We start from the raw sequence: 142486 nt of genomic DNA, 5'->3' as shown, positions 1-142486 counted from the left end.
AGAACTTACAGATAGCACCTTTAACAGATTTCCCACAGCTGCCTCTGGAGCCTCTACGGATATGAATGTGTAGGCTATATGATTTCCACATATACGCTGCAGTTCTCTCCACCACTTGTTAACCAAATTAAATGTATAAAATCAGTTTCTCTTTAGTGCAGAAAGCAGTGTGTTGTGTTCTTATATTGACGAGCAGAGCTGCTGGCCTGGATAACTAATCAAACAAATGACGTTACTCAACGTGATCTTCATATGCAGCTCAACATCCCAAGAAAACAAACTATTTTTGAACTTAACATGGCAAATACACCAAACTGGACCATGTGTGAATGACTTTAAATATTATAACTTTATTCTTTTTAAAAATTACATTATACTTTTAAAATTATGACTTTTCTTCTCGTAAAATTACAACTTTATTCTTGTAATATTCATTCATTTTCTACCGCTTATCCTCTAGTAGGGTCGTGGGGGGGCTGGAGCCTATCCCAGCATCTTCTCGGGTGAGAGGCGGGGTGCACCCTGGACAGGTCGCCAGTCCATCGCAGGGCAAACACATAGAGACAGACAACCATTCACACTCACAGCCACACCTATGGTCAATTTAGAGTATCCAATCAGCCTAGTCCCCATTTTGCATGTCTTTGGATTGTGGGAGGAAGCCGGAGAACCCGGAGAGAACCCACACTGGCACGGGGAGAACATGCAAACTCCACACAGAAAGATCCCACGGCCGAGCCGGGACTCAAACCTGGAACCTTCTTGCTGTGAGGCGACAGCGCTAACCACTGCACTACCGCGCCGCCTTCTTGTAATATTTATTTTATTAATTAATCAATTGATTTTTACTTCTTTTATAGTCATATGTGTGGACATTATCCCTTTAAGCTATTTTGTGAGACTTGTGATGTACTATATTTCCTGACTCTCTTCACTGTGAGGAAAAAATACCCCAAAAGTAATTTTTGAAAAATGAAGGATGGCAGACGTGAGGAAGAGGGTGAGGAGATGGAGAGAGGGAGAGACGCCGAGGGTGAGGAGACAGAGAGAGCGAGAGAAAACTCAGCTGGGCTTGTTAAGAAAGTAATCTGAATTCAGGCCTCATTCCCTCCATTGATCTGAACGTTGAGAGGGAAACCAAAATGTTTGGCTTATTTTAGCCAATTAAGCTGTGAGAGAGCCAATTGTGCATGTGCTATTGAGCGTCTCTTTGCTCAAAGTGCTTATTGTCAGGCTGCTTGCAGAAGGATCAATTGCAGGCTCTGTGATTGGATTAGCCACGTAATCAATGCTGGTCACTAATATATTAACAAGGTAATTATAGCGCTGTAGAGGAGGCAGCCGCGCCGCAACAAATGCAACACACCCTCATTCTGAATTATTACAGGCTCGAGTGAGAACAACAAAAGATTCACCCCCCCCCCCCACCCCCCCCCCCCCCAGAGAGTCCACCACATCATTGTCTCTTTTCTGTCTTACACACAAAACACACACACTCACCCACAAAGCACTGCCCCCTGCTGCTCCAGAGGAGAAGGTGTTAATCACATTACTAATGATGACACTTCACACTCCCGCCATAAAGACGTGCAGCAGCAGGGCCCGGACTCTAAATGTGCCCACAGCTCACAGCCATTATTCTTACACATGAACAGTGAAGTCTGACGGCGGGCTGAGCCGGTGTGTGTGTCTCTCACATGTCGTCTGACCCGTCCACATTCCAGCAGAATCAAATCCATCTATTGTTGTGATGTAAAAAGCTACAGATGGTGATCGGCACTGATTTTCTGGATGATTTTATAATCATATGGAAACTCATTGAAGTAAATGTCAGAGATGAAGATGTGAATGGAGGCGTTAAAACACTTGTGCATTAGGATGGTATATCTCTCATAATCTGCTTTAACACAGTGGGAGTGGATGGGCCTCCTTCACTTTAACATTTAAGCAATATCCCACTCGAGGTTGTATTGAATATCAGCTGTGATTCGGTCATAGGTATGAGGCCACCATATTAGTTAACAGTAATAATAAACAACAATTTAGGATTGGTTTATTTATTTTATCATTTATTTGGCAACGACAACACAAATAGTTCCACAACTTCACTGGTACTGGACTGTTGCTAAGCAACACATAAACATTTTCCTAACCTGACGATGTCATATGAGCACACCTTCCCTTCCCTTCATCCTCTTCTGATGACCATACATCATTTCATTCAAATGTTATTTCTGGAAATATTTATACATAATAACATAATATATAATATTCATAAATATTTAGAATATCATCTTTGCAAAGTTTGTTACAATCTAAGATAGAAAACAACCATTAATGTAAAGCAGAGTGATACATGTAGTTAAAAGTCCCAGTGCTGTTGTACTCTGTATCAGCACTCATGGAATGACTCTGTCCAATCAAATGACTTGGTCAGGACTAACTTATATTATAACTATAAACAACTATAATAAGTAATGAGCTAGGTCACAATTGATCAGTCTGTTATCCTGAGCATTTTAAATTTGAAGCTTGCACTTTTGCACTGTATTCAGGTGTTTGATATTAAATACAGTGGAAAGTAATTGGCCATCATGGACTTGGAATGCAAAATATAACTAACAATAAAATATAATATCATTAAAAAAGCTCATCATGTAATCATAATGAGTTTATTTAAAGTTGGTCAGTGTGTGACAGTGAGTATTTTAAATTTTGAAGTTGGAGTCTGTACTGTTTACAGATGTTTTTGTGTTTATTACATAAAATGCAGGATATTAAGGATATTAAGGATATGATTATACACATATTGGTAAACAGTATAAATAGCATATGTAGCATAAATGGTTTTTGAGTTATAGGTAGGCAAAGAAAAAGTCTGGGAGGAAAAGAATAGAACAAATCAGAGACAAACAAAAAGACACAGTCTGCATAAAGAGAGGAAAATGAAACTGGGCTGAGGATACAGCCATGAGCTCATCCTGTTAGTTTTCTCTCTCTGTGAGCAGGAGTGTGGGAGATCTTCAAGTGGTCCGTGGTTAAAGTATTCTCAAACACTGTCACGTTTTAAACGCGCTCGGCGCTGTTAACTGTTTAAAGGCCCGGCGCTGCTTTGAAGAGCTGTCTCTTTGTCTGCTGGATGGGGATGGGAGGCTTAGCCAACCTGCTTGGTATTCCCCCCGAGGCTTTGTGCCTTTGGCTACCATATGGGAGAGAGAGAACAGTCACATAAGTACTTAAGCAAAGTTTATATTTACCCAGGACTTTTCTCAGCTTTGCTTTACTTTAGTGGAAAAACAATAACCAGGCTGAATTGACGCTACCATTATAAGCACTTATGCAAAGTTCATATTAGCAATGGAAATTTCAACCTTGGCAGGAATGTCCATGAGGCAGGACATAATGATTCTACTGCTGCACAAATCTGCCTGTTTCTCAACTCTAAGGAAGCAGCGCTGTGAAAATGTTTTACTTCATCCAGAATGTTATTTCCTTTTTACTCACTCAGTAAACATCTCTTTTCTTAAAGGGACACTTCAAATTACAAACCTAATGGTTTTCCCAGTGACGACTTTTGTAAAAACTAAAGATAGTAGTAATAGTAGTAATAGTTTTGTAAAATATTTGTATGACCAAAAGTGGTTGCACAGATATAATTTAAGCACAATAACACATATTTAAGTTTCTTTTATTGTAGACTAGGAGTTTGAGAATGAACAAGACGCTTCCTTAAATTTACAAGAACATAAATTACAGAGAGAAGTTGTATTACAAATGTTTGTTGATATTTGTAATATACTTTTCCAGGTGACAATGTCGCAACAATGATTTGTAAGTTCTGGTTCCCAAAGGCTTTGGGTTCAAATGAAAACTGTAAAAACACATGTGTCTGTGCATTATTCAGTAGTAACAGGACATTGATCTTGGAAAGACATGCTACAGTTGAGTCCTTTTGTAATGCTGCACATGAGATACCATTCACCTTCACTGCACTGGAGTGGAGGCAGAAAGTTTTTATTTTCTATTTTTTAGTCATTTAAAGACAGATGCAACATGTCTCTAAAAAGAGCACAGGATTCCAACTAAGATAGTTATTTAGATGGTTAAATCATGATGCTACAAACATGTACAGACGCACACAACACACAGCACAACTAAGAAATATAAATGTAATATTACATTTAAACAAGACGTTGAGACAGTTCAGTCCCTCACTGTGTCTCAGCTGCTCTGTCTGCCCCCAGGTGTTCATCCTGTGTGCACTGTGTAGTGTAGTGATACTGAAAGATGACGAGCACCCAGACCGTCGCCATCTTACTCCGCTATCTTCCTATCAAGTATGAAAGACTTATGGCAATAACTGCATCAAGTCCTGGTCCAAATAAACTGGAGATATGTTTCATAGAACTCAAGAAGCAGGAAGTTGTCGGCTCCACTTGTTGACTTGAATTACATGAACAACTTGAGTTACTCATGTGTTTGTCTGTACTGAAACATAGCAGAACATATGACAGCTGTTTACCAAATAACTCCCAACAAAGCTGTCCATCTGGATAACTGAGCGTCAGCCCAGTGCATGCTGGGAGATTAGACTGAGCCTGCTTGGCTAAATTCAATATTTACCGAAGAGGCTGCTGTCAACACTTCTCTGTTACAGTTAGTCTGGATGCGTGTGTGTGTGTGTGTGTGTGTGTGTGTGTGTGTGTGTGTGTGTGTGTGTGTTTGTGCATGTCTTTCTAAGGTTTATGGCTTGAAATTCTGTCTCTGTGGGACACAAACAGTGTGTAAGTACATTATTTGAATGTGGAGGTGTGTGTATTGTGATGGGGGCAGTGAGGTGGTAATTGGAGGTAATGGATTACATATGATAAGCGGTTATACTGGCCTTTAATTCTTGACTGTGAGTAAACGTCATTAGGCTCAGAGTTTTGGAAAAGATCACCCACACATCTGAAAGTCATCTTCTCCATAGATTACACACAGAAGACGGAGGGTTCTTCAAAGGAGCTTTGGTTAGTGTCATGTAAGAGCACAACAACACAACACTGGGAAATCACAATAAAGGAGCCACTGTGTTTTTCTGAATGTTCTGATATTCCTCATTTGAATCAATTACTTGGTTTTAAAAGGATTCCTAACATGACCACATGTCAAACCAGTTGGCTACAGTGCAATAGATGCTTTGTTTAATTTCACTTCCACACACCTTGGGTCTTGTTCTCATAGTTTTAAACATCAGTCCTACCAGTAGCCATTGGAGTTATTTAGGTGTTAAAGGATCTGAAAGTAAGAGTCCTGCTCATTTTCTGTTTAAACAGAGTCTACGGTGGCCCTGAGAGATCAACATACTACAACTTTAGAAAACACACGCAATATTCCATATTCACACAGCGACCCCTTTCCTCTGACGTGACGCTCAGGGTGGGAAGCTCGAATGCTGTTAGCTAAAGGATAATGATGTACTGCTGTGCTCCAGGTTACAAGTCATATTAACACAGAGATTCTGACAAATCGTTTCTATTTGATGCTTCACGATCAATGAGCAACAGAAAAGACAATGGATGATGAAAATTGGAACAGATGTCGACCCGTATTTCAAGGTAAAACAACATATTTGATAAACCATTAGCTACCATTAGACAACAGCTAACGTTAGAATTCAACCACTTTTTAGCTAACATTATCGTTTGATATTGCTAAATGATACAATAGGAAAGAAATAAATAAAACATTTTTTTCTGATTTCTATTGGGTTTTGTTTGTTTGCATGTGTTTTCTTTAGCTGATGTGTGTTGAGCTCTCAGGGCCACCATAACTGACAGTAGCAGCACCTCAAGGCTTGGATGGACAGGAAACTATCCTAGCAACTAGCAGCAGGTCACAATAAGACAATATCTGGTTTGTTTGGTTGTCTGGTTTATTGATGAGACGACAAAAGTACAAGCCTGTAGAAATAAAAACGTAAGGAGAGAAGTTAACTATGATTCCTATGGAGCATTTGGACAGGAAACAATGAGCTTACAATTGTGCTATGTCTGCCGCTAACGCTAAGCTAACAACTGTAAAGCTGACAATGAAACCAGCAGCCTTGCATTTGGATTCTGGGTTTTGGATGAATTCGACACCTATAGTTTCATGTTTTGAACTGCAACAATAAAGTATTTTGATGTCGGCCTCTGACCACCTTCGACACCACCGCAGTGATGACAAAGGCTAAAAGCTATGCTTATACTTACTCAGTGGAAAAACACCATTTCTCAAAAACAAAGATAAAATAGGAAGTTAGGAACAAAGTAGCATTTTCCTCTTCAGCTGCGGAGTCTACCCCAAGTTGTCATTTTTCATATGTAGTGTGAAGGGCCTGATTGTTATATAACTTACTCTGAATACTAAAGGTCTTTATCTCTCAATTTTACAGTTTTATGACCATGATGAACTCTTTGTACAAGTTTAAGTTGAAACACGGTTTTGAACTTTTGTTTTAAATGTCGCTGTAATAGTTCAGTGAAACTTGACTAGACTTAAAATGAAGTAGGACATCTGTAAGTTTTGCCTTTTGGTCCAAACATTGCCACCAAAGATGTAGTGGGCCAATAAATGCAGAACCTATAGAGTAAGATGATAAATCAAATAACTGAATTCTGAAGTTCACCACAGTACTGTATGAATGATTTTCAAATGGTTTTAACTTTTGTCACTTCCACCAGGAAATAGACAACACCACGATTCACTGGTACTGATGGATTTATTCATCATCTGCATTTCTAACGGGACCATCATCACCAATGTCACCACCATCACCACTAATCAACATTGTACAAAATAAACATACATTCATATTACAACAAACTACAGAAACATAAACATAAACATACATGACGACACATAAGCATGTAAATAAACACACCTTGCTGGCTGCACATGACCAAGAGGGAATGAATGGACCAAAAATAAATCTTTAAACAGGCAGTGTGTCAACTTTTGACTTAAACTTTAACAGAGTACAAAACTTAACTTTCTTTCAACTTCATGTGTTTCTCTGAAGCAAACTGTTACAACTTAAAGTATCCCTGTGCAACACAGACGCAGACTTACTTCCTACATCCTCCATAGAGCTAATACAAATAAAAGAAAATATATCAGATAGTCATCTATCATAAAATAAATCAAATCGTCCACGATATGTTTCTGAAGAGCCGTTTTGAAGCTCAGAGTGAGCTGCTCCACTGTCACCATCTTGGCAGTGCCCGACTCTGCCCCTAACTTCCAGGTAATCCAAAATTAGACAAAGAGGAGGGGCATGTGTGGAGCTGAGACTGTGATTGTGGCAAGCAAACACTCACCCACCTGACACTCAAAGAGGCCACGCCCTTTATTTCCATAACTTTAGTCCTTGGTGTAAACAGGTGAGTTACATAAACAGTTGTCATGAAGGAGGAAATTAGCTATAGAGACCAAATCTGTTTTTGTACCAGGCTGTAAACATGTTTATTTCTGCTGTAAAGTTGGACATTTTAACATGGGAGTCTATTGGGATTGACTCACTGTTGGAGCCAGACTCTAGTGGTCATTAGAGGAACTACAGTTTGTAGCGTTTTAGTGTTGGCTTCATGTTTCAGCCTGAGAGGTTGATGGTTGGATGGAACACGTGTCACTAACTGTACAGTATATGTGCTTGGTAATGTCGCGACACATCCAGCTTGTAAAACTGTAAATGCAAGGACTTCATATAATTTCATCAGTGGGTAATAGGCTCAGTGATTGTGTTACCTCATATAAACTGAACAGACATTTATTTGAATAAAAATTTGAGATTGCTACTTTAAATCAAAAATAAGAGACAGGGAAATGGAGGTGTAATAATGTAATGAGATTGTGTGCCATACTTTCAGCTCTCCTTAATAAGGTCTATAAGTGGCAGCCATATTTCATAATGTGGTTCAGTTTGGTCTGTCATTATGGCGGTTTAACAGAGTGATCTGTTAAGACCAGTGAATAGGTGAGACTTTGCTTCTTTCTATCCAGCTGAGTTTGATTACTTTTACTATTGTTACACAGACAAGTATAAGCTTCTTCTAGGATGCTTTAACAAAGATGACTGACAGGAGAGAGTGTCAGTGGAATGCTGAGGTCAAGGTTCAGAGAGAGCCTCCTCCTGCCGAACTGTGAACAAAGCCAGAAGCATGGAAGTAGTTGTCTGCTTGGTTAAACATGGAGCATTGATTTTAGTCACTGAGTCCCATCATGCGTAGTTGATGTTTGGTCAGATGTGCTCTACATAAGATCTTGAACAGCATTGAAATGACATGTTGAATGTGTTTAAACTGAGTTGAGTTTGAGGTTAATCAGTTAATTGCAGTTGAAGGCAGATTGAATTGTTCTTGGAGCTGGTCGACGGTTACAAAGAGACCCTCCCTGAGGAGATATCGTAGATGTGCGATACCATTTTTTAACCCATACTGGACAGAACAGTGGTTTGTTGTTGATGGTGACCACAGGGTTGTGCCAGATGGGTGAAAAAGGTGAGGGAAAGGGTGAGGATCTTATAAGTTTACTGGCCTTCCTCCATGCTAGAGTTCAATGATAAGATCTATCAATGGTTTTCATGATCTTTGAATCTTTGCTCTTATCTGTGACCGAATATTGTCAACAATGTCACTGTGCAGTCTTTGGTAGATGGACTGAATGTCCCAGTGCACCTGGGCCCTCCTGTTTGGTGCAGTCATTTCCCCTCTGTCACATCACGGACGCACTTCTTCTCGGTATTTTCACAGAACTCATCCACTACAGCCAGGAAATGAGCATGTCTAGGGTCTTGTTCTGCTTTCCACTGTGCAAAGCAATGCGGGAGTAAAATTCCATCTTGTTGGGGCTACGCACCGTGGTCACTTCAAACATATTTCATCAGGCAGCTGTGTTTGCTCTGGAGATCTGGAATAGATCGCAGCCAAGCCGGTGAAGTGTGAGAAAAATATTTTACATTCTCTCATCTTTGCTGCTCCGTTGGTAGGCACCAAGTTCAAGGTGTGATCATAGTGATGATTTCAGACCAGGGACCATCACAGCCGCTCCATCAGAACAGTGAGCGACAGCTTCCTCTAGAGACTCATGTTGGACCTCTGTTGGACAGTTGTGCAAAGTGACTGATATCAGTAGATTAATGTAGATTTATCTTTAATTTATTCCACTGGCTGCAGACGTGCCAATGAACACCTTGCTGGTGGACAGGTGGCAATACAAATATTTGTCCTATTCAGACTAAAATGAAAGTAGTTCCAGGTAATTGTATCTATTATTTGACTCCTTTCCCTCATCATGATAATGCAGTTGATCAGCCTCTTGAGTATCTGTTCCTCCTCAACTGTTCTTCTTGCATTTCAGTGTTCCCTTCTCCCACATTCTGCAGTCCACAAACATGATAATGTTATTTTACTGTTGCCCTCTAATGTCCAGTGGTATAAGCTTGTTTTTTTTAGCAGCCTCAGTGAGACAACCTGCAACCTGCAGAACCTGTTGAGCTCCATTTTTCAGTTCTGTGCAGAGAAAAGCAGCATCCTCAGATCCAGAGAGCCTTTGGTGCCACCTGTAGTCCATCATCTGAAATGTCTCATGTACTGCAGCTTCACTTGAGTCAGAGTTGGCCTACCGTACTATAATCCTGAGCATCTCCTCAAATAGTCGGCTGAAAAGCGGCTGAAACATGAAGTCAACACTGAAACGCTACAAACTGTAGTTCCTCAAATGGCCACTAGAGTCTGGCTTTAACAGTGAGTCAATTCCCATAGACTCCAATGTTTAAATGTCTTTAAAGCAGAAGTGACAGGTTTTGAGTGACAGGTGGGTGAGTTTATCCGCTACAAACCAGCATGAACCGAAGTCTCAGCTCCACACACACCCCTCCTCTTTGACCATATTTGGATCAGCTGGGAGTTAGGGGTAGAGTCAGACACTGCCAAGATGGCAAAAGTGAAGCAGCTCACTCTGAGCTACAGGGTGACGTCACAGAGGCGACGTTCATCTTTACTTACAGTCTTTGGGTGTAGCTAATGAATCAGAAACAAAATCCATGGATTGCTCTCCAGCTATATTAGCAAAGAAAACACACACCTCACAAAACAAAGGTTTGTAAGACTGAGAGGGTCGATAAGAAATACAATCATTCACATTTGACAAAAATATTTGAAAAACTATCATACAGATTTTTTTGTGAGAAATTATTGACGTTATTATTAATCATTGACGCCTTCAGACTGCCACTTTGGGCAAAACGATGCAACGTTTGTAAAATGTCCAATGATCATATGTATACTTCATTTGTGTACTTAATTTTCTTAATGCCAGTCTCACAGCTGTATGAGTACTCCCAAAGAACATGTCTTATTTACAGAATCTCCTGCTTCCTCCAGTTTATTTATTAGAGCAGTGAGGAATGCTGGACTTCAGACAAATGTTTGTTGTCTGAACCATCTGTCTGGCACCAGAGCAGAGAAAAGAAGGAGAGAGAAAGGGAGTAAAAGAGGAGTACGAGAGGTGGAGTACCCAAGAAAAGACACAGAGAACAGACAGTGAGGGATGAGAGAAGGGGGGGGGGGGGGGGGGGGGGACGTTCATGGCCAGCTCACTCTCTATTCATGGAGCTTAACCAGCCGTGAGATTAGCCCAGAATACCAAACACAGATACCTCCCCCAACCTCCTCCTGGGTTCTCCCCACCTCTCTATCCCCGCCCTCCTCATCTCCACAGAGCAGGTTTCCAAGGCAACACTACAGGAGGTCAAAGGTGAGGTGTGGTGTAGGGTGGGGCGGGTGGGTGTCTGAACATGGGTCCATCTGGATGAGTGACCCGACATAATCAGATATCAATCCTACACTACAAGTGGGGCGAGAGACAGATTGAGAGAATGCTCAGCTGATTAGTAAAGCATGGCTTTCCTATTTTCCTATTTCCTACACACACACACACACACACACACACACACACAGTGAGAGATGGACAGTGTGTGTATGTGTGTGTGTGTTTGGGGGATGACTGAATCATCTGTCTACCTTTCCTGATATTGACATTTACAACATTGAACATAATGGAGAAAGGAAAGAGGAAGGAAGTGGGATGTCGCATGATGAAGAGGAGCTCTGTTTAGCATGAGGACTCTCTGCCACACCACAGCACTGTTTACAGACCAGCACTGAATACTCACATACAGATGCTCATCACCTAGTGCCAGCACTGATCATTGTGTTTGATTCAGGCGAACAATATTCTACGTCTTCACCATTTTGACTTGACTTGTCCTCAGGACGTACACATCTCTCTACATTCTATACTTATTGAAGCCGTGGGATTAGATGGAGGACACAGTTACTTCTGGGGTTCCTAAAGCTTTAATCTTGTGGTTGACAACATCTGCAATAGATAGTTTTAATAGGCTGGAGGTACTGAACCCTTTTATGAGCTGCACATGTGCTCTTCACACTTAATAATTGTATTATAACATATTTTAAAAGCAAAAACAATCAACACAAAATATGTAAACGTTAAATGCCATGTACACATCACATGATTTCCAACATTGTCCGATCGCTGTACTGTTCACACTGTAATCAACTAGTCTTGCTGTGGTTTGCAGATTTCATGACTGATAAGAAACGGGGCTTCCAACAACGTCTTGTCATGAAAACACAGGTGAAATCCACATGTTTTTTTCTTTCAAAGTGGATCTCCACATGAAACAAGTGATCCAAGAAGGTTTGCAGCGAAAAAAAACAAAGAACAAAAAGAAAACAATAAGAGTGAGAGCAGTAGTGGACAGAGGTTCGTTTTGGCCTGAAATGGTATAACAAGCAGTGAGTTGTCAGACCTCCTACATCACCTCACCTGTGTATGGTGGCTGCTTTGCTGAACTGCTGCAGAGTGTGTCCACACTGCTGCTACTGCCCTGTCTTTCTACATTGAGTTTGCCTTTGATAATGGCCATCAATAATAATTGTTACCCATTGTTGCTGAGTTCAGACAGCAGTCAGGCGATATTTGTTTAGCCTCATTTAGAACGAGCGAGAGACAGAGAGAGAGAGCACTGGAAAACTACTGCCCTTCACCTCATGTTTTATTAACTGCTTTAGAGGGACACATGTTGCCTCCACTGTCTCCTGTTATAACATGCAGCTGCTAAAGTGGTGAAAAATAAATATTTCTTTCTTATTTCTTCAATCACAAATGTTTGTATTCTGTAATCTATTTGTGTGAGGGTGGAGAAACGAAGAAAATGGAAAATAACATGTTGATAAATTCACCACCCAGTTACATTATCATGGTGGAAAATCGTATGAAGCATCAGTTAGATCATAATGGGCCATCCAGTGGAAATCTCAACATAGTGATTGGCATAAAATTTGGTTTATGATCGACCTGAATGACTCGTGCTGAATGACTTGTGATCCCTGTACTTTCCCATTGAAGCTAATTAGCATTAAAGCTAATACCTTCTCCGTGCTCACTCTGGAGCACTGAGGTGATGATGTTTTAATGTTTTGTGTACACACTTTTATCAAGGGAAGATAGTCTCAACTCACCCAGCATATGCACTTCCACAAGGACAGGCTCCTCTCATTTGCTGAGCTCTAAAGAGCTGATTTAAGCCACATCATCCAATTTGCTGACCTCTGAGGCCATGTTTGTGTTGTTAATATGAGAATCCCAGGAGCTGGGTGGAGGGAAACTCACACAGGACAGAGGACTTTCCCCAATGGAAAGCAGTGTGGCAACAGTTTTTTTTTTAAAAACTGTTCCTGCCAGAAAAACAATGTGTTCATGTTTGTTCAACCACCTACATTTACATCCTCCTGACAAGTGCCCCCTTTTAGTTTTAGAAATAATGAGTCTTCTCTTTGTGAAGGTGGATAGTGTGATGTTCTTATACAGTGAGTAACTCAAAAGAAAATTTGTCTCAAATCCTTAAAGCTCCATCCGGTCTAATGGTACATGTCCATGTGTTCTTTGATTATAAGGCAGATCCAGGTTCTATATTAATACTGTGAAAGTATCAAAGCCTCAGTCCACAGAAGAATACACACAGCCTGTATTCAAAAACTGAGCCTTAAAAACAGCCGTCAGGACTTTGTGATGTCACAACAAAGCAGTCACCAAGCTCCGCCCACCTGGACCCACCAGCCAACCGTGCAGGATTTGGTTTCTCTGAGTGTTTACCTGAAATCTGCTTTATTTTTATTGGATCACTCAGAAAACAGTCAGCCAACCGGAAGAGAGGCTTAGAGCCTCCTCTCTTCTGATTGGCTCACTGACCTGTTGTTACTAGAGCTCCAGAGAGAAGCCTGAGAGAGGAGATGGTGTTTGGTTAATAAAACCACAGATATATCTTCTTATGGATCAAAATGTCAATATAAAACAGCTTTAAAACAACATGTTTCCTTGATAAGACCCTTGCCCTGATGAAAGATACCCTCCTGACATTAGGGGCATCAAATCAGAAACACTAAGAAGGCAATAACCACTAAATAATATTGTTCCTTATACTTTATATGTTGCAAGAATTGTAAGGTGCATAGATATGTGAGTTTGATACCTGAGACACATCCTAACAGTCATGAACATGTATTTGTTTTATTGTCACTACATAGATAATGTTTAATGTTCACTACCCAGTTCTATTTGTTCCAGACAAGCCACATATGTATATTGAATGTGTGTATTGGGGCTAAAGGTTAATACTTGTGTCATTAGTAAAATAGAGCATCCCACAAGAATATAAAGATGCAGAACTGCTGATTCATGACATCATAGAAATAAAATCACATGAAAACCAACCACAGCTCCTCCAGTGTCTGGATAAGGCAGAGAGTGGGAGCCATGCAGAGGGGACTGTACAACACATGGGTGTTTAAAGTAAAATAAGCTCTAATTATGTGGTAAAATGTGGCCAGAGGCAACAGAGAACAATCCAGGACCTAGTGAGGGAGATAGGATGATTTAAACACTCTCAGCTGTGCTCACACTGTCAACTTATACACACCCCAGATCTGGCCTCTCTCTTTAAGTAATTGTCAGTCTGTCTTTAGCCCTCTTTATCTCTGCCTGAGATAGTGAAGTGTGGGAGAGTACATATTTACCTTTGAAAGGTGGGAAATTTCACTGTCACGTGTGGGTAAACAAAGACCCTAGTGTTATCAGAGGCAAACAGAATTTATTACCAACAAAAAGTGCAGCATGAGTGTGCTGCATCAACAGAGGGTCAAGGTGAATAACACCACATCCTGCCCCTGACCCTCAGCTCAGGAGCCCCCCAGGGCTGTGTTCTCTCTCCTTGGTTCACAGATGACACAAGGTAGGTCTCATCTTTGACAACAATGAACAGGTTCAGGTACAATATTTCCCTGTAGATAAATGTAGTAGTGGAAGTGTACAGTAGCATACAATGAAAATAATAAAGTACAAGTCGGCTACCTCAAAATTGTACTAAAATACAGTAGAGAGTAGAGTAAATGTACTTTCCACCACAATTACAATTACTGAGCTTCAGCAAACATGGATTTTAATATTGTTCAATGAGCCAACAGGTTAAACTCCTGAGTGAAAACACAGTGTGCCTGTTATAGAATCAAAATATGAAATTAATAATATGAAATAATAAACTCTATATTGACAACTAATCCTCCACTGTCTCACTGCTCATGACTGAGCACCAGTGTTTCTAACAGTAAATCATATTGACATTTTATATTGTTAACGAAATGACAAGCTAACAACGGAAATGAAAGGGCGCTCTACCAGCTAGCTAAGATTACATAGCTAAACTGTAACATAAGGCTAAAGTTGGAAACTAGCTAACATTAGTTAGCTAAACTGTAACATAAGGCTAAAGTTGGAAACTAGCTAACATTAGTTAGCTAAACTGTAACATCAGGCTAAAGTTAGAAACTAGCTAACATTAGTTAGCTAAACTGTAACATAAGGCTAAAGTTAGAAACTAGCTAACATTAGTTAGCTAAACATTAACATCAGGCTAAAGTTAGAAACTAGCTAACATTAGTAAGTAAAACTGTAACATAATTCTAAAGTTAGAAACTAGCTGACATTAGTTAGCTAAACTGTATATTAAGGCATTGAGGCATGCATTCAGCTAAATCAATGTTTTTACCCTCCTGAACTGTTGTTTTTACCTCTTTAAGGGGGGGTCCAAGTCTTAATCAGGGAGGTCAGACTCCATCCAGACACCATAATTTGAACCCCGATCTGCAGTACACTCAAATGGAGCCTCAACACAGACCACATTATCAGAAAAGCCCAAAAAAGACTCTTCTTCTTACAGCAGCTCAAGAAATTCAGATGATGCCACCTGCTTTACCTCTACATATCAACAACACTTAAAAGTGCCCTCACATCGTCCAGAAGAAAAAGATTTCAGGTGCTACCCAACCTGTTCCAGTGGTTATCCTCTGGAGGACACTATCACTACCGTTTGTATGTATATACAATATGTACATACGCATGCAGATACATGTATATGTATTTCTTATAACAAGCTACTTAAGCTAAAATAGGTCCACTGGTCCAGTGACTAGCCTTTTCCAGAGATTTCAACCTCATCTCATGGTCTTCATCGGAGGATGTCTTTCAATTCATCATCAACACACATGAGAAGTCTGGTTCTTACCTGAGGAATGACCTGGTGTTCTGCATTAACTGATCTCTGATCTTCATATAAGTCACAAGTGTATACAAACACAATGTGCTTCAGCTAAAATCACACAAACAGTTAGAATCTTTTGTCTTTATTAAACACACATGAAACATTCATAGGCCACTGCTGGTTGAAAGTGAACATTTGGATTTACTAACTAGTAGAACAGACCTGTTGATCAGACCTGCATAATGTTCACAAGGAAGTTTGAACCATTCGTCTTTGAACTTGATCTACTCAGCCATATTCTCAGCATGTCTAGTGTGAATGACTTTCTGTGACATTTAGTGTCATTTTCCTGCAGCAAAATCAACAAAGCCCCAAATCATGATGCTCCCTCCACCTTACTTCACTTTTGGGATGATGTCTTCATGCAGAGTCTATATTTACACCACACATAGATCTGCATGTTCTTCCCAAACAATTCAACCATAGTCTCATCAGTCCATAAAACATGTTCCCAGTAGTGCTGTAGAGAGTCAAGCTGCTTTGCAGAACTTCACTGATGTTTTATTTGGAGAGCAGCAGCTTCCTGCTATGGACAACAGGCTCCATGGTTTTGTGTGACAAACAAAAGAGATCTTAACCAGCTCTAATGATCCCTTTAAGCCTGTTACTCTTTTACCTCACTGATCATTCTGTGTTGTGTCTTTGGAGTCATCTTAGCTGGACACCCATTTCTAGATAGAGTCGTCACAGAACTAAATCTTCTGTGTGCTGATGAATATTTCTACTCTTTGACTTTAAATCAATCAGTTTTGATCATTAGTTTTGTGAGATCTCTCTTTTCTTGTTTTGAAACTTTGAAACCAAGCAGAGTTGTTCCATGTGAAGGTTGACTCTGCCAAAAGTAGACCTTTACCTGTCCATTGCTGATTAGACGGTCTGACCTGACCTCCCAGGGCTGCATGTGTTATCATTAGGACCCTGTAAGCAGTAATTAATAAACCCTGTTCTACTTTATTAGGACTGTCAGCAACAAGACACGAAGCAATTAGTATGAGCATGACACTTCCATTAATTACCACAAGTGCAAAACATTTAAGAAGACATCAAAGGTCAGACTCATTATGGAGGACAGTATTTAGTGTCAGCTCCATTGTCTCCTGCATATTGTTTGAGCTGAAGATGAATTAACCCTGTGGGGACAAACTGTGACATTGGAGTTTTTTATAAAGAGACAGAACCCAACAGGCAGGAGGAGGGAAACACAGAAAATAAACACCAGTTATTACTTTTAGCAAATCTTCCACCACCTCTCTGCATCTGGATGACAGGTGGGAAATATTAGTCTAGTCTATGTGTGTGTGTGTGTGTGTGTGTGTGTGTGTGTGTGTGTGTGTGTGTGTGTGTGTGTGTGTGTGTGTATGTGTGTACATGTTTTGCACATTTCAATGTATGATCAGTCTGATCTTTCACATCATTACTTCTTGGATCACTTAACTTTACATACACAGTGTGCACATAAACCCTTTGCACATACTGTAACAAAATTTCTAATGCATGAATCTGAATATTCACGCTGCACATTGACTTTGTTTACACATATACTTATTATTGATCTTTAAAGATAAGGCTGGTGTCAACATATTACACAAATAAGTTTGTCTCTTAATCATTTATGACTTCCCTTCCCTGTCTTTGACTCCCAGCTTCACCATTAATGTTTCCTTTCAAAGATATTCATTTTTAAAAACATCTTATTTTCCTTAAAGATCTGGCCACTGTAGGTTTTATTGAAAAAGGAGAAAATAAATACATCTGTTCAACAGTTGATAAAGCCACTGTTGGTGTACTGTTGAGAATGAGTCAATATTAACTACAGTGTGTGTGTCCATTGTAATGAAGAAACACTGAGCTCTCACACACACAATATCACCAGTAGCATCAATTCATTTTTGTGCCGCACACGTGGGTTTTGTTGATTAAAAGAAAATTTGATTTTCTCCAGACTTATTCTTTAAGCATAAAAGTGATTTGAATTTCTTATAAAATGCAAAGCTTTGCTTCATCAAGCATCTGAATCTGCTGATAAACTTCTTCCTATGGTGTCCAAAAATAGGATGTTCAGGCATCAACATTAAAATCATACTCTGCCTAACCCACTAACTGAAACACAGTCAGTGTATTTGTTTATTTATATTAAAATATGACAGTATAAACCATAGCATACAAATTGATAGAGGAGAACTGATTGTGCTGCATGAGTGTTTTGATAAGTTTTGGTGCATTAGCTGACCATTAGCTGACCATTAGCTGACCATTAGCTGACCACAGTGGTTGTTCTCTGTATTTTAGGTGGAGTATCACTTTGAAGTCCAGGCTGAGAGAACCCTGTAAGTTATGGTCCAGAAACTAGATTGGTCTAATTTGTCTTAGTACAGTTTGAGAGCAAAATCGATTTCTTATCATATCCAAAATAAATCTGTTGCATTTTATATGTACAAGTCCATTCCATAAGTCTATTTGTTTCTACATGCTATAGATTACATGTATGGGCTGCATATATTATTCCATTGCTTCATCTTCTGTAGCAGCATGAACTCAACTTTTTGGGAAGTGTTGTCTAAATAAGTTTATTATGATTAAGTTGATCATCCTTTGTTGCCTCTGTGGGAAGTAGATGAGCTACACTTTCACCTCTGGATATTTTACAGTGTCAGCTGCACTAAACTTCTCACCCTGAGGGCATTTCTGAAAGAGAAGTCTGACAGGCTCTGCCCTCCCACAGGTCTAATGGGCTCTCTGTTGGTTTTATCCTGCTGAGAGTTTCTCCACGGAGTCATTCATATAACCCACACACTGACAGCACCATACCAGCTCTTGCTCCCCTTCCTGCTGGACCACCATGGTGGTTATGTTGTACTGACATCTCTGGGTCTGAGGTGACACATGCACAATCATAATTGAATCTTCTTCTGTGTTTTACTTGAAGTGTTGATCCATAAGAAGATATTTGTGGTTAATGTCAGTGTAGTTTTACATCTCCTCTCTCAGGCTTTTCTTCTGGAGCTCTAGTAACAACAGGTCAGTGAGCCAATCAGAAGAGAGGAGGCTCTGAGCCTGGTTGGGTGGGTGCTGGTGGGCAGGACTTGGTGACTGCTTTGTTGTGACATCACAAAGTTCCAGAAGTCCTGACGGCTGGTTTTAAGGCTCAGTTTCTGAATACAGGCTGTGTATTTCTCTGTGGACTGAGGCTTTGATACTTTCACAGTATTAATATAGAACCTAAATCTGCTTTATAATCAAACTACACATGGACATCTACCTTTAGACTGGATGGAGCTTTAATATTTGGGCATTTCAACCCATTACTTACTACAGGTTGTATTTCAATATTATCTTATTTCTTATTATATTATATTATTTCTTGATTTATCCAGAAACTAATTCATAAACCTACCAAGAGTAACTATATTATAGAAAGCAGTATGACATATAGATGAGAAAAAATCTCAGCTTATCCAGTAGTCAGGACTTTGATATGACAGATGAACTTGTGCACACAAACTGTAACAGTCGATGTGTTTGTCAAATATTAACGGTGATGGAGTGACGCGGCGAGAGTGCAGCACATGGAATAAAATGGTTGCCAAATCCATTTGTTGATCCACCTCACCGCCTCAACCTCATGTGTTGCCATGGAAACTCTTTGTGCCGTGGCATCATGAGATGTCTGGTCAACCGACTCACTAAAGGAAACACAGGCCTTTAAGGCACATATACAAACCATATGGTGGTGTGTGTGCATTCACAACCAGTGTGTGCTGCTGAGAAATAACTGTCAACAACAGCAGCAAACAGTCAACTGGGTGTGAATGTTTACAAGAAGACACTGGCAGTGAGACTGGAACACGCAGACAAAGAAACAGATGGACATTAATGTCTAATGGGTTGCTTTTGGTAAGGACCAAGTTTTATTCATGCTGCTTGTCTTCACAGCTACAATGTGGAGCCCTGGCACAGATGGAGAGTCCTGCAGGAAGTCAAAGGAAGACATTGTTAACTTACTAGGATACCACACAAAAAATAACATGTTGAACAAGGTTTTAACTGAGAGGAAGAAGACATGGAGACATGATTGTTTTCATTTCTGAACCAAACCACATGCCTTTGATTCTTATTTATAATTAAAGCTGCAAACAATATTTTTATATGGACGTTGCCATTTTAGTCTCCAAATGGCCTTTGACAAAAATCAAGTGTTTAACCTAATGTCCATATGACATTATATATAATATAAGACATATGATAAGAGCAATAATCAGTCAACACCATGACTGAGTGTTTCTACCTTGAACTGCAGTGAACCAATTTTGAGACATTTTCCATCTCCTCCAGAGGGAACCCAAAGCGTTCCCAGGCCAGGAGGTATATTTAATCCCTTCAACTAGTTCTGGGCTCCTCCCAGTTAGACGGGCTCGGAGAAGCTCAAGATGGCGCCAAGGAGGCATCCTCACCACACGCCTGAAACATCTCAACTGGCTCCATTGGTCACAAAACAGCAGCAACTCTACTCCGAGCTCCTCACCCTGTCTCTAAGGCTGACCCCATGACACCCTGCAGGATGAACAACAAACTACTAAATAATTGATATAAATTTATAATAATTTATGAATAATAAACAATTTATAAATGTTACCGTGTTAAAACTTCCGCATCACCTGAATGTCTTCCATTTACACACTCATGATCTGCTGACCAACTGCAGCCATCCCACTGTGACGTCCATATAACTCAAGGAGAACCGCACTACATCTTCCAAAGCCTTCGATCATCTGTAAGACAGGAAGTTGTTGGCTACAAAATAAAAGCTTAAAAGTATTTGTACTTTGTGTTCAGTTTTTGTTGATGTCAGAGAGGGACTGAATCAATGAAACCACAGTATCGCATTCATAACAACAGCCATATATAAAAAACCCTGTATCATACAGAGGCAGTTTTCATCTTAGGTCTTAGCTGACAACACCAGACATGCTAATCATATAAAGTAACATGAAGTTGCTAGCACAGAGAGAGCTATACTAATATCGTTAAAATTAAAGTAGCTATTTGTACGTTTTTCTATTGCTACATAGCTAACATTAGCCTTCTTACCAGTTTAGAGGAAACAATATCAGTTCAACATCAAACTTCCGTCCTTTATTTGCCAAGAGCTGCCCCCAGCTGTCCCCAGGAGAAACAAGGGCTTCTTGTCACTATCCGATACTGAGTCACTGTAGACCTCCAGTCTGCTCTGAAGAAGTAGCAGCTCAGAAGGCATGTTATAACCTTTTGTATTTTAAATACATTTTTGACAGATTTTCTGGACAAGCCTGATAAGTAAACAGCTTTTAATGCTAACGTTAGCTATGTAGCAATAGCAAAACTTACAAATAGCTCCTTCAATGTGCACATGCTGGGGTGCTAATCACATTTAGCTTTACAAGTTTTACAAGCTGCATCGAATAAGTGGAGTATTAAAAATACACATACATATAGTCTCTAACCAGGTGGTATCACTCTGACCACAGGTAAGGATGTATTGAACTGTACTCTGCCATCATCACCTGTGTTCATGTCTGCTGTATGTTGGACTATCCTGGAGCATCATCCTGCTGTGTTACCTGTACAATTTGGATTAAAAAACTGCAATAGAGTAAACATGAACACGAACAGCTGACCCCCACTGCCATCAAAGCGAGTTTCATGGATTTTTGTGAACTCAACTTATTACAAAGTTTCTAAAACACAGTTTCATTACAGGAAACGATGAGTTATTCTTGATTGTTTTAAATTAGATGCGGCTTAAATAAACACAAATGAAAGGATAATCAATTTATTTGAGCAAATCAACATTTTAAATGTAAGTAGTATGAACTGTAGCAGTGAGGGGCTTCTTATGCTTTAGACAAGATAATGATGACAATTAGTCAGAGTGGATACAGTCTTTTCCAGCAAACACAAGTCTAAATAATAATTAAAAATCTCGTCTAGATTCACACTTAGCACTCTGTCCTCTAATTCCTACTCTACTGGGTCTTGTGATCCCTGCTTATCCCAGAGGAACACCCCCACCACCCACCCTCAACCCCAACCCCAGTGGTGTGGTGGCCCCACAGGGCAGGCTGGTGGTCCTTGGCGAGTGTTTGTGAAAGGGTCCCAAGCTGCCCCACACCGTGGCAAATGAGGCGCGTGACTCATCAGACCAAACATGGGATTAGCTGGTAATGATCTGGCAAATGGTTTTGAAATTGTAATTATCTGCCCCTGTGCTGGATCTACAGGGAAAAGGGAAGAGATGGGAGGAGTGACGTGAGATAGAGAGAGAGAGAGAGAGAGAGAGAGAGAGAGAGAGAGAGGTGGAATACAAAAGAAGGCAAGAGAAGAACAGTGGTAGGATACAGCATAACAAACATCACACTGCTAGATGCACTAGTCACATCGGTGCAGAGCATTTATCTCTATGTGTAAAATTGACTTTAAAAACAGTCCCTCTGAGTGTGAGTGCAATGTCCAACAGAACTGAACTCAGTGTTTGTCTGTGTTCATGTTGCCATGTGATGGAACAAAAAAAAAAGTTGTTGCCGCCATCTGCAGGGAGCTGCATAGAAGAACATGTAGTGCTGCACGCTGTTGTTCAATGTAAACTTTATTGTAAAAAACAGTAGAAATTATTAATAATCAATATAGTATTTTACTTTCATATCTGTAGTTTATTGTGGTTTTATGATAATGAAAACTGATTGTTTTAATTACACTGTACATGTCCAAATAGGGACAAGAGTTAGCAAAAGCTATAAACTCTGTGCAACACATCAGTTTCAGGCTTTTTTATTGGAGCTATGAATTGCATTGAACTCCTCTAAGACTTAGAGGAGTTTTTTAGATACAAAGTTATTAACCTACAGAAATTACTGCTGACAATTTGAATGAGTGAACATAATACAGCCTGTAGAAATGGAAATATGTCAAGTAGCTCTGCTGTCTATAAAAAGTGACTCTGTCAAGGATGAATTAATTAATGAAATAATCAATCAATCAATCATGTGAATCCAGAAACCAGACCCTATTTGCTCTTTGAGTATAGGGTATTATTAGTAACACTATTAGCAAATGTGTGGAGAGTTGTGAAACTCTATCTGCGTGTATGTGTGTGTGTGTGTGTGTGTGCAAAAGAAACTGTAAATGTGTAATAAAGACTAAATAAACTTAATTGTGTACACACATCTTTATAGTTTCAGATTTATGTACACATTCATTTATTTGAGGCCAACTGCAAGTCTAATTTAGGAATTCCCTGCTGGCGTGGACCAGAAGTCCCTCCCTGGGTTTCCTGGTTGCTCCAGTTGCTATGACAGGTGACCTTCTGGTTGTAACTCCAAGCAGCTCAGGAGCAGTGGAGGTTTTGAACAGGGTACAATCAAATTCAACACCTCCAGCCTTCTGAAGGATTCCGGAAAAACTCCTTAGGAGGTAGAAGTTTGAAGACTTTGCAGATGGAGATCTTACATTCCCATGTAATCCCCCACCAGAGCTACATATGGAGCCCCTGGCGGCTCACAGAGACTAGCAGCAAACTATTGAGGCCGCTCACTGACCATCCAATCAGCAACCAACGCTTCTACTTCAGTCTGTGTAATTGTGCATACACCTTTTCATCTCAGGAAGAGCACAGGTGTAGTTGATAACATTAGTAGTGGCTGTGAGCCAGTTCCAGGGCTCTGTATTGCTACATTACAATAATGCGACCCTTATAAAAGATTTATGAATGGTTTATGACTAGTTTATTTATGACCTTGTGAGCACTTCATGAATCATTTATATACTGTTATAACACATTCGATACAAAGGCCATAAGTGACCTGTTACTTGCCAAATAGTGAGCCCACATTTCTCTGTACTGTTCAGCCTCATATCTCATTAGTTACTGAGCTTTCTTTGTTTTTTCCATCATTAGCATTTGTAGCTGCTGCTTCATCACGTTTGTTCAGTTACTAGTAGTTAACCACCATCAGCATCTTAGACAGATGTGCTCTCAGCAGCCGTCCTCATTATAATCACAGGAGATTAACATGGAGATGCTTTTTGCTGCTTGGTCTCTTCTTTACGACGTTAGCATTCCAGCTAGAACACAGGTGGGAACCTTCCTTTACCTGGTGAACTGTTCACCCATTCTTTGTCCCACTGTTCACATCTCTGTGATTCTCCCTCCATCATCTTCATGTTTCATTATCTCATTTTACAAACATTTATAAAAGGAGCCTTATTGTCAAGTGTAAAACACATAATTTACTATTATTTATAACTGGTAAAAGGACCCTAATTGCCAGTAAGATTAATGAGTAGTAAGCATTAACCTGATCTAACCAAATAGTGAGCCTGTATCAATGTATGAAAACTGTGTTATAACTTGTTTATTTATGATTTATAAAGTGCTAACAACCGAATTAATAACCTAATTATACATAATTTATAAATCCCTTATAAGGGTAGTCTTATTGTAAAGTGTTCGTAACCCCTTTCAGTTCATCAGCATTAAACATAAGCTCTGTCAGGTCCTGACTAGGTGCACATGTGCCTTTATTGTGAAGTCAGAGAGCTCTTGTCCTGGAATCCTCTTAGCAGATAAGCCTTTCAAAGGAAACCCTTGGGTTTCCATGATGGGAGTGAGAGGTGTGCTGCACTACACTGCACATGAATACTCCATCAAAGCTGTGTGAGACACCACATCTTCACTATGTCAGATGAAAACCAGAGAGATTCAGAGGAGGATGATGATGCTGACAGTGACTCAAGCGGAGGACGGAATGCTTCATTCTTCACTGTGTCTTTAAACAGGTTCATTTCAGGTGGGTTAGTAATACTTCACGTCAGTTTAAATGTAGCTGAGTGAAATACACTAATGATGCTCTGAACCATGTCTGTGAGCCGGCAGGCACAATACTATAACTATAGGGACTGTCACAACTGAGTGAAATGCAGCCCTTATCACCGTTATTATGTTTCTTGATAAAATATTGATAATGACAAAAACATGTTTTGATGAACACATCCAGAGGTGACGTCACTGTGCTGATGTTTTATAGCTTTTGTAAACACTAGTACCATTTGCTGATACGAACAGAGGAAATGGACAGGCAACGGAGGACGGTCGCAATGTGATGACGTGATTTGTTGACGATGTCGTCAGAATGTGCGACGGTTATTGTAGTCCTTACGGCGACAGGAGCTCAAACGCAGGAGTTAGCTCGCAATATCCACTAGACATCGAGCAACGGTTGAATTTGCTTGTTAATAATTTAATCAACACGGGAAATATTAACTTTTATCGAAATTTAACATGACGACGTATAATTGGCTGTTATAAGTACGGCTGTCAGAACGTTATTCTGGTTAGTCTAGCTAAGATTAGCCCTCTCGCTAAGCAGCATTGGTTAACACAGTTTAGAAAGTTATGTGTTACAACACGGGAGGAACTTGTAGCAATAGCAGCTAGCAGTCAGCGAGGCTACACTGCTGTCGTTCATGTGTTCACTGTGGTGAACTGCCGCTGTTTAAACAGGTTTTCTTCGAAACTGGGGCTGTCTGCGAAGCGTTCACGACATGTTGAACATCCCGACCCAGTCCTTCCCTGCGCCCAGCTCCCAGCAGAGGGTCTCACCGTCCGGCCAGTCCGGGAGGAGTAAGGTAACTGTAACTGTTGTTGTTGTTGTTGTTGTTGTTGTTGTTGTTGTTGTTGTTGTTGTCGTTCTTCTTCTTCTTCTTCTTCTTCTTCTTCTTCTTCTTCTTCTTCTCCTCCTCCTCCTCCTCCCTCTCCTTCTTCTTCTTGTTCTTCTCCTCCTCCTCCTCCTCCCTCTCCTTCTTCTTCTTGTTCTTCTCCTTTTTCTTTTCCTCCTCCTCCTTCTCCTCCTCGTCCTCCCTCTTGTTGTTCTCCTTCTTCTTCTTCTCTCCTCCTCCTCCTCCTCCCTCTCCTTCTTCTTCTTGTTCTTCTCCTCCTCCTCCTCCTCCCTCTCCTTCTTCTTCTTGTTCTTCTCCTTTTTCTTTTCCTCCTCCTCCTTCTCCTCCTCGTCCTCCCTCTTGTTGTTCTCCTTCTTCTTCTTCTCTTCCTCCTCCTCCTTCTTTTCCTCTTCTTATTCCTTGACGTTTAATGGCAGCTGACACCTATGTAGTTGCATTACTGCCTTGACCATGGTATCACTCCACTCACAGCAGCAACAGAACTCGATTTGATAACCTGACAGCACAGAGTTGATTGACATTTACAACCCATAATAATAGTTAAGGTCATCTATACTTCTTTCAGATTTCAGCCATTATTTCTTCAAGACATACTTATAAGCAACATTATAATGGGTATCACTTCAAAGTAAAAGCTACATAAATTACAGCAGTATCCTGCCGCCTGTGCAGACAATGAGTGTGCTGCCTTCACTCATGACCTCTCCAATCATCTGCTGCATGACTCTGCTCGAAACTGTGTAGGTGGCCTTAAAGCCTGGCCACAGTCTGATGGACTGGATCCGGTTTTCCAAGAGTGGCAAAGATCTGACAGGACTCAGAGGGCGCCTGATTGAAGTCACCCAGGAGGAGCTTCAGAAACACAATACCAGAGATGACTGCTGGACCTGCATTCGAGGTGAGTCTGCATGGTTTTACACTTCAAAGAAACAGATAAAGACATTGCGTGGCAGCTGTAGTATTCAGCTGATTTGAAGGATACTTGATGCCAGCTTAATGACACTTGACCCCACTCTCTTGAATAAAGTGGAATTTAGAGAGTTGTTTCCGGGCAGGATGACAACTGAACCCTCACAGACTTAAGTGTGTGCTTAGCAAAAGTGTGCAAGTGCAGGAGGTTATAAGGTACTTTTAAAATCACATTTTACATAAAGGCCAACATCTTTTTGGCCAGTAAAAGCTTAAGACTCATATAAGTACTGGATACATCTGCACTCCATCTCTTTTGATTTAACAGAGCTATTTAATCAAGTCAATTTATTTCATATACAACTAAGCTCAGTGCTTCACATTAAAACATGGAACATAAAACAATCATAAATACAATAATAACCTTTCAGGTGTACAGGTTACCACCATGTTTTTTAAAACTTCACACCTCCAGTTTGTAAAGCAGACTCTCTGTTTGTAAATTTTGATGATGTAATATCTTGTTAGCCTAGCTTAGATTAGCCTTCTTGCTAAAGCAGCATTGCTCAACATGGTTAAGAAAGTTATGTGTTACAACACGGCAAGAATTTGTTGTTGTGTTGTTCATGTGTTAATTGTGTTCATCATCTCTTGATCTCTAAAATGATGACATCATCAGGGTTATTTTCCCACGCTCTAGCACCACAGAACACATCACACAGCTGTTGTTAGTCTGAACTAATCTTTTTTGTTACAGTTTTTGTGCATAGTCTATCAGTTTCAAGGGACAAGAGTAACTGAACAAATGTACAACAACTAACCATAAAGGGTTTAATAATTCTGTTGCATTCATGCCATCATCAGTAAACTCAGGGAGTTGGTTCCACTGGAACTGTAGATGCTCAAGCCACAGCACCACCACCTCCACCCTGTATGACAGATGAGGTAGTGCGGCTCACAAGCTCTTCCTTATTCTCTTCATACTTCCATGGTACAGTTTCACCTGTCCACCACACTTCACTTCTCTGCTCTCGTAGTTTCTCTTTTCTTTCTCTCATAACTTTGATGAAGTGTAAGCCGATGACGTTACGCTAGTGTATTATTCTCTTGAGGAGATATTTTGACACCTGCAAACCCTAACCCTGAAAGGTGTTCCTGAACTGTTCTTCTGTTGTTGTTCTTCATCACCTCCTACACTGGTCTTCTGTGGTCCTCTAGTGAGGTGGAAGCTTCTGAGCTCACCAGTATGAGCACTGAACTGTTGTTTAAGATACATCTACACTCGTGTTCTATTTATTAAGACTCACTGTGTTGTAACAGTGGCTGAAAGTCATAGTGTTCTATATTCTTCCTTGTGTAAACAAATACAGTGCAAACTTAAAAAAAAACAAAACATATTGTACTATTTTCTAATGTTAAGAAATGACAGTGTTCTGTCTACACATTGATAATATGGCTTTATGTAGTGGAAAATAGTCATTTGACTTTACTGAATATTAAATAGGTTTATTTCCATCAGTGTGTATGCTGGAACCAGTTTCTGTCAGCAGAGGGCGCTGGACTGATTAACTGATGAACTGATTAGATTTTGGTGGTTAAAGGTCAAAGGTTAAAGGTCACAGAGACCTCAAAACACACTTTTGGCCATAACTCAAGAATTGATACGCTGATAAAATTTCACACAAATATCTAAGAGAATAAAATATTGAAGTGATGACATTTGATATCCAAAAGGTTAAAGGTCAGAGGTCAACTTCACTGTGACATCATAATGTTCTGGCCATTAATCACCGCTGTAACTCGATACTGACTTGGTGACACTGATCTTTGGAGCCCACCTTCACACTGCGGTGATTATACAGATCTTTTGTGCTGCAGTTTTCACTACATATATTGGGCTGACATGGATGTGAGGCGCTAACTCTGGCCCTCTCTCTGTGCTCAGGTATGGTGTACAACGTGACCCCCTACATGGACTACCACCCTGGTGGAGAGGAGGAGCTGATGAAGGCAGCTGGGATAGATGGCACTGAGCTGTTTGATCAGGTGTGGACAGTGATAAAGGAACCTCCATAGTTAAACTGGTCCAAGGTTAAAAGTCAGTTTAGTATAGTTTTTATAGTTGGTGTGATATTTTATGTTATTTTTTGGAAAGTCATGTTTAAGATCTGTCTTCTTGTAGCTTTTGTCTGTATTTTTTTCAAAATTCAAGTAGATGTTAGTGTCAGATTGGTAAAAGACAAAACTAAAACAAACTAAAGCATTGACTGTAACATGATCCTGAAAAAACTCAGCAGGACTAAAAACAAGCCCCTGGACTTTGGGACGACTGGAACATGTTTTATTTTGGTGGCCTTGAAGCTTGATGTTGTTCTGTGATCTGTTTAATTGTGGGCGGTTTATATATGTGTTGCTATGGTAGATTTTGTGTTTTGTGCACAGGTCCATCGATGGGTGAACTATGAGTCCATGTTGAAGGAGTGTCTGGTGGGCAGGATGGCCACTAAGGCCACCACAGCTATTAAAGGTACACACACACAACCACAGTTCCTCTGCATCAGTGTGCTCACATGCTGTGTGTTGATTCTGCTGCTTCACCTCAGTGTTCACCAGGTTATCATGTAGTTTGTCTTTGATCTGAATAAGCACTGTAGGTTTTAGCGATTTAACGACTCTATTGTTGAGAAGCATCTTCATTAAGCGTATGCTGATATGAAGATTGGAGACAGGACAGGATCCCTGGAGTCTAGACGCTGGTGGTGGTGGAGTAGAGTGAGCAGGTGTTTGATGGGAACCTTTGGACAAGTTTCCCTGGACATCCAGTGACTGATTGGCTCACGAACAAGGGCAGAAAAATCATTGGTCAGATATGGTGATGTTGGGATTGTGAATAGGGATATGACAGTGTGGGAAAGAGAAAGTGACAGAGAGAAATAGATCAGGAGGCAGAAAGGAAAGAGATGTCACTTACTGACCTCTCACCAAAGCTTCATTTAAACCCGTTCTGTTACATCAGAGGACCGAGAGTGTAACATCACTGTTTAATGACACTTTCAGAGTAGAAGTGAAGATGATGCTTTGCTGTTTATTAGTTGAAGCCATGGAAAAGAATTGAAACTATAACATAAGTGTTTAATCTAAATTTGTGTGAGATTGGGACCATTCATGAAAACCATTCAGATAAATTATCCACAGTTTAACCGCTGAGTTCATTTTTCAGTAACTGTGCCCACTAACGTTAAATTCATTCAGATTTACCAGCATCGTAAACCAGCAGCAAGCGAAGCGATGGAGACTCCCTACCTGTCCACCGTCTGTTCCTCCATTATTTATATTTATTTAGTCCGGAAGTGTCCACACATGAAAAATCAAAAGGGTTTCTTATAAAAATATTCCAAGTTATGAATATTCGTCATCCGAAGTTTGTTTACCCAAGATGTGGGGAACGTGTCGTTGCCATGGTAATTGCCAGCAAGCTGACCAATCAGAGCACACTGGGGAGGGAGGGAAGAGGGGGGCCTTAGAGAGCCCTGCACTCTAACAGAGCGTTTCAGACAGAGGGTGAAGAGAGTACAGTATAAAATGTACAGCAGAAGAAAAATAATGTCTTTTCAGAAAATTAGAGCATGTAAATTTAAGTAAGTTAGTTTTTTAGTCCACACCAAGAATGAAATGATGAACTCTAAAAATGGCCATAATAGGTCCTCTTTAAAATAAGTGCACTGCAGACAGAGTGCAGATCTATTTGCAGACAATGCAAACAACAGTGTTCAATAAATTTTCAGCATGTTATGTTGAGCAATTTTGTCTCTCATTGGTTAATCTTATTAAATTTTTGTATTTTAACAGATAAAAAAAAAAAATCGGCATCGGCCATTGAAAAACTCATACCGGTCGATCATTAACAGATATACTCTGATCTGCCACGACATTAAAACCAGTGACCTGTGACTTATGGGAAGCCAAATAATATAAGGAACTGTGTTTGCAAAAATATGACGTAAGAATGTACACTTGAGGCTGAGAGATATATCATGTGCCTTGATCACAGTCATGTATCTCTGTATGTATGAATCTCAGAAATGTTTAAATCATGTGTTCATGTTTGGCTTTAAATTCTCAGATATTCATTTTATCAGTATCAGTCGACCTGTAATTAAAAATACACATCTTCAACCTGTTGATATTTACTATTTGTGTCATAGGTTGCAGGTAAACATTGACAAGCTGTTGTGATGGAACAAAATGATCACTGTGACAAAGAAGCATCTTCCTTGTCAGAAAGTGTGAGGCTGTGAGGAGCTGGTCGATTGGTCCTGAACAAGGTCAAACTGCTCATTGAGTGTTTCTGCCTGAGCACTGACATCTCCTGACAGCTTCAGTGCACCTGAAGATCTCCCGAATGAACAGATATGAGTGATTCCTATGTGTTAATAAGATGCTGTTATTTCCAGTTCTTGATCAAATGTGCGTCACTCGTCACTCATTGATTTACAACTCTTACACGCTTGATAAAAGTTGGCCCTGATGCCGAAAATCTTTTTATGTTGTGTCCTGAACACTCAGACAACAAGGGAGAGATTTAAACAGATAAATGAACACAAGGATTTTTAAGCCCCTGCAGCTTCATTTTCATACAAAATTGAAATGAGTGAAATCAAGAAATCAATCTAAAGAATGATGGTTTACCTCAATACTGGTTGTCATCAAGTTTGTTTGAATGGACTACAACATGCAAAATAGTTGAATCAGTTTTTGTCTCAAGTTGTATAATACATGTCAGTTTTCTGTTTCTCTTCTCAGCCATCCTCCCTCCTCCACCACTGACCGGCCTTGCCCCTCCTACCTCAGCAGCTCCTCCCCGAGACAAAGACTCAACGCCTCGGTATCAAAGAAAACAAATATGATCCACACAAGTCAAAGTTTATCATCATTTATACATGAACAGTCACATGATTATCTGCTGTCTGTTGTTGATGCAGGTACGACTGGTTTCAGACTGATGTGACGGTTAATGTGGTCATTTACGCCAAAAGAAAGGTAACCGCTCGCACACACATCCATGAGGCATCCAGTCAGTGAGACCAAGTACACGAGACGAAGACAGAGATCACTCTTCACATGTTTCTCCCTGCTGCTCATCTGTACACAACCTCACTCAACCTTTCTCCCCACATGTGAAGGTGTGGAGCCTGTTTTCAGGTCTTCAGGTTGTCCCTCCGTCCGTCTCATTCTCGTGGACACAATATCTCAGTAACACTTTGACGGAACTTCTTCAAATTCGGCACAAACATTCACCTGGACTCAAAGTCGAACTGATTAGATCTTGGTGGTCAAAGGTCCAAGGTCAAGGTCAAGGTGACCTCTCAAATTGGTTTCTGATTGGATTTCAAAGGCCAAAGGTCAAGGTCACTGTGACCTCACAAAACACTTTTTAGCCATTACTCAAGACTTCACACGACAATTATGACAAAATTTCACACAAATGATTAATGTTAGATAAGACAAGGTAAGATAAGATAGATATTAGTCCTATGATAACATAATATATACATTAGATATTTACAATTGTGAGATTTACAATGTAGCAGCATATGAGGCACTAAGTCACTAATTGGCTAAATGTCAAAAAAAGATGACATGTTGTGTTTCCGGTCAGATCCCCAGCTCAGGCTGCACCGTCGTCGACCTGGAGGCCGGTGTTCTCCGACTGGAGGTCCTGCTGGGGAAAATGTCCTACATGATACATTTATGTGAGTAGAGATGTGGCTGTCTACATTTCATTTTTTTGTCCTCTACAACAACATGAGCGAGACACTGAGATGCATCACATGTAGTTTAGTCCCTCTCTCTCTTTTCTTTCTCCATAAATCCCTTTGTGAACTTTGTTTTGAAAGGTGCTATATGAGGAAGTAGAGCTGGCAGTCCACTAATCAGAGGGTTGGTGGTTCCATCCCCGGCTCCTCAAATCTGCATGTCCAAGTGACCTTGGGCTAATTGCCCCGTGATTAATACGGTCTGTCCTTCGACCCCCAAACTGGACAAGGGAAAACTCTCAGGAAGAGCAACAGAGGATGGAGAGACTTTCAATAGATGTTGTGTAGATTTACAATATGGACAATAAGGATGACAACATTATAGACTGTAAACATCAATGAAGAGTATGATTTGGGAGGACATTGACCAACAACCAAAACATATGTACAGAGAGAGAGAGAGAGAGAGAAAGAGAGAGAGAGAGAGAGAGAGCCTGGACTCTCATGTGCTTCACAGAATAAACAAATAGAGGTTTAGAGAGAGAGAGTAGTTTTCAGAAAGTTTACATTAATCTCTTGATAAAATGGAAATACTGTACATACGAGGTTTAATGGATTAATTAAGACAGAATTTTAGCTCTTACATACAGTAGGTGACAGAAGGTGGTGATGTCTTTCATGAGCTGATCAAACACAACAACAAGGTTCCTCTCTGTCATACTTTGAGAAATCACACAGTTGTTGTTGAGGGTTACTGTTACTCAACTACAACAGTTGCTCGTGTTCTCTCTGTTATTTCAACAGGAACAATGATGAACGATGATGTGCTGTTGCAGAACTGAGGCACATGTTTTAAACAAACATGAAAATCTGCTGTCCCTTTCAGATACTACACTAGACACAGTGACCAGAAAATTAGAAACGCCTGAGCACTGGAACCCGAGTCCTGTAAAAAACTATTGACACTGTGTCACAGAGCAGTTGGTTAAAGTCTTTTTTCATAGTATGCCTTTAGACAAGGTGATATACATAAGATTGTGTTGGTAAGACCAGAATTGTTTTCCTGCTCTTCCAGGTCTCACTGAGGACGTTGAGGGAACTGTTTCTGGTGAGAATCTTGACTTGAAAAACGTTTGAAAGATCAGAGTTGAAGTTCTTCGGCTTGTTCTCACTCTTTAATTCTCGTCACCAGTTCACACTGCGTTCTCAGTGGGAAAGATACAGCTCAGCATACGCAAGCAATCTAAAGGAAAATGGACCAGTCTCGGTCAACCACTGGAATTCCACAACACGTTTCTACGCCAAAAAGACAGAGGTGAGGTTAAAGAGGTCAAAGGAACAAGACTGCAGAGTTTCATCACATAACACTGGACATGTGCTTGTTTATTAACAACCCAATGAAAAGTCTCCATCACTGATCTCCTGGTTTCAGCTCCATACTATCGGGACTGTGTGTTGGTGTCGAAGACTGAGGTGAACCACGACACCCACGTGTTCAGACTGCAACTCCCACGTGGGACCGTCATGCATGTGCCTGTTGGAAAACACGTCTACCTCAAAGCCCTCATTCAAGGTAAGAAACACTGTTCAGTCACCCACTGAAATGAACTGTGCTGCATTACACAGAGAGGTATGGAGGACCAGGGATGTATAGGAAAAGTACACTCCTCCAGAGCCCAGATCGTAATCCAGTAGAGAAGCTGTGGACTGAGCTGTTCACACCAGACATCCTGAGAATCTGTCTGACTGAAGCAGCCCTCCAGCAGTTACTGAAGAGTTTAAGGTTCAACCACTTATTAAGTCCAGGGCTTCTTTTTCCTCCAACACTGAATGGTTATTTGGGAGTATGTAGCATTTCACCTCGTTACCTTGTTTCTTTATGTTTTTCTGCTAAAAACCTAGAAACACAGAAATTGGCAGGTGGTTCGCAATGTCCACTCGTCCCTGATTATTTTCATCTCTCAAGTCTGACTCTGCTCATAATTCTGAAAGTGAGCTGTGTTTTTCTTATTGTTTCTGTCACGTGCAGACACAGAGGTAGTGAGGCCATACACTCCAGTAGACCAGACCTTGGCAGCTGCCTCCCTCCGCTCCTCACAGGACTCAGACCTCTACCTCATGATCAAAGTCTATCCTGATGGAGTGTTCACCCAACATCTCAACAGCCTGCAGTCCGGTGAGTCACACAGTGTGTGTGTTTGTGTGTGATATAAGGAAAGAAGGAGGAGGATCATGTAGGAGCAGAGAGAGATTGAGGATCAGATGTGCATACACTGACTGAGCACTTTATGAGGAACACCTGTAGTTAAACCCGCAGTGTGTAACCTCTCCCTCTAGGGGTCTCTCAATCAAAACAATCAGAAAAGACGCCGTTGGGTGACGTCATGAAATAGCAGTAATAGTAATAGTTGTCTTCACCACAATTACCATAAGCTCCTCTCAGTTTGGATTCCTTTAGTGTCAGTGGTTCAGGAAGTCAAACAATTCTATTCTAAAAACACTGAATAAAGCCGTTTCACATTTAAAGTCAGTGTTTCACAGACACTCTTCAGTGACACAGGACAGGACGTCTCCAGCAGCTGGGAGCTGAGCTGTCTAACATTTCCTCAGCTTGTTTCTCTGATAACTTCAGATCCAGACGTCCGACGACTAAAATCCTTCATCTGGTTCAAATATAGAGCTGAAAACCACCAAGGTGTAAAAAGTGCATGTGGCTTAAAACTAGATAGAAGTCAATGTTGCGCTTCTGTCAGACAAACACACTGACACATGATCAGAGAAGATATGATGTCATTGACAGGCAACCAATGAAACGTTACCATGATTAAAATCACAGATTTCTCTGGTTTGAGAATTGATGGAAACATTTGTGATCATGTAAGAACACAACTCAACGACATATAGAACATACTGTAGGTCTAGTTATAGACATTTTAATTTGGAAAAGTTAAAGATGATAACTTTAAACTTTGTCTGAGAAAAGCTAAATTGTTGGACTATTTCTAAGAATATTATTAATGCAGCAGATTTTTTAATGAACTTCAAAGGAACTGGAACAGAGATGGGATGACAAATTAGATGCAGCCTTTAAATAAATATTGGATGTAGCTCGTCAGTGGGCCAGTAACTCATAATAATTGCTGCTGTATAACAAGTATTCACTCTCTCCTGGATGCAGTTATGTCAGGAATTAAAGAAAATATCAATATCATTGATGAAAAAAAATCTCTTCTTCCCTTTGTCACAACCAGGCAAGGACTCAGGACACAGATGCAGGATACAATAAACAGTTTTTAATTGTTTCTTCAGGGTGCCTCCAAGTGGAGAAATAAATGGGCTATCAAACCTAATTCTCACTACATAAGAGGCTATAAAAAAAAAAATAAAAAAAAAATAATCACTCCACTAAGGAGGAAAAACACAATGGATTATTAAACTACTATCTGTAAAATAAAAACTCTCCAGCAAACTGGAGGCTCTACTCTATATAAAAGATAAAAGGTAAGTAAACAAAAGATCACTCCTCACGGAGGAAACAAAAGGCTATGCAATCTTTAACTATGACACAAAACTAGGAAATAAACTTACAACTCAAAAACTCTCACTTGGAGGAAGAAGAACTCAAAACTTTCAGGAACGCTGTGACAAAGGACTGTGACGAAGAGCTGGGGTGAACGCAGACCAAACACACTGGCACAAGACAAAGGGAGACACAGACTATTTAAACACTGGGCAAGGGGACAGGTGAAAACACTCAGGGCAATCAGACTGAGACACATGAGGAAGGGCAAGTGATCTGAAACGAGAGGAGAGTTACTTTTCAAAATAAAACAGGAAATGACAGGACAAAACAAAACCAGGACAAGACAACCTCACCACGGTGTGACACCTTTGAACTTTATTTAATGTTTGCGTTAATACTCGTTGTTTCCTCTGAGTCATTACATTAATTATATGTTCTTGTTCACTTGTCTGCCGCTGCTCTCCAGGAGACCATGTATCCGTCAGTGGTCCGGAGGGGACGTTCACTGCCCGCCCCCTTCGTGATGTCACATACCTCTACCTGTTAGCAGCAGGCACAGGATTCACACCCATGGCTCGCCTCATCCACCTGGTTCTGCAGGACACTGACAGCATCAGGTAGGAACAGACTCAGAGCAGGAGGCAAAACACTGAACTCTACTTGTCCAAGTCCAACACATCTGTTAAATTCACTCTGTGTGTGTGTGTGTGTGTGTGTGTTTTCAGAAACATCAGGCTGCTGTTCTTTAACCGGCGGGAGGTGGACATTCTGTGGCGCTGCGAGCTGGACCAACTGGCTGCTAATAATGAGAGGTACTGTCTCAACCCCACCTGCATGTGTTAGTCATTACAGATTAAATGAATGAGATGGCGGAGTGTGTTAGGGAGAGCATGTGTGAGCTGTTGTGAATAGACCGTATTCACACGGCGGCCATTTTCCTCTGGCGTCACGCTGAGGGTGGGAAGTTTCTTTAAGCCACTTTAATGTCTCTGAGTAAATCCTGTGGGAGAATGGCAAGATGGTCGAAGAACTCAACTTACTTAACTTTCATTCGACCAAACTGATAAATGTGCAGATGAATTTGCGAGGATCCACAAAATAATTTGAAAATAAAGGAAGCAGCACTGTTGTGAAGTGAATGAGTGTTATTCTACTCATTTCTCACAGGTTACATGTTGCAAGGTCTTATTAAATGAAGCAGGTGACGTCACACACAGTTAAGTTTTGTTTTCAGTCAGAGTTGTGGACAGCAGCAGCGTCGTCAGAGCAAAGGTGTAAAAACCGGCCGTCATACAGGGTGTCCATCGTTTTCTCAGTTGTTGATCGATCGGGAAGCAGTGAAGTGAAGTGACAGCTATTTTTTCAGATTCCAGACGTTTATGTGAGTAACAACCTGGAACACAACAGAAACACATCGTCCTTTCAGTGACAGCAACAATCTGAGCTTCCCACCCTGAGAGGGACATCAGAGGAAAATGGCCACCGTGTGAATATGATCTATTGTTAAAAAAAGGAAAGCAGAAAGAGAATTCAGAGGAGGAAGCTGAGAGAACTTCCAGGCAGAGAGGGGGGGACTTTAAACACAGTCATTATGAAGTGGTGAGTGGTGCCAGTGAGGGGGGGTGAGGGGTGGAAGTGCTTATAAGACAACTATAAAAACATTGTTGAACTGGACGCTTGAAATTATTGTTCCAGCTTATACCCCCCTCTGAGTTTATACCCCCCTCTGAGTTTATACCCCCCTCTGAGTTTATACCCCCCTCTGAGTTTATTCCCCCCTCTGAGTTTATTCCCCCCTCTGAGTTTATACCCCCCTCTGAGTTTATTCCCCCCTCTGAGTTTATACCCCCCTCTGAGTTTATTCCCCCCTCTGAGTTTATTCCCCCCTCTGAGTTTATTCCCCCCTCTGAGTTTGTACCCCCCTCTGAGTTTATACCCCCCTGAACAGGTGTGAACAGGGTCTAAGACCAAGACTTTCACTGTATAATGATACAGCTTCACATAGGTTGAATCTGCAGTGACCAGATTAGATTGTTGAACATTGTTGCAGTGATGAAGTGAAGATAAACAGTCTGTTAAACACTGGTGAAAATGAAATATTTAAATCTGAAAACTTTAGTCACGTAAGGTTTGAACCGAACCTCAGAGAATTCTGTCTGTTATAATAGCGACAAACAGCTTTCTTAATTTTGGATGTAACCTCACATGTATATTTATGTCCACTGTCTCTGTGACCTGCTCTCACACACTGTTGTAAGCATGTCATTGTTTTCACACATTGATAGTATGTGACTTTATGTAATAGATGACAGTGCTGCAGGATGAGTGTACATCAGGCTTTAAGCTGATCCACAGTTTGACATCAGTGTGTTTGTATATATTCTAAGTGTGTGTGTGTGTGTGTGTGTGTGTGTGTTGTGTGTCAGGTTCCAGGTGGACTACGTCCTCTCAGAGCCCTGTGAGAGCTGGACTGGTAGGAGGGGTCGGGTGGATGAGTCCATGCTCCAGGATTTCCTCAACAGGCCGGACGGGTCCAGATGTTATGTGTGTGTGTGCGGCCCCTCTGCCTTCACTGAGCTAACTGTAGGGTGTGTAATATCATCCTACATTACCTGTACTGTCCTATATGTTATGGTGTTGACACCAGCAGACAGACAGGAGAAACAGTCTCTAAGATAACAGCCTGACCAAATCTGTACTGTCAATAATGATTGGTCATTGTACACAGTTATTAATTATGGGACAGTAAGAAAACTTGACACTGTTCCAAGATGGCAGCAGTTAACTCTGTTTATTTTTCTGATGACTAAAAGGAAGAATGACCACAACTACAACAACAAGTCACACATTGTAATAAAGCAGAATGTAAAAATCTGAGGTTGATCAGGTGACACTCTCTGCCCGTCTCTGTTTCCCACTGGCTCTAATGGAGCTAGGATTTAATCAGAGGTTCAGTATCTCAGATGCATCTCAATCACAGATGATCATTGTAAACCAATACTTCATTAATAAGTGATTACTACAGGACATGAAGCCCTGTTAATCATTGTAAGAACTGTAGAGTGCAGTGATGCTGAGGCCTGATTAATATATGTATTTATTTATTTACAAGGCTCTTCATCTTTGACCTTTTCATTTCTCTTTGTACCTGTTCTAATTGATTCTTGTCATCACATTATTTATTCATTATATTTGTGTTTGTTTTAATTGATGTTCTTTTATACCTGTATTTGTTTTTACTCAACATCATTGTAAATGAGGGCGTCAAGGGTTTAACTGAAGACATGTATACAGTATGTACAGTATCGGAGTGTGTTGACTTCCTGTTCTTTTTGTTCATGTCTCAGGTTGTTGAAGCAGCAGGGCTTCAGTGACGAGGAGCTCCACGCCTTCCAGGGCTGAGCAGCTTCACCCCCACCCAGCTCCACCCTGCAGAGACTCTGTTTGTCTGAGAGAGAGAGAGTGAGAGAGAGAGAGAGAGAAAGAATCCTTATTTAAAAACTTGTGTTTGTGAGACATGAAAGGAAAATCATATTTCTATGCACCGAGGAGCTGATGATGCGGACAGAGGACAGACAAACCCCCCAGGTCTGATCACAGTCACAGAGTCGTGTGGGTCAGTTTATCTGAGTCAGTGGATTTCATCAGAAGTGTGAGCTGAACCTTTGTGAAGGTGTCAAATAAAATAACAAGACAAAGAGAAACTGATGAGATTGTGTAAATGATGAAGTATGCAACAGCAGGGGAGACCCTGCAGATCCTCAATGTTCCTGTTACATGATGCCGCTGCAGGAGAATGAAACCGTGTTGGACCAGAACCACAGGTGATGACTCGGAGTTAAACCTGACCGGAGTCTGGACTCCGGTCAGGTTTAACTCATGACGTTCACCTTTACAAACAGCTGATCAGTTAAAGAGAAACTACACACAGACTGAAACCTGCTGCTGCCTCACACACACTGACATGAGACACTTACAGAACAATGTTACTGGTGCTGAGAACAGTCCAATCACACACTGACGTTACACTCTTGGTTGTCAGGCGGCCTGTTGCTGTGGTGACAGTTTAGTGTTAGTACTGTTAGTGATTGGCTGTTTATTTAAAGTAAAACTAAAACTTGTCCCGTCATTTAGTTTTTGATGAAAATGAATATTGAAAAAAGTCTCGTGAAGAATCAGTATCAGAACCAGCACCAGGAAATAACAGCAGGTAAATGCAGGAGGGACTGATGATGTCACAGGAAATAACCATGGCATTAACATGAAGTCGTGTAGCACTGGATCATATCAGTACCGCAGAGGAGGCGGAAATCTTCAGCGCACAGCTGCTGTTTATGCACCGAAAACTTCCTGTCATATTACGTCCATGAATAAGCACTGATACATTATCTGAGATATTATCAGTAAAACCTTGTCGACACTGCCAGGACAGAAATGTGTATTTCTTTTTTTTGTTTTTGTTATTTTTTGGCCTTATTGGGATAGGGACAGAGACAGATTGACAGGGAAGTTGGGGAGAGGGAGGGGATGACATGAAGCAAAGGGCCATGACTCAGACTCCGACCCATGGAGCGTGGAGTTCTGAGTTCGGTACTAAGTGCTGATGTGTGACTGAAAACGACTTGTGAGCCGACACTGTGACGTCATCATTCGTTTAACTTCACTCTGCACTTGATGAAGACTTAAACTTTCACTTGAAGGTCAGACTGTTCTTACTGTAATAAACACAACAGCATCAACAGCGTGTGTCTGATCATCATCACTGTCAGTCTGACGATGTGTTGTCATTCCTTTTTGTAAAGCTCTTTGTCAAGAAAAGTGCTATATAAATAAAGTTCATTATATGAAGGTTATTGATGAAATACACCTTTTTGCAGTTATTGATAACAGGAAGGTCATTTCTCATTAGGTTTCCAAACAGGATCGTCTGTGTAGCGTTTGTACAACGATCAAAAACAAATCCAGGTCCAGTATCAGGTCCAGCATTAGGTCTGGGGTCAGGTGTGAGGAGCAACAGGAGAAGCACTGCCAGAGCCCTACAACATGACCTCCAGCAGGCTCCTGGTGTGCATGTTTCTGACCAAACTGTCAGAAACAGAATGCATGAGGGTGGCATGAGGGCCCCACGTCCTCTAGTGGGACCTGTGCTCACAGCCCAGCACCAGCAGCTTGACTGGCATCGCCAGAGAACACCAGAATTCTCTTCACAGATGAGAGCAGGTTCACAATTAGCACATGTGACAGGTGTGAAAGAGTCTGGAGACGCCGTGGTGAACGTTGTGCTGCCTGTAACATCATGACCGGTTTGGCGACGGGTCAGTGATGGTCTGGGGAGACGTATCCTTGGAGGGTCGCACAGACCTCCATGTCTCAGCCAGCGGTACCCTGACTGCTGTTAGGTGATTGTCAGACCTGACGCTGGTGCAGTGGGCTCTGGGTTCTTCCTGGTGCAGGACAACGCCCAAATTATAAACAAATTATACAATGTACATCAGTAAAGATTTTCTACTTGAATAATTCGTTCATCAAGATCCGATGTGTGATTTAAGTGTTCACTATTTTCTTTGAGCAGTGTACAACCCCCACATTGTAAAATGAGCCTGTCTCTAAACGTTAATAGACTGTTACTTAGAAAAGGCTCAGAGCCTCCTCTCTTCTGATTGGCTCACCGACCTCTTGTTACTTGACCTCCAGAGAGAAGCCTGAGAGAGGAGATGTAAAACTACAGAGATGAACCACAAATGTATCTTCTTATGGATGGACACTTCAAATAAAACACAGGAGAAAAGCAAAATATGGAGCTTTAATACACAGATTAACTGGTTCCTGATGATAGAGGCTGTTTTTTAACCAACATGGTTCCCAGAGAAAAATTCTAAATAATTATAATGACCTCCTGATCTTTTGGTCCCACTGTCAGTCTTGTATCTGCTGAGCTTCTTGTTAATGAGCAGTCTTTTCTAATTCTTAGCACCCTCTCCTGATAAGGCTCAAAGTCATCACAATGTTTTTTTCTACCACTTAGTGTACGTGGAGTTTATTAAAGCTGCTACAATGACGTGTTGACAGATGAGATCTAGTGCTGTGTTTTTAACACATATTTCACACCTGCGTGGTCGGTAAGAGAAAGAGCTCTTTGAACTCTCTTTGAGCTGTTTGAATACAAAGGACTGAGAGGCCAGTGTATGAAAGGATAAACTGAATCACACTAAAACAAGATCTGAACATTTATTTTCATTAATATTAAATAAGTTACAGTGATACAAATAAAAAATACAAAGCTGCTACAAAGAGAAAAAGATGGGATGTGTGAATATTACAGATATTAGTCAGACACTGATCTGGATCTGGAGTCCATGTCTGACCAACATCACACTGACTATCAATCAGTCAGAAGTTGTGTGTGTGTTGACTGAGGGGGGCTGTGGTGGTGGTGGTGGTGGTGGTGGGGGGGGGGTCAGGAGGGGGGGAACACCACTCCTTGTCTCTGGAGGTGTCTCAGGATATCCAGGATGGAGTCCAGCTCCAGACGGAAAGCCTCCAGCTCTCTGCTTTTGTCCTGAGCCAGATGTTTCCAGTGCTCCACCTCTGACTGCTGGTTGGCCTCCAGCATCTGGCGTGATCCACCAATCACCTGCAGGCAGAGGGACAAACAGGTACTGAGGTCAGTTAGTATCTCTGTTCAATTCTCTGCCTACAAACGGTAACACCCCCCATCATGTGCACCTGCGTCAGCTCCTTCTCTCTGTGTTGGTGTCTGAGCTCCATGGTGACCAGCTTCCTCTCCAGGCTACAGAGGAGCTTCACCTCTGGACTCTGAGCCTCTTTAGCTTCCTTCAGCTCCTTCAGCAGTCTGCTCAGCTGATGGAAACAGTGACTCAGTGTGAGAACGATGAAAAACAAATACAAAATAGTTCAAAAAGAATTCAAATGAAACATAATAATGTCACAGACACACATTTATTTTGAAATACAGAACGAGAAGATCCTAGCCCTTTAGACCAACTGTTAAAAATATAATTAGATACAAACACTGATGGAGCACGGGGGGACTCCAGCTCTGTGTTGCATTCAGAGGAAACTGGGACAAATCGAGTACAGAGGACGTGTCTTCATTCAGTGACACTTGAATCATCCACAAATTACAACTGAGGCAAACACTCTGTCCCACTGTGAGAGGGTCTGGAAACACGTCATGGAGTTACTCTCAACACGCGCTGGTGTCACAGCTGCTAAAATATGTCGTTAATGTTCAAACTCCATTCACTCACATTTTCTTTTTCTTGATTTACTGTCATTTAAGTACGCTGCGTTTAATCTTGTACTTTTATTATTTTCACTTTTACTTATTCAGTTTTCTGATGTGACTGGACAGATTTTATTTAAGCACACCATGTTTTTTGTGTTGTTGAGTCTGTGTGATAATGTTTACACAGTTTTTATTTGCCTATCATAAAGTCAATGATTAATATTCGACCAATAATAACAAAGTCTTCTTGCATTAAATAAATCACCAGATTAACCCTTCGCCTGCTGCTCACCTGCCTCTGCAGAGCACTCTCTCTGGTCCTGGATGTCACCAGAGCTTCTTTAGCTCCCTGCAGCTGCTCCAGCTGCTGTTGCAGATGTTTCACCTGGACCTGCAGGTAAACACCAGGTTTAAAGCAGCAGAAACATCGTCAGCACTTCCTGATGACTGATGGGTGAAGCTGTACCTCCTGACTGTTGATGCGATTGGCCTGTTCAGCGACCTTTGAGGAGGAGTGTTCCAGGGCGTGGGTGGCACACAGCTGGTCTAACACCCTGAGGTGTTCAGTCTGTATGGAGGACAGCTGCTCTGCAGACTGCTGCTTCAGCCTGAAACATCACAGTGTGTCCTGTAGTTCACTCACACTGACGCTCTGCGGAGAACAGGTGTTACACTTACCTGCACAGCTCCTCCTTGGTCTGTACAGCTTCAGCCTTCAACGCCTCCTTCTCCTGTTCAGTCTGCAGCTGCAGCAGCTCCAGACGCCTCCGCAGAGCCTCGTTCTCCTGCAGAACCTCAGAGATATGACTCCCTGTCACGGGCACACAACATTGAAGAGGTTTCACTCACCGCGATGATTCCTCCTGTCTAAAATGTGAAGAGTCTCGTTGTGGACTCATAGACTCCGACTCACAAGATGAAAACAATCAGCCACTCTGTCACAGCTGTAATAACTGTATATAAGGACATTTGAGTGATCAGGGTTTTTCCTGCATAGAGAATTGCCGCCTCCGCCTCCTAACAAAATTCTAGTGCTTGTTTTCTCTGTACTTGGTTGATTTGAATCAATACAGGACACAATTTGTCCCGTATTTTCGTTCATGCTATGTCCTCAAAGTGCTGTGAATAATGTAATGTCGAGTAAAAACCAAACCAGTTGCCACTTTCACATAAAAGGTGGTATGAATATAATCTCTCTTACATCTTACTGACAGTAGGCCTAGTTCTCAGCCACAAGTGGGAGGTGGAGGAGGGATCAGAGTGTGAGAGAGGAGTCAAGGCGAGAGTACCAAACCAACGTTTACATGATTTTATGTGGCTCTGACCCACAGTGGCTGGAGAGATAATGAAAACACAAGACTGGAAACTAGAATCAGCTCCTCCTCCAGAGTCAGATAAAATATTAACCACTGGTGTGAAACTGACTCGTCTCCGGTGAGGAGGAATAAAAATGTAAAGTAAAGCAAAACATCATAACTCATAAACTGAATACACTTTTTTTAAACATGTAAAATGGAAGTTGACGATGATGAGGAGCATTCAGGGATCACCACCTCTCATAACCAGAGCTGGAGTTCTCACATTTACATTTTATCCAAAGAGACAGTGAAGGAATCACCACAGCTTCGGTGCAGAAGGAGGTTCGTGCTAAGTACCATATCTGTTCAATAAGACAAACTGAAGGGGATCAGGGAAAGAAGTGCACAGTAAGAGTGAGTTAGACATGTCAGGGTGTTAGAGGTGTGAGGAGAGTGCTGTCTGAAGAGCTGGGACCAGGGAACCACAGAGCAGAAGCTCGCCTGGTGTCATGGACGTTTGGACTAACACGACCTTCATGGAGATGTTTTCCCACCCTAACCTACTCGGCTTGTATCAGACTACAACCTGATGAGAATCTTTAAGAGAAAACTGGAACAGGTGCATCACTGTTCACAGTGACTGAAAAGCACAGGATCCAGGCAGCATGTCTAAGACCCGTTCTGTTGAGACCACAGTGGAAATCTCTCATCATGAGATTCTCATGATTCGTGAGAGTCGTGTTCTTGTCTTTGGTTATTGGATACAAACCTGTAATTCAGCAAAAATCATTCTGCATCACATGACATCTGGTCTGTGTTTGACTGAAGGGTAAGTAAAGGATTTTAGTCTTCAGAAGAAAGTGGACCACGTTCCTACCTGAGAAGACTGTGGGCTGGTAGGTCTTCTCATACTGAGCCGCTGGGACTTCCTCTCCACATGCGTCTCTGGCAGCAGCAGAGAGGGTCTTGGTCCTGGACTCTGCAGAATGGGTCTTGGTTGGTCCCGGTGGTCGTCTGGTCTCTGCAGAGAGGGTCTTGGTCTTGGTCTCTGGGGAGCAGGTCTCTGGTCGGGAGCTGGGGACAGACAGCATGCTCCTCCTCTCTCTCTGCAGTCTCTCCACAGTGCGGCTCAGCTCCTGGATGGTTCGTGTTTTGGTGGCGAGCTCGTGGTTTAGCCGCTCTATCCGGACACCAAACGCTGCTTCGGCTTGACGCTGGTGGCGGCCCGGACTTGGTTGGGCCTGTTGGGGGGGCCTGTTTTTGAGCTGCTGCTGGAGAGACTCAATCTGCTCGCCGAGAGATTTCTCTTTCGCCTGGTGGGCTTCCTTCACCTGTTGTAGCTCCGCCTCCAGAGTTTGAACCTGTGACATCCAGGGCTTGATCCCAGCAGCTGAGCTTTCCCCTTCGACCCGCTGCTTCTGTTCCAGCTGCTGCTCCAGCTCTGAGATCTGCTGCTCGTAGCGCAGCTACATGGAGCACACAAACACACACATACAAACACAAACGCAAACACAAATACACACAGATACACATGCAAACACAAATACAAACACAGACGCACACACAGACAGATACAAACACAAACGCACACACACACATACGAACACAAACACAAATACAAATGCAAACTCAAACTCAAACACACACACACACACACACACACACACACACGCAGATACAAACACAGACGTAAAAAAAAAAACACAGACGCAAACACACACAGATACAAATACAAACACACACACATACACAGATACGAACACAAACACAAATACAAACGCAAACTCAAACACACACTCCAACACACACACACACATACACACACACACACACACACACACACACACACACACACACACACACACTGTGTGTGTGTGTGTCACACACACACACACACACACACACACACAGGGATACAATTTTGAGATACAAATTTGTATAAACATCTGTATAAACAACATCCAGGAGGCAAGTGATTTTCTTTTTCTGGGAAGGAAGAAAAACTAAAAATGTGTTAAAGAAAAATGCCCACCCCCCTCAATGTTTTCCCCACTTTCCTCTCTGGGGTTGTTTTTATAGATTAAAAAAAAGTTTAATCTATTCTCATTTTTTTCCTTTCTTTCTTTGCTGCCTCTCAGAGCTTCTTTTCATAAATTAAAATAACAAAAACTTAAAAAAGTGATCCTGGCCAAAAAAAAAAAAAACTGAGGTCCGAAGACTGAGGTCATCATTGCTTTCACAGTGTTACTTGATGCATCGTTATCATAAAAATAATAATTATAACTTTAGAACTGAGAACAAAAAAAAAAAAAAAATGTTTAAAAACTGGTGCTTATTGATTGACCTTGTGATCCCTGCAGAGCTGCTCTGAAATGTTCCTCACACACTAAGTAGGAGGAAGTCTCTAGATCAGTTATTAGAATATTGACTGTGGTATTGATTTCAGTTGTTGTACCTTGACACTGTGGAATCGTTGTTCCATGGCCCTCAGACTGTGTTTGGCGCCCTCGTCGTGGTTCTCCAGCTCGGCCTCCAGGCGCCGGACCCTGTGCTCCAGCACAGTGACGGTGGGCGGAGCCGTCTTAGCTGCGTCCTCGTCCTCAGCAGCGCTGGCTGCGGCGTATATCAGAGCAGGCAGGGAGTTTGGGTTTCTGTGTCGGAGTATCTGCTGCAGCTCCTTCACCTGGTGAAGAGGCAAAGACTCTAAAGCACTGAAGAGACACAGAGTTGTAGTGTAACAAGTTTGATGAATCAGCTGGTTTGTGTGAGGCACCTGTCGCTCCAGCTCCTGCATCCTCGTCGTCTCCACCGATTTCTCTTTCACCTTTTTCTGCTGCTCGCTGCTTCTTCTGCCCACTTCCGTTTTCAGTTTCTCTACCTGAAATCATGACGACCTTTAATTTCCCACACAGTAAGCAAACTGTTAAACTGTTACTTCCCGCTCCACGTCACAGCTGGAATCACCAGTCGATCCGACACTACCTGCAGCTAAGAAATAAAACAGAGGTCCTGCTGATTGGTCCATGCTGCGGCACTGAGCACCTCCAGTTCCAGCTGAGCTCCCCACCCTCTACCTCCAACACATTCCACCAGAACTGTAGGAGTACACTGTAATACGCCGCAGCCAAAGGTCAGCTGAGAGAATCAGAAAGCGCAGTAATACAGTGCGCTCCGTAAGTTTGTGCGTAGGAATACGGTAGTTCAGCGCCCCCCGGTCAGATCTCCTGACTTGGAGCGCACTGATTAGAATCTACAGCAGGTAATCTACCGAGTACGCATGACTACCTCACACAACCCCATGTCCAAAAACCTGAACTATCCCTTTAAGGGGATGGAAGACTTCAGGGGAACCTTGTGGATTATTCAGCTTTAAAGTGGCGGTGTGGTGAAGAGCAGAAGGATTTGGTTGGTATTCACGCTGAAGGTAAATGAGCTTTAGTCCATGAAGGTGATAATGAGTGGAGCTTCACCTGCTCTTTGAGCTGACGGATCTCTGCTGTGGCAGCCTTCAGTCTGTCGGCGTCTCTGTCCAGCAGATCCTGGTTCTCAGCAAACCACTGCAGCTTCTTGCTCAGGGCTGACACTTCCTCCCTGTGCTGGTCCTTCAACACACTCATCTCAAAGGTCTTATCACCTGCCACATTGACAAAGGATAAATGTCCAAATAATAAAGGAGCTGCCTCTAATCTTTTAAAATCCACATTTTCACTGTTGCGTCTGCAGTCTCACCTGAGGTGGAGACAGCCTGGGCTTTAGCCAGCTCTCTCTCTTTCTTCATGAGCTGCAGGTCGACCTCCAGAGCCTGTTTCTCCTGCTTCAGCCTGTGAATGTCCTCAGACAGCTTCTCCTCATTCCTCTGCACACACACAGACACACACACACACACACACACACACACACACACACGTTTTTATATATCTTATGATAAGTGAAGGGGCTGAAACAGATGTTCATTCCAACACTCATTCTTACCTGAAACATATTGATTTGAGCTAACAAGTCTGTGATGCGCTGAGTGTGATCCATTAAACAGATGTTTCCCACAGGCCTTGAGGTTTTACTCAGCTGCTCCCTGGTCAATATGGAACAATGCCACAGAGAATACATTAACATTTTATTATATTATAATTGCATTTTACAATTAAGTTACAGTTCAGATAGACACACCGTTACTTTTGTTGGTTTTTAAGTGCTGTTTAATTAGTTTAACGGTGAGTCAGACAAACTGGTGCAGTTCTAGAGGAAGATCTTTCGTAGCATTTTGTGGCAAAATACATTTAAATATTTCTACTACTGAATGAATGAATTTGTCAGATTGCTTCTGGTGATTGTATTTTTTTTGACGTCAAGGCACAAAATACAAACAGAAAAAACTAAACAAAAGTTACATGATACCAATATTAAACCAATCCTAAACTAAAGTAACACTCAAACAGCCAAAAGTACTGTTAATATTCATGCTGCAACTTCAGTTGCACTGTTCAAATATCATTCAGTGTTAATACAGCACTGGCAGAGAACACAAACAAATCAAAACCATAACAGCCATGATGGCAGCAGTACAATAGTGAAGGAAAACAAAAGAAAACCATGAGTGAACCGACCTGGTGAAATCCAGCTCACTCAGCAGCCTGTGGTTTTCATTAAACATGGCCTCCTCGTTGGCTTTGCTCTTGGCCTGCTCAGCCTTTACCTGTAAGTACAGCTTCTCATTCTCCTGCGGGTTTGATGGCACAAATATTAAAAACACAACCAGAAAGAGAAGAAAACAAAGAGGGAAAAAAGACAAGGTGAGGACGGTGACAGTGAGACGGACCTGCTGGTAGCCTTTGATGAGCGTCTCCTGCTCCTTCATTTCTTTATGGATGTGTTGGAGCTTGTCTTCTGCTGCAGTCTCTGTGTCCTCGCTCAGTCTCTTCCTCTGACTGGACTCTTCTGCACGTCTCAGCTGATCGGTGAAAAACACAAACATTCACTGCTTGGATAAACCGCTGTTACTGTCGGGGATGTCCACTCTGTCTTTGACCACCTGCACACAGCCTGCATTAAAATGACCGAGGGAGTATGACGGGTAAAGAGCTGGTTCCTGCATCACTGCTCTCCTTTGTTCTTCTGTTTAGTGCTTTTGTGATTTACCCACAGAGAGTGGAGTGCTGCAAATAGATGTGAAGTAGAGCTGAACGATAGGCAAAGAAATTCTACTGCGATTATTTTGGCTGATATTTTGATATGAGTCACGTTTTCAGTTGGAATGATCTTTTTTTCCCCATTTCATTTTCAATGAAAACATTTTTAAAATGATGATGATGTGATTTTTGTTGGTCTGGCACCAATCAAACATGTTCCTTTACGTCTGGAGAATATGATATGTGGCTCTGTAGCACCACAACACTTCAATTATGGTCTGTTGTTGTGACACATTGTACCTGTGAGTTAGATGTTGCACTTGGCCGTATTGTGATTTTAAAAATATCTCGATTGTTTGTGCAGCTCTAATGCAACGCAACAGTTCCAGACTCTCCAACTCTCTGTGTCATGTCATTAACTAAAACACCTGGCTACAACAATCTTACCACTTTATTGTCAGGGCTTTAATTAGAACCTTTTTGTTCCGGTTGTGTATTCACATTAAACAGTGGAAAGTTTGTACATTATAACACTCACCTGTGACACACACAATCAGGCCTCAGCCTCCTGTTGCTCTCTCAGCTTCTACAGCAGCTTCAGAAAGTTTGCAGACCCCTCCACACTGCACTGTGTTGTAGATTTTGTTGTAAGTTTCCATTTTTGCCCATCAATCTATAATCTATAACCCATGCTGACGAAGTGAAAACATGTTTGTGGAAGACTTCAAATTTATCAAATATCAAAAAAAAGAAATCTCTCATTTACTACATAACTTTTTTAGAGCCTTATTCTTCCTGACAGATCCTCTTAACTGCTGTCAGGGAGGCTGGGACACTGACGAGCAGCCAGAGACTTGTCCTGAAGCCACTCCAGTGTTGTCTTGGCTAAAGCTGGACAATTAAACGTTTAGAACCTCTCACCAACTTCATCTTGCTCATGTCGGTTAGTTTGGTTAACACTTACCCCAATGCCCCTTAAAAATATAGCAGCTGGTGTTCACCCACGCGGCTCTACCCTGTTAGTCGGCGTTCACTCAAAGCGGAGGTGGTCATATAGATGACAGGAGTACAAACACTGAGCCTCAGGCTACGCTGGAGTTTTCCAGCCCTTAAAACAGAGACTTTTGGAAACCTTGCTGGAAACATTTTAGTTTGAAAACTCCGGGGTTGTGTTGTGGTCTGGACGGACAAAGGCCGAGATTGTTTAGAAATGTCGCCTCCTGGGGTCTCATCAGTCACGACCACCTGACAGTGGGAAATCCGACTTGGAGAGTGACTAAAGGTAACAGCATCAATTTGTTTAATCACTTGGAACACAATCACGTCGTCGAACATGAAGAGGCTGTGGCTCAAAACAAAAGGGAAACTGATGAGCGCCAAAGAAATCTTGCATTAATCGTAAGCAAGGTAAAAGTAAAAGTCTCCCCGTCTCTGCCACTGAGAAGCACCTCCATAGTATGATGCTGTCATCACCATGCGTCACCATAGAGATGGTATTAGACAGGTGATGAGATGGTCGTCCTCCTGAAGCTCTGTCAGTGACCTCCCTGACCAAGGCAGGAACTGACAGGGCTTAGAGGTGGACTCATCTGAAGGATTATTAAAGCAAACAGGATGCTGCGTCTGACCACGATCAGGAGGCCCGCAGCAAAGGAATACTTTTAGATTTTAGATTTTTCATAAATTTGCCAAACTTTCTAAAAAGTGAAGCGGCCTGAAAACCACAACCACTCCCTGTTGACTGTTCACCCTCCGGGTCTTACTATAGCTACACCTCAAAAGGAGGATCTGAATGTAAATATTTCATCATCCAGTCCACAGCTCTCGCTCTAAATTACACGTTGCAGTAAACACAGAATGTAACGATGTTAACGATGTGAATGTTTTTTTTTTTTACAACTAGGGTGAAATCAATATTTAGTCCAGACAGTTTGTGAGCTGTGAGCGTGTTTGTGCACCTTGCTTTGAAGCAGGAAGTTCTGCTGTCTGAGTGAGGTGAGCTCCTCTGCTGCTGCTCTCATCATCTGCAGCTCCGTCTCCTTCTGAGCCAGCTGGAGCCTCAGCTCCTCCGCCACACAGCTGTTCTCCTCCCTCTGCAAAGCCACACATCAACACATCAGATGAATCTTGATCCGCGCTCAATCAAACCTGAACGAACGGTGTCAATGAAGGAAAAACTGTTTCAATATTATGAGATTTACAAAAGGTACCGGACATATCAGTGTCTGTATGTTATGGAACATTTTTGAAATGTACAGCATTTATAAGGTAAAAGCTCTTCTCGGGTTATAGACAGGTGTGTGTCTGTCCACATCATGTCCAATCAGCTGAGTTTTCCACAGGTGGACTCCAGTCAAAGGTGTAGAAACATCTCAGAGATGATCCAGAGAAATGGAGGAAGCTGAGCTGAATTTCAAGTGTCACAGTAAAATGTTAATAAATATTATATTACATTAATATTATAATTAATTTTTTGGCCCTACTGGAAACATCCTATAATCCTTCTCCCAACAGCAACTGTCCAGCACCGTAGCAACAGTTGCCAAGCACTGTAGGTCCGTCAAGCTTTAGGATCTTTTCAGCGTCACAAAGTGATGTGCAAACAACTATGGGTCTGTTCTTACATTTATCCACATAGAACTGGTTTAACTACAATGTCTCTACTACTGCTCCTCCTCCACACTGTCTGTATGATCACCAACCAGTGGACAACCAGGTAGTCTCTTTATCAGTGTTAGCATGAAGTCATGTCCGTAGAAAACTGAAGATCTTTTTGCAAGGTTTTCATTATTAAAGTCGGTTTAATGTCAAGTGTTTTCTTACACTGTTGTTTGGAGGATGATGTGTCGGTCTGGTTTCCTGGTTTCCGGCCTGCTGCTGGAGCACAGACACTAAAGACTGCACAGATGCCACCAGCTCATTGCTCACCCTCAGACCTGGCTCTGCTAATCAAACAAACATATAGGTTGTTACCAGTATCATCATAGAGACAAAGACCCTCGTCTTAAATCATCTGAGCAGTTTGATAACGTGATATTTTGTGTGCGAGTGCCTCTAGTAACCTGTGTCCTCTTCTTTTTCTTGGTTCTTTGTGGATTTCTGTGGACGCTGTGGAGAGCGGCTTTTGGCTGTAGCAGCAGCTCTACTGATCCCTGACGACCTGGAGGTCACTGCTGGTCTCCCCTCTGCTCTCCTGACTCGCACAGGAGCCACGGTGGGTTTCCTCAGTGGAGGTGTAGAAGGATGAGAAATGGTGGAGCTGCGGGAGGTCTGGGAAAAGTGTCCATAATTCATCACAGTCACACAATACTGTATGAAAAGATATGGCTGCTAAAAGGTTTGGATTTTAATGTCACTCTAGACACTCTAGACTCGGCAGAATAACTTTGCACCATTTCTTCACTGCACATCAGCCTATTCTAATAAACAAAGTTCCGTTTTTATTTTTCAAATAATTGTATCTGCTCTGTCTGATAAAACCAACTACAAATCCAAGCACAAAGTTTAACGTTTGTCTCACCAGTTGTTTTTTCACTTTGCCAGCCTGAGAGGAAATGTAAGTAGAAGACTTGTTGTGATCCTCCATCAGCCTCTCTACCTCCTCTCTGATGCTCCAGGTCAGGTCTTGGTTGGGAGGATCTGAGGAGCTTGAAGTCAGTCCCTTGGCTCCCTTTATCCCTGCAGTGGGGTCAGCCTTCCCTGGTCGCTTCACATCTGGGAATGTCCTTTCCAAGGAGCAGGATGTTTTTTCTTGGTCAAGTTCCACAGCACTGTGATCCGAGAATAAAAACCACAGTAAAACTAAAACTTGTCAAAACATTTTTTGTTAATTTGTTGTTTGTTGTAACTTGCTTTGAAAAAATTCAAGTTTCAGGAAGAATGTATTCTTGTTTTTATTTATGTAAAAAGTGTATCAAAACTTACCCCCCAATTCTAAATTCTAAACACTTTCTTTCTATACATTACATATAACATGTATTATATTAGTATCATTATTTCGATAGAGTCTATATTTTGTCAGACTGAACTGTTCCCAGTAAGAAAGAAAGCTTTGACAAGAAGGTGACATGCTGATGGTCCTCATGGGAAATTGTGAACAACAGAATATTTGGTCTGAATATCTCTAAATGTCTCTTGGCGATTACATTTCAAACTTTAGTCTGTGTTTTCAGCCTCTACAGCTGACTTCACAAATCTTCAAGTGTCGGTGGCAGTTTAAACTGGACTGTGGTACAATGAATTCTGGGTAAATTAAGTTTTTAAGTTTTTAACTCTTCAAAGTAAAAAAAAAATGGCAGACTGAGGTATTGCACCCAATCACGCAGCTCTGTTTACTCGAGCAGAAAATGTTTGTCTTTTGGAAAAATTCAACAATTAAAAGGATGTTTCACTTGGGAAATAAAAATAAATTAAAAAAATTCAGCGACAGTAAACAGTGTTAATCTCACAACTGACAGGAGCTTCAAAGATATTCAAAAAAGATACAAAAACATGGTACAAGAAAGAATTGTTTAAAAGCAGAGATCCTAAACCAGGAGGAGGACCAGAGGACAAGCTTAAAGACACTACAGACATGGAGCTGAAGATATAAAGTGGGCAGCACCTCTGTTCTGGGGGATAATCAGTGGACAGCCAAGAGGGGAACACAGGTAACATTAGGTCAATCATGTCTCTAGCGATTGATTTTGGTGACATCAGTCACCCATTTCTTGCCACATCATCCAGCACTACATGGACAACTCCAGATTAAGCTCTGCACACGCTGCCGCGGCACATCATAGGACACATAGAAATTCCACCCCTAGCACTAATAGGAAGGGTCACCTTGCAGCACGCCAACAGGACCAGGACCACACACAGAGCAGGACAGCAAAATACCACAGGTGAGTCGCCTCGTGTAGTTGATAACTTACAGCAGCAGGTTTGCAGCCAATCTTCAGAGCTTGCTGGGCAAATATCTTTTTTGCCACCGTCTTTTGCCATCGTGTTTTTTCTGGGGCAGCGGGGCAACTGTGGTTATTGAGCCTCTGTCCCACTGATCAAAGTGTTGCAATATTTACATATTTGCAGTTTTACCAATCGGGTGTCTGTGGTGGCATTCCTGGAAAGATGCTGTAGGCCTATTTATTTGCCACTGGACTGAAATCTTTGAGACTGCCACTTTAAGCATAAGTAAAATTCTAATTACTGAATGAACCGATGAGACCAATCAATGCCAGATCTCTGTGATAGATGCAGAATGTCCCCAAATTTGAAAGTCCAGAAATCTGAGACATTTCACAACAACTGGACCAACATGTGAGTGACAGAAATAATGTCTTGTGATATCACCATTTTGGATAATTGTAACACCTTGCAGACCTCACCTGACAGGCTGGAGGCTGAACCCTCTGATGTGGTCCTCTCCGAGCCGGATCGGCCTCATCAGCTCTTCTGCAGTGGGTATGTCTAAATACAAACACAAAATAATTATTACTCTTAGTTCAGTCCTGTCATGAATATCTCAGTGGACGTATCCTTCAGAGGAAACTTTGCAATGAGACAGTGTTATTGAATAATGCATTCAAAGGAGTCAGCTCCTTGACTGGGATCCTGCTTTTATAGACGCATCATACCTGTAGTTAGACCAGTAAATTACACAGACATGACAGACGTTGAATCTACCATTCCCACAGATAATGATTACAGTAAGTGTCTGACCTGACTCATTGGTAGAAGCAGGCTGAAGAGACTGTCTGGCATGTTGAGGAGTGAAGGATGGAGACACAGGTCTGTGGATCCTTTCTTCCCCTTCCACAGGTGAATAATGGTGATTATAGTCGTCTGAATCCTCCACAACATGGATCTGTCTGTAAGCCTCATGAAGAGCCTCCATCTCTGAGCCTCCACTCTGCACATATGAGTGACCTGTACAGAACACGCATTTATTGTAATTTATAAAAACAACCTAAGATCAAACTAAAACAATCTAGTGCAGAAAGTGCCATATATCATAAAGTCCTTGTTGGATCTGTTTGATAAGAAACAATAAGAAGCGCTGGACGGGAAAACGATAACTGCTTCTGTCTGAAACAACACGGTTCCACAACAGATGTCAAATACATCCTCAATTTCACACATTGACTATACGCAGTCCACATTAGGTTTTGACCTAGTCTTCTTTAATTACAGCAGCAAAGTCCCAAAATACTGTTTATTTATACAGGCAACCTTGAGATTACACATACATATATATATCTGGTAGTGAGGTAATTATTAGTTGTTAACATGGTTTACGGTGTAGTGTAAAGGTATAAATGCTGTGTACAGCTTGTTTTGTCTTCAACTTCATAAACTATAATTTCTCTTTGACTAAAAGATAATATTCCTTTCCATCTTCCACTCATGATCTCAGTGAAATATTTTTTTCTCTCTTACCTTTGGCAATAACTGGAGACATCTTAGATTTCTGAAAAGCAGAGAACATTAATTAATGAACCATGTCACAATATAATTTGTCAGTTTGTTATATTTCAAGACAAACACAGATAAATCTTCGAGCATGTCATCACATTGTGATAACCGTTTTAGGCTATGTCCACACTACCATGTTTTACTTTTATTATTCCCTCCTGACATCCACACGACTCCAGAGTTTTCCAGCTAATGAGACTTTTTGATTTTGAAAACTCTGTATTGCATCTCATCAGCCCCGACAGCTACTGTCTTTGTTGTTCCTCGTTCGTAGCATTTTGTGTAACTGATCAACTGCAGAGGAGACAATCTGCTTCGTATTTACAGCGGCTCACACATGCTCAGTGTTCATGAACGTATGTATGTGTGCAGTTTCAGGTGTGTTAGTCTGGACGGAGATCGATTTCATTTTAAAAAGCCGATTTAGAATGAAAACATCGTAGTGTGGACGTAGCCTTAATGAACTTGTTTCAGAGCTGACCTCCAAACCAAAGATAATCATACTTTTACCTTGTTAAGCTATTTTGACCAATTTCAGCCTGTCTGACTAGAGCTTCCTCATTAAATTTTACCTTCACGTTTCACTGTTATGTCTGTAACTCTCAGGGGACGCGTGACATTACATAGGATTACACTGGATTACAATGTATTGTAATGTACCTCTTTAGCTTTCACATGCAATAACAGAGATCATCTTTGAAAAAGGACAAGTTACAATCTCCCACCCCTCCATGTCACAAAGGAATTTTCACGCCCCATCTTGGATGATTGTTGAGGTGACGAAGATCCTAACTTAACAAAGACCACTTTGTTTAATCATCATCATATCAGATTCCAACTACAAACCTCCTCCTGTGGCTCTTTCCCACTCTCCTCATCCTCAAAGTCCTCACTGTAGTGTGGAGAGCCTGTAACAGCAGAGAGAAAAGGTTGTCTGAAGATTCTCAGTTCTCCAGGTCAAGGTTATCTGGGAAAAGTTGAATCGAGAACAACTGGACTAAGTGGTAGATGCTTGAAGATGTTTTGGGACCCAGATATTTTAACCTCTGAGGGCTCGTTATCAAGGCAACTGATGTCTCTTGGTTCATTAGTGCTCCTGGCTGCTGTAACGATGATGCCAAGTGTGAATGGTTCTTAAATCCCCTGCGAGAGGATGAAAGGTCATTGTAAGCGATGTTGTAGACCTGCTCCTCTGTTGAAGGATGAGTTCTCTACTTTAGCTGCGTTTCGACCAAACTTCAGGACTAAAAGGTTCCTGTGGCCCATTGTTGTCTGTGTTTCCACTGCGGCCTAAAGCCCCAAAAGATTATGCAAAATTATTGACATTACATTATTCACAGCACTTTGAGGACATAACATGAACGAAAACACGGCACATTGTGTCCCGTTTATATTTAATACAGGACGCAGCCTTTTATATTCAAATACGGGACGATCCCGTATTATACATGACGGGTGGCAACCCTCGCCACTCCGGCTGTTCTGTTCTGTCCTGTTTCAGTTTTTTTACCTTCTACTGGACCTTCGTGCTGTGGAAAATGTGTTCGCTCGCTTGGTGCGGACATTGTGGGTGAAATAAAATGCACTCGACCAGTCAGAAATGTTCACCACTGAGGGGTGTGGTGACCCTGGTACTCAGCTGTGTTTAGGACCAGCATGCATCTTCCCTTATCTGCCGGCAGGATGGTGATATTTTGGTTCTCAGTGACGTCACAGTCTTCCTTTACTGGAAGGGGAGGTTGGTTGTCTTTGTATTGGAAGAAATAGGGGTATTGTTTTGAAACCCAAAGGTACATTTTTCAGAAAACTAACCTGTAAGGTCCTAAAATGATCCTTAGGGTAACAACTGTGGACCTTTGTTTCAAGGTACAAAATCATTACTGACAGCAAAAGGTATATAAATGTACTTTTAACAACATTAAGGTTCAGGCAGATGATGGAGCAAATCACTGATTACAAAATCTTGATTTAAATAGAGAGTTGGGTTTGTTGTAATAAAATAGGCGACAATTTCCATTCAAGCCTTGGTCTTGGAATAATTCTATCAGCTTCATTAAGAAAATAGTTGGGTGATTTCAGCTAGTCTTCACATTGTTGCTACAGTTTTAATAATGTTGTAGGGTCATAAAGCAGGCTTACAAAGCCACTGTTAAAACACTGAATGAATTGAATCTAATACAGTATGTGAGTTATGAATTAGCATTTTGTAAGTGTACTTTTACTGAACTTTGTTCCTGTTTTGTGTCTGAAACCAAAATGAAATTTCTCTTGGTTGCACTCAGTGATTAGAGAATGGCTCCTCAGGTCTTATGACAAGAAGATACAATGTTCAAAGGTACAGCTGAACCCTGCTTGGGTACAGCTGGAGTCACAAAGCCTTGCTAACTTTTTAGGTCCATTCCTGTACTTTCATTTCTTAGTGTGTACCTTCAGCCTGAGTTGTTCTACTTCCATTTCTGTTCAGTTGTTTAGTTTTGTTGTTTTCCTTATGACTGACTGTGTTTCTGGGATGAGGTCAACTAGTAGTAAATCTTGAGGTATGATGGAGAAGTTTAGTGCTTTGGCTGGGACATCTGGTTTAGTAAGTTCCCTGTCTGGCAGGTTGTTCATCCATCCGTCCCTCTGTGGGACAAGTCCCTCTGTTCTCCGAGTGCTTGTGGCTGGTGCTTGTAGGAATATTCGTGTCTGTCTTTCTGTGCTCTTGGCTTAAGTTTGTTGGACCTTCTCTGAGACGGCCCTGGGCAGATGTGATGTCAGTTTCTGGAGCAAATGGTCAGTCTTTTCATTCAAACCTTGAAAAGTGAAATGGACTTATAGTAGAGAAAGAAAAGACCTGATTAAAACGCAGCAGCACAGAGGGATAAAAAAATATTCCTGTTACCTGGAGAGGTTCTAGTGATGTCTGTGACTCTGGCTTTGCTTTGACCATGACTCTGCTCCTCTGATTCCTCTGCTTCCTCTGCTTTCCTGGAGGGGAGATATTTATCCTCATTACAGTGCAGCGTCAACCCTGAGCTTCAGCAGCAGCAAAGCCCCTGCATCACATGGCCCATAAGGAAGCACAGGGTCTGTAACTGCTCCATTCATTTAGCTATCGTCAAATCACAGTGGGCATTCATACAATTTATTTAACCCTAAATAGATTCAGTTACTTAACCAAAGCAATACAGATAACTGAACCAAAACTATTTATTATCATTGTGTATGATATTGTCATCGGATCTAGCAGGAGACAACTATAGATTTATTTCTGAACGGTTTCAGTCTTTTAGTTGAAGTAATATCAGACCGAGGTGGTTTCCATACCTGAGGTTGGTACCTATGGTAGAGCTAGTAGAGTCCAGCTCTCTGTTCAGCTTGGAGTAATCTATTGTTGACAAGGCCCCTGCTTCTAACTGAGCAAAAAACCTGGCTTTCTCTTCTTCCTCCTCCAGAGTGTCCAAGCCCATACTCCTCATGTTGACAGCTGGTGCCATCACTGAGTCTGCACACACACATAACAAGAACACACATGGTAATCACACTTGTGGTAATTCTGAACTGGAAAAACTCACAATGTGCGTGAGAATAAAGGAGAAATGTGAGTTGTCTGACAGGACAGAGAGACTCCTTATAGGCTGCTGTGGACCTCCATGACTTGTTATTTTGGACAGCTGTCTCGCGATATTAGTATGTAACAGCCGACATGACAGAGTCTGATGGTGAAATTAGCATAGAAAACGCTCCCGCCACTTTGAAATAGTTTGTGTGACAGCATTTTGGGTACCTGGTGAAAACAATAAACGGTGACAGAGTGACAGACAAGACACAAAATATGTAAGCACTGTAAGAAAATAGTGCGGTACACAAGCACTATGCAAAGATACCTACAGAACCAGCACAGCTCTAAAACTGATTTGACAGTACGGTGCTGAGCAGGTGACAGGTGTGTTGACAGTGTTTGTGCTCTGAAAGACGTCACAGCAAAGGAAATGGGCCAAAATTAGCGTGCTAAAACCCACTTAAGCGCACCAATTTTGACGTAAAAAGGGTATTAGTGTTTGTAACTAGGGAGGGGAAGGCACCAAGTTTCTCTGCCTTGACTGTCAAATTTTCAAGTGGTCTTCTGATTCTATGTATTTTCAATTTATTGTTTCCTTGAGTTTGGAAACACAGAGATAAAGGTTGAACAGCTTTGCTGTCTCATGTTGTCAGATGTCACAAGCATGATGCATGCAGGTAAACTGCTCCAAAACAGAAGCTCACTTCTGCGCACTGTGGACTCACCCTGTGTCTCTGTGTTGTCTCTGCTGAGCACAACTGCTTCTAGTCCTTCTTCCCTCAAACCAGTGTCTCCTGGATCCTCGTCCTCTTCTCGAATTGGGTGAGACTTCCTCAAAGACTTCCTCAAAGACTTCCCAGAACCCAGCAGACCTGCACAAACATGTCATTGAAAGGCACACATCAGGTTTGTGTTCCTTAATGTAGAACATATAGGTCAGTTAATCTAATAACTCATTATCTCAGGATAACTAATGACAACTACAAACATACAACTTATTTATTTAATTTACAGGTATTTATTTTAATGTATTTACTTATCTTGTGCCAAAAACATATTCACACTGATAATACAGGTTGCACATGAGGACAAATATAATACACATCAAATAACTGTGGACGCACAAACGATCACTCTATTAGAATGCTTAAAACTTTACAGGTGTGTTCATGTTGTTGTGTCCTCACCACAAATGTACTGTTTTCTCCTTCCAGTTTCATCCATACAAAGCTTTTCTTACAGTCCTTATCCTGTTCAAGCGCACAGGAAGTGTACACGTTGTTTCTCCTGCATATATACTCATTAAGCACTTTATTAGGAACACTTGTGCACCTGTGCATATTTTTATGCGTTAACTTTCAGTTAGCTTCTTATTCTTTTACAACCTCAGGCTCTGTACGTGTTGCCATCCTACCACCAGTGGGTGGGCCTCGGTCTCAATAAACCAGTAAACTACAGTATAGTACAGTATAGTCCAAGTTGTCCTGCCGACGAGATCACTGTAAACTTTCCGAAAATCACTGAATCATTCTAACTATTTGTTTTTTCCCTGAAGCACATGAGTGCCCAGGCTGTGTGCCTCTCTCTCTCCCTTCTCCTTCTCTATCTCCTTCCTGTTCCTCTCCGCAGGTCTTCCCGCCTCCAGAGCTGCAGCTGTAGAGTCTGGATCTGAGACTGCAAACCACCTACTGCCCCATGATCCTGTTCAACACCTGCTGCTAAACCTGCTCAAATCTACTATAACTAATAATGATAATTATTAATGTCATTAGCTGTCATTACTACTTTATCAGTAGTACAGTTGCCATTACATTACTATTGCTGTTACTGTCGCTATCACTATTATTAATATTGCTATCATTGCAGGTTCTTCATCTTTTCCTCTGTGCTCTCTCTCTCTCTCTCACTCTCTCTCTCTCTCTCAAACCCAACCGGTCGAGGCAGATGGCCCCGCCCACCCTGAGTCCGGTTCTGCTCGAGGTTTCTGCCTCTTAAGAGGAAGTCTTTCCATGCCACTGTCGCCTAGTGCTGCTCTTGGTGAGAATTGTTGGGTCTCTGTAAATAATATTAAAAAGAGAAGGTCCAGACCTGCTCTATTTGGAAAGTGCCTTGAGATAAATTATGTTGTGAATTGGCGCTATACAAATAAAACTGACTTTACTTGACTTGACCTGCTTATTCATTCAATAAGCTAATCATGTGGCAATAGAACAATGCATAACATCATGCAGATAAAGGTGAGGAGCTCCAGCTAATGTTCATATCAAACATCAGAGTGAAGAGAAATGTGAGTCAGTGACTTTGACCGTGGTGTGATTGCTGGTTTGAGACCTGGATCCAGTAGAACACCTTTGGGATGAAGTAGAACAGGAGAATGGCAGCATGACTCAGCAGAAATGATGTGATGCATCATGATGTGATGGGGAAAGTTTCAACATTTGGTGGATCAATGACATGAAGAACTGAGGAACTACCCAAGTGTAAGTGTGCTGTTCCTAATAAAGTGCTCAGTGAGTGTAGGAAACTAATCAATCAGCTGCAGGTGAGTTTCTTGGTACTAAATGGGACCACTGGCTGATGGAACCTGGACGAATCTGTGTTTCAGCCAAGTCTTAATTCCTTACAAAGGTCTAAATAACCAAAATCACTGCATGAATAATTACCTCTAAGTAAATACCAGCATGAATATTCTGCTGTATTTCCTCAAGCCTCAGAGAAGAGTAATAACTTTAACCTTCCAGCTTGAGTCTTTCCATTTTCATAGACCTTAAAAATCTACATGCTAAAGGCTGAAAATCCTCATTTATGTTAAGATGGGTAAGAAATGAATCTCCTCTAGGACTTTCATGTCTCTCATAGCCCCACACTGCCACCCAGTGTCCTCTGATGTACAGTACACCACAAAACTGAGAAGCCCCGCAGCTGCAGCAGTAGTCAGGAAGAACCATACTAACCATAACAGAAGGTGCATTGGCTATCCTGAAAAATGATGCCACACACAGTTCACCATTTACACAACCTTACAATATAAAACCGACTTGGCACAAGGATTATCTGTGAAACTGCTGTTTCAGTGACTGATCAGAATGTGGAGGACACTGCATGAAGTAAACCTGTATGGTCGGCATCCAAAACAAAAACCATTACTCACAAAACTGCAAGATTAAACTTCGCTGAAGAACATGATGAAACATCAGATTGTGATTCAAATGTTGCTAAATCCTGATTGGTGCACAGAAGGACCTGACATCACCTTCTTCCAACAGACTCCCGCCATCTTCAAACCAGTTACAAGCGTAAAGAAAAAAAACACAAATATAGATATATCTTATTTGAGTTCTAATTTAGGACCAAATGCATTTTCAGATGGGGATGTAGAGAATATACATTTAACTATCCTACAAGTACGCAACATATCAACATAAATAGTGGCACTACATTGTACATGGTTTATCTATATCAAACAGGAGGAATAATGCTGCTCTCTCTCTCTTTCTCCATTTGTTTTTTCCCTACAATCTACTCTTATGGGCGTTTGCTGACTGTCAGCTGTTAATGGCAGTCATAAAATCCTATAACATATTCCAATATTCTCCCTCAGTTCCTTCCTGGACTGTAGAGCTTAAACACTGACACAGCTGTACCCTCTGACATTACACAACCTCATTATGAAAAGAGCCAAAGGCTAACATGTCCAGTGTGATAGAGAGTCCACTTCTCATTATTACCTCTCCCTGTTCCTCCACCATTGTGTTCGTCATCTTGCCACCATGACGCTGCTGGTTTTGGGGCTGATTTCTCGCTGCTTTTAGCACAAGGCAGCTTCTCAGAGCCGCCCAAGTCCACCGAGTCATCTGAAACAGACTGACAGGGAATCAGGTTTTAGTCAGAGAGATGCCTTCAGGACAGGACTGTGTTTTAAACCATGGCATCCTTTGTCTTTTGTGTCCATCGCAGATGTTGAGTATGTGTGTACTTTGAAAAGTCCGAGCCACCTACTGCTTAGATTTGGAGACTCAACTATCACACAGACCGTGATCTTCAGTAAAGGTCAGCTGCTTGTAGGGCTGCCGCGATTAGCTGCCATAATCGACAACGTTGACTATGAAAATGCGTCGATGTCAATATTTTACGTCAACAAATTGTTTCCCATACATACATTGATTTATTTGTTGCGGCCAGTCACTATTAACCCCCATATATTTATTTTCTAAATCAGCTATGGCCACACTGCTTCTCTGTCCTCTGGCCTGCAACCACTATCACTGAACTTTACGTTACTGTTAGTGCAATAAAAAAGTAAAAGGCCAATAAGAACTTTATACAACCACCTGTTCAACAAGCAACAAACAGAAAAAAGATATTTTATCTATTTCCTCCACCGACTCCCAGTGTCTTTTAGTGTCTTTTATCTAATATTGAACTGTGATGAGAAGCTAAAAGGAAAGTCAATCAATTCACATCCTGTTCTGAATTTATCATTTTTTAAAAAGAACTAGTAATACTGGGCCTAAATCAATAAGTGTATGGATAAGATAAAATAAAATCAGCTGGTTACTGTCTGACTTGGGAGGATGAGCACATCACAGTTTAAATCCCTTCACTATAACTCTTGTTTAACCAGTGTTATTGTGTTATTCATGGAAGTGTTGTCTGTTCATTTAGTAGTCAGAGCTTTTTAATATCTTTTGTCCTTGCAGCTGATAAATACTGTCATCAAGCCAAAAGGTTGTTGCTGCTGCCTGAGGATTTACACGGAATAAGTGTTTGAGAAAATGTCTAACCCAGAATCTGGGTTTATTGATCATGCCAGTGTCATTTAGATTTTCTGGAGGAAAATGAATCATTTAGATTAATCGATTAATCGATAAAATAATTGATAGATTAATTGTTGCTGCTTGTTCTTCTTTTAGTTTTACAGTACATAATATAAGACAATTTAACATCCAGTCAGTGTTTTAACTTGCAGTTTATACTCTGATGTTGTTTATGAATCATATTAACATTTACAGATGAATGATTAATTCCATATTGTGCAATTCATGCAACCCTTACACAACCACAAATAATCCATGAGCAGTACCACAGTAGCCTGTACAGTGTCACGTTACCTCCTTTAAGAACAGCTCAAACTGTTCATCCAGCTCCTCCTTGGTCAGTCCGTGAGACATAGTGACACCATCCACTCCATCGGTCAATGGCAACTAGACAACTGACATCGAGAGAAAAATCATTCAGGGAAAGAAATTAGAGCCCAACCCATTTATCAGTTGGCTGATATTGGCCTATCACAAATGTTTATATACATATATATGTGTGTGTGTGTGTGTGTGTGTGTGTGTGTGTGTGTGTATATATTGGCTGATATATCGATATCGGAATATACTCCCTAATATCTGCCCCAAAAATTCAATATCCTCATATACTTTAAGCTATACCTGTGATATGGTACAATATGGTATTTACAGGGACCTTATGTTCTTTTTAATGCAGATACTAAGACAAAATACAATAATCTTGAATCTTGAGTTGATTTTTTTTCTTTTTTATTGTCAAATATAATAAAGATGACTTTTCATACTGGATGTAAAGAGTTGGACCAGGGGACCACAGGGACAGACAGTCAATTAAAAGAGAAATCAATAATCTATTTTGCACTCAAGCACAAACACAGTATAATCAAGCTTGGGATTTTAATGATTGTGATATACACTGGCTAAAATATTGTTTTTCCCTTGTGATACAATATATGATACATTACGGGACATTACACAGTACGAGAGCCTTGGAACTAGCTCACCTAAATGTTATATAGCCATTCTCAGTGTTATTTACTATACCTATGGGCTTCGTGTTGTGGCTAGTCAAAATATTTGCTGTGGCTCTACTTTCTGTCGTTATTTCAATGTATGATCAGCATGATCAGGTTTTGTAATTAGACTGAAGATAACTGCTGCATGCTGTCTAAAATACTCACTCAGTTTTTCACTTCACTTTGCACTTTTGTCTGATGATGAACAAACTGTTATGGACATGTGATGCAGAAAAACAAGTTAAAAGTCTACCAGAGCAGAAAAGAGAGAAGAAGTTCATGTCTCATGAGGTAAATCTGGCTGAAATATTCATTTCATTCATTTGTTGGTTTAATTTCTATTTCCAGTTGTGGTCACAGAGTCTCCTCATGTTATTCTGAGCTGCAGTGATGAAGAAAACACTAAAAGCATCATCATTGTCAGGAATCCTGTCAGATTAAAGAACTTGTGTTCAGCTCAAATGAAGCTCTAATAGTTATTATGTAGTTATTTAGTGATAAACTCTCCTCTGTTTGTTAGAAGCCATAGACTGTCGTTAGAAGCTCTGTTAAACCAGATAGATAGATAGATAGATAGATAGATAGATAGATAGATAGATAGATACTTTATTTATCCCCTAGGGGAAATTCATGATTCACTAATCTATACAAATATCTGTTGCTCTATATTATTTGACACTATTGTAAACTCTTAGGTCCATGTCGGGATCCAGACGTAACGATGACGTAGTTTTTTGTTTTTACAGTAATCTGATTGGTCAGTACTAAGGAAGTTAATAAGCTCAGCGTCAGTTACCATGGTGATTTACCCCGGTAAGAAGCAAGCAACCGTTTAAACCTTGAAACCCCTGGGTTAAACCTGAAGTGACCTCATTAACCCCAAATCTGCTATGTGTTCCAGAACTCAGGAACCTCACAATGTTCTTAAACCAAAATAATCCTCGGACGACTCATGTGGTCACTGTAAACCATTCATTAAAAGGTGATTTTTACTGAAATATTGCGTTACTGGCCAAAAAATCTTATGCCGAATCTTTCATATAAACCTTACGGTTACTAAAACAACGGTTAGTACGCCACAACACTGTCAGATTTCCGAACAGGGACCGGCATTTTAAAATACACTGAAGAGTGACACTGAACGGGACGTTGTCAACACGGCGTTACCGGTCACAAGTGTCAAAATAAAACCGTATCCACAAACGTCTCCTACACTTACACTTTTTCAATTCAAGGGGAGAATGTCAAAAAAGGGAAATCGGTTTTTTTACATCTGTATAAAATAAAGCACTGACCCAATGTCGCCTAAAACTACTTCAGCTCCCTTATATATGTCTGATCACCACGTAGTGGCGCACATCACTTCTATTTTGAAGGAAGTAATCGTCGTATATCTCCTTAGCTAGCTAGGAGAGGAAGTTATCATTTTCCACGTCTAATAATGCACTACACTATCATCAGCGAACATGTATAAGTCTTGTGTCGACAGAACTCACATAGAATACTTGACTTGTGTAGTCCTCTCAAGTTGAACCGTTTCTCCTCTTGTTTTGTTTTTAGGAGTACACGGCAGTTCCCGCGAGGACACCACTTGGGTGATACGACCAACCTGATTGGCTTCTTCTTCTTCTTCTTCGTCTTTGTTTTACAGTCGATGTGCAACCATATGGGAGATTATCGCCGCCTACTGCTGTGTTATAGAATCCTTCTATTCTTGTCATCAGTCTAGTATCTTGTAGACAAGTGAAGACATGTTTCAATAAATAATCCCCAGAGTTTTTTGTGATGATTGTTTGAGGAACCAGGCGTTTCACCCTTTTAATAAGTGTCTCTCAAGTACATATTTTGGGCAAATAAAAACATATGCTCCACAGTCTGATTGCAGATGTCACAGTTTCCATGTGGATGCTTTTGATACAATGATGAATTTAGTTTGGTATGACCTGATCTAATCCTACTACTCAAGCTCTGTTCTCTCCTACTTCTCTAAATATATTTTCTGTAAAGAATATCTTACCTACATTTTGAAGATACATGTTTTAGATTATTCAAGGCTCCATTTGAATCTGAACAAATTAGAACTTGCAAAGGTTTGATCTTTATTATATATCATAATGGAGAACCGAAGAGGGCTAATTACATGATTCTCAACTGTATACCTCTCTGAAAATGAATTCCCAACACAAACCTGAATAGACGGACCAAATAAAAACTTCATAATTCAATTGACTTTACCTCAAACACCCACATTATCTTACTTCCTTCCACATCATCTCATAAGCATATTCCACATCAAATAAAGAACATTTGCTTGGGCTTTCCTTATGTCACACTCCAGATATACCAATTGATCTAATTTTTTTTCTCTCTATGTACGTTAAACTTTCTGCAACCATTCTTTCCAATATGTGATGTCAAAGCTATAAGCCTATAGTTAACTGGAGTATAGGGTTTTTCCCTCATTGGAAGCACCTTCCTCCCAGATCTTAATATATATCCAGTATTTTTTCCAATGCAAAATGACCTAAGTTAGATGACATTATATCACATACATAATTGCTCTTGTTCTCTTTTTGCTCTTTTGATTGTTTTCCTTCAGAGTATTCTTCATTCCACCATCTTAACTCATTCCCATTCGCTTTCCACCTTTAATTATAGCTGTAAACAGACAACTGCTGGGTTAAAAATAACCCAATTTAGATTATTTTGGTAACCCAGTGCTGGGTCAAAAAGGGACGGACCCAGCCATGGGTTGATTCAACCCAGCGGGGTTGTGTTTTAGGTTTGAACCAGCATGTTGGGTTAGGCTTTTTAACCAAAAATGGGTAAAACATTATTATGTTGCTGAGTTAAAGCTACCAGGAAGTGGGTTAAAAAATATAACCCAAATTCTGGGTTATCAGTATTGCTGGGGTTAAAAATACTTATTTAAACTGTATAAAATTGTATAAAAATGTACAAAATTTCAAATTCAGTTTAAATCATACCAATTGTTCTTTTGGGAAACAATTACACATAAAAACAAAAATAATTTAAATAATCTAAAGGAGAAGTTATTCACTAGTAAAGATATTTTTTTGCACTTCATTAAGCATGAACAACTTGAATCTTGGAAACCTGCTTAGCTCACATCATGAAGACTTGAACCACTGAACCAGGAAGTAACCCACTTTAAAATACCCACTTAGCCCATTCTTACATCATAGCAAGTTGTGCTCTCATCAACTTCACTGCATTCGATACGTCTCCTGGGAAGTCAAAGACAACGGTTTGAATAAACTTCCACACCTGAGCACATGCTTAATAAGTGAGATCAAGCACAGAAAATGCCTTAAAGCATACATCAGCTGCACCTAGAAGTGATGGCTGCTCCAGGCTGTCCCCTTTATTATGACCATGGCTTGGGAAGACTGATGCTCCTCCCCCAGCATAAGAACAAATAGGTTTTCTGTTGTTGCTGTTGTGAGGTACTCCACCGTGCTAGATCTGATCCGAGAAAAAAACAAAAAGGGTTTCGTTCAGCAGAGGAACTGTTGGACTGAGAGGTTCAGTAGAACCTTTGTCCCCACTGCCATCTGTCTGTCTCTATCTACCTACTTGTCTGTCTGTCTCCATCTACCTACCTGTCTGTCTCTATCTGTCTGTCTCTATCTATCTACCTGTCTGTCTCCATCTACCTACCTGTCTGTCTCTATCTGTCTGTCTCTATCTATCTACCTGTCTGTGCCTGTCTGTCTCCATCTACCTACCTGTCTGTCTCTATCTATCTTCCTGTCTGTCTTTATCTGTCTGTCTCTATCTATCTACCTGTCTGTCTGTCTGTCTCTCTACCTGTCTGTCTCTGTCTATCTACCTGTCTGTCTCTATCTTTCTGTCTCTATCTATCTACCTGTCTGTGCCTGTCTGTCTCTATCTATCTACCTGTCTGTCTCTATCTGTCTGTCTCTATCTATCTACCTGTCTGTGCCTGTCTGTCTCCATCTACCTACCTGTCTGTCTCTATCTATCTTCCTGTCTGTCTCTATCTGTCTGTCTCTATCTATCTACCTGTCTGTGTCTGTCTGTCTCTCTACCTGTCTGTCTCTGTCTATCTACCTGTCTGTCTCTATCTGTCTGTCTCTATCTATCTACCTGTCTGTGTCTGTCTGTCTCCATCTACCTACCTGTCTGTCTCTATCTGTCTGTCTCTATCTATCTACCTGTCTGTCTCCATCTACCTACCTGTCTGTCTCTATCTGTCTGTCTCTATCTATCTACCTGTCTGTGCCTGTCTGTCTCCATCTACCTACCTGTCTGTCTCTATCTATCTTCCTGTCTGTCTTTATCTGTCTGTCTCTATCTATCTACCTGTCTGTGTCTGTCTGTCTCTCTACCTGTCTGTCTCTGTCTATCTACCTGTCTGTCTCTATCTTTCTGTCTCTATCTATCTACCTGTCTGTGCCTGTCTGTCTCTATCTATCTACCTGTCTGTCTCTATCTGTCTGTCTCTATCTATCTACCTGTCTGTGCCTGTCTGTCTCCATCTACCTACCTGTCTGTCTCTATCTATCTTCCTGTCTGTCTCTATCTGTCTGTCTCTATCTATCTACCTGTCTGTGTCTGTCTGTCTCTCTACCTGTCTGTCTCTGTCTATCTACCTGTCTGTCTCTATCTGTCTGTCTCTATCTATCTACCTGTCTGTGTCTGTCTGTCTCTATCTACCTACCTGTCTGTCTCTATCTGTCTGTCTCTATCTATCTACCTGTCTGTCTCCATCTACCTACCTGTCTGTCTCTATCTGTCTGTCTCTATCTATCTACCTGTCTGTGCCTGTCTGTCTCCATCTACCTACCTGTCTGTCTCTATCTATCTTCCTGTCTGTCTCTATCTGTCTGTCTCTATCTATCTACCTGTCTGTGTCTGTCTGTCTCTCTACCTGTCTGTCTCTGTCTATCTACCTGTCTGTCTCTATCTTTCTGTCTCTATCTATCTACCTGTCTGTGCCTGTCTGTCTCTATCTATCTACCTGTCTGTCTCTATCTGTCTGTCTCTATCTATCTACCTGTCTGTGCCTGTCTGTCTCCATCTACCTACCTGTCTGTCTCTATCTATCTTCCTGTCTGTCTCTATCTGTCTGTCTCTATCTATCTACCTGTCTGTGTCTGTCTGTCTCTCTACCTGTCTGTCTCTGTCTATCTACCTGTCTGTCTCTATCTGTCTGTCTCTATCTATCTACCTGTCTGTGTCTGTCTGTCTCTATCTACCTACCTGTCTGTCTCTATCTGTCTCTGTCTGTCAGTCTGTCTGTCTAACTGTCTGTCTCTATCTGTCTGTCTCTATCTGTCTGTCTCTATCTATCTACCTGTCAGTGTCTGTCTGTCTGTCTCTATCTATCTGTCTGTCAGTGTCTTTCTGTCTGTCTCTATCTATCTACCTGTCTGTCTCTGTCTGTCTGTCTATTTCTATCTATCTACCTGTCTGTCTCTATCTATCTCTATCTTTCTGTCTACCTGTCTGTCTCTGTCTGTCTGTCTATCTCTATCTATCTACCTGTCTGTCTCTGTCTGTCTGTCTGTCCACACAGATATTTTTCTCTGCAGAATATAATAAGGAGATTTTTAGCAATTTGATACAGGACCTTGTTGTAAGTGAAGCTGAAAACTGAGCGTGGTAAACCACACTTCCTCAAACAAGAGCCAGTATTTATATAAAAAACAGGTCTCAACAATGTACTGGGGGGAAACTGAGCATATTCATTCCCTTTAATTTAAGAAATTAAACAATGTTGTCCCATTTCAGTCATTGTGGGTCTTTGTGTGTTAAGGTGTCAGCCAGAGTGTATTTCTGTGTGGGGACGATCCAGTCAGTCAGAAAGAGGAGTACGTATGTTCAGTTTAACTGAGAGGAGGAACAGATGGTTAGCTCAGGTCAGCAGGAGCAACTTTACCATCACTGAAGATGCTAACATCTAAAAAATGTGAGCTAATCAAACATTGCATTTTCACCTTTTCACAAAGGACACACCACTGCTTGCTCTATTAAAAACAGGGAACAGGGACTGTAAAAACTGGGAGTTGAAACCAGTGAAGCTCCTGTCCTCAGGCTCCATTGATGGTTCTTGTAGTTAAAGAGAGAAAGAAAGTGAAAGAGGGTGAGAACGATTACTTATATAATTAATATAAAATGTTAAGTATGATTCCTTATATAAAATGACAGTAAAAAATAATACATATTTACTATGACACCTTTTTGCTGGCTTATTTGACCATGGTCCACTCAGAACTCCTGACCTGCAGAACCACTGCATCACCACAAAGCACCTGCTGCTCCTACAGTAGCTTACTAATATGCACTAATGTTGTGTCCCAGCTATCATGTGATTTAAGGATAGGAGAGTTTTAAGGAGGACACCCTAGAGAAAGGTCAGGCGCCAGAAGAGGGTGAGCACCCCTTCCTTTTCTGTTTTTCAGACATTCCTAAAAGCTGACTTTTGTTTTACATAACAGAATTTATGGTATCTTTTAACTTCATATAGAATGACCATGTTTGGACATAAATGTTGGCTCTGTGCCACTATAGGTTATTAGGAATTAGCTATGTCATGAATATGTATTTAGAGGTTATTCAGCCTGTAAATTGTATGGTTTTGGGGAAAAACAGGGGAAGATCCTTTTTGGCTTTGGGTCTTCTCACAGGCAGTTTTGATGCTTGTTAAAAGATGCTGTGCCTTTTTGTAATAAACTTTTTTATATACAACTGATTCCTTCATCATCATCACATCATCGCTACGGAAGAAACCACACTAATAAGATACAGTAATAGAATACATGTTAAGTATGATTATATACATATTTTACTTTTTGTATTATTATGATTCCCCATTCATTTTTCTAAACACCTGGCCTATTTTTTCCTTTTACCTTGTGTTTTCAATCTCATTTAGTCTCTCCATCGTCCCTCTCCCTTTGGCATCAACCCAAATTCTGCTGCACTGCAACATCGAGTAATAAGTTACGTTTTTGTTTCCTGTCCAGACACACTTCAGATGCACTTTAAATTCATATCAGTGAAGTATCACAAAAGTAACTTATTAGCTCGTACCCTGAGATGCATATCCTCATTACACCACCTCCATCCACAGTGTTATATATATATATGATATTGAACTCCCCCCTCCACAGATGTGCAGATACTATACGATCTGATTATTTAAATGTCTGGCTCTTTAAGAGTTCATCAAACAATATATTCTGCTACTGCTCTGCTGGAGTTTGGGTGTTTGGTTTGTGCTGGGTCTTTGCTTTGTGCATGGATTGGTAAAAGCATATGTAAAATGACTTTATTCATCCTGAATTATGTATGTTATCAAACAGGGTTTCCAGTCCATGATGAGCCTCAATGGTGACTCTAGGTGTGAATGGTCTTAACCCTCCTATTATCCTCACATATTACTAACACATTTTACCCTTGGGGTCAATCTGACCCCAGGGGTATTTGCCTCCAGAAAATGATTTACAGAAAATTGTTGACCAAGTTTTTGTGTCAGGCACTTTGTATATTTGTTGAATACATAAATAACCCCTTGATAATGAAACCTATCAGTGAGTTGACCTGCCCTCTAGCGCCACCATCAGGCCAAACTTTTAAATTAGAATTAATTTATCTTGAAAAGTTTTCATACAAATCTTCTCAGATTTACTGACAACATTAATGACCACAAGAGTATGAACCCTGTTGGTTTTGGTGATGATACGACCTTCCCTGTAGCGCCACCATCAGGTCAAACTTTCAGTTTTAGAGTCAGTGTATCTTGAAAATCTTTCATCCAAATCTTTTCTAATTTGGGGTGCACATTCATGACTCTCACAGAATGAACCATATTGATTGATGTTGGTCGGCCTGCCTTGTTTGGTTGTCATCAAAGCGTATGACACGGGACAAAACTTGGACTGTCTTCAGAGACATGGCGGCTGGAAATATTGCCCTTCCAGTCTCAGCGTTCCAAAGGCTTGTTGCTGTTGCTTCACCTTTTGATTTGTAAACTCCCGCCAAAATGAGCAAGCCAATGTAGGCTTCCAAGTCAACTACATCCAAGTCTTTCCAACTGTCCCCATACACATGCTTCCACCTAAATTTGTCATCCCAAGAACAATATTTTCAATCGATGGTGTTATGAAGAGCTCTAATGACGACTTGATGTCTTCAACATGGCTGATTGCATATCTGTGGGGCCTGGAACCGTTTGATAATATTAGTAGCGCTAAGTCTACCCTGCTGTTGAAGTGGGGAAAGGGACCATATTATCTTTCCATTTTTGGAAGGGATCGTGTCTGCTGGTGGTTTAGAGACAACAGGAGGGTCAACACTCTCATTCTCATCAGATCAGAATGCCTCAAAATCAGGGTCCTCCTCAACACAATCCTCTGTCTCAGACACATTTTCCTCTATGTCGCTTTCACCGTCAAAGAGCTGTTCCAAAACATCACTGACAGTAAACCTTTTTCCCAGAAGACATTTTCAAGTGAGAGAGCGTGCAGATTGCAGTGTACACAGAGCACAAAGAGGAATGATTTGGATAGAGGGCTGCCGTGCAAGCTTTTATATGTTTGCTCCGCCTTTATTTTGCATGAACTACCAAGTCCTTGCAGGAATACCCCGCCCTCCACAGCGCATATGCAATATGTGTTCAGCACATTGAAAAAATATCATCATGATAATTTTATGCTTAATCAGTTGTCCCCATCAAATTAGGAAAAGTCATGAAATATGAAGCAAAAAAAAACTATTATTTTTTGAATGATAAACATTGAATGGGGTCAAATTGACCTTATATATGGAATTGTAATGTGCCTTTGTCATCTGATTTTCCTTTTTTTTCTTCTTTTTTTTTATATTTCATGACTTTTGTTACTTTTGCTTTTAAGACAGGGACAAAAGTGCTGTTTTAATATGTTTCTATTATTATTTTTTATTTATTTGTTCTTCTTCACCATATATTTCTAACTGTCATTAGTATTAATGCTGATTGTGTAAACCAATGTTGTGCTGATCTCTTTGTTGTCTCAAAAAAATATTTGAAAAAATGTTAGAATAAAATGTTATATTAAAGTCACATCTATGATTCAAACGTAAAGCAAGTGGTCACCCCACCTCTAAAATACTGAAGGTTAGACACTGCTGTCACCCTCAAAGTGATTGACAGGTCTTTTAACCACATACTTGATGACAACAAATCTAGAATAGAATAGAATAGAATGGAAAAGAATGGAACAGAATAGATGGAACAGAATAGAATAGAATAGAATAGAATGGAACAGAATAGAATAGAATGGAATAGAATGGAACAGAATAGAATAGAATGGAATAGAATGGAACAGAATGGAACAGAATAGAATAGAACGGAACAGAATAGAATAGAATAGAATGGAACAGAATAGAATGGGACAGAATAGAATAGAATGGAATAGAATGGGACATAATAGAATAGAATGGAATTGAATGGAACAGAATAGAATAAAATAGAATAGAATGGAACAGAATAGAATAGAATAGAATGGAATAGAATAAAATAGATTGACAGGTGGATTTCTTCCTGTCACACTAAGTCAGTTGTTAAATTAAAGTCAGTAAAAGGATCTCCAGGTATTCACTGACTGGTTACAGCAGGAGCGGTGACTTTGAAATAACTTGTCATGTTTTCTCCACTTGGTGGCAGTACTGAGCTGAACATGAGTGTGTCTCTCCCCTATGGCTGTGTACCTGAAGGGCAGTCCGTCACCAGAGATCAGTAGTAATCTAATAAACTCTTCCCTGCTTGCTTTTCTCTCTCTTTCAGAGGTCAGGACGGATCCATATAAACTCTGTTTTCACCTGCCTCTGTCCCTCATAACCTCACACACACTCCTCACACACTCACACTGTGTGTCAAGGGTACAAGAAGGGAGGGAGACATCATATAGGCTGTTCTCCTCTCTGTCCTCATCCAGTTTATGGGCCTTAAACACATCACACAGCAGACATAATTCTCTGCTGCTACACCCACACAGCATCTGGTTATTCTGTGTGAAGCTCATAAAGGAGAATAAGGAACAATAAATGCATCACAATCATGTGTGTGATGGTTATTCTGATCTGAACATCATATAAAGACAGTGGAATCAGGATGTAAACGATATGAATTTCACTTATCTCCTTCACTTTCAGCGTCCTGCACTGTACAAACTGGCTTACTGTCACACTGTCATTACTCTTCCATCTGATGAATATTAACCCTGTTTCCTATTTACTTCTATTGAAGCCCGTACAAAAGGAAAAAGGACGTTCAAGTGTGCTTTTCCTGTTTCAATATGACCTCCAATTGGCAACAGACTCTTGAATTAAGACAGGTTTCATCACCCATTAAAACGCCACACGATCCTTTGCCAATGGGAGGGTAGACTGCTCTGTCCCAGCGCTGGCTGATATTTGACACACCGGGGAAGTTTCACCAAGTTGCTCAAAACAGGTAGAGCTCCAGAGAGAAGCCTGAGGGAGGAGATGTAAAGCCACGCTGAGATGGTTTTTTGGTTCTTAAAAACCACAAATATATCTTCTTATGGATCAACACTTCAAATAAAACACAGGAGAAGAAGAAAATATGGAGCTTTAATAGATCTGTAATTAGAAAAATCTGGGATTTGTGATTTTTAATTAAGTGCTACGGACTGAGCAGGAATTCAAAATTTCAGTAGAGCCAAGGAGGGTGTGTTCTGTGAGAAGTTCCTAAGTGTACATGTGTGGTACATGGACAGTGTGCGGTTGTGATAAAATACTCCTGTACTCAGTGGAGAAGGGGATAGAATATGATAAACACAGTGATAAACCACAGACCGACACATTTTTGCTGAAGTGAAAGTTCTTTTCTTACTATCCTGTAATTTTTTTACTACTGGCACATTTCAACCGGAATATACGAGTTAAATAACATTAACTTTTAATATGAACAGGCCTCTCACACAAAACAGAAGTCAATTGATGAAAATGAATGTGTTTCACTCTTCAAGGAAACGTCTATTACATCCTTCTTTCTGTTTACACTCTGCAGTGAAAACTCATCACCCTTTAGTGCCCCTGGAAACACGTTTTTGAAGTTGTTTGTGTTTGGTCTGTTTTCATGTGTTCTCAGAAGGTGCATTGTGTTGAGCCTTCAGGGCCACCATACTTTGTCTATGGACTTGTTTACGGACTCCTCTTCAGTGCAGATCATGCTCCTGAGTCAGAGAGCTTCCTAACGCTTTCTTAACAAGATTCAGCGATGAGAAGCTTCTCTCACAGGGAGCTTCAGTAATTAAAAGTGTCAACAGAAGCTAAAATGTCAGTCCGATGACACAGTCGTCTCCTCACCTCTCAGAGGTTTCTAGCTGTCCTGCAGTTGTGACCCTCCAGAGTCTCTGTCACTGGGATGTCAGACCAGAAAGCTCAGCATGTAATGTGCCATCGGCGGCTCAGACGTCTGCTGATTTAGCTGCAGCATCAGTGGAGTTGTCCACATATGCCGGTGTCCACACTGAGCTTGTGTAAAGTCTGTCTCAGCAGCATCAGTAAAGTCTGTCCACCATAGCAACCAGTCAGTAATGAATGGCATGTGTATTTCCGGCCATTAGACGTTAGCATTGCTCTGTGTCTGTGGAGCTGACTTTTTTTCTTCTTCTATCCTCTAATGACAGCGTGTCCATGTTTTCATACCTCCCTTTATGGAAGGACTGTCACTCGCTGCAGGTGGAAATGTCAAGCACAGAACAGTGCGGGTATTTCTGTTATTTCTCTGTGTCAAACAGTCGTGGTCGGTTCTGTCCTCGCTGTGAAAAGCTTGTTCTAGTGAAAAACATGTCTGAGGTTGTTGACGTGTGTGTGTGTGTGTGTGTGTGTGTGTGTGTTTATTTTAATAAACTGCGATCACTTAAATTCATATATTGTTTATGCTTGAAGATCGTCTACCTGTCCTCCTCATGGATCGTTGTCGAGGCTACAGAAGCATTTAATGAAAGTTTTTTACTACATACACAGGTCAACAGGTAGACAGGTGGATAAACAGGTAGACGGGTGGATAGGTGGACAAGTGAGAGCTGGTCAAGTTCTCTAACTGCTGAGGAAAGGAGCTTCAGTGCCTCCTTTGTCATCTCCTTCCTTCCTAGCATATAACACTGGAGCTTCCTTTAAAAAAAGGAAAGGAGAAAATGGTGTTTCTTCTCTTTAAATCCAATCAGGAGTGATCATGAATAACGAGCATAATGAACTTATAGTTGACATTATCATCATCATAACAAAATACCATACATTAATATCATTTCACTAAACTTTCCCATTGCGTGATGCAACAAAAAGGAATGTTCTCCACTATAAAAAAGGTCAGGAAACTGTATATATTTATGTCAGAATATAATTTAATCTGGATACTTCCTTATTTTTATTCAATTATTATTAGAATGGTTCAACTTCCTCTTTTTAATTGCTATTGTATTTCAACATTTCAATCCTGATTGTTTTGTTTTTGTGGTTAGGAAGGGTGGGGTGTCATAAATGAAAAAAAATAAACACAGTGCAGTCACATCCTTTCCTGAGTCCTTATGAATTCTCCTTCACATCTTTCCTTGAACTCATGTTTTCCATCGAGGTCGAGGAAAAGAGTCTGTCCTCCTGTGAGAAACGAGCCCACAGGTCGTCTGTGCAGCAGGTTACTGTGACATCATAGTTAGGTTTTGTTGCTAGGTGACATCTAATGGTCGTAGTAATGATGACGGGAGCAAAGGGAATAGTGGGGTGACATAGCATAAAGAGAGACAAAGTCCACGTCAGGAGGAGGTTGTGGTGGATGGATGAATATGACACAGGAGAGTGGTGTTCCATTCCCATGTGAAACCAGCTGTTTATATTGTAACCATGACAACAACCACAGACACAAACAGAGGTGATTTCAAAATAAAACACACAAAAACAATGCAAACAATAACCACATGAGCAGGGCAGGACCTAACGGTCTCTCTTTACCTTGAGTCACTAGTTTCCCTCTGTAGCGTACATACCTGGCATCAGTCACAAGCCATTAAAGACGTTCATTGTAAGGACATGCAGAGGTATGGATCCAAAATTGACACTTTGTGACTCTTCCCGCCATCAAACTATCAAACTGATAGGAAACAGAGACAAAGGATCCTTCTCCCACAAACAGACCATGCTGTTAGCATGTCAGAGAGACACAGAACCAGACCAAAGGTCAAAGGGTCAGCTCCAGAGGATCAACCAATGGACACCAGACAACTGGAGAATATAGGCAAAATCTCCAGTTTGTAACAATAAGACTTTGTCTAATGATATTTGATTGTTTCTTATATAGAAAAGTAATAACAAAAGGACTGATTAACACTAAGGTGTGAATCCTGGCCTCTCTGTGCCATGCATGAACACACACACCCACACAAACACACACACAGACACACACACACACACACCCACACAAACACACACACAGACACACACACACACACACACACACACACACACACACACACACACACACACACACACACACACACACACCTCCCTTGCTCTGTCCCTCTCAAGATAAGAGTCATAAACTACAACCCACAGAACTCTCTTCACAGACACAGATCTATGGAAGATTGTAAAATTAAATATCTAGCTGTTCTGTAACTCATGAGATGTTCCTATGCAATAGTTTAATCCCAAACTTCTATCCTATAGAATGTTTGAAATGTAACATGTAGATTTTAAGACAATGTCCTTCATGTGACCATACTGTCAGCATCCTTCATACAAGGTAACATATTAGTATTATTACAGTCAAAGAACTGCTGTGTAATCCATATGTATAGATTATTAGTTTTGGGAAATGTTTATATTGTTGTTTGATCAATTAACCACTTGTATTATTAAGTCCAGGTTTGAAGGATGTGATATGAAAGCAACACTTGTATTACTCCTGTCTGTCATTATTAGTGCCATTACGTTTATATGTTGTTTCATTTAATGTTTTATGGTCATGGAGGAAGACGGATGTGTGAGTTTATAAGTAAACTCTAGAGTTAATCTATTCAAAAGTTCTGTGGAAAATTACTCTCTTCTCCAAGTTGAAACACAGGAGACGACGGGTGACGCCCCTGAAACATGCGCCAGCCCCCAGGGGATAAAACAGTCGTGAACAATTCACACATTGCTAAAAGCTAAGACGAGAAGCTAGAAACTGAGAGAAGCTAGGGAAGGCAAGAAAGCTAGAAGCTGAAAGCTCTGTAGTCCAGGCTCTTACCAACAGCCCGGCTCTTAGCTCTAAGCTGCTAGCCACGAACTCATGGCTCTTAGCCATTTTTGCACTTGATTGTTTTGACCGCGTCCTTTATTATTTCTTTGCCACATGCTCCAAGTAACATAATTACTACATGTGCAACCTTTTATTTTTATAAGCCAAGTCAAGACCAACTGAACCAAAGCAACAGAAGTGCCTCAGAGTAATTTTGTAACTTTTAATTATCAAGTTTTCCTTTTTGAAAGTTTTGACAGTTTTAGAGTCATCTGGTCAACGCCAGTCTCCTCTAAAGTTATCCAGCCAAAGTGAAGAGCATTAGAGTTTATTTGGCATCAACCTACAAGAGACACCAGCAGAGACACATCTGCACGACCTCCTGCAGAGAAGCCGAGCCAGAAAGTCTCCTGGCAAACTCCACCAGAGCTGAACCGCTGAGACACCGGCAGAATCCGTCATCGTGATAACGGGACACGACCTCCAGGAGAATCCACCTACATCCCGCGTCTCCAGGGTTACCACGGCAACCACAGCCGCCTGGGTTCCAGCCGAGGATCTCCAGCTACAGCGCAACTCACAGTAGGCCGGTCTTAACACTCTGCTCATGACTGGGTTGATGTCGAAATATAGCAATATTTAATCATCAAACCTAATTCGTAGATGTAGCATCATTAGCTGTATAGCCATAACATATTCTCTCCCACCATTGCCAACTCATCACACTGATCATTTCATTATTATTTTCATCTTCATGATTATTACACCTTGCATTTACTCTGTAGATAGTAGTTTAGTTAATAAACTCCTTTATTTACACCCAGTTGTTGTCCTGTTGTGTTCTTTTGACGTAGAGACTGGAGATCCATTGAATCGAGAAGTCATGGCTTTTGATATGAGATTGATAAATTTATCAATGAAGTAATTCATTGTTGTCCTCCCAGAGGACTGGTGCCCCATTTCAACAAGAGTAAATTCTAAATTACGGTGTTAACGCTACGCCTCCAACACAAGGTCTTTAACCCTCCTCGCCTCTTTCTGCCATCAAGTCTCTCCTATTTAAAACTTAAACTAACAGCTTACATTCCCTACTGCCTAACGTCTTCTGATATCCAGGGCTGGAGAGGACCATCAGTGTTGGTTCCAGCCATGTTGCTCCACGCTAAGTTGAGGGACTAAGACGCTGATCTACACCCTCCTTATCATGTGCATGTCTGATGCAGATGCAGCGTATCCCTGCATTAATGAAGACTTTGTCCTCTCCTGCCACACTGACATTGGGATCAGTGTCTGCACTGTGAGAACTGGAGAGCTGCAACCTCCCACCATATTCTGATTCATATTCATGTGTACATGCTTCTTATATAGAAGTAGCTCATGAGGACGCTCCTCCATCACAGATAATTGGAGTAACCTTCAGCATTTCACTTCCTGTTTCTGATTTAATGGGGATGACAGCTGCTGAAACTTTGAACTTTTCAGTGTAGTGAAACCCGGAGAGCAGAAAAATGGCTCAGGCTATGTCCTGGCACATCAGAAGGAAAACTTAGATATAGCAACAAAATGATTTTGCAGGTGTGAGAAAATCAAAAGAAATGGTTTTGAGGTAATTTGATATATTTCGACAGAACAAAATCAGTGTCTTCGTGTTTTTATAAGCAAACACATAACGATTTTTACTGTTAATTTGAGTCATATGGAGGGTGATCCATTAGTTTGAACAAAAAATAAAAATGTAATATTAAGAGGTGAATTTTTTTATATGGGTAAGAAGCCCCCCCCCCCACCATCATCAATGGTCATCAATGATTTTGAATGTACACCGCTAGCCGGCTAGCTTTGATTCTAATTAATTCTAGTGTAGGCTAACTATCTGTGCCGATGTTACATCATTTTAATCATTCACTTACTTTTGTACGTGGCAGGATTTTTATGTCAGTAATTTAAATGCACAGTCTGTAAGTTCTCCCTCTAGGGGTCTCACAATCAACTCAATAATAAAAGACAGTGTTGGATGACATCATGAAATAGTCTGGGATCATGGGAGTTTGTGTTTTCACCACCATTACTGTAAGCTCCTCCTGACTGGATTCCTTCAGTGTCAGTGTTCAGGAAATCAAACAGACCCAGTGATTCTAACCATTAAAAACACTGAATGAAGCAGTTTGACATATAAAGTCAGTGTTTGAGCGACGCTGTACGGAGGACAGAGACTCAGGGAAGAGCTGGAGCTGAGATTGATGCTAACCTTTGTTCTGATTGTTTCTCTGATAACTTATGAAGCAGACGTTCAGCAGGTTTTTACCAGCAGCTGAATTATCCACAGAGGTGTCCTCCTCTCCATAACAAACACACCAGGGGATTAAAACCAGTAGAAACACCCAGAAAGTAGTTTCACTTAAAAAATGAATAATTTGGGGCACCCCAGCAACTCAGCTGCTCACCTGGCAGAGAGCGTACCATAAAGGCTTAGTCCGATCCACAACGACCAGGGGTTCCAGTCCGACCCATAGCTCGCATATCATCCCCTGTCTGTCCCTGACTTTCCTGTCTCTGTCTGAATAAAAGGCAAAAATGCCCTAAAGATAACTTCAAAAAAAAAAAAGTGATTCCCTGAAGCTTGTCAGCGGACACATGATGTCCAGAAGTAGCTGTAAACTAAGACTGCTTACCTTTGATTCTTCAATAAATTCAACCAGACATTCAACAGGTTTTTCCCGGTAGCCGAATTATACACAAAGGGCTGTCCCCTCCATAACAAACGGACCAGGTGATTAAAACCGGTACATGAATAATGCACTTTCACTTAAAAAAAACAAAAAAAAAAACAAAAAAAAATCAAAAACCTGTGATTTGCCAACACTTTGGCAGACAGGGAGCAGCTGGAAACAGACTGCTTACCTTTGACTCTTTAATAAAGTAACATAGGTCTAGTCATTTTTATACTTCAGATTCTACAAAACTACTTTGAAACTAGTGAAACTGAAAACCACAAGAAAAGGGAAAATGGGAGAAAAAGAGCTGTGAAGAATGTCAGAAGGAGCTGCATGAGACACGTTGACCTCCAAGACAATGTCACATTATCCAGTTTTACAGAACACTACTGGGGCTGAATACTGAATAAGCAAAGATGGGCTGCAGTGTGGTCTAAAAGCAAACTACTGATGCTAACTGTGATAAATGTCAGTGAGGACCAGCTAATCTCACATATCAAACATATATTCTGGCCCCGGTAATGTTGTGAAAGTTGTTCAGATATCACATCTGCTAATATCCACCCTTCACCCTCAGTCGATGGCGGGTCCAGGTGACAAGGTGACTGCTTTGTAGTGACATCACAAAGTCACAGAAGTCCTTTGAGCTCAGCTCTTTGTTTCATTTCTGTCAACAATACTGAATATTGATAAAATATACTGATAAAATCAAAATATACTATATAAGATGAAATGAAACAATCCTGAGATAAACGGGTGAAAAATTATGTCACACTGGAGAACTAAATCTGTCCTGACCTCATCCACTTGAAGTTCATTCTAGTGATTGATTACTTCTGTCTGCACCGTTTGCCTTGATGGGTGAATCCTTGCTATCACTTCCTACTTGAACAAACCACATGTCTGCTGAGAGTAAAAGAAGTTGATAGTAGGGAAGCTTCCCTCCTCTCTGGAGACAGAACTGTGTGCCGTCTGTTCCCGCTCTGGGCTGAATGTTTGAAATGACAGCTCGCTCGACGGCCACTGACAGTGATGACACACTCACATATCCATGCGCGCTATCTCAGCTCTTGTTGTCGTGTTGCAAAATCTTCCTGATGATGTCACTCAGTTTTGTGCCGTGCCCACACTGATGAAAGCTACGCCAAATAGGTCAAATTTTTATTATATTATTATATATCATTCAATTGAATCCTCACTAATCTGCGCTGCATGTCAAGAACTCCATCTTGTTTGTGTCTGTTAGTCAATAAATTGTTAGTTGGAATTTTATCAAGAGCAGATAAAAATTCTCTTTTTGTAATTCATACTGATGCCTGCCAATGCCATATGGGGAAGAGATTAGCTTTATTTCCCTGGAGGAGAGTGGTGTGATTTATACTGGTGGAGAAGTGGAGCCATTTCCCTCTTGTTTCCAGAATGCGACCAAAGAGATGGTGAAATGGTAAATGGACTGGATCTATACAGCAGTACTCTAGTCTTACAATACATGCCACATTCACATCAATGGTACAGGGCAATTTGGGGTTCAGTATGTTGTGCTAACATGTGGACTGGAGGAGCTGGGGATGAAACAACCAACCTTGTGATTAGTTTAGAACCCTCTCTACCTGAACCTGTTTGAAACATGGAATAGCTGGTGGTGGACCATAGGCTTCACCTTGTCTCCTTCAGCCCCAGTGTTCAAAACTAAGTTTATATCCTCTCCTTTCAACAAGGAGGCACCAAGTGGCAAGTCCTTGTACATGTGAAAGTACCTCCTCCCACTTTACAAACGGAGTGCTGCAGGAACAAGTCCTAAAATTAGGGAATTACTTGCATTTTGGCACTTCTCGTTCCCTCATACTGAAGTCTGGGTTTTTGGTTCGATGACTGATATCAAGTCCGTGTTTTAACACAAATTCAAGACATTTTCACATTTTATTCTACAAGATAAAATAGATCAGTAAATACCCCAGTCCTGATTTCTTGAAGCTTTCACGTCTCAGTTGCTAACAAGTGTCTAAATGAGACTACAGAGGTTGTCGGGGACGTTGAACATTGTCACGTTGAATATGAAAACCGATCTACTCACCACCTCCACCTTAAGAGCTTCGTTGTCTTTATACAAACTGTCACTAATGTCACGTTTGTGGTAAAGCTGGACCCAAATGCAACCAACACACAGGAGCAAATGCAAAATGGTTTAATAACAAAAAGTAACTACTTACAAAAACTCAAAATCCAAACAGGAAAAACAGGAAAAAACTGGCAAACCAACGGGACAGGGAGCCGAAGCACGAGGGCACACGTTTTTAGTTTAGTTTCCAACATTTCAAATTCCAACATTATAAACACAGAGCTCAGTGGTGACGCAGAGCCTGAACTGTGTGTAGTTATCTGTCCTGTGATGACATGATGATAAACTCATAATCTGTTTTCATCATGTCTGATCCAACTTTACTGTTTTGTTTACAAACAGGGAGTGAAGGGAAGGGAATAAAAAATGTGAAATCATAACTCCCAAACCCACAATGGCGTCGTCAAGGTAACGTGAGATGTCACAAAGTGCTGTCCCCTTCCTCTTTATACCATTCTGAGCCCTGTAGCGTCTCACACTCTATCACTTACCAGGTGATGTCAGTTAAGTGTGTGAAGGTTCAGGGCCCGGGCCTGAGGGGGGACACTGGGACTGGTTCATTCAGCCATCATTCATTTTATTATTTACACCTGCTCTTTCCCAACTGTGACATGTCAAAAGGTCTTTTCCATCTTCAGTCACCCAGGATATACACCTCACCTTAAATTCAAATTTTTATATATTTTATATGGGTGGGGTGGGGAGCATTTAACAGCTGAAGAGCCAGATATCTCTAACCAGCTTTAAAAGGTGATCATTTGCTGTGTTTGTTGTGTTTCCTGATTCTTCCGCTGCCAATTAGACACAGAGAAAATCTATTGAATAAAATGAAAGCTTAGTGAATTGAAAGCATGACTCCACATCATGGAAACCCAATCATTAGCTGCTGCAGTTAGCAAGCCCCCAGTAGTTTGTGCCAGCCGACCCCAGTCTAAGTCCTACTCCTCCCCGCCTGGCAGATCCAGGGCTGCTGGGAGTTGAAATCAGCTATTGAGTTTATTTGATGGGAATGCTGATTTCCAGACTGACTGTCATGGTTCTAAACTAAGGAGAGAAATAGTCTTGCCCAAACAAATCCAAAACCTGGCCTTTAAATCATGAATATTTGCACATAGAAATACCATAAATATTTCAAATAATAATTAGCCTTGTTTCATGCTAATTTATTTAACAAATAGATCAAATGTTATACATTAACTTTTATATCAATTCTTAAATACATCACAATAATAATCGAGAAAAATGAAGAAAATGCTACACTGAAGGTTATTCAAAAGAAACACCTACATGTTTATGATCCTGACAGGTTTTGTTCAGCAGGATCATCTTTACATCAACACCAACTGATTTCAGTTATGAATCAAAAACAAACCACAGTCAGTTGGGATTGGGCCTTTGTATGCTGGCTGACTGTTGTACTGCCACAGATTACTGGGACACTAGAGCAGATCCGCTGCTGATGCTAACACCTGTATTTTTCCTATTCAGACCTCATTTATACTAAGTCACTTCATTCACCTTGGGCATGTGACAGGTGAAACCAGTAAGACCATCACAGTGATGGGAAGCATATAAGGGCAGGAAGTGGGGATCTGAAATATGAAATACTGCAACAATAAAGAAAGTATGACATTATCTCTTTGAATATACTCCACCCAGCTTTAACTATGTCAGTAAGCGATGGGTGGAAATAGCCACTCAGGGTCTGTCTTCTGTGATAATGACAGCTAAAGTTACGCTTAAATTAAACTGAAATTAGCTGTCGTTCTCTCTGTCTCATAGAAGGAACAGGGGAACATTTTATTGGATCCCTATTTCAGTTTAACCACTGAATGATGAGAGAATGGGTGAGAGAGCACTGATCTGTGTGGGTGAGGAGAGAGAGACTATGAGGAAACTTCCTACTCACTTCATAAATGCACTTTATGTTTTTCAAACATTGTTTAAACTGTTATTGTGCATACATTTTTAGTTTCAGTTTGCCTGTCGTCCGATTGGCTGACTGTTTTCTCAGTGATCCAATAAAATTATAGCAGATTTCAGGTAAACACTCAGAGAAACCAAATCATGTAAGGTTGAATGGTGGGTCCAGGTGGGCGGGGCTTGGTGACTGCTTTTTTGTGACATCACAAAGTTCCAGAAGTCCTGACGGCTGGTTTTAAGGCTCAGTTTCTGAATACAGGCTGTATTTCTCTGTGGACTGAGGCTTTGATACTTTCACAGTATTAATATAGAAGCTAGATCTGCTTTATGAACAAACAACACATGGACATCTGCCTTTAGACTGGATGGAGCTTTAAATCTTGTATGGATTTTATCACTGGGAGACACTTGGAGTGACAGGTGTAAATGGGCCTGAGACAAGACGGCAGGTGTTTTCATATTGAAATCTAGCTGCTAGAAGTTGTTGTCAGATTCATCTTATCCTCACTTTTCTGAGAGGCAAGCTACAATTTCAAAACTGTTATATATGATATACGATATATAATATGATCTGATCATTTCCAGAGAGACACAGCATCCTGATATACAGTGTATGTAAACATCTGAGATCTTGGGACCTTGCTCTTGAAAAAAATGACTCTCACTCTCCTCTACAGTCTATTTCATCCCAGAAAACAGACTCACAGTGGATATCCATGTGTGTCTTGTGGCTCTGAGGATCTACATATGTATGCTGTCCATGTCCTATTTACTGCCCGAGTCATATGGACGGTATATGGATTGATGTTTGAGAATAGTGTACCCCACTTAGCTGTGTATTTATATTAAAAATTAAATCCAATTTAAATATAAAATTACCACATTAAATATTAAGCGAGAGTGTAAATATTTAATGCGAGCCCTTTACCATAGGCCCGGTATTCATTACCATGCAGTGCTGGATTTTAATGGCCAATTTCCCCGGAGACTGTGTGTGGGTTTCCTCTTTCCCCCGGCAGCTGCAGCAGGGGGCGCTGTCGCTCTGCCGTTCTTTTGGCGATTCATCCAAAAATAAAACACATTATAAAGAAAGGAGGAGATGAACTGAGAGACATGTTTAGAGAAAATAAAAGATGCAGTTTTTGCAGACTTACTTTGTCCTTCTGTCAAGGTCACAGGTCAAAGTGTCTGGTGGTGAGTTGATTCTGTAGATGCAACAGAATAAGACATGAGAGATAAGTGGTGCAAAGATCATCTGTGCAATGTGAGTGGCAACTGCTGAGATAAATTCAAACTTGTGAAAGGAAAAAAAAAAAGGTCCATATGAATTATTTTCTGCACATTAAAGCAAAAAAAAAGGAAAAATCCATTCCAACTTGAGCCCATAGGGGTCAGGCTTACACCACCTGTCACAGGGAGAGGAAACACTGTGTTTCTATTTGTTTCTCTCTATAATTGATCCCTTTACCACACGGCCTTGCTGTCAATTGTCTTGCAACATTACAGCACAAGGGGACTTCCATTTAAACTGTAGCACTACAGTAGGGAAAAATTAGACTTTATGTAATGTTCAGTTCCAATGCTTGACTAGAACAAAAAAAAAAAAAAGTTTCCACCGTGAAATTCACCAGGAAAGGTACCGCTTCTTTCTAATTTTACCAAAAATATGCAAAGGAAGAGGTTTCCAGAGGGAGGGATATAAAAGAGGAAGAGGAAAGATGTAGATGAGATAGAGAAAGCTCTGAGTTAAAGAAATTAGCTGTATAGAGTGCTGGGGAGGAGGTGGGTGTAGGGTTAGAGATGCATGGGCACGCAGCTCCTCTGAGGCAAGGCAGGGAGGAACATTAATCATTGGGAGACATCTGTTCATTCTGCCGCTTTACAATTCTGTCAAAGAGCTAGGACTCAACCCCCCACCCTCCACCCCTCCCCCCAACACACACACACACACACACACACACACACACACACACACACACACACACACACAACCATCTACCCAGAGAAAACCTGTCTTGTGTTCAGCATGGACAGGCAGAGTGAAACTTCAGAGCCACTCTTTGCTAAGAGCTGCCTTCACTTTGATTTCCACTGAAGCCCATTGAAGACGAACACCACACAGGGACAGACGAGAGGGTTCAGGTTGTAAACCAGCGCTATCGTCTGCACACGGCTGCTCTCATGGAGCAAACATGCATGTGCAGCGCATGTCATGAGCTGACAGATCCACACAGAAACATTAGCATATGTCATTTCTGGGAACATTTCATAGACTTGGACTCTTTTTTTTGGAGGATTACTGTAAGCTTAACTGGAACTGATGCATGTCGACCTCAGACCTCATTGACAAACCAGTTCAACTTCTCATGAATTCAATTCCAGAAAAAAACTAGCTGGGAATACTTAAAAAATATTGCACCGAATTCAAAACTTGTACTTAAACATATTCTAGAGCACTGGTTCTCAAAGTGAGGTCCAGGGACCCCCAGCGGTCCTTGAGGGGTTTCCTGGGGGTCCCCAGAAAAAAGGAGAATAATTTATTTTCACTTTATTCCCATCCATAAGTAACACAGTGACAGAATGTATTAATATGTTGGTTATAATGAAACATCTAAAAGCAGAAATCTGATCAGAGGAGGGTCTGTGATCTAATCTGTATCAGTTTAGGGTCCTTGGTGTGAAACAGTTGGACAACCACTGATGTAGCGGATGGCATTTTGTGAAATGAGCCTAAAACTGAAAAAAAGCTTCTTTAGTCTTTTTTAAAATGTGATAATTCTGTTTTGTTCCGGAGCATTTTAAAGGTTCTATCTATATGTTTTCTCTGCTGCTGAACGTGGTTTCTTGTCAGCAGCAGGTGGTGGTGATTGACAAATGCTTCAGCCATTGTTGTCTTTATAGTACAAGAGGTTATAATACATCCTCTAAGCAGCTACGTGATAATAGAATGGGTTTTTTTTTTGTTTGTTTTGTTTTCAAGCTATTGTGAGCTTTTATTCTGAAAAGTTCTGACAGGAAATTCCTATGGTTCTGCTGTTTGTTTGACCACCCCCTGAAATAGCAGAATACGATGTGATGTGAAAAAATAACACGAGTTCAGTAAATGACTCAAATGTGTAAAATGTGACTGTGGGTCACAGCTCCACATGTGAACAGTAACAAAACAGGTCCTGTTTCATTTTTTTTATCAATTTATCAATATCAATTTCTTAAATTAGCCTTTGATTATGTTCTAGCCAAGATCTAATGGATTACAAAAAGACTTACTTGCTGACCCCTGATCTAGAAAGTAAACAGTTGTTAATGCTAATGCTATCTATGTAGCAAAAGCAAAACTTACAAAAAGCTCCTTTAAAGAGATCAGAGAGACTGTTGAGGGACCATGACAATATGTAAGACAATGGTCATATAAGAAAAGCAGCTAAAGTCTATGTTAGGCAATGTTTGGTGGCCTACCTGCTACCTGGCTGCTTGTACTATACTTCTAGGTCACATGACCTGGCGTGAGACGCTCGGCTTCCTCTGCTGGGTAAATAACCCTCATTTTTCTTGTGGTGTGTGAGGTTAGCACATGTTGTTTCAAGTGGACTTGTTTAGTTAAAATGCATTTGATGTTTCCCCCCAACCACAGGTAAATCACAGGTGCACCTAAATGAACCAAAAAACGACATCCAAACTGTTCTAACTTTACTCGTGCATGCGTGCAGCAGTTCAGAGATGATTTTTAACATACTAACAGTAAACTGAGGAGACATTTTAAGGGCACCCCCCGGGGTCCTGTTATAAAATCAGGTGTGTGTCTTTAAAGTTGTGCACAAAGCGAGGATCCTATAAATCTCTCTTACCCCACTGAGATTGGTCCTGCTTGTTCATGGGCCCTTTCAAGAGCCCTGCAATATTTTCAGTGGGAGTATCAAATCAAATCTAAATTCAACCTGTGAGCGTACAGCGATCCAAACGGTGTCCTCTCATTGGCAACAGAGGAGAGCAGAAGATGAATGAGGCCTTTCTGGGGGTTTGAGGACTGCAGGCATCAGGGTGCTTTGTCATCATAATATTGAAAGTGAGTTTTGTGAGAGTTTGTGCCTCTTGGCCATGAAGGTGTATGCTGCCTTGTTTCACAACTCATTAGAGTCAACATTTTGATTGACTGCCTGCTATTCAAGCTGCTATTGAGGTTCCTACAAATTTTCTAAAGCTCGGTGGAACTTTCATATTGACAATTTTTATATGTTTTTGCGCTACTTTTTGACCTTGACTGTAAGGTAATAACATCTGAAAAGAAACAACACACTCTTACTTCTTTTCCATACCTGCATTATGTTTATTTCCTGTACTTTTCTCATCCATTCCAGTAAAAGCTGAATGTTATTTTCTTCATATCAGAGTCATCTGCTAACTGTTTGGCCTCTCTTCATAATTTGTCTTATCCTGCTGTGATTTAGTCATTTCCTTTTACTCATTATTTTTTGCAGATATTTTTTCTCTTGCTTCTAATTGGCCAGGGGGCATGTGTTAATTAAGTTATAATTGACATTGAGTTTTCTTGATAGGAGATGAAAATTATGAGTGGGGTGCAATGAGCTCTTATTTGCAATTATGATCAAACCAGGACAACTCGGTTGGTCTGAACTGTCGGTCACAGAGAATAATCCATTCTGATTGGCTGCAGGGTGCAGTTATTTAAATAACTGCACACTCTTACTTTGCAGTTTAGGTGAGTCTGTTCCAATACCTACACTCGTGGTCTTGAGCACTGAAATGCACATTCACTCCCTGTCAGGTAGTAGCAAAGTATGTCTAACATCACAGTGCAATTAACCCAGAAAACCAAAAGCTCCTCCTGCCTGAGCAACCATCAACCCTCTGATACGACCCAGTGGCTCCTGTAATAGCGCCCCTATGGCAGCAGATCTACCGGACCTTGGTTGTCATGGTTACAATGATAAACATCTCTGTAGATCAGGAACATTACTCCGATGTTTCTACTTCACTATTTCTGACTGGTGGAAGTTCAGGTTTTATGTACCATCTCTGGCAGTTACCCAGAATTCATAAAACTCTATTTGCATGGACCGTGGCCAGTGTGACCCCAGTGTTTAAGATCAAGACCATATAACTGCAATACTGGGGTTACGGTTAGTTCACAGTTTTTCAAGTGTGTCTTATGGCGATAGTCAAGGGCCACTATGAACACTGACACAATCCAGGTAAACCCAAAGAGAATTTTATACATACTAAAGACCGGAGATATCTGCTTGATTTCACTGATTCAGACGACTGAAGCCTAATATTAACTTAAAATAAAACTTAGACTAGAACAACGGCTGAGGATTTTGTGCCCAATCATTTACACTGGAACTGTATTAAGGATGGAGCTTGTAATGAGCAGGAAGATGATTAAAGCAAAGAAAACATGTTTCGCTGTTTCTATGAGCACAACTGTTGTTTGAAAGCTCCATCCAGTCTAATGGTAGATGTCCATGTGTTGTTTGATTATAAAGCAGGTCCAGGTTCTATATTAATACTGTGAAAGTATCAAAGCCTCAGTTCACAGAGAAATGCACACAGCCTGTATTCAGAAACTGAGCCTTAAAACCAGCCGTCAGGACTTCTGGAACTTTGTGATGTCACAGCAAAGCAGTTTGAGGCAGGCTCAGAGCTTCCTCTCTTCTGATTGGCTCACTGACCTGTTGTTACTCGAGCTCCAGATAGAAGCCTGAGAGAGGAGATATAAAACTACACTGAGATGGTTTTTGGTTCTTAAAACCACAAATATATCTTCTGATGGATCAACACTTCAAATAAAACACAGGAGAAGAGGAAAATATGGAGGTTTAAGACAAAACTTCAAATTTACATCTGTATTTGTGTGGGCACAGTTTTCCTGTTGTATTACCGACCTGTTACCAAAAATACACAATGAAACGATCGTGTCTCAGTTACTGAACAAAAAATAATCAAAAACATCAAATTTTAACACTTATTTTAATGTTCAAAGACACTTAAGCATGTTGAATGTTCTACAAGCAGATTTTACAGAGTTACACAAACTTTCCTTTCTCACACTCAAGCCTTAAAACAAGCCCATCAAAGTTATCTGGCACTTTCTTTCTGACTACAAAGAAAAGCAGATAAGTCATTCAAGATTGTTTAAAAAATGCATCAGGAGGTTTTGAAGAGTTCCAGAGCTGCTGAAGTCGTCATAGAGAGATTCTGCAGAGATTCCTCGAAGAGAGGCGACGAGATCGGGGCCGATTCTGTACGTCTCTTTAGCCTTATAATGTGCAGACGCATAGATCTCCTCGATGTGTTTGTTGTTGTTATTGTATCTCACCAAAACTCTGTCCATGTTACTCTCGGGGTCGTGGCGGTTGTAGTACTTCCTGACCTCGTCCGGCAGGTCCTTGGCATGCGGAGCGTTGAGATTTCCGACGGTGTAGTAGCCGTACTGCCGTTTGTCCTTTATCACCGGGAGCAGAGGCCGCGGCCCTCGGTTCCGAAACGCATGGAATCCATACTCTCCTCGCGTGGGATCACACAGAGCCACCATGTTGTTGTCCAGGCAGCTCTGAACGTACCACACCAGCAGCTTGAGGCCGTGGCGAGGCGGAGGCTGACCGAACCCGCTGTCCTGCAGCTCCTGGTCTGAGTCGAGGGTTTTCAGACACGAGCTCAGGATGACTGACGCCAGCAACGTGAAATGAAACAAGGACTTCATCTTTTTTACCGTGTTCCACGTCGAAGTAATCTATGAAAAGAGACCAATCATTATATCTGATAAAACGTCTGTTTATGTTGCATATAGAACATCTTCATCTCTTTACAACATACCTGTAAGTTGTTAATGTCAGGAGCAGATTTGTCTGCAACTAAAGAGTCCGAGCTTTCTGCTGCAGAGCGGCTCGGCCCCGTGGGTCTGTGGTTGACTTCTCTTCGTCTTGTATGTGTCAGATTTAAACTGCCTCCTTGTAGTTTTGACCAGAGGTGAAGTTATTTTCACTCTCTGTTTGCAAGGAAAGAGGAAGTGTTGCTGCACAGCTGGGCTCTGCAGTAAGTCTGCTTTAAATTTGGATGAATTAAACCTCAGCTTTAAATACCCGTGTATGTAATGTTGACAGCTGCAAAGTGGAGCTAAAGTCTGTAAGTTGCATGTGTAAAGATAGATTTTCATAGTGAACTCTGTGTTGTTTTCAAATGTGTGTTCATTCAGAGTGTGTGTGCACCATGACAAGAGGACGAGTGATTATCAAGATGATCAAGAATGTTTTTATTTAACTTCTGCTTTCACTCCGACCCGTGAACAACATCTGTGTGGAGAGTGAGCTGCAAAACCGTTCTTCTGTAAAAAAAAAAAAAAAAAAAAATTACTGCTACTACTATAAAATTACTCAAATAGAAGTAAATTATTATTATTATTATTATTATTATTATTTTTAAACATTTATTTATTATAGATTTTGTTCATTTTACAAACAAACAGAGAACAATACAGAACAACACAATAAGGCACATTGTAATGAAACAAAGCAAAAACAGAAACAGAAAGGGGACTTGTAATAAAGCATAAATATAGCATATGGTTTCTACTCACACATAATCCACACTACAATCATAAAGATTACATTATTTATACTTTAATCAAAAAAAAAAAAAAAGGGACAAGACAAAAACCAAACTAGAAAGACCGGAGAGTAAATAAATAAATAAATAAATCAAAATAAAATGAAAACAACTCAGTTCTATTTGTCATCCATCCAACCATCTATATCCATATTGTTATTCTCAAGAAAATTATAGAAAATATTCCATATTTTCCAAAACTTGTCCAGTTTAAAGCAAAATAAAAGGTCATTCCCCTCAACCATTGTGCTGTGGTACAAGGTATGTCTGATTTCCAAGAGCAAGCAATACATTGTTTGGCTTCTAAGAAACAAATATTCAGCAAACTTTATTTACAGATTAAACATTATATTTAGCTCTGAGTCCATTAAGTTCCTTAAACGACTGTTGAGAAGGATTTTTGAAATGGTTTGTTTCAATATCTTTTATTCCAACTCATCCATCTCCAACCTCCAGGATTTGTGTTTATAGCTTGTGTAACTTCTCATCTGGCCTCTCAGGAAGGCTTTAAATGCTTCCCACCGTGTAGCAGCTGACGTTTGGGTTGTATTAATTTGAAAGTAATAGTCAATCTGTGTCCCAACAAACTTCATAAATTCTGGGTCTTTGAGCCAAAATGACTGAAGGCGCCACCTTGTGGTGTAATTCAGAGGTTGTGGCGTGTTCAAAATAAATGAAGGTGATGATGCTATCGTACCAGCTCTTGGGGATCATGGATGTTATAGAAGAAGAGACCAAAAAGTAGTCAATTCTGGAGAATGTCTGACAGGTGGCAGAATAACATGAGAAGGTTGACTGCTTAGGGTGGGCTTTTCTCCATATATCAATTAAGTTTAAGCCAATTATTATTATTATTACTTTTATGTTGAGCACTTTGAATTTCCTTGCTGTTGAAAGATGCTATAAAAATGAATTTGCCTTACCTTAAACTGCTTACAAATGACAACTAGAACAATGCAAATTATATATATATATATATATATATATATATATATGTATATATAGTATTAAATATATTGTGACACCACCAGTTGGTCAGTTACTACATTTATTTCATTGCTACAAATTTTGTACCTTGATTTTTTTCTCTTTTTTCTGTTGAACAGTTGTGTTTTCTTTACAGTTACAGAGGCAGGAGGGTTCCTGCAGCCGGGAGGCATGTGACCAGAGAGTCGTGATGAAGTGAAATGATAGAGAAGTAGCTGCTCTACCCGCTGTGGCCACACCAACCAATCAGATATAAATAAACTTTGATGATTTCAATGTTGCATATTTAGGATTGGTTCAAATTGATTTTTAATTTTGGGACGTCGGTGTGGCAGTCAGAGCATTTGTTGAGCTTCTTCTTGGTTAGTCGGGAGCTGAGACTTGAGTGCATTTAGATTTTTTGCAATCATACGCTCACCTACCTGTCACTCAAAGAGGCTGTGTACTCAATTCTCCATAACTTTAGTTAAAAATGTAAAATGTAAACAGGTGAGTTATATAAACAGGTGTCATGAAGGAGGAAATTAGCTCTAGAGACCAAAACTGTACCAGGCTGTAAACATGTTTATTTCTGCTGTAAAGTTGGACATTTTAACATGGGAGTCTATGGGGACTGACTCACTGTTGGAGCCAGACTCTAGTGGCCATTAGAGGAACTGCAGCTTTTGGTTCTTCACTGTTGACTTCATTTTTCAGCCTCTTGGTCAGGGCAATGGAGCCAAATAGCAACATGACAGTGTGTTAGTGAGCAAACTTAATGGAAAATGTATTATTATTATTATCATTATTATTAGTCTAAGTCATTATTCCACTGGTTTCTTATCCTGTGCTGTCCCAGCAGTGTTCCCAGGTAACCTCAGTAAATACAGTGTTACTACAAAAACTGTCAAATGTGTTGGTCGACTTGTCAGGCTTTTATGAGTCCACATGTCTACATGAGTGATAGTATTTTGGGTGTAGTGTCTACATGTCTGTGAGATCCCAATGTGAATGAATGAATGAAAGCGCTTTACAATTCAGCAGCAAAAACAAAAACACAGGTTTAAAACCACAGACATACACAAGGAGGTTTTGTGTATGTGCTTGGACTTGGCTCAGTCTTCTAGTGTGAACACCTTCCTCATGTCTGAGTGAGGACCAAGGAATGAGTTTGAACTGACCTTGTCAGGTATGATTCAGCAGCCTGACTACAGCTTAAGCCTGTGGATCTAAAATCTTAACTACTTTCCAAAACACATTGAGTTTCATAAATAATGACAGACTTTTTTTTTTATATCTTTAGGTTGTAAATCTGAAATTAAAGAACTGGCCAGGCAAATTCTATTACACCCTGTGTAATATAACAGCACTGCAGCTGCAGTCTGATAGCAGCTCACATGAGTTCATGTGAATACTGATAATCCTCACAGTACAATATGTCACCAGACTAAGGTGACCTTTATCTTTTTGTGCATTCAGGCTTTAGTATTGATGTTGTTTACTTTATGAATAAAATATCTGGCCCTTTTCATATTATTATCACATTTTCATAGATGTAATAAATGTGGCCCAGAGAAGAGGAAGGGGAAACACAGAGGTGCTGTTTCATCATTCAGGTCTAACCACTGGATATGAACAGAAACTAATAATCATCTTCCTGTCATTTTTGTGTGTCATTAAACAGACTGATAATGAATGCACACAATAACAGCACAAGTTAACGACAGTGCGAGATCAGAAACACAAGCAGGGAAACTGCTTTGTAGGAAAGAGGAAAAAGTAAAAACTACTATGAAATAGTGAAATGAATAAACACACAAAGTGCTGCAGGTTTCCTTCTTTATTCAGCATCATGAGCCAGAGTGAAACCGCTGGTTCCACCACCTTGTGTGGACTGTCTACCACAAGCTGCTCCACATGTTGGCTGTCATCAGCAGCAACAAGAGCAACATGAAGGGATTCAGACATTTTTTCCATCTTTATCAAAGCGCCACGGCAGCATCTCCAGATTTGGCTTAGATGTAGTTCCCTGCTAACAGGCTAGCTAGTGCTAACACACAATGACTGCCAATAGCTTAGAGTACTGTACACACTTTGGCTTTTAGGAACCACCCAGATTTCTTCTCTTTGTACATTTTATTGTATTGTAGAAATCCCTCTCACATTTGCGGTGGCGCTCACAGGTGAGGTCAGGTGCTTCCTGTTTGCTTTATTTATCCTTGAACTGTGTCTAGAACTTGACTGGAGTCCACCTGTGGCAAATTGAATTGATTGGACATAATTTAAAAAGGCACACACCTGTGTAATTAAGGCCCCCCACAATTCACACTGCAAAACAAAAACCAAGCCATGAAGTGAAAGGATCTCTCCGTGGATCATTCTTAGACCAGGACAAGGATATAAAACCTTGTCTCAAGCTTTGAGTTCCAAGGAGCACAGTGGCCTGGAGGCACCGGGACCCTTCACAGAGTCCAATCAGGCCTTTATGGTAGAGTGGCTATCAGAGGACACTCAGTTGCAGGGGACAGAGAGACTGGTCTGAACTGAGGGAAGGATGAACGCAGCAAAATACTGAAAGGTCCTTGAAGAAAAGCTGCCCCAGATTGGACGCGACCTGATATTGGGGGGAAGGGTTCACTTTTCAACTCGTCTGTGACCTGAAGCAAGTAGCCTAGACAACATGGGAGTGTCTTAAGGACAAATCTCTGACTGTCCTTAAGTGTCCAAGCCAAAGACCAGACTTACACCCCATAGTCATCTGTGGAGAGACCTGAAGACGACAGTTCACACACGCTTCCCACCGAGAGGGTCTGTCAGGAACAATGGGACAAACTTCCCAAATCCAGGTGAGCAAAGATTGTAGAGGCTCAGCCAAGAAGACTCTGAGTTGCCAGAGGAGCTTTTAAAAAATTAAAGGTCCATCCAGTCTAAAGGTAGATGTTCATGTGTTGTTTGATTATAAAGCAGGTCTAGGTTCTATATTAATACTGTGAAAGTATCAAAGCTTCAGTCCACAGAGAAATGCACACAGCCTGTATTCAGAAACTGAGCCTTAAAACCAGCTGTCAGAACTTCTGTAACTTTGTGATGTCACAAAAAAAGCAGTCACCAAGCCCCTTTCTGAGTGTTTACCTGAAATCTGCTATATTTTTTATTGGATCACTCAGGAAACAGTTGGACAATCAGAGGAGACTCAGAGCCTCCTCTCTTCTGATTGGCTCACTGACCTGTTGTTACTAGAGCTCCAGAGAGAAGCCTGAGAGAGGAGATGTAAAATTTCACTGAGATGGTTTTGGTTCCTAAAACCACAAATATATCTTCTTATATATCAACACTTAAAATGAAACACAGGAGAAGAGGAAAATATGGAGCTTTAAATTTACAAAACAATAAAGTACAAAAACCCTTCAGATTTCAGTCACAATTCTTTGAAAGGCAATGTTAAATTTTATAACTGAAGTTAGAATGAAAATGAGGCCTGTAGTAGTTTGGTGTGGAAAACACTTTGAAGCCATGAGTTCTGTGTCAACAGCTGTTGCAGTGATGCAGGGATCCTAAAATGCTTTGCACAAATAAAATAAACAGGCATAGAAATTTTAAACAATGTATAATTTTTCAGGGCTTGTGAAGACTGAGTCCAAAACACACCTGAAGTACAGCAACAAGGCCAAAGCACCAGATGGGTGGGGTGATGTATTTTGAAAGGTAAAGTTTTGGGATCATGGCTGTGGATGTAGTCAATATAAAGCCCCCACGAGGAAAGAATTGCAGTGGTGTGTGTGTGTGTGTGTGTGGTTGTGTTTTTATCTGTGTGTGCATGAGAGAAAGAGAAAATTTCATTGTCATTGTCACACTTGGCAGACGTAAGTACATCTGTGCTTTTTGTGCTTCCTTGATGAAGCGTCGACATTGACTGAGTCAGACTGGCAGTAAAACCTTCCCTGTAAGCCAGTCTGACACTTCTATTGAGGAGCTGCCAGGCACCCCAGGGCTCGCTCTATACCTCATCCTTTTACTGCAGTGTCAGCCTGCTCCCACAGCCACTTCTGAAATTAACCTGCACACTCAACATACACTATATTTTCCCCACACAAAATGGACCCCCATTAAATCTGCAGCACACGTCAGCTCCAGTAATTAAGCCAAAGTGTTATAAGTTTTAATATCAGCGCACAGGATGAGACTACAATGTGAAAGGGCTTCGACAGTACTCCATCTATGGAATGGTGTGAGTGAGAGTATGTGTCTGTTCACAGGTCTCAGAAAATTTGATTTAGGACTTCCTGGAGCTTCCTGGAACTGGATTAACACCACCTGCTAAATCATTACATGGCAGCAGATAGGATTCTTCATATTCTACTTACTTGGTCTAAAGTCTTAAAACGGAGGCCACCATTACTTTAGGTGTGCAATGCACTGTGAGTCGATGACGTAAAGCGGTTGCACTCAAAAGGTAAGCTAATGGCGTTACCTTTACCTGCTGCTGATTTTACCTGCTAATAGTAGGAAAAATATCAATACAATGCCACATTGTGCTGCTTTTGGTTGTAGTTTCCAGTTGAAAGGCAACAAGAGTAGTGATGTAAGTCTTCACTGTTTTCCGAGCGATAAGAAGAGGAGAGCGGATTGGGAAAATGCTTGTGGACGCACACAACTCCCGAAAGACCCGCAGTTGTGCTCTTGTCACTTCTCTCCTGATGCATTTGAAGCATTTACCCGACCACAGCTGCTGGTTATAAATGAAGACTAAAACCAAATGCTGTGCCTACAATTTTCTCCCGTAAGGAGTCTAAACGGCACCGGATAGCGAGTGAAATTCGCTCGAACAAATGTCAAAGGCAGGAGTCGCTGGATGCGCTCCTGCTAGGATGTAAACGACCTCTGAAGGGGAACCAGCGGACACGACCCAGATCATGGAGGAACCTGACAATCCACCAGTCCATTCACTTCAGCAATCTGTAAGTGTCCAATGTTCGCTAAGTAAGACAGATGCAGCAACACAGACAGATAAAGGCACGACGGATGCAGCGGTACAATGGCCTGAGGACGCGTGCTATCCTGTAAAGAATGGACCATTTCTACGATGGGAACTATTGTGAGTTGGATAAACAAGTAGAAGACAACAGTCGATCCCAGGATCTGTTCCTCTCAGAAGATGAAGTTAGCAAAACATTTATAAAGCTCATGCCAACGTTAATCTAATTAGGTCCACAAGTCTTAATAGTCAGGGTTCCTGGTCCATTAAACAGGCTAGATAGTTAGCTTCTGCTACTACCAACAGTGTCTACAGGACACACAGGAGCAGAGATTGGAAGATGTACGCGACTGATGGAGTGAGGCAGCAGATGAGACATTCAGGTAATGTCAAGGTTAAGGTCCACTTCAGGAGTGTCTGAAATCATATCACAAGATTATTCCAGGCATGAATATGAGAAATATAGGCCTGTGATTTAAAATCACAGGTAAGTATTGTATAAAGATGTTTACCCCCCTGAACTGTTGTTTTTACCTCTTCTGGGGGGGTCCATGTCTGAATCAAGAACACCCCCCCAGCCCCCCCCATAATTTCGAAGTCACTGTCATAATCACTAATTTTTATTTTATTTTATTTGCCGTTTCCTCCACAAACCGCTCAAACAGCTGATCTGCAATGTAATACAGTGCTCAGTGTTGGTGCGTCCATGCAGAGGAATATCAGCGGTTGAGAAAATGTAATGCCAAAGTTCTGTTTTGACGGAAAGATACAGTGCTGAAAATATTCTAAATCAAGCGTTGATTTCAGCAGATATTGGATTGTTTCAGTGCTCATCACTCTGCCAGTGTGCCGCTGCTATAGAGTACTGATCTGAATCTACTGCAGGTCATACACGACTATCTCCCACAATGCTACATCAAATAACCTGAACTATCACTTTAAGTTTGAAGGAGAATGCAATGTCACAAAATTATACCGGCTGTTAAGACTAAAATCCAAATCTAGAGACCTTTCTGGCCTCATGTTCACTTGTAACATCCTGATGATGTTTGTTCTTAATGAAATATACCTGCATCGTGATTATAAACAGCTTTAATATAAACAAGTTTAAATCATCAAATCTCCTGTTGCTCAAGCAAGGCAATAAAATACATTAATACTAAGTGTTTTAAACCCTCTAGGCCACAGACGGTGAGTGTATGTTAAGACATATATATGTACAGGTGCATCTCAGTTGTCATGGTTTGCTATGGCAGACACCTTTTGTTAGTTTTGTTTGGACTTTTCGCACTTCCTGTTTTATTTTGTAATTGGTTTCCTTGTGTGTCAGTGTTTTTGCTTCCTGTCTTGGTCCTGTGTCTGTGGTGATTGTCTGCCCCGCCCTAATGTGTTTCACCTGTGTTCAATCACCCTCGCCTCCCTTGTCTATATAGTCTTTGTGCTCCCCTTCATCTGTGTCGGTTCATCTGTTGTCTCTCTGGGTTTGTCCTCGATCTGTTCATGTCTGGTTAATCCTCAATCTGTTCACGTAGTCTGTTCATGTCTGGTTTGTTTTTGCTCTGTTCATGTTACCTGTTCATGTTCTCATGTTGTCATCCCCTATGGTTCCCTGTGCTTGTGATTTAAGTTCTTTAGTTAAATAAACCTGTCTGCACCGTCTCCCATGTGTTGGCTGCATTTGGGTCCTACTTACCACTAACCCTGACATCAATAAATTAGAATATCATGGAAGTTCATTTATTTCATTAATTCAATAGTGAATTTTGGGTTTTCATTAGCTGTAGGCCATAATCATCAAAATTAAAAGAAATAAAGGCTTGAAATATTTCACTCTGTGTGAAATGAATCTATATAATATACAAGTTTCACTTTTTGAATTGAATTACTGAAATAAATGAACTTTTCCATGATATTCTAATTTATTGAGATGCACCTGTATATGTGTATAATATATAAAGACAAAGTTTGAAATCCTTCCTGAGGCACATTTTTCCTTTGCTGCACACACTGAGATTCAGATTTGTGAACTGACAATTTGACTTGAATTAAAGCCGCTTATGCTGACAGAGCCACATCTGTTTGATCAGCAAACAGCTGACTTAGACAAAAAACACAAACAACTGTCCTAAACTAACATTGATGTATGAAACCTGTCAGCTGTTCAGGTAACAACCCCTATAGAGTGATAGCAGAAGCCTCACCTGTCAGTTTGACCAATGGGTGGTAACCTGCACAGCTCCTTTATCCCTAGTGATCTTAGGAGCAGCACAGTGGGCAGAGACTGTAACGCTTCAGTAAGGAAACTGAGCCACACTGAGGCAGCAAAACCACAGTCATTTAATCATAGTAACCAAGTCTCAAAAACACAAGTCATTCAAGTTAGACCTGTACAATGAAGACACACAGGATTTACACTTGAATTTGATATTAAATTCTGATTATTAATCAACTGTATTTTTCTTATTGACAACAAAAGTTATTATTAGATGTTCTCATGCTTATTTTACGGGTCTACAATTTTAGTAAAGCTCAGCACATAACACCCTCTGTCCTCAGACCCTCAACCTGCCCGAGGAACACGTTCTGATTTTATTATAACTTCTTAATGATGTTGGTTTCTAATCAGTAAACCAACAGACAGACTGGTTGACCTATAAGCTAAATCATCATCCATAAAGGAGCTTTTTGTAAGTTTTGCTATTGCTACATAGCTAAAGTTAGCATTAATAGCTGCAGTCATCTTTGTATTTATAATACAAGAGGTTATAAAATGTCCTCTGAGCAGAGCTACTTCTTCAGGACAGACTGGACGCTACAGTGACTCAGTATCGGAAAGTGACGAGACAGGGCTAGCTGGTTAGCATGCTAACTTTAGGAGAAGGAAAGAAGACGTAGAAATACGGCTGTTGGTGAGTAAAGGAATGAAGTTAGATGCTGAACCTCACGTTTCTTCTAGACTGGTAAATAAAAAGCTGTTAATGCTGACGTTAGCTATGTATCAATAGCTAAATTTGCAAATGGCTCCTTTAAATCCTGGAGTCAGTAGCTAAAGAGCAAGACTGTTTAGAAGTTTATTTTTTTATCTATTTGTTCTATTTAATAATCATTATTCTTATTTTTGTTATTGTTATAATTTTTTATTATTATTATTATTATTATTATAATTAGTAGTAGTAGTAGTAGTATTTTGTAATACTTGCTTGGAAATGTTAAAGGGCCATATTCTCAATCAGTCGCTTACTGTTTATTTGATTTAAGATATTTCTGTGTTTGTGTTTTTGTCTGTGCTCTTCTAACTGGTTTGTTGTGGGCGGTACGAAATTGAAAAAAAAATCTGATATCATGTGCTTTTGTGCACTGGTCAGGATTTTTTACAATATTCTCAATCTCAAAACATAAAGACACGTGGGGATGTTTGTTCATGTTGCCAGGTCACTGTTCATCACACCTGATCAGACTCCCACTATCCTGCTGAAGATTAACTGGTCTCTTAAGAAGAAATATCTAAAAAAAATTTTTTTTCAATTTCAACTACAATTGTTGCTTATTTATCCATGAATATTTGATGTTATTGACAATAACTTAAGATTTGAAACCAGATTTTTAGCGGCTTTAAAGATCTTGGGTGTTTATCAAATCCTAAAGTTAATGTTTGCAGTGTCTATCATGTGCAGTTATATATTTAACTTTGGGCACTGAAAATGAGGTGGGAATGTTTTCAAAGATAAAGCCATGAATAGTTTTTATTTATTTATTGACTTTAGTAAACAGGAAAAACCTAAATCAAATCAATATTTTCTGTGACCTCCCTTTACCTTTAAAACCAGTCCTCCTGGATACACCTGCACAGGTTTTTCAGGTACTTGGCAGGTATGGTTTCCCAGCATATTGGAGAACTGACTCCATGATGTTGAGATCAGGACTCTGCTAGGGCCAGACCATCTGTTGCAGGACTACTTGTCCTGTTTAATAATGAAGACGGTTCTTTGTGACACTGGTTGCATGTTTGGGGTCGTTTTAATGCTGCAGAATGAATGTGGGACTGAACAGATGTTTCCCTGTTGCTATTGACCAAAGGTCTAGTCGGGAATTTTACGACAGCCGAACTGAGTGCTGACATTTCATATGTGAGCTTTGTTTTAGATTTTTCTCTCTATTTTTCAGTATCTTTATTTCTATAAATAGGATCCGAGCCCAATATGCTGCCAGACCCAGCTGGTGCCCATGTCTTTAAAAAAAGAAAAAGATATTCCTGTCACCAGACAGTGTCAGCATCTGTTCTCTGCTCTCAGCTGTCTGTGCGTGTGATGTACCTGTCCATTTGCTTAAAACTCTGACCGACTGATCTTACACACCGCTTTGATCACATGTATTAGAGCTGAGGATTCAACCCTCCACAGACAGTTTGTTTCTCTAAGCTGAGGTTGAAACTCGGGAGAAGAAGGGCAGAAAGAAAAACGAGGCAGTGTAGATGCTGGAAGTGAATGGTGTGTGTGATGTTTTATACTTTAAATATATGCTCCACATGTTTTAGGGCTGTGACATGGTTGGGTGGTTTGGTTAATCGCATATGTATTTAACCTGACTGCAGTTATCTTATGTAAATTCTATATGCATATACAAATATCAAAAACTTTTAGATTTTTTTACTTCAGGAAGTATCAGAGTCCTGAGACCGCCATACTCAAACTTACTAATGACCTTTTAATGGCTGCTGATGATGGCATGTGCTCAGCACTCTTAGTCTGGGAACTGGGTGTGGATATCTGACACAGCTTTAGAATGATTTTTATCTTACCTGTCAAATAGGAGGTTATGTGTCTCCATGAACAACTTTGTTCCTTCATTTTCTCATGTAGAGTACAATGTGCCCCAGGTCAGTTCTAGGACGAATTTAATACTGCTTCTACATGCTTCCCCTTGGATACATTATTCAAAGACATGGTGTTTCTTTTCATTTTTATGCTGATGACACACACCTGTACCTGTCAGTTAGACCCACTGACCCGTGAGTGCTGAGTTCTCTCAATGACTGTTTGTGATGTTAATAACTGGATGTCAAAAAATGCTCTCCAGTTGAACTCAAACAAAACTGAGATTCTGGTTATTGGGCCCCAAATTCTGCCATCTGCTGGTTCCCTGTCAGATAATATTAAGCCTGTTGCAGAAAATCTCAGTGTCTGGTTTGACAATAATCTCAGTTTTGAGCAGCGTCATCACTAAACTTGTACAATCATGTTTTTACCATCACAGAAATATTTCTAAGTACAATCGTTTTTAACTTTCAAAGACAGAGATTATTTTGCACACCTTCATCCCATCACGCCTGGATCACTGCAATAGTCTTTTTACTTGTCTCAACCAGAAATCTATTGCTCGCCTCCAGACTGTATAGAACTGAGATGCCAGGCTTTTAACCAGAACCAAGAGACATGACCACATCCTCTTCACTCTCGCTCCATGTACATTATTATCATTATTAATACTATGATATCCATATAGAGGATTTCAGCCATATTGTCAAAGATCAGGAGTTTGGTTCAGTTGTTAAATGTGGAATTTCAGTCACATGAAGGTTGTGACATCGTGAAGACGTGACATCTGTGGTGAACACTACATTGATGAAACATCAAGAACTAAACCACAGAATCGACAGGTAAGAGGTCAAAGGTCATTGACCGGGAGCCATTGGAGAACCAGAAAAAACCATACCTGAGACCAGATGCCTCCTTGATCTTTTAACAGAGTTATCATGTGACCAAAGTTAGGTGACATGATAACTCTTTTAAAAGATCTCCATGACAACTGGGCCTACTTCATCTGCTGAGAAACATCTTGAAACTTCTAGTAAGCAGGTTTTACTAAGATCTTTTGTAACAAATGTGTATTTTTACTTTGTCAGTAATCTGCAGATGTCTGTTGTGTTCTGCCTTCAATCATGACTGAGAGTTAAATGTGATGTCAGCACAGATGGCTACTTTTAGGTTTTGATACAGCATGGTAGACATCAGACATCAAACTCTGAGGCTGAAAAATGCTGCAGTGTTAAAAGCTGCAGTTCCTCTACTGACCACTAGAGTCTGGCTCCAACAGTGAGTCAATCCCCATAGACTCGTGAAGCAGGATGATGTGGTGGACAATCAGACAGTGACAGGGCTCAGATATGAGTTTACCTGCCATTTTTTGATTATATGTGTGTTGTAGGAGGGAAGCTTTGATCTTGAATGCTTTATTGATGATGCCAAGGTTTTTACATGAGGTTCAGAGCTGCCATACCAGATGTTATAGATGAAGCTACATATAACTGTGGGAAGAGTTATTTCTTGTGTTTTTTTGAGAGCAAAGTCTCTGCTGGGCCTGAATGAATATTAATCTGAATGTGTGTCAGGAAGTGAAATGAGTGTGTGATGACGATGAGTTCAGCTGAGATGTGTGTGAGAGTTTTGGGTGGACCTGATGTCACGATGAGTTCCTGTCTGGTCACAGTATCTGTGTCTGTGTCAGTGCCACTGACTTTAGATACAAATCAGGTCATTCACTTAAGATGTAAAGATGTAGCACAATGCTCAACTAATTTTTCCATTTGTTCAGACTAACCTTAGCACTGACTACATTCATGCTCTGACACAATGATCCTCCATGTTCCTGGTTTCATTCCTGGTTAGTTTTTTAATGTGAACACTGTTATTGTACTGTTTACCCTGCAATCAATCCTATACAGAAATGTAATATATGTCACTTATATTATTATCACATGCAGTATATACATCCTCTGGATACATGAAGATTAAAGTTTATAACATACAAGAAATACCCACTAACATATAAGAAGTACAATTTGTATATGTATGAAGCGTGAATACCACAATTTAGAATTTGCTCTCATTGAAAGGGGGCGCTAGTCCTGAGGGAATGACAGTGACAATGACAACAATGAATTATTTCATTGATTAATGTGATCAATCAATCAGAAGCCCTGGATTCTGGATTCGATGGATCTCCAGTCTCTATACAGCTAATGAGAACTATGTCTACAGATGAGATTTCATGATTAAATATTGTGATATTACGACATCAACCCAGTCATGAGCAGATGGTTAAGATCGGCAGTTGGGACTCATTAGAGAGACTACATGTTTCTTTGTCCCACAGACAAAAGAACTCACTTCCCCACAGTTCATCAGTGTTGGTCAGTGTGTGACATGTCACACCCCAGGGTGTCACCAGACAAAACCAGATCTCCTACTCTGTTCTCTCTCTTCTTTTTCTGGCTTGCTCAGGAGAGCAGCTCCTGCTCTCCCCTCTAGGCTCTTCAAGGAGCAACAAGGCCCAGCCCAGGTCAGCTCTGCTACCTGAGAAACCAGCTCTCTGCTCACAGCAGACTGCAACACTCTTCTCCTAAACAGCAGCGACCTGTTTAGGATTAACTGAGAGTGAACCAAGTTCTCTTCAGAATCAGCAGCTACAACACAAGGTCAGCCAGTTGATTTTCCAAGCAACAGGAGCCACAGCAGAGTTAACATGGAACAGCTAACTCTGTGAGGAGAACAAAGGAGATAACAGTGGAAGCAACAAAGCCAGACAGGACTGTACTCCACCAGGAAGCCTCGCAACTCACTGGATTTAACAACAACACTGGAAAGGATCTCTTTGTTTTGTTCCAAGAACTGGGTAACGTTAACTGAGCCTAACCTCTCCTAGCATAGCACAGCTAAGCAGCAGAAATCTAAACCTTTGTACCTGTACATGTTGGTTAATGTCTTGTTGTTGTTATATTTGCTTAGGTTGTGGTTAGTCACACAGTCAATTGGGTACTTGTATGTTCACACACTTAAGTTAATTATCAATCAGAGTTCCAGATTAATAGTAATAATTTGAGACTGAACCAATATTGGCTATTTTGCCTATTAGTTTAGGCTGGTCCCCCCGAGGACTTTAATTCATTTTAAAGTTATTATTTAATATTTATATTTTAATATTTAAAATTTATGATAGTCAATAAATTGATAGACAACCAAAGGCCCAACATCTATGGTGTCCCGCTTGTGAGGCAGAGCTCAGACCCAACACCGGCCTACTGTGAGTCGTAGGCCTTGGCTGGAACCCAGGGGGCTGAGGTTGCCATGGTAACCCTGGAGACGTGGGTTCTCCTGGAGGCCATGTCCGGTTATCATGGTGACGGATTCTGCCGGTGTCTCAGCAATTCAGGTGTGGTGGAGTTTGCTAGTAGACCTTCTGTCTCAGGCACTCTTGTCGGCTTCTCCTCAGGCGGTCGTGCAGATGTGTTGCGGGTTGATGCAAAATAAACTCTAATGCACTTCACTTTGGTTGGTTAATTTTAGAGGAGATTGGCATTGACCAGATGACTCTAAAACTCTTCAGAAATGAAACATGATTATAATTAAAAAGTTACAGAATTACTCGGAGGCACTTCTGTTGTTTTGGTTCAGTTGTTTTTGACCTGGCTTATAAAATGAAATATCACTCTAGACCAAGAAAATGTTACTTGGAGCAGGTGGCACAGAAAGAACAAAGGACACAGACAAAACGATAAAGTGCAAAATGGCAAAAAGCAATGAGTAGGAGCCGATGACTTCGAGCTATGTGTGAATTGATCACAACTGTTATATACCCGGGGGGTGGGCGCACATTTCAGGGGCGTCATCCGTCTCCTCCTGTGTTTCAACTTGGAGAAGAGAATAATTTTCCATGGAACTTTTGAATTGTTTAATTCTAGAGTTTACCCATAAACTTGCATATAAGTCTTCCAACATGACCATAAAACATTAAAGTAAACAGCATATAAACCTAATGGCACTAATTATGACAGACAGGAGTAATACGAGTGTTGATTTCATATTACATCCTTCAAACCTGGAATTAATCATGATACAAGTGGTTAATTGATCAAACAACATTATAAACATTTCCTTAAGCTAATAGTCTATAAATGTGGATTACACAGCAGTTCTTTGACTGTAATAATAATAATAAAGACATTCTGGATGTTATGTAGTGTGTGTTACCTTGTGTGACAGTCAGTATGCTCACATGAAAGATATTGTCTTGAGATCTATATGTTGTATTTCAGCCATTCTAGAGGATAGACTGGGTATTGACTTACTGCATAGGAACATCTCATGAGTTACAGAACAGTTAGATAATTAATTATATTCTTCCTCAGATCTGTGTCTGTGAGGAGTGCTCTGCTGATCTCTACTCAGGATTGGAATGTGGGTTGTAGTTTAAGACTCAGTTATCTAAGAGGGACAGAGGGAAAGGGGGAGACACTAGTTTGTTTGTGTGTCTACAGGCAAGGTGAAATTTGGAAGCCTATACACTCCCATGGGCTTATGTCAGTCTTCATTCTGGGAAACTGGTCTCAGACTTTTGGACTCCACTGTGTATAATATAAACATATACTGACAGGCTTTGGGATGAATATATATTTATGTTATATATGTCTACCATATAATCATACATACATCGACATACATATTCATAGGGGCTAGACATCAATGTCTGGATTATATTTCCTCATCCCACCTTTGTAGACCCTCACTATCTGTTTAACATAGAGCTGTTTTCAGACTGAAATTGTGATGAAGGTAAACTGATGTCAGCTGTGGAAATATAAACCCAAATGTATAGTTCACGGTGAGTAGTTCAAGTACAACAGCAGAGCCTTTTTTAAAGTCTGAAACTATAGAGGCAACAGGAATGGACAGCTCCTTCAGGGAAAACAGTTTTCCTCCAGGAACAGAGTTCGACTGGGACAGAGAGGAGAGTCAGGCCACCAGACTTTATTTTTCATTTAGTTGTGATGTGCCTCAGCTGATACGATCACCATGACTGAAAACACCACTGGACACTCAGTGATTGTGCTAAAATAACAAGGCCTGACAACAACAGGCAGATAGTGAATATTCCCCACTGGTGTTATGATCCGCATCATCTTCACACACACACAATAATGTGTAACTCTGTTTATAACGAGCTACTTTACAAATTGGTGATTTCATGTTTTGTATCTGTCAATATGTGCCTGTTTGTGTTACTGGTAATATTCTGACAAAAATAAACCTGGTTGACTACTGATGCTTCACACAGTGCGGGCAGAATGAGAATGCCTTCACACATTATTCCCAGGTGGTTAGCCCTAATGCTAATCATGTAGTCACACCAGTCTAAGCTACTTTTAATTTGGTACATATTTTTAACCAGATACAAACACTGTATAGCACTTTTAAAATCAATCAGTTGCTTTTGTGCTGATATTGAATTGTATTGTGATGTACCTGCCAGAGGTGATGCATTTACATCTCACATCTGTCACATCTGTTTTCAACAAGGTGGAGATATCCTCAGTGTCAGAAATTCCACAGGTTGTTTGTAACCACGGTGTAAACGATATGACATACAATATTACTTATGGGTCCAAAAATAAAAATAATTCTAACATAAGCTTACTTTGTAGTTGGCACCCTCCCAATGTTAGGATACTGAAGGAATAACAGAAGAATTTTATCCGACACATGAAACTCAACACTTCACATAGTAGCCATTAAAGAGCTAAACCTGTGTTGGAAGATAGGTAACCAGTCAAGTAAAGCAGACACTATGTCTGAGTCTGGAACAGCTGTTGTTCCATTCATCACTTTATTGTTTGGCCTGCTGATCGACACTGATGTATGGCGGCTGTTACGCCGACATGTTTGTTGTGGTCACCTTCCCTCTTGGTTTTTTTATGTTCTACGTTGGCTTTAACCTTTGTTCACACCTTGTGGGATAACTGACTGAGTGTGGTGTAGGAAGCAGACTCAAGAGACTTTGTCCATTCTTCAAGCGTTGATTTACACTCACCGGTCACTTTATTAGGTACACCTTGCTCTATCGGATTGAGATGATTGTGGAGGTTATTTGAGTACAGTGAGCTCATTGTCATGTTCAAGAAACCGGTTTGAGATGATTTGAGCTTTGTGACATGGCGCGTTATCCTGCTGGAAGTAGCCATCAGAAGATGGGTACACTGTGGTCATAAAGGGATGCACATTGTCAGCAACAATACTCAGGTAGGCAGTTTCTGAAATACTCAGACCAGCCTGTCCAACACCAACAACCACGCCACGTTCATGTCACTTTATATCACTTTTCTTCCCAATTCTGATGCTCGGTTTGAACTTCAGAATGTCTGACCATGTCTACATGCCTAAATGCATTGAGCTGCTGCCATGTGATTGGCCTATTAGATATTTGCAGTAACGAGCAGTTGAACAGGCGTACCTAATAAAGTGGCCGGTGAGTGTATTTACATTTAGTGTGACACTGTGATACATGTGTAACTGAAATATGTGTACAAAACCAAAAAAACAAACAGTTAACTTGGCTTAACTGAACAGAGCTAAACTCATAGTAACATAATTTAACTCAACTACTATATACTATAATTTTGTAAAACAATGAGTATTTTCAGAATATTATGCTTACTGAGACAAAAAGCAAAAGTCAGTTAGTGAAATTTAATGTATTTTTAATATGTTGCAACTGTCCCCAGGGTTGGGATCAGTTGCCACATCTGAATTCCTCCATTCAAATAAATAGTGAATGATGTATCATATGTAATTATCTTTAAATGGAGACAGATGTAAGTTTATAATATAAAACATTTTTTGTTGCTCTGGTCCAAATAGTCTCTGAGTAACAATTGAGTGAGTGTTGCAAACGTCCACAGCCTTGCCTGCACCGGGAGACAGAAACGAGGGTGGGTGGAGCATGTTATTTTTATTGCCTTGAAATCTAACTTTTGCTTTTCATGAGAAATAATGTATACTTTATACATTTTAAACTGCAGACTTTAAAGGGCTGTGTAACGTGATCCATGCTCTGAGCACAGATGTGTTTTTCCTTTGCAAATACATGTTCCCTGCATGGAAGCAGTTTACAGAATTTCCTATGGAGACAAATGCAGAGCTACATCAGTATCTGATTGGTGATGTCAATCCTATTTCACACAGTGTAACTGCAGATACACAGCACCAGCGAGTGCTGCCCTCCGTCTGTCTGGATGATTAGCTGTGCATTAACTAGGTAATTTATGTATGAGGGCACTTATTATGACCTGAGCCTCTTACCACAGATTGCCATGCCACATCTCATTTATTGTGAGCAGCTGGCGGAGTCCCCTCAGAGCGGCCGCTCCATAGGCTGAAAAAACACAGTTCAAACACAACGATTGCATCTCTCAAACAAATAAAGCCATAATGAAGAGTGTGAGAGGGGAAAAAGGAACGAAGTGGAAACAATAAGTGACATTTACTCCTGTAACCCCTCTCCGTCTGTGCTGAGTGTATGAGGTCATAATGGAAAATACAGTTTCAATTTAAGACCCATTTCTCATTTCATCATGGGCGTTGTGTCAGACGTGAGAAATTAAGTTATGACAAAGAAAACATTCATTTGGACAGAAGAGACTTTAAGTTATGCAAATGTGTCTCAGAGTTGTTTTGAACTGAAAATAACAAAAAATGCCTCCAAGGTTGCGATGAACCTGAAGATACAGACAACCAGAGAAATCAAAAGTACGAGAAATCTAAAATATGAAGAATAATACACCGTGATGACGCCTTTGTTCGGTCTTTTCTAACTATGCCATTCATGAATCTGAAAGTCTCGAGACAAAGTTCTGTTGGAACTCGTCTAACAAGCACTTTGACTCAGTTCTAACTCGTTCTGGGACACAGTGACTTGGGACTTTTTTTTGTTTGGACCAGCAAAATGAACTTTAAAGTTCAATCATTAGACTGTGTCCCATGTGCAAGAGTCTGTGTCCTTTCTAGACAAGCCAGCCGTCTCACCAAAAACTGGCAGTGATGCGAAAGACTTAAGCTCCAAAACTGATGGTATGTGTCTCGCCATCTTTAAAAAAGTAACTCGGAATGTGAAAGGAGTTCCTCGTAGTAACAAACACTTTCACCCCCCGAGTTCTGCTGAGCTTTTATAGCATCTTTCAGCTTATAGTTTTGGTTTTATGATGGCTTGGACTCAAAAATCTATTATTAAAATAAATGCCTCTGGAAGCTCAGAGTGAGTCTCCTGTTTGTCCTTCCTCAGTGAACTTCCTTGTGATCCCTGTCCACATGCTGACACTAATGCTACCGCTCGTGCTAATGTTGCTAATGTTAATGCTAATGAAAATGCAACACAAAACACTTGGAAAGTAGCGCAACAACCATGTCGACCCAACAGAAGACAAGTAGCAACATTCAGATGGAATCAAAAGCAGGACAGCACGACCGTGTGCAACCTACTTCTCAGGAGACATGAGGTAACGCCATGACATGATGGATGTAACTTTACTGTTTCTTTCATCACCCTTCTTTATATTCTCAATAAAGCCACTGAACACTACCTGTCCAGCACCAGACAACAGACGGACACAGAGAGCGGAGCCAGGGATGGGTGGAGGAGAGAAATGAGAGGAATGATGTGTGTGATTGATTAGTCACGTCTCATTCTCAGTGAAGCTGGCGGAGAGGAGGCGTCCTGTGTTTTGGAAGCAATATTTTAATCATTAAATGACTAATTAGTGTACGGCAGCTATCTAGGCTCCACCTCCTCAGTGGCCAGTACACACACATCTTGTGTGTATTTTGATTGAATATGTGTCTTATTAGCTAAACACAGAGTATGAGATTACTTGTGTGTATGTGTGGTTATCTGTTACTGTGTCTGTGTGTGATTGATTACTTCTGTGTGTGTAAATGTTCATGGCGAGGAACAGGGAATATAACAAATAGGGGAGGCAAACGGCTACTAAGGTAAGTTTTGAAAATTTAAGTTTATGTTTATTGATCAATAGATGGTTCTCATAAATGCCGATCACATTTAATTTAACCTGTTCATTCATTTTACTCCTTTTTGAAAGTGGTGCAGATGTGGTTCAGGTTTACAGCCTTACTCTGAGGTCACTGTTCACATTCACATCCATTCGACCCTCATTTACGAAATGTTTAGCAGGATACTAAATGAAGGAATAAAAAGCTGCCTTGTGTTGTGCTGCTGCTTTAGTTCATCTAAAGACAGTAAATGATGGTGGCTAATATTAGCCTGTATAGCTTATACAGTATGAGCAGACTTGAGCATTTGACTCTGTAACTGTAACTTATTACACATCAAACATTTCAATGGTTTTATCACACAAGTAAAACCAGCAGTGTCCCTGTCAGCCAGTAAACCTAATGACCATGATCTTTAAAGCAGATGATATTCAAAAACTTAACATGGGAGTGGAAAATCTCTCCATCGGAACTCTGTTTCCTCCAGGACTCAGGAGAGATGTTGAAAATCTTTAGTGCAAAACTTTATCAGTTAAAAACTTAAGGAATTGAGTAAATGAGTCCTAAAAACAGGAAATTTGTTGCATTGTAGTACTTCCTGTTCCCTCGTCCTGAAGTCTGGGTCTTTGGTTCGATGACTGAAATCAGGTCTGTGTTTAACACAACCTCAAGACATTTTCACATTTTATTATACAATATAAAATAAATCAGTAAATACTTTCGTTAGTCTTTTAAGTCTTAGATGCTAACAAGTGTCTAAATGAGACTACAGAGGTTGTTGGGGATGTTGTAGGCTTTTGTAGAAGAGGTCAGAGCTAAATCAAACTACAAGTTGAAGTTTAGTGGTGGTGACGTTGAAGTCATGTGACCTCTAATAATCCAAAACACAATGGAGAAATCCTATTGGCTCTCAGTGGAGGGAACCAGGGAGATGCTAACATCCATGTTGGCCTACAAACATACATCACCCCTGCAGCTCTGTATTAATATTGAATCTTAAACCCCAGAGTGAAGACTGACTCATATCTATGGCTCTGTTGGCTTTAGATGGACATCACTCAACAATTGTTGTTCCTTGGCTCCGCCCTTTGAAAGTTTCAACTAATCAGATTAGTTCTGCCTTCAGCACAGATACTGTATGTGCCTCCATGATGTGGCACTAAAACTCCCAACATCTATTGTTATAAGATCATTGTTTTCTAATAGGTGTGTATGTGTGTCTGTGTGTGTGTGTGTGTGTGTGTGTGTGTGTTACGGCTCAGTAAGTGATAGGGAAGTGCCTGGCTGGAGAGCTGCCAACTCTGTTGATCCTGTTGCTAAAACCTATATGGATAAAATGAGAGCAGGAGCTGATTGGACTGAGCAGGTCGCAGCCATAGAAGGAGAAATGAAGACTAATGGGCCTGTGATTGGCCGGGGAGATGGGACACAAATGGGAGGCTGGTGGAGAGGGTGGTGGCTGGGACAATGACTAATGACAACTCCATCCCACAATCAGGATGTCCACCTACTGAGAGGATCATTGGCCTCTTGGTCTGGATAGCTGGCTCATCGACCACACTCACATTCAGTATTACACACACACACACACACACACACACACACACACACACACACACACAGGGCGCGGATAAACCAAAGACATGCACATCACACTCATCATTTCAATAATATAGACGACTGTCTATCACTTCGTAAATCATCATGAACATCGTTATTAGGTAAACAAACCTCTCTCTTCTGCTCTTTCATTACCAGCTGATGACTGATGGGTCAGTGATGACCAGTGACTACACGTTCATGTCATCAATAATCTTAAATCAACACTGGGAAGCTCCAACAAGGCAACATCCCCACCTACACAATGTCAGTAATGACAGCAGACCAAGGTGTGTTGAAATTATAGAGCTATTATTAAACTTCCTCTCCAGATATGTACATACGTACGTTCATACATAAAAATTGGGTCTGAAGCTCATGTACTCTCACTTCCTGATTGTGCCCCGCCCACCACCTGCCTGCTCCAGGTGGACAGGTGACGGAGCAGAGAGCATCAAGATGGTTAGAGGAGGAAACATCAGAGAGACTCAGCCACATGTTTGAGCCTCAGTCAGACCCAGACTCAGATGAGGAGTCTGAGACCAGAACCAGAGACTAGCAGACGGATCAGAGCGGTTAGCGTAGTTAGCATCTTTTATTTGTTTATGTTGTTTGTTAGCTTCTAACTGGCAGTGACTGACACAGTGTTAGTGGTTGTGCTAATGCTAACTCTCTCTCTCTATACTGACAATGTTTCAGGTTTATCTAGCCCCGCCCCCCGTCCCCACAAGTTGACAGGATTGGTTCCTGAGGTTTGTGACGTATCAAACCTGGCTGTCTGAATCTGTGTTTATGAGACTGTCATTGGTTCACTGCAGTTCAAGGTGGAAACGCTCAGTCATGGTGTTGATGATTATTTCACTCATCAAATGTCAGTATTATATAAAAACATCATATGGATGTTAATGAAATTAAACACTGGATTTTCATTAGAGGGCCATAATTTTAAAGTTGAATTTTGATGTCATTTTCATGTTTCAAACTAAAGAGCAGTATATTCTCTTAAAAAGAAAAAAAACATTACAAAAGCGATACCCGTAATACCTGCAGTGGTTCTCAAATGTTTTCTGGCATCCCCCCTTCAGGAGAAATAATCAGTGATCTCATGTTTGTTTATTTCACTTATATAAATCATATTCATTCAACTTAGTTTCTCTCCATATCTTTCCCCTGGTTGACCACCACCTGGTTGATTTTTCCAAATCAGATTTTTACTTTACTTTTTATTGTTTCAGTCTTTTCCCGAGTAAAACATAAATGAAACTGTTTAAGTCGTCCTAAAGACAAACATTTTCTGCTGGGGAAAATGAAGCTCAGTGGTTGGGTGTGGTTCCTCAGTAGGCCATTTTTTTTTAAAAGTCTTAATTTACCCATAATTCTTGTACCACAGTCCGTCTTAAGACAGTCAAGACCTAACCTGCTTTGTGCAAGAGATGAATTTAAACTCAGTGTATCTGAAGTCTGACTGTTTGTTGTATCTAAGATACAGTCAAAGTCTGTCTTTGTAGAACCGGCCCCTGGAGTCAGTCGCACGAAAACACTCAAGTTTCCTACTTAAGTCTGACACTTTTTTAATTTCTCCTTAGCTGAGTGAGTTACTTAAGGGTTTCCATTTTTTTAGGAAAAAAGTTGAAGCATTTGCTGCATTAAAAGACATTTTACAACAGTAAAATTCTACTGTTTCCAGGGAGACTGTGGAGAGTGTGGAACACTTCCTGGGATGTGTAAGGTCTTTTGTGCAACAGTTTAACTGAAGTGATTTCCTCAAGAATAAGACTAGGATAAGGAGAAAACCTTAAATACTTAAATAAACATTTTAAGGAAACCTTAAGGAGAGGACATATGGGTGTTGTGTGCAACTGTTTTTATTTTAAAGGAAACCTCAAGTCAGACTTTGAGGAATATCTTGACTGAAGGTGTTTTGTTAAATTGGCTCCTGCACATAAAAGCAGTAGCCTGGATACATAATTTAGATTTCAGTTTGATGTACAGATGACATATTTCAGTAAAAACAACATTAAGGTGAGAGCTTAGCGCCACAGAGAGAGAAAAGACTGTCCAACTTGATGATTACCATTTCAAGGATGAACACGATCACACATATTTTGTTGTCATAATGCACTACACAGCACAAAATGCAATCTGTCTGTCACTAAGCAGTTCCTGTTTGTGTCACAGCTTTAAAGACACTTCCTGTTTACTGAGATCGGAGAGTGGCGGACAGGACGGTTTGAAGGACTGACGTAGAAGCTCTTGCTCTCTCTGTTCCACGGCCCCCCCCCCCCTCTCTCACAGGGAGCCATCTGACTGTGCGAAGCTTGTAATGCTCTCTGATTAATTGGCTGGGCTTTTCCAGCACTTTGCCCTGATAGCAGCAGAGGGAGCTCAGTAATGGCAGTATCATTTTCATGCTGCTTTAAGTGGGACTTTATTATTGGAAATAAAGTGGCTGGTACAGCTGTAAAGTGGCTGAGTGAGGGGAGTGGCATTCTGCTTTTATATTTCTGCGTAACATAGATCAGGGCCGGGGCACATTTCTTCCTCTGATGTTAATGGAAACTACATCTCCTGGAGCAACAGTGGGCACACACGGTGTAGCTACAGTAAATAATAATGTGAGAGTGCTCTGTAAGGGCTAATTGACCGCACTGAAAGACCTTTTAATAGGGGGAATGAGTGGATAACTTCACATATTTAAAACCATTACAATTGCTTTTGCAATCACATATCATTTATGATAAAAACTGTTAGGTGAACACTGTACGGTCTCATCATTATCACTGACCCTATCCTCACAGACAGGGTCAATGATAAGATTTCCATTGAGGCTGTAGAGAAATGTAAGCATCAGTGTGATCAGTGTTAAACCACAGAAGAATAGAAATATAACGGTATGTGGAACGGCAGGTTTTTGCATACCGGCTTGGGAGGACTTGGAGACAGGGGCTGGTCTGAGGAAGCAGATCATGACAGTAGATGAAAGCGTTTCCATATCTAGGGGCTCCAATCTATTATATTGTCATAAAGCCACCTTGTTACTTGTCATTGTATTAATTAAATCGATTCATTAGTAAAATGAACAAGACTGTTTTTGTTCCCCAGACTCTGGTCCCAAGACACATATGATAACTTCACAGGCCTGACAGTTACCATCGCACAATGTTAAATAAATAATTATTGTAAATCTCAAATATTTATTTTCATCTTCATTAATCCACTTTAGACAATGACATATAATATAATATAATATAACATAACAGCTGATTAGATACACCCCCAGTAACTGAATTTAATTCCAACATGAAACCAGTAACGTGTTCAATTTCTCAGGTTTTTATGCCTGTAACAAACCAAAATGATGAAAATTGGTTCAGAATCAAATGAGTTACAATCGTAAGTGGAGTCTATATGTTCACTGGCAGATCTTGACTGCTCTATATTTGATCCCTATGTATCCCTATCCCTACAGAAAGGGAACTGCTGAAGGTCTTCAGGGTCAGGATCAGACAGGAGGGATGTAGGGATGTAGGCTGGAGACTAATAAACTGGAGGCTAACTGTCTGGGATGTAGGCTGGAGGCTAACAGGCCGGAGGCTAGCTGTCTGGGATGCAGGCTGGAGGGACATTGGAGGACTGGCTGGTGACTGACCCATGCAAACAAGGGGGATGGCGGGAGCAGATTGTAACAGGTATGAGAATATTTTGGAATACCATCAGTTATCAAAAGGCTGTACTCAAACAGTGGTGAGGGATGCGGTCTGCACAAACATTCACAGACGGATGGCTGAAAGTAGGTGCAGTAATTTTTTTACTTCTCAGTGTTTACCTCATACTCTCACTGAAGGACAGTACAGAACTCTATTAATTGGTAGTATGAGTGGTTTTTTATCTTCCACACAGCAGAGTTGTTTACTGGTGACCCTGTTGGAGGTGTGCTGGTCACACACCACAGTGAGAGCCTGTCGCCTGCAGCCTGTTTCAGCTCCCTGTTTCCATTAGTCCTGTTCCTCCCTGCAGTATTTCAGACTGAATCAAATATCAGTTAGAGCAGAACATGGTCATATGTGGTTTATCAGACCTGAAGAATAACTCCACTAATAAAGTGACTGTGACAAACATGTTATTTATTTCCTATTATTTCCTATGATGTCTTTACAATAAAACCTCCCACTATTTTACTAGTGCAAAGTGTTTAGTGTGAAGCAGCAACAGCAGGACACATTTGGTTTACATTAGCAGGAACTTAACAAAGCTGAGATATAGCTGAAAGATCAGTACAGCAGTACACAGTGAAATAAAGCTGATATGTGGAGGCACATGAACACAGGAGAAATCACAAAGATTCAGGTAGAAGCTACAAAAGCACTGAGAGCTGAAAGTAGAGAGACCTGTAAGACCAGAGCTTTTTATCTCGTCTCCAGCACAGCCACGGGTTTAACCACAGTTAGTGTTAGCATCGCATCAGCTATCAGCTGCTGTGATACTGTAGGTAAATGCATATGGCTTGGCTTGGCTTTGCTTGGCACAGCTAAAACAGACTGACCTGGGGCCATGGAAACACCTCAGGTTTTGTTGCTAGGCGACATCTATAGTGGTCGTAGTAATTATGACAGGAGCGAAGGGAAAAGTGCGGTGACGTCGTATAAAGAGAGACAAAGTCCACGTCAGCAGGAGGTTGTGGTGGACGGATTAATATGACACAGTAGAGCGGTGTTTGATTTCCAAAGTAGCAGTTTATATTGTAACCATGGCAACCAAGATCTGGTACAAGTGCCGGGATGCAGGGATGATGTATGTTTGTAGGCCAACATGGATGTTATCATCTTCCTGGTTACCTCCACTGAGAGCCAATGGGATTTCTCCATTGTGTTTTGGATTATTAGAGAAAAAACAGGTTTAGTTCAGCAGGATCATCTTCACTAATGAATACCACTTTATGATGTTTGAAGCCTCAATACAATCAACAGAAGTAAAAAGCTAATGTTAGGCTAGAAACCAAGTACACCACGGTCACATGACTTCAACTTCACCACCACTAAACTTCAACTGGTAGTTTGATTTAGCTCTGACCTCTTATACAAAAGCCTTTTTCTCTGACAGAGTTAGTGACAGTTTGTATAAAGACAACAAGGCTGTAAAGGTGGACTGGAGAGTAAATCGGTTTTCATGTTCAACGTTACAACGTGACAACGTTCAACGTCCCCGACAACCTCTGTAGTCTCATTTAGACACTTGTATTTACTGATGTATTTTATGTTATAGAATAAATTGTGAAAATGTCTTGAGGTCGCGTTAAACACAGACCTGATTTCAGTCATCGAACCAAAAACCCAGACTCCAGGATTAGGGAACAGGAAGTGTTAAAATGCAGGACTCATTTACTCAATTCCTTAAGATAAAGTTTTTCAGTAAAGATTTTCAACATCTCTCCTGAGTCCTTGAGGACACAGAGTTAGCAACCGAGATGTAAAAGCCTCAAGAAAATCAGGACTGAGGTGTTTACTGACGTATTTTATGTTGTAGAATAAAATGTGAAAATGTCTTGAGTTTGCGTTAAACACAGACCTGATTTCAGTCATCGAACCAAAAAAACATTCAAAAAAGATGAGGGAACCAGAAATGCTGAAACATCTTTCCAGATTGTAGGTTCATTCTTGCAGCACTTTATAAAGGACATGGAGCAGGATATCAAAAATATGGTCAGGGTTTTCTCTCATCTATTGTGGCCACTATTATCAAAGATCATAGATAAAATGGGACTTATCAAAAAGACAAAGCTTATGGGTGCATAATAGGTTTTATTTCCTCAACCCAGCTCCAGACACCAATTGCACCAGTGCCACTGAACAGAGGGCAAGATCTTATTCAAGGCATATGAACATAACTTTTCCCAGGAATGGGCCACCCCTGTACTGGGACCACGCTGTCTATGGGGGCTCGAGGAACCTGCATGTGGCTGAGATATATTCTGTACTAAAAGGAAACTAGACAAGAAATCAAAATTATGCCCACTGAAGGTTGACAGTGCACCAAAAGATCCAGGGAGGTCGGTAGCAGCTGTTTCCCCTCAAACAGAAATAATAGAAAAAAAAGAGCAACACTTAGAGATAGAGTCCAACAAATCAACACTAAAAATCACTGATTTGAATTCATGTCTGGGGGCTCTACCCAGCTTACAATGCCAGTTTCTAACCAAGTGTCCAAGTGATCATTAACCAAGTGTCCAGGAGGACGGGGACAGAATTGGGTTGGGTATCAAAAAAGACACTTTATCAAACGTGTCAGTTCCTATCCATTTCTGAATGAACAGAAAGATACACAGCAAAAATACAAACAATATCTGAAAGATGCTATGATCACTACAGAATTCTGTACAGGGTGTCTCAAATTTTTTCAAATAGTTTCCACAGTTTGTCTCTTTCATTTGATTCTGCACTGAAAACACTGGAGGAACCCAGTTTGCAATTGAATTTTTACATAAAGTCATGAATTTTGAGCAGCCCGCTCTGTATAATCTTCCCGTCTGAAATTACTGACAAACAAAAAATTCACAGATTCAACAACACCTAGCTGAGATAATGAAAAGTTACAAGCAATAAAACCACATCCGGCAGAACCAAAGTCTCCTATACCCAGCAGAACCCACGGGCTCGGACTTTAATTTCCAGTGAATGAGGAATCTCTTTGCCTCGCTCTCAGTACAATCAAACAGTAGCTTTCATTTCACGGCTGCAGATATAATAAAAATAACAACAGCCAATGCAGTTGTCTCCACAAGGGTTTGATGACAGGCCACTTATATCTCTTTTATTAGGCCCACGCCCTCTGAGATAGGTCAGGCGGGAGCGCATCCTGCCATGTTTTTATTGTGCTGCAGCATTCAGTATGGGATGTGCCTGCAGCACACCATCCACTGACACACATTACAAATGAATATGTTCTTATTCTACCTGTTTGATGAGCAATACACAAAATGCTGACGCTCAGCCAGTCACCTTGATCTGATGGATTCATTCTTCACGGAAACCACAGCAAGAAGGGAGCTGACCCAGCTGCAGATTAAAATAAGCTTTTATTAAAATGCGGAGAAAAAAATTCAATCTTTTTGCTTTTTTTAAAAAAGTTATTTTTTCGGGCATTTTTGCCTTTATTATAGCCGCATGAGAGAGACACAGGCACTAAGGCATTGTGACTCTTGCTAATAAAGGGCCATGTGATATTTGAATGTGTCATTGTTCAAAGGTTTGGTCACAAAACCTTTATCCCATGAGATCTAATGATTTCAGCACATGCAGTTTGTGTTAAAACCACAGTCTGAATCAAGTGCAGCAGTGTCTCCATGTTCTGTGTGTGTGTGTGTGTGTGTGTGTGTGTGTGTGTGTGTGTGTGTGTGGTGTGGAGCTGTACTGAGAGTGGAGGTGTTCCAAACCAACTCCTGATACCTGAATTTGTGTATCAGCTGATACTGAGTACTGATCCGATAGCAACAGAAACACATAATTCATAGCTTATAGATCGGGGATAGGACAGCATCTGCATCTGGACCCAGACTGTCATGGTCTAAAAGATAACATTAGGCTACTTACCAGAAATATTTTCTTCTGCGCCGCTTTATAGCAGCATCTCCCAGAGGCTGCACAGTGCAACTTCCTGTGCAAGCGACTGATTTAGAGTTTGGGTGTGAAACTTAAGTTTATCAATACATTATGTGCTGTTGAATTGGTGCATAGACTTGCCAACTTATTGATTCTGGATCCAGTATTTTAGGAAGGATCTGAGGCATTTCTGATAGTATGGTATCAGAATCAGAAGAACTCTAACTGAGAGGAGATGGGAGAGCTATGCTCTTATTTGGACAGTGCACAAGAGCTCAGGTAGATTCTCCAGCTTAGAAGAAAGCAGGAGTGGGGGCGTGGCCTCTTTGAGTGACAGGTGGGTGAGCGTATGCTTGACACAAAGTGGCTCCACACACGCTCCTCCTTTTTGACCCTTTTATGATTAGTCGGGAGTTAGGGGCAGGGTCAGACACAGCCAAGATGGCGACAGCGGAGCAGCTCACTCTGAGCTTTAGAAACCTGTCCATCTTTATATACAGTCTGTGGTTTAGACCTGCTTTTTATATTATTTGATTTGTATTCAAATGCTGTTTTGTACAACATGTATTTCACATTTAGCTGTATACACACCACGCTGTTTGGAGACAGAGTTGCACACCCACACACTTATCTAACTATATTTTTAATTTAGGAAGAGTGAGTGGGAAAAATTCAATTCAAATCCATAAATCTATTTTAGACATTAGCATCAGACCAAGACCAAGAGTTGAGATGAAAGCAGACTGTTTCACTGCCTTTCACTCTATGAAATCCATTGAGCTTAATGATCTAAGAATTCAATCAAGATTCAGCGACACGCCGTCCCCCCAGCAGATCTTTCAAAATGTTCTCTGCACTTTTTAAACATTAGACTTAATGGCCACAGTCTGATTTTTCTTTCTGTCCAAAACAGGAATTCTTATCATTTGTTCTGAATGGATCTCTTGCTTTGAACAGTGTTATCAGAAGAGTAAGCAAAGCAGGGAGCTGGGGGCAACAGTGAGAGCAAATGTTGAAAATGAATGTTTCTGTGTGCATTGACCGTGGGACATTAGACTGTTGTCTGTCAAAGAGTAAAACAACAGCTGCTGAAAATAAAGATAAATAGAGATAAGTAGAGATAAATACCTGTGAGTGTAAGAGCCTGTGCAGAAATAAAGGCACATCTGTAACGTTGAACAGTGAGCACTGCAGATGTTAAAGCTCCCCGGCAGAAGCAGGAAGATAAGGTGTCGGTCAGTGTGTGTGGAGATGTTTGGATGTCTTTCTAACACCTGACTGACTGTGTCTTAAAACTGCATTAAATTCAAAACCACAAAAACGCACGTTCTGGAAATCAAGAAAGTACAAGACGTGAAAGCTCCCTCCTCCTCCTCCTCTGTTACACTCTAATTGATAGACAGCCAGGAGCTCCCACCCCTTGACTTTGGCCTTCTCTGATTGCTTAAATGGAGAAGCTCTCTCCCCTCATTTCCTGTCACCTCTTCATGATTGAAATAAAAGTCAATATCAACCTCATTGTTTTGGCTTTCCGGCCACACATAGACCATTATGTTAAGTCTGACAGATCTGATCAACCTCCCATATAACAGCAGGTTCAGATCAGACACAGAGGAGTGTTTGATAGATATACACACAAACCCAGAGAAACAGCAAGGCAGGAGGCCATGCACCACGAAATACAGAAATGAGGACTGAAATGTAAGTTAATAATCATGATAGCTCAGTTAACACAATGTTTAGGTCATTTAAATGTGGTTAAAACTGTTACATTACCTCTCTATGTTGTTATTTGATAGTTGTGAATACATGCTGTATCTCTATTAAGTTAAACGGCTGCATTTAAGCTTATGTAGCTGTAGTCATCACATTATGCTGGCAGTGTGGGAATAACATAACATTATTATAAATACATTTGTGTGCTTTTGTAGGTTTTTTTTAGCCATCAACCTCCCAGGGAGTGACAGGCTGAAGCACTGATTGATGAGCATGAGGAGGAAGACCTGGACTCAGTCTAACACTTTCACATCTGTGCAGTGTGCATGTGGAGGAGGATCAGTTCTCCACAGACAATAAGAAGGTAGACAGATGCTGAGTCAGCGTTTCCAGTGTCATTAAGATTGATAAGTGCATAAGAAACGTAAGGAAATTACAAAACTCTAATATCTATTTTTTTGATCCTTCATTCTCAATATACAAGGGCAGCAACATTTAGTAAACATTTCTTTTATTGCTAATTAAAACATCCTTAGAAATAATCTTGTATTTAACTAAATATTCTGGCAAAACCTCCATCAATATGTTGTTGTATGTTTACGATACTGTGCATGTTGTTACTGTTAAAATTAATTCCAGATATGCTCCATAAAAACTCATAAACACCTTTACTGCACAGTGAAAACTCAAATTTACAACACTGTAATAAACATATGTATTAAATAATGTGCACCATTTACAATCAACTGTAACTAACAACAATTAAAAATAAAATACAGCTGTGGATGAAGGTAAAGGTGACCTTAACTGTCACAAGAGAAGTTTGCATAATGGAGGTAGATGAATCTCCAGAGCAACATATATGTTTTTTAACATTAGAAACATTAGACATGAGAAACCTCAATATAAAGATTAATACTTCATATATAGCTCACAGCACTCGGTGCAGCAGCCTGCAGGGTTAAGGAATAAAAGCTGCCTTTACATTTAAAGTGAGCACAGTGCAACAGTCTGTAGGTCAGCTGTGATGCAGGGTTGGAACAGCTGTTGCAGCAGTTCATCAGTAATGGAGGTAAGGTGCAAGAAGTCCAGGAGCCACTATTCATCATTAGACCTCCAGTGTGACACAGTTTATATGAAGCAGACTCACGCTTTGGAGGAAGAAGCTGATCTGAGGTCTGTTCATGTTCAGCAGAACCAATTAAGAACAACACGTTGAATATGTTTTACACACTGTTAGCTAGCGTACACACCTCGGTAACTACAGTAACTTCAGCTACAATAACATCATAAGTTACTCTTCATATATATGGTATTTGCCAAATGCGGATGGGGCCCTACATTGATTGATGCCTATTTGTGCCTTTTAGTATTTTAGATGGTAGTGGTGACATTGAGGGTGTCTAACAGTGTAAGTGTTGTTAAGACTTTATTTATCAGGTGTAGCGAATGGTTCTAGGATTTTCCCCAAGTACAGGAAATAACATACTTGATTGACTCTGTATCTTCTTTGTTGACAGTGTATTATGTGAATGTGCATAATGGGGACTGTGTGCCACTGTTCCATTAGGTAGACATCCACATCCAAGTTTAAAATACAGGTCAGGTCATCATAAAGAGCGTTGCATGGTCAAACACCCCAGTATATTGCTGACTTCCTCCTCTCTTATAAGCTCATCATTGTGATTAGTGGATACCTGTAACATGTTGAAGATGGGGGGGGGGGGGGGGGGGGGGGGGGGGGGGGTCTGATTTAAAACATTTGTTTGATTGACAATTGTTGTTCCCTGCTTGTTCCACTTGAGCTCCACTGAGATTTTTATACAGCTAGTCTTCAAAAACTGCTGATATATCACAGGTGAAGTTTTATAGTCTTTCGTCTGCATGCAGTTTGAGCTCTGCGTGGTGTACGCATACGGCCCCACTGATACCAATATACAGTTCTAAGTGGAAAAGAAAACTGTCAAGAATTTAAAAACTAGGTGACCAAGTGAGAAACTGTGCAACTTTGTCAAACTGTCTCTTGCAGTGTCAGCTACAGGCAAGCTTTGATTTCCTATGCAGTAGATTTGAGAAGGCATTGTCTTTATAACCAACTACCTCCTGTGATTTTCTACTAAAACAGTTACGTAGTTTAAGAGAAGAGCATGACAGACATTTTATCACACACATCCCCCAGGACCATTAATCCTATTCAGCTGGGCCTACAGCTTGGAAACATTAGCATTTTAGCGATTTCTGTTGAATTGGTAATGTCCCCAGCTCATGTGTAGATATTTCTCAGGCATTTCAACTCACCTCAGCTGGGTTTTTAAGCATGATGAACTCTGTAAAAAGTCAATAACCATCTCTTCGTACCCATGGACTGTTTGTGAGAAAATGTGAATCAGGCATCAGTTACTTATTTTATTTTCAAAATCCTCCTAAAAAGTTTGGTATTGCCCAGGGCTCGAATTAACTGCTTGGTTCCCCCTAAAAGAGCTGCAAAATAGCAGTTCAGGGGTTTGAAACATCCTCCTTACCTATAATTGTTGTCTTATAATTTCCCATATTCGTGCCTGGAAGTATCTTCTGATATGATTTCAGACACCCCTAAAGTAGACCATACCATCTGCTGACTCACTCCATCAGTGGCTCCTTTCTAAAGTCTCTGCTCCTGTGTGTTGCACACACACTGTAGGTAGCAACTATCTAGCTAGTTAAATACGCTTTATTTTCTTACTTCAGAGTTTCTGAATCAGTTTGTGTCAAGCAAATATGAATGCTAATGTTAGCTAGTTTCTAATTTTACCCTAAAGTTTTACCCTTAAAGTTTAGCTAACTAATGTTAGTTAGTTTCTAACTTTAGCCTTATATTACAGTTAAGCTAACTAATGTTAGTTAGTTCCTTACTTTAGCCTTAAGTTACAGTTCAGCCAGAGACAATAAAGAAACCGAGACCAAAGATCCACTGTACAGAAGATACCACATTACAGGCAGCAATGGTATGAAATGGGATACAGTTCTGGTCTCCTAAGTGGGCATTGTCCCCCAACCCCTCCCTCAAGCCAAGACAACTGGCACAAAGTGTGACAGTGGCTAATATTAAAATCTATCCTTATCTAGACTTACCTCTCTGCATCCTTTGGGAAAGAAAAGACGGATATGTTGTTCTTGTTATTACAGCCTTTTGCTGCAAAGCTTGGACATTTTTAACACTAACTGACAAATGTGTGCCTTTCTTGCCGCTGTTTTATCTACTAGTGACATCTGACATCAACCCAGTACAAAGTTATATCAGTTTAATAGGATAATATTCTCAGTTTTCCTTCCAAATACTTAAATAATGACGACATACAATGATACCAATTGTTAAGCAATGAAGCAAGTTTTATTTAAATTCTAAAGTTTAATCCATGGTTTCACACATAAATAAATCAATCCAAAAATAACTCTGGTCCGTCTAAACATCTGGTAATCGGTTGGCAAACCATGTCGGCAGTTGACATATCTCGCGAGAGTATGGTCCTGATACAGAGGCAGGTCTCGAAAAAAGTTAATTTTCTAATTTTTCTCAAAATGTAATTTTGATGTCAGAATGTTCTGAAAACATGTGGCTTGTGAAAAATGGGCCCAATAATAATTTCAGTGACTATGGAGCGAAATAATCCGTCATAATCTGTGATCTCGTTCACTTCGCCCATTGGAATGAATACACTCCCTAAAAAAGAGTTGACTCCTTGTGATTGTGTAATGACATTCTGGTACAGCCGTAACTACATCTTTTCTGTACCAGGGCCAAACCTATTTGGAAATGTCCTTATTTGACTTCTGAGTTGAGTCTCAAGATTTCCTCTGTGTGCATTTGAGTATTTGGACATGTTTCCTCTCAGACAAATAATACAATGTTTATCATAGATAAAGACGAGAAATAAATTCAATGAATCTCTTCCAGAACAATAAAAAAAACGCTATTCTCCACTTCTAACGTTTTGTAGTGCTCTGTGTGTTTGGAGCCCCAAATCAGTCTGGGCACAGTTCCAGCCTGTGTGCAAAAGCAAAGAAAAGGAGAGGGTTGCTTTGAGCTGTGTGTGATGAATGACTTCTGTGAGCTAAAATTTGTGGAGCACTTGTTTATAGCGGGAACATAATGTACCATAAATTCCACCTCCACTTTTCCAGCTCCCAGATAAAATTTTATCTAATTCACCAGTGCTTTCTCTGCTGATTAAAAGGAACTCTCAAGCAGACGTTGTACAATCGCTGCGGCTCTGCTCTCTCGTCCTCTCCTACGCTATCTTATCCTCATTTTTCTGACTCTACTACTTTCCCTCACCTGGTTGGTCAGTCATATCTTTCCTATTATTTCCCATCTGTCTTTTCCTCCCGCCTCCACTTCTATAGGCAAGGAGAGAGCCACAATGCTGCTCTGACAGTCTGAAATTGTGCTGCTTTTGTGTGTGATACTTTCACACAGGTAACTGCAGTTTTTTTGAGACAGCAACATGATTTCAGATTGGGTATACATATCTCCAACTTTCAGCCTTCTCGTCTTGTCCAAACATTTTTACCATTATGCAGGAGAAAAGACAGGGCTGGTGTTTATGCATGAGAAAATACCTGCATTGATGCTGACAGTCAAACACATTGTTGGTTACAAGGGGCCACTAAACGACTCTGCTGTTCAGCCGGCATCCTATTCACTGTCCAATTACTGTCTAAAAGAACAGGGTCATGGTAGGACACCTTTAGTGTTCAAGGTAAAAGGAGACAACGTTAGGAATACAAGATGCAAGTAAAGGAGTGTGCAAAAAACACAGCATCTTACTAAGGCCCACTTAAGTCTAACCAGTTCAAAAAATCAGCCCCTTTTGTACTGAGAGATCAGGCCCAAGTCCCTGTTATATCTTGTTTCAACCCAGCTTGCAGTTGGGGAAGAGGGAAGCAACATAACCAGTTGGAATTGGTTAATTAACATTCATTAGATAGTAAGGAGGGTATAGGTAAAGAATGTAAGGGAATAACTAAAAGAGGGGAAAAGGGCAAGTGGACAAAAGCCGCGTTTCCACCTCAGGAACCAGGGTTTAATTTAGTTCTGGGATATTTGATCGACCCCCACAAAGGTACCTGGTCATGGGGTAGTAGTTTCCAAAGGTTCAGGAACTTTGGGGGGTGTGGTCTGCAGTGGTGAACATTCCTGACTGGTCGAGTACTTGCTGCATTTTATTTCCCCCGCGTTGTTTAAAAGTCCACAAGGAGGGAGGGAGTGAGCGAACACATTGTCCACAGCACGAAACAGTTCCAGGAGAAGGTAAAAAAACTGAAACAGGACTTCAGAAAAATAAAGGACCACAACAACCGGAGTGGCTATAGTTGCCACCTGTATAATAAAATATCGAAAATAAAAAGGTGCGTCCTGTATTGAATATATACGGGACACAATGTGCCGTATTTTCATTCATGTTATGTCCTGTGGATAATGTAATGTCAAATAATAACTTCAGGCCGCGGTTGAAACGCAGACAACAATGGGCCACAGGAACCTTTTAGGTCCAGGTACTTTTTGGTCGAACATAAACGGCTAAAAGCTGCTGTACAACCAGACAGCTGTGTTTTAATTAAACAGTTTTTCCTGGTCTGCACCAGCTGAGGCGACCTGCCAACAGATGAACAACACCGACAACCATCATTAATAGGTTTGCTATTGCTTTTGTCACACTGAGCTCAGCTGACTCAGACACACTGTGTGCACCATGTGGATGTGCTCATGAAAACCAGTTTGTGTTCAGGAAAAAAACAAAAAAACACCTGTGTTTCATTTTGTTCTCAGTGCATTTTATTATTGTTGGAATTAGCTGAACAAAATTACACACCGACCATCATGGACTTGACATTTCTCTGAAATATTCAAATGTTCTCTTCTACTTTACATCATTTAACCTTAAGTCAGTTAGTTAGTCACAAATAAAATTAAATATGAATGCCAATTTAGCAATTCCTCCTGTTCTTTGTAAAACATTGACCACAATCTAATTCATGAAACACATGGATGCTGAGAGACTGAGAAATGGAAATTCACTCAAAGCTTTTGTTCTCGTGCACTGATGAGAAAATGATAAATATGGTCATGGTCGTGTGCGGTGAGAAGGAAAAGTTTCACCTTTCAAAGATCCTGAAGATCAGGGAGATCAGACTGAAACCAGATTGAAAGAGAAGGGCTTTGTGTTGAAACACAACAACACAAATTGTCTTTGTCATGTATTGTTGCGTAGGACTGTTTGAATTGCTGCTAGAAGATGTGCAGAAGTGGAGAGAGAGACTGAGAACAGGAGAGGTGAGACGCCGACCTGCAGAAGTAGTGGTTATAAACTCAGTCTGGTTTCTCTGGTTTGATCTCTTAATCCCTCACACTCTCTGTTGTTTTGCTGCATTGGCTTTTTTTTTTACACAAAAGTGATATTAAAGAAAATACAAAAAAATAAGACACTGTTCACCCCATGTGACTGTCTCAAAGCTGGTATTTGTACCTGTACCTGCACACTGGATTCACATCTCCCTCTCTCTCTCTCATTATCCTTAGTGCTGGGAAGTTCAAGTGTTTTTCCCCCTCTGTATTTACCAGTTGCAGACTAAATGCATAGAGAATTTGAGTTTTTGCAGGTGTTGCACACCTACCAGACCACAAGAGAGCAGGGAACACATTTGCCGGTAACCAGTGGAACTGAAATAATGAGTATCCCAAAATATAAACAAACTTATGAAATCAAGTGTTTTTACTGAACTAAATTGTGTTGCGTGAGCATCTTCACAATAAACAAAACTCTACCAGCTGGTGTATAAAGTATGTTTTATCGTGCCAGTAGCAGAAATAAAAAATAACCTGGAGACGAGAGAAGTGTTTTTTTAACAGGCTAAAGTGAAGCTAAACTTTAGCAGGAAGTCTTTCCAAAGTTCACAGTCTGCAGGAATAATGTCCAGAGGCTAACGAGCTAACAAGCAAACAAGCACCGAGTCTACCGTCCGACTGTGGAATATCTTCTGTACTGTTTGGTGTACAGGCTTCAGTTTGACATGAACAGGAAGTGTTGAGGGCAGCGAGTCTGTACGACACCCGTTTGTAGAGATTTGTATACTGAGCAGTAGAGAAGAAACGGTTAACAGTAAATTATGATAAAAATGCCAGACGGTAAGTGTCACAATTCAATTTTGAATTAACTGTGGTCAATTACTGTGGTTAATTTAACTCACGTTAGGTTCTGTACGGCATCAACCAGCAGTCTCCCAGACACATGTGCAGCAAACAACGTGGGTTTGTTTAGTGTCAGTTATAACGTGGTGGAAGGCCGTGACAGCACTGCTCCAGAGATTTTTCACCTTCTAAAACCTTTTTACGCCAAAGTTAGCAGGTATAAGCAAGTTTTTCAAAAGCAAGTAAAGCTCCCAAAAAAAAAGTAGATTGACTCCTTTTTTCACGAGTTGACCTTTCTGTTCAGAGCGATGTCATCACATGTACTTACAGAGCTCACACACACACAAAAGGAGAAACAGTGTTTTTGAAACTTATCTCAGGGCTACAGCTTCACTCTTTCATCCCTGGATACAGTGTAGCTGAGGTGTTTCTGGTTTCTGGACAGGTGACAGGTGTGTTCACAGTGTCTGTCTCTGAAAGATGTAACATCAGGAAAATAATAATAATAATAATAATAATAATAATAATAATTATCATATTCCCTTGTTCACAGAGTGGGAATGCAGCAGACAAACCCAGTACTGCTACTGGTCCCTGGTCCTCATCTGTGACATGTTATTACTTTAATGTTTAAATGAAACATTCACTTGGATAAATGATTTCAGGTTGTGTGTTTTTACTTTTAAGTGGATAATATTGCTAACCGTGATTTATATAATCGTTATATTTTTATACCATGTCATGAACATGAACAGTCTAAGCAGTGAATGAACACAGTTACAGTAACATGTACCTGTGCTGATTAAAGCAAATTTAACTTTGTCACACAGAGCTCCAAGTTGGCTTTCAACACTATTTAGGGTTATAATTCTTTCATTTATGTCTGGCAGTTAGTTTCCAGCTAGCAAAACTGTATCGGTCCACTCCTTCATCCATTTGTTATAATAGATTAGATTAGATTAGATTCAACTTTATTGTCATTGCACAGAGTACACGTACTAAGACAACGAAATGCAGTTAGTATCTAACCAGAAGTGCAAAAGAGCAGTTAAAGTGCAAGTGTGTGCTGTACAGGTATGTAAAGTGAGGGTGTGCATAAGTAAAGTGGAGATAGTTCATCTCTGTGGGAGCTATTCTGACAGATATTGCAATATTCTTGATGGTAGGTGGGAATAATCATTTTGGCATCAGAAATTTCATTTAAACTGAAAAAACTATTAAAATCGTGATGATGTGACATTTGTTGGTGTCTATACAAAAACACATGATCTTCTTACGTCCGTTACGGCTGTGTTCAGTAACCCTACACTCATTCACCTACACTGGGGGGCATTCCACACCACATCCACAACAACAAATACACAACACAACAAATGGACCAGGTGATTAAAGTCAGTAGAAACCCTGAATAAAGTCTGAGCTGAGCTGAATGTTTCCTCAGCTTGTTTCTCTGATTACTTCAGATCCAGGCGTCCGATGATTAAATGCCTTCATGTGGTTCAAATATAGAGTTGAAAACCACCAAGCTGTAAAAAGTATATTGTAAAAATGAGGCTTAAAACTGGAAGATCAATTTTGATGTGTCTTGTTTAAATCATAGATTTCTCTAGGTTTAAACATGTGTAACATACTGTCAAGCCTTTTAATGTGGAAAGGTTACAGATTATATATATTAAGTTAATGTAAAACTCTTTCTCTGATCCAGTGATGACTGTAGGTTTGGATTTAAGGATGTGTTGCCATGACAGAAACTCTAGATTAATTTTAAACCAGGTTTAAAGAACAAAACTAGAATCACCTCCTTGTGGTTGTCTGCCTCCACTGTCTGTTTTGTGAGGTCACCAAGTCGTTGACCTTTGACCACCAAACTCTAGTCATTTCATCTTTGAGTCGTAGTGAATGTTTGTGCCAAATTTGAACAAGTTTGAGACTGACGGACAGATGGACAACCTGAAAACCACATGGCTCCCACTCTGACTGTCGCCGGTGCGGAGAATTAAAAAAATCCACATATGAAGAATGCCTACACACACATCAGACTGTAGTATTACCTGAGTTTACCTGAGTTCTTAGAGATGAAACACAAGATACATCAAAGACGCCTGTTCATCCTCTCACTGACGAGATGTGATACATGAGGAACAATAACTGAGACAAACAGGAAGAGAGGGTGAGGAGAGCAGGGCCCTGTACCCAGGAACACACACATACACACACCCACACTCGCACAAACACACACACACACACACTCAGATATCCCAGACTGACTGAGAGCAAGTAAACGCAGACCTTCCTCTTGTCTCTGCGGCCCCTCTGTCTTTGTTGTAGTGATTAGACGACTAACCTGAGGGCGAGAATTTCCTCCTCTCTCCTCTGTTCTGGGCAACAGCTTCAGAATAATAATGGCTGCATTAAGACAGAGGGATGCTGGGAGATGAAGCAAGATCTGCTGCGAAGCTTCGCCCAGCTTAACAGTCTCTAATCACTCCCGGGATTGTCTTTCAGCTCCGCTCATAGAGACCGGGGGACTGAACAGGCAGAGATATTAAAAGAATAAAATATGGAGAGACTGTGGAGAACGTGTCAGAGCGGGAAAGCTTCCGCCTCCACTGATCTGCCTCTGAAAACACATCGGGGAAAGAGATAAATCACAAATATTGATTTTTTTTTTGCATCGCACAATTAATTCATATGAAGATAAATATTTCCTATTGACGCATGTTGAACAGTTCTAAATTGCTTGGAAGGTTGAGCCAAAGTTAACTGTCAGGATCGGTTTCTGAAATTGCCTTTTCAGCCAAACCACTTTATGGAATCGATGGCCTGAATAAGAAGCGATTAATTGACCTTGCAGTTCTCTGTGAAGCTGCACTATCACTTCTCCACACGGCAGCAGTGCTGGTGAAGAGCAACCTCCCGAGTCATGTACATGCTGCCGTTTTCATTTTACAACATATTTCTGTCAGCTGGAAAGCTTTTCTGATTTTATACAAATATTTTGAGAGAGTTCTGGATTTAAAAGAAATGTTTTGGTTTTTTCATTCTGAGAGATAATAGTGACTGACACTCTTCTGCTGCTCTTTTATATTGAAGAAATGCCACCATGTCTGGCTCTGATGTGTAAGTGGACTGAAAACTCAACTGTTGTCCTGTTTTGTATGGGACCAATATAACTTGGGATTTTGCTTCCTCTCTGAATCATAATTTGGTCAGTCACACGGTGGAAGCACAGGTGGACATGTAAACCTAACTATGTAAATTTAATCATATAATAATCTCTATTGAAAGCATTTGTGAAAGTTATAAATGCAAAACAATGTGTTTTTAAGTTTCTAATGATTTCTTCACCCCCCCACACCCTCCCCCCCGCCTCACACTGGTTTGGTCCACTGCCATATGGATGAGGTAGCATTTAGCCTCAGGTCTTTCCACCTGCCAGTTGGCAGAACATTATGTTGTTATGTTACTGTGTACTTTGTGTCGGGTCCTTGTGCCTCCTGCTTTACCTGTGTTTTGGACTTTGGGTGAGGGGTTAAGGTTAAAACACGTCCTTTAAAAAAATAAAACTATATTTTCAGCCATAAAATCTTCAGTCAGAACTCATCAGCATTGAGTTGAGTGTCAAAACGTCTGAGATACAGGCGAACACAGTCGGGGTTTGTTTCTTTTTGTCTTTATATTACAGGATCACACTATTTGTTATGTCTGCATGAGATTTTTGTGCCATCTGCCTGAGGAACTTGTACTGTTCAATGTTTATGTGCACAAATGCCATGTGGGAGTGTGCAGCGTGTCTCATGTCCCGCTCGCCGCTATCTTCACATGCCAGGTCTAATTTTTCTGGACTGACTCACATCTCTGAAACGGGAGAATCACTTATATGTACTTATCTATGTATATTGTAAATGCCTGTATGTAGTAACAGTTGACTTAAAATACATTTTTAATGCTCCATTTCATTTGTTACTGACTTTGTCCATGTATGTGTGTGTGTTAAAACACTGAGGCTCTGTTCACACCTGGCATTAAAATGAGTCTCCACATGCATATCAAGTAATCACTTGTGATTGGGTCTCACTTCCCCGCTCTATATGCAAATAAACACACACATCATTTCTGTTTGCAAAGACCAAACGCATTATTGTTTTTAGGCAGTTCCACTTTGACAGACAGGTCTGTTGTCAGAAAGAGAGAGAGAGAGAGAGAGAGAGAGGGAAAGGAAAAATAAGATTTTACTCATTTGAAACAGTAAAAATACGTGGCGGTCAGTGTTGATATTGTGTTGATATTGTGGCCACAAGTAAATGAATGTGTAGGAAACACTGTGTAAAAATATTATTGGTTCATTATGAAACTGTGTCAGAGGACGTCAGTAGAGTATGCAGTCCTTCAATGTGGTCCAGACCACCTCTGAATGTGGTCTGAGTGATCAGATCTCAAATGCATCATGGGTAATCGGATCACCATGTTGATGCCAGGTGGGAACAGGGCCGGAGGCAGCCAGCAGTGGACTGTTAGGAACTTGTTTTACATTGATAAAAAAAAGTAAAAAGAAAAACATGTAAGTCTGTCTGAAGAGCTGAGAAAAAATAATCCTAATGACACCAGGAAGCTTGTCAGAGGTTATTTGGCTGGATGATGTTTCAGAGCTTTGCTTTCTGCTCAGCTTTCATCTACTTTGTTGTTGTAGTTGCGGACTATGAAAAGCTCTTTCTCTCTCACTGCAATAATAAAATATCGTCAAATCTGTAAGGGGAACGGTGTAAATCACTGTGAGGAAGACACCTGCTGGTTGGACATGCAGCCTCCTGTCACTTTCTAAACAGGAATATGATGCACAACTTAAAGTGGGAGCAAATATAAACAGCAACACCTGTAGCTAATGCTTCACTTAGCAGCTTAGCATACATTTAGTTAAGTATTTGCCATAGGCGCAACATAAATCTCACACACACACACTTATACACGGACATACGTCTGCCTGATAACTGGGAATAAATGTTCAAAGCAACATATTTACCCATAGCTTTGTTATAGCCAGTACCATAAACATGAGAACGTATTTAACACATAAATTTACATGAATTACTTCAGTCATTGACCTACAACTTCCTAGGATTGTGGGTAATATCTCATCTATATAATAATATATATCTAATATAGTTTAGCAGTGATTACATCAGCTGACTGCATCACCTGAAAAACACAGAGTAAAACAGACTGAAACTGTATCTGTAGCTTGTACCAGTAGCTACAGAACATTAAAGCCTTTTATACAGACTGAAGGTGCAACAGGAAGCTCCACCTACTGTCTGATCCTGTTCATCACATTTCTCAGCTGTCCTCAGGAAGACGCTGCAGAGCTGCAACTTCAGCGTTTACACAACGTCCTTTAGACCAGATGTAATAACTTTTTTGAATCATTCACACTGAGCCATGTCTGTTGCTGTTTGTACTGTGCATGTTGTGCTAATTTATTGTTGTATTTATTGTTTGCGAGTCACTATGATGTGATTTAACCAGCCTTTATCCCCTTATGATTAATTATCTTAATAATTATGTTATTATTATTATAACATTTTGACTATAACATTACAAAATTAGATAAATATTATTTTTGTGCAGGTTTTACCATTTTACAGAAGTGTAATGCATTAAGTTAAGAAAAAAATTCTGTGGTTTTTCTGATTTTTTTTAATAATTAATTAACAAAATAATTATTTCAGAATTTAGAGAAAAGTTTTCTTAAAATAAAGTATCCTGTTTTTCTGAATCAACAAGATCATGTCACATAATTCTGGGATAATGATCTCGTTAACTCAGAAAAACAGAAAAAAAAATGTTCTGCAGTGAAAGCGTTATGCCTCCATACTATTTAATGTATTGTTCTTGTACAGTGTGACGTAAACTGTTTCTGATAGTGTGTCTCCGTCAAAAGTCCTGCGCTGATTTTTTATTCCCACCTCCCTGCAGGTCTGTACCATGAGGTGTGTTTGTGCTTGTGTACTGGTAAAATGAAGATTTAATTACCAAAAGCTTTAGCAGAAACCTGGTGAGCTTTACTAACTTTATGCCGCCGCTCTGCTCTCCCCCTGCTGTCACTGGTTACAGTACATTAAGGTCAATAAATAGAAACCAAACCAAAATACTTCAGAGATGAGGATGATTATTCCTCTGCACAGTCTCAACAAACAGAGATGCATTTCTGCCTCTCTCCTCCTCCTCCTCCTCCTCCTCCACTCCTGCCCTGGCTCATACTATGTAAGCCCCGCCCTCTTTAGACTGACAACCGAACAAAAAAAGACAGAACAACATGGGACTGTGATAGACTATATGCTTTAGTACATATAATTCAAATCACTGTATATTTACTTACAATAGTGTATAGTTACAATAATGACAAACATTTTCCAAAACATTAGTGTCGCATTTTCTACAATGCTTTTATCTCCAGTGGCATAATAAATAATTGACTTTGCTGTGATCTCATTTAAGTTTAGTTGACTTTACTTCACAAAAGACACGTCTCAGTGACCTTACAGCTAAACAGTGTGTAAGTAAACCAGTGTGTGTGTGTGTGTGTGTGTGTGTATGTGCTCGGCATGCTCACATGCACACCTGTATACCTCAGAGTGTTTGAGTGCAGACCATGGCTTAGCGGTTGCTCCTGCAGGCAGCATGGCATCGGTTTGATATTCAGCACCACGCCAACATAATGAGACCTGTGAGAGGGCGGCGGGCCGACACCGACAGATGGCCACATCCACTGGACTTAGAGTTCTACTGTAATGGCCCCATGGTAAGAGCACTAAAGCATTTGGAAAAGACTGCAGACCGACCGCTTTGCATGAGCAGCAGAGTTGTTGAGGAGTGTGGGAGGCTGCAGAGCAGTGGGAGGGATCCATTAGACAGAGCTGCTGAGGTCAGTGTCTGTCTGTCTGCTGCTCTGTCTGCTTCTATTATCATTCAAATACTTGACAAGATAAACAGCAACTTTCAACTGTACAAAACTGATAACTGTTTTGGTGCAGACACAATTTCGCTGTTAAACTTTTTGCACTTGCATCGGTTCATTTATGTTTAACTCTGTCCAAACACACGCCACTTTAAGCTTCAGTTTCTGACTTTTTAGGGAGAAATTTGTTCCAAAACATCTGAACATGGAGAGATGCTTCCGTGACCTCGAGTCACTGATCAGCCTCGCAGCGGTGCAGAGATACAAGTGAGCTTCAGTCCTGTAACTGATCACAGCCAAAGTCGGGGGTGGGAGCTCACAGCTGTCGGTCAATACGTGCACACTGAGGCCTGTTAGCTGCTGGACGCTGACTCACACACTTTTTCAACTAGATCTTGGAATGACCAGCAGTGAACTATCAGAGGATCTCAGACTGGATCACACAGGGATAAAAACTCAGAAATATAGGGAGGGGTCAACCCAAACCTGCTCTTAAAACTCATTAAAAGTAAAATTTATAATCAATCCTAAGATAAACAGGCAGCTGATGTAGAGATGCTGAGACTGGGGTGATGTGAACACCTTGTTTGGACCGGGTCAGTATCCGAGCTGAAGCATCTAAACTAACTGTAGGTGGTGGATTGATCTGATTGAGACAAGTGTAGAGGGAGTTGCAGTAGTTAATGCAGGAGGAAATAAAAGTGTGGATGAGTTTCTCTAGATCTGAGGCAGAAATAAAAGACGACCTTGGCTATGTTTCTCAAGTGATAAAATCATGACTGAACAACTTTCTTCACCTGGGGCATAAAAAACATTTCATGATCAAAAATCACCCAGAGATTTTTGGCTGAAGCTTTAATGTAGCTTGTCAATTGACCCAAGTTTTCTATGATTTGGATTCTTATTGCACTGGGACTGAGTACAATGACCTCGGATTTTGTCTGTTTTAATTTAAAAAAAATTTCTGACATCCAGTGTTTAATTTCAGAGAGACAGTTGTGGAGGGTTGTTATGTGGGACTGGTCACCGGGTCTGATTGGTAGGTAAAGTTGTGTGTCATCGGCGTAGCAGTGAAAATGAACACTGAATTTTCAGATGATGTCACTGAGAGGAGGCATTAAAATGGAAATGATAAATGATAGGATCTTTCAAATACCTGGTTTCCTGGGGAAAAATTTACCTAACATTTAATTTCTGGTTATTAACAGAGGTGGGTCAAGCCTCTCTGAAACCCAAGGAGATTATGATCAATATGATGGATAGTACATTATTGTTATATCACAGTCTCTATAATGGACGACACTACAGTAAAAAGAGCAACGGTAGCAAAAACGCAACAGCAACTGTACACATACTCTGAATTTATAATGTTTCACATATAATATCAGTATAAATATAGTGTAGGGCCTACTGTAAAACTAGGTTATGATTTTGTCATGATTGCTTTGAGGCAAGCATTACCTGCACACAGTGGTTCTGTTCACTGCATATTGTGATTGATTTAGACGTGACAGTGTAGAGTAATGTAGAAATAGTCTGCTGTAGCACCCCTGGGCGTCACAAGTCATGGCAGAGAGTCTCTTACGGGTGCAATTCCTTTATTTGTCTGTATGTCTTCTAGCATGTGAAAACTATATAGAAAATAAACACAAATGTGAGCAGTTCACATAAAATAATGAACAAATCCTTAATTTTCACGGTGTAATACTGCACATACACTCAAACATACACCACATTATCTCACATTAACTTACAATAACCAAAAAGCTCATTCACCCCGAGATGAATACTTCAAGGGTGCTCAACTTAGCACGTGTAACTTTCCTCTCAGCATAAAATAACATTTGCAGTTTCATAACTTATTTACCGCTCTGCTTTACCATGGATGCAAACTTCTTGGATTTGGCTAGCATCGTCCAAACAGTTAGCACTGCTACACTGCACTGCTGAGCATATACAAACATATACACAGAACAGTGTCCAGAAGCGCTGTCGCTATATTGTACTCAAATCATACTATATAACTGACTGATGTTAAGCTTCGTTACATACCATTTTCTCATAAATGTTTTGGGGCAGCCCTTCCGGACTCACAGGTTCAGACCAATGAATCTGAGTTTGAAAAAATAATCGATTGCATCCCTTTTCTTAGTGAACATTAAAACAGGGTCCCACAGACCCCAACACCACACAAAGGTTAAACACAGTTTGTTGTAGTTGCAGATTGTTTGCTGTGGTTGATCAAATGATTTTTTATGGATTCTTATGGATTTGCCATGTTGTCGTATTTGTCCTAACACACAGTTTATTAATAGTTGGTAAATGAAAATGCAATTACTGACTAAAGTCCATTCTACAGTCTTTTCATTCTACAGGTTCTGCAGTCAGTCAGTCAGTCAGTCAGTCAGTCAATGTAAATGTGGAACAATTCAATGTGTTATACTTCAGTATTTTAAAATGAAGTACTGCAGTACTTAATATCTGACTGAACAACTTTCACTTGAATTGGAGGAATGTCTGACCAGGAGGATTTAGGTGTTTTGTACTTTGTCCACCTCTGTCCATGTGTCTGACTTCTATTGGAAGATGAACCATTCTTCATAAAAATATTCCCTCATGTGGTGTTTGATGATGATGGTGGTGGAGAGAGCTGTGTGACATTGAACTGGTTGAGATCCAGTGACTGTGAAGTTCACAGCATGTGAGTCTTCATCCTCATCCACAATCAGCGACTCCCTGCTCTGTGGATGGAGACACTGTCGTCCTGTTTCTCCTCATTTTTCAGGTTTTTCACACGCGCACACACACGCGCGCGCACACACACACACACATACCTGCTCCATAATTTGTGACTCATGATTTCAGTCTTATTGAGAGCAGACCTACAGCCTATTAGAGAGCCATTAGTCTGGCAGAGTGCAATACAAATGGCTGTTTTTCCACAGTGACATGACTTGGTAAGAAATCATCCTTTTGAATCAGAAATATTAGACATGCAGACGTTTTATTGTGACAGCTTGATTTTTAACCTTCAGCAGAGAATTTGTTTGATTACAGGTTGAGAGAAATGCACTCCGGCAGCAGATGTGCCGCGCTGAGGGCTAATCTGTGTATGAAATGTGCCATCTCAAAGCCAGCATTTATCTTAATTCACAAAATCATGTGGGGACACATGCCACAGCAGCAGCAGCAGCAGCAGCAGCATCCAAACACACAACAACAGTGTGCCTGAAGAACACAAGACCGTTGATCCAAATGGAGCCGGGGTAAAGGTCTCAGTCACACAGGGGGATGTAAACAGCGTGTACGCTGAACGTTACTGTGCCGGAAAAACCCATGTGATGCGAGAGGGACGAATGAGGCAGACTGCTGAGCTTCACACAGAGGGGAGGGGGTGGGGGATTAGCTGGGGAGTGAGTACTGAGGGTGGTATATACTGTAGGTATGTGTGGTTGTGTGTGTGTGTACTGTACATAAAGTTGAATTATAATTACAGGAGTGGGAGGCTGTGCACAAAAGAAATTATGCGTGCATGTGTTTATCTCATTCATAACAGTGACAGTGAGCTGTGTGACAATCTTCACTCTACAGCTCTTAAATCCTCCTGAACACTCGAGCACAGCAGCACATATTACTGACGATTATACAGGACGGATCCTGCTTACATCAGACTGCAGCTCACTTTACAGACATGTGAGGAGCTCTGTCACTGCAGGCGATCACATCAAGGTTAGAGAACTTCCCCCGATGTCTCCGGCTGCAGCTCCAAAGTAAATATTTTTTGCCGTCTGTCCAGAGGACTGCATTATTGCTCCTCTGTAGCGTGGATGCTGTGTGGGTTTCCCGGCGCTCGCCTGCAGCTAAGTCATCTCTGAAGTGTGAAAGCCCGTCTTTGAAAGCACAGGAATGGAATTTTCTTTGGAGTTTTCCAAAGACTGACACAGA

The 142486-nt window shown here is 40.7% G+C and overlaps 3 protein-coding genes across 5 annotated transcripts; 1 reads left to right on the top strand and 2 right to left on the bottom strand.

The window, feature by feature from the left end:
- The first annotated feature begins 24834 nt into the window (after nucleotides 1-24834).
- Nucleotides 24835-40455, top strand: LOC130172600 (cytochrome b5 reductase 4). 2 transcript variants are annotated; one of them, XR_008828301.1, is made up of 16 exons: nucleotides 24835-25363; nucleotides 26159-26312; nucleotides 28269-28369; nucleotides 28766-28850; nucleotides 31127-31208; nucleotides 31306-31363; nucleotides 31983-32076; nucleotides 33155-33187; nucleotides 33272-33394; nucleotides 33512-33652; nucleotides 34109-34255; nucleotides 36069-36219; nucleotides 36328-36414; nucleotides 38029-38190; nucleotides 38950-39426; nucleotides 39473-40455. XR_008828301.1 is itself a non-coding variant. In XM_056381422.1 (15 exons), exons 1-15 carry the CDS (start codon nucleotides 25280-25282, stop codon nucleotides 39002-39004), a joined length of 1557 nt encoding a protein of 518 aa, XP_056237397.1. In that variant the 5' UTR covers nucleotides 24835-25279; the 3' UTR covers nucleotides 39005-40455. The 2 variants fall into 2 exon arrangements, 1 of the variants encoding a protein (XP_056237397.1); XM_056381422.1 differs by having other exon boundaries at nucleotides 38950-40455.
- Nucleotides 40456-41727: 1272 nt separating this feature from the next.
- cep162 (centrosomal protein 162) lies at nucleotides 41728-66686 on the bottom strand. Of its 2 annotated transcripts, none has more exons than XM_056381771.1 (27): nucleotides 66578-66686; nucleotides 64381-64481; nucleotides 62998-63133; nucleotides 59995-60141; nucleotides 59035-59212; nucleotides 58610-58695; nucleotides 56575-56636; nucleotides 55693-55723; nucleotides 54976-55182; nucleotides 54642-54723; nucleotides 52796-53045; nucleotides 52338-52545; nucleotides 52099-52220; nucleotides 51234-51368; nucleotides 48966-49097; nucleotides 48754-48866; nucleotides 48122-48221; nucleotides 47879-48005; nucleotides 47620-47783; nucleotides 46923-47027; nucleotides 46605-46832; nucleotides 45027-45615; nucleotides 43530-43662; nucleotides 43318-43459; nucleotides 43144-43242; nucleotides 42329-42463; nucleotides 41728-42236 (listed from the first exon to the last, which is right to left on the bottom strand). In XM_056381771.1, the coding sequence occupies exons 2-27, from the start codon at nucleotides 64438-64440 to the stop codon at nucleotides 42060-42062; spliced, it is 3948 nt and encodes a 1315-aa protein (XP_056237746.1). In that variant the 5' UTR covers nucleotides 64441-64481; nucleotides 66578-66686; the 3' UTR covers nucleotides 41728-42059. The 2 variants fall into 2 exon arrangements, with proteins under 2 accessions (XP_056237746.1, XP_056237747.1); XM_056381772.1 differs by having other exon boundaries at nucleotides 52099-52217.
- A 25394-nt stretch (nucleotides 66687-92080) lies between these two features.
- On the bottom strand, nucleotides 92081-107847 carry si:ch211-198c19.1 (uncharacterized protein LOC100151013 homolog). Its single transcript, XM_056380583.1, has 3 exons — nucleotides 107778-107847; nucleotides 92944-93077; nucleotides 92081-92860 (listed from the first exon to the last, which is right to left on the bottom strand). Exons 1-3 carry the CDS (start codon nucleotides 107845-107847, stop codon nucleotides 92249-92251), a joined length of 816 nt encoding a protein of 271 aa, XP_056236558.1. The 3' UTR covers nucleotides 92081-92248.
- Nucleotides 107848-142486: the final 34639 nt, after the last annotated feature.

This window comes from Seriola aureovittata, chromosome 7 (genome assembly GCF_021018895.1).
Source record: "Seriola aureovittata isolate HTS-2021-v1 ecotype China chromosome 7, ASM2101889v1, whole genome shotgun sequence".
In the NCBI taxonomy this organism is placed as follows: Eukaryota; Metazoa; Chordata; class Actinopteri; order Carangiformes; family Carangidae; genus Seriola; species Seriola aureovittata.
The sequence above is the reverse complement of the archived record's forward strand: the minus strand, read 5'-3'. Positions and strand labels throughout refer to the sequence as shown.

What these genes read in the sequence shown, in the direction of transcription:
- si:ch211-198c19.1 (XM_056380583.1), bottom strand. Translation starts at nt 107,847, where the DNA reads ATGATAACCGGACATGGCCTCCAGGAGAACCCACGTCTCCAGGGTTAC. An exon ending in TGGCAACCTCAGCCCCCTGG is followed by an intron (nt 93,078 to 107,777) that starts GTTCCAGCCAAG and finishes CAAAACTACAAG; the next exon opens with GAGGCAGTTTAAATCTGACA. An exon ending in CTGACATTAACAACTTACAG is followed by an intron (nt 92,861 to 92,943) that starts GTATGTTGTAAA and finishes CTCTTTTCATAG; the next exon opens with ATTACTTCGACGTGGAACAC.
- LOC130172600 (XM_056381422.1), top strand. Translation starts at nt 25,280, where the DNA reads ATGTTGAACATCCCGACCCAGTCCTTCCCTGCGCCCAGCTCCCAGCAG. An exon ending in GCCAGTCCGGGAGGAGTAAG is followed by an intron (nt 25,364 to 26,158) that starts GTAACTGTAACT and finishes GAAACTGTGTAG; the next exon opens with GTGGCCTTAAAGCCTGGCCA. An exon ending in GCACTGAGCTGTTTGATCAG is followed by an intron (nt 28,370 to 28,765) that starts GTGTGGACAGTG and finishes TTTTGTGCACAG; the next exon opens with GTCCATCGATGGGTGAACTA.
- cep162 (XM_056381771.1), bottom strand. Translation starts at nt 64,440, where the DNA reads ATGTCTCACGGACTGACCAAGGAGGAGCTGGATGAACAGTTTGAGCTG. An exon ending in ATCATCCTCCAAACAACAGT is followed by an intron (nt 51,369 to 52,098) that starts GTAAGAAAACAC and finishes GTGGCTTTGCAG; the next exon opens with AGGGAGGAGAACAGCTGTGT. An exon ending in ACTTCCTGCTTCAAAGCAAG is followed by an intron (nt 49,098 to 51,233) that starts GTGCACAAACAC and finishes TTCACCGATCAG; the next exon opens with CTGAGACGTGCAGAAGAGTC.